The sequence below is a fragment of the Danio aesculapii genome, chromosome 20 (genome assembly GCF_903798145.1).
Source record: "Danio aesculapii chromosome 20, fDanAes4.1, whole genome shotgun sequence".
Classification (NCBI taxonomy): Eukaryota; Metazoa; Chordata; class Actinopteri; order Cypriniformes; family Danionidae; genus Danio; species Danio aesculapii.
In genome coordinates this window covers 9,284,476-9,428,654 of record NC_079454.1, presented here as the reverse complement: position 1 = coordinate 9,428,654, position 144,179 = coordinate 9,284,476, and the positions used below count along the sequence as shown (strand labels likewise).

At 37.0% G+C, this 144,179-nt stretch overlaps 4 protein-coding genes across 4 annotated transcripts in view; 3 read left to right on the top strand and 1 right to left on the bottom strand.

Moving 5' to 3' along the window:
- Positions 1-23,318, top strand: part of LOC130213703 (leucine-rich repeat-containing protein 52-like) — a 71,828-nt gene extending 48,510 nt beyond the window's left edge. The window contains exon 2 of the mRNA XM_056445459.1: positions 22,151-23,318. Coding sequence (XP_056301434.1) covers positions 22,151-22,479 — 329 coding nt within the window. The 3' untranslated portion in view covers positions 22,480-23,318. The remainder of the gene's footprint in view (positions 1-22,150) is intronic.
- A 56,246-nt stretch (positions 23,319-79,564) lies between these two features.
- Positions 79,565-111,924, top strand: LOC130248177 (uncharacterized). Its single transcript, XM_056481736.1, has 4 exons — positions 79,565-79,645; positions 86,798-86,978; positions 87,047-87,182; positions 110,221-111,924. The coding sequence occupies exons 2-4, from the start codon at positions 86,801-86,803 to the stop codon at positions 110,717-110,719; spliced, it is 813 nt and encodes a 270-aa protein (XP_056337711.1). The 5' UTR covers positions 79,565-79,645; positions 86,798-86,800; the 3' UTR covers positions 110,720-111,924.
- Positions 111,925-114,123: 2,199 nt separating this feature from the next.
- echdc2 (enoyl CoA hydratase domain containing 2) lies at positions 114,124-138,441 on the top strand. Its single transcript, XM_056445259.1, has 9 exons — positions 114,124-114,574; positions 116,580-116,647; positions 120,262-120,349; positions 121,149-121,235; positions 124,722-124,814; positions 125,011-125,067; positions 128,313-128,500; positions 136,989-137,087; positions 137,174-138,441. Exons 1-9 carry the CDS (start codon positions 114,370-114,372, stop codon positions 137,249-137,251), a joined length of 963 nt encoding a protein of 320 aa, XP_056301234.1. The 5' UTR covers positions 114,124-114,369; the 3' UTR covers positions 137,252-138,441.
- Positions 138,442-143,339: 4,898 nt separating this feature from the next.
- zyg11 (zyg-11 family member, cell cycle regulator) overlaps positions 143,340-144,179 on the bottom strand; it is a 22,824-nt gene continuing 21,984 nt past the window's right edge. The window contains exon 16 of the mRNA XM_056480959.1: positions 143,340-143,804. Within this exon, the coding sequence (XP_056336934.1) occupies positions 143,788-143,804 (17 nt within the window). The 3' untranslated portion in view covers positions 143,340-143,787. The remainder of the gene's footprint in view (positions 143,805-144,179) is intronic.

Genomic DNA, 144,179 nt, shown 5'->3' with positions numbered 1-144,179 from the left:
ATGGTCTTGCTTTAACCTTGCACATGGGCAGATCCGTTTCCTGGCTGTTGAGTTTTCTTGGCGTTCAGTTTTTCTTCTTACAAGTCATGTAGACAAGCAAATATGGTGTCATGCAACTGACTCTTAAAGGGAATGGGAGATGAGACTCTGATTGGTTTAATGAATGTTACACATAAGAAACACATTATGACAATTAGGACAACAGTTTTTATCCATGTGCCGTGCACACCATTTTTCCAGTCCTAAAAATAACAAGTGGATTCAGACACATCCTAAGTGAACCTGCGGTACAGGTGAATTGGGAGGGCTAGTGAATGTGGAGTGAGTGTGTATGGATGTTTCCCAGAGATGGGTTGCGGCTGGAAGGACATCTGCTGCGTAAAACATGTGCTGGATAAGTTGGCGGTTCATTCCGCTGTGGTGACCCCGGTTTAGTAAAGGGACTAAGCCGAAAAGAAAATGAATGAATATTATTATTGGGTGACATGGTGACGTAGTGGTTAGCGATGTCACCTCACAGCAAGAATTTTGCTGGTTCGAGCCCCAGCTGGGTCAGTTGGCATTTCTGTGTGGAGTTTGCATGTTCTCCCAGTGTTGGCGTGGGTTTCCTCCGAATGCTCCGGTTTCCCCCACAGTCCAAAGACATGCGGTACAGGTGAATTGGCTATGCTAAATTGTCTGTAGTGTATGTGTGTTTGTCCTAGTCCTCCAGATTGGGGTTGAGAGTTGGGCAAATAACTCACCTCAAAAAAATAAATGTTGTGAAACACCATTATGGTGCGGCTAAATATCAACTTCGATATAAATGGCCCCTGGAGTAAGTAATATATTATTATTATTATTATTATTATTAATAATAATATAAGTCAGTCTTATTATTTCACATTTTAGATCAAATGGCATTTATTTTGAGCTGGTAAACAACTGAGAACTAAGGTCTATGAGCAAATTCTATCAAATATGCATGTACATGTGAGTATGCATCTCTATGATTGGCAGACACGATGTTCAAACTCCAATTTGCAGCTCTATTTACCCTTGCAGTGTGCAGGTCATCTGAAGGAGGCATATCTGACAGGAATGTCCCCGATGGCATTGCCAGGAGTGACCCCTTTCCGAGCCCATAATTACTGCAGCCGACTGAAGCTGTATACGGCAAGGCTGGATGTCAGTCTCTGTTCAGCTTATCTGGTTGCTATTAGACCCATGCAGGGTGTTCCACTCAAATAGTTCCCCTTCTGCTCGGGCGTCACACTGACTCTCGCTCAGTAGAGTGGTGCTTTTTCGCTTTCCTGTTTGCTTTTTGCTCCAAGAACCTGGTGAGGCGTTAAAGAACAGGCTTCTAGGTAAACACAGCATGTGGCTGATTCTGCTTATTCCAAGTTATTTTCAAAATAGCTTTATAAATCTTGCTTTAAGTTTAAATATGTTATTTTAATATTTTTTAAATATGTCTGCTATGATGCTAGAGTGTTGTTAGGTTAAAGTCTATTGATGCATGCCAATTAAATCATTAACCTGATGAAGCACTTCTTTAACTTTGAAAACAAAGTGTGGAATCTTTATGGGCTCAGCTGACGCAACAAAATATCCTTATGAAGTTTATAAGACCGCATTTGGGACCGCAAGTTGCTAGGGGGGTTGTGGTGGTTGCTAAACAATTGCCTTTCAGTAAGCCCTTGCCCTCGAACACAGATGCCATTTGAGTATCAGCTACAAAGGGACTGGATCTGTTCTGGGCCTATTGCTCAAAGCCGTTTTGGGTTTTTAGTTTGAGAGGCTTCAAGCTTGTTTGGCTTCAAGAAGATGGGCTGGTTTTGATTTTTTCGCCACGCTACATACTGTAACAACTCTTATATGGAGAATGAAGTCACATGCATTTCTCAGGTGTGATATTTTTTTCTGACGTCAACAGAGTGTAAAAATCTTGATGGTTCTGTGGGTCTCGTCTATGCAAACTCAACTTTATTTTTTTATTACTATATTGGATTCAAGTCAGGTGATTGGCTAGGCCATTCTACAGCTTGATTTTCTTTCTCTGAATGTATTTCAGAGTTTCATTGGCTGTGTTTTGGCTCATTGTCTTGCTGAAATGTCCACTCTGGTTTCATCTTCATCATCCTGCTAATGTAGATGTTGGACTGAAGCAGTGAATATTCATTTACACTGAGGTTGATGAAGAACTACTGAGAGATTTCAGCTGCTGTCTGGGCCTTCACTGCCTTTCTACATCTCCCTTTCTTCATGCGTTCTATACTTTTTTCTGTGTCATTTCATTTTATTACAGATAACATAATTTGTAAACTAATTAGATTTGTTTTCATATATGTATTTCCTTAGTTGTTATCATCATCTTGTGACAGCTTCATGTCAATTGCACCTTTATAAATATGTTTTCCTAGAAAAATGGTAACGTGATGACCATTTCCCCCACTGTATGTATGTATATATATATATGCAACAAAACCACTTCCACTCTAAGTATAAGCTTTTACACAACAACGTAATCTAAAAAGTAAACTAAAGTAAAGTTTTGTTTTGGCTATCAGAAAGGTTGGTACACCGAAACACTGGTTGGACACTGAAATTCATGTGGTCAATTTGACCTTTATGTTCATTCAAGATAGAAATACTCAGATCTCTTTTGTGATTTTAATAAAAAAAAACTACATTACAAAAATATTAGAAATACACACATTTAAAAAGGGTCACAATACTATATTTATATATTTAGTTATATGGGTTTCATTGAACCAAAAAAAAAAAAAAAGAAATCAAAATGAAACATTTTTAAACATTGGGTTTCAGTCTGTTAGTTTTAAATATCCAAAAATTTGCATTTACTAAATATAAAATAAAACTGATATAAATATTAAAAACTTGCAGTTGCTTTTCAAATCTTAACCAATCAAATGCTGTCTAGTATCAGACATGCCCTGTCCCCTTTATGACGCTTTTCATTTGCTTTCAATTTGATGTGCTTGAGCTCAATCATTGTCACTGGCAGAGCTGTGAGAAAAACGAAACACTATTGGCTGTTCTTTTAAAGGGAAGGATTTAATCTATGTTCCACCCTCTCTTCAGTTTTCTGTTGAGATTATATCAAACATCTCATTTAAAAAATGCACATTTCAAAGCACTTCACTGGACCTTTAGGTTAAATCAAGTTGAATTTACAAGTCATTTCAACTTGCATCATTTACTAATACTGACTACACTAACTATACTGACTTAAAGCTATTTTAAAGCTAACTATATTGAGTTAAAGCATCGAGTTAAAGCTTGTATACCTTAAAAAAATGTTGAAACCTCAATTAACTAACATTAAAATGCATGTTTTTGCATATGTTTTGAGTTCCCTCAAATGGGAATTGCATATGTTTTAAAATTTAAAAGTAGCCAGAAAAGCGCTATTTAAATGTGAGGAATTATTATTATTATTATTATTATTACTTTTACAATTTTTAAAGCACAGAGGTTTGATATTTACAGCTGTAAATGTCTCAAACAACAAGAAAAATTGCTATACCTTTGAGGTGAGAGGAAGAGATGACTTGTGGGTAATTTGACAGCGGGCGCAGTGAGATTATCTCTGTAATGACACATTTTGAGCAATTTAATGAGCAGTCGCCCTCTTTTACCTTGTGTGTGTCACAGATGATGACGACGACTGACGCAAGCTGGGCTAATATGCCCTCAAGGAAAGAAGGAGAGTTCTACAGCAAAAAAATAAGAAGAAAGAGAGGGTAATTATAGAGGGAGGAGGACAGATTACACATAAATGACAGAGTTAAGGTTATGGGACTTTCAGTAATGAGAGCGAAAGATGTGTCCTCACACACGCAAACCCCTCTAGTCTGCGATGTAATGTAAGGTCATGCATTGGGCAAGGTTTGAGAGACCAGTGTATATGAGAAAGAATTATTTGAGGGCTCAGAGGTCCGCTCCGTGTCACATTCGCTTTGCCTCTTGCTTCGTTCGCTGCAAATGCTTTCTTTTTAATCTCCGATCCATGCAGCGCACTAAGAAACACATTAATTTCTGTCGCCACTGTGAGTCCTGTCAGACCCGACCATATCAGCCCTAGTGCATGTGCCTGAAACACAGCCAAATATAGGCTAGCTCATTTGAGTGTACGCTCGTGCAGCCTAATGTCCTGTCAGTGTGAACTTGTATAATCTCATGAACGCTTGAATCAACACATGGATGTGCGTGACAGAACAGACATACAAGCCTGTCATTCGGCCATGTGCTAATAGGAAGGAAGTTATGTTATGGAGCTAATTGGGAAATGTTATGGCCTAAAGGATTTCATGATTTTAATATGGAACACATTTATACAAATTTCTGTTATGAAACTTCATGCAGACGTAGACATCAACTAAGTTACTTCACTACTGTACTTAAATACATTTTACGTGCTTATCTGTATTGTAAAAGTGCTGAGTGTACGTTTTTGACTCTTCTAAAGCATAACATATCATAATATGTAGCAGATGTTTAAGAAATTTCTAATTAGACATTTGTTTATATGAAAAAACAATGCTGAAATTAGTTATTCAGATCCACGTTAGAATGTCGGTTATGGTTCTGGTCTCTATAACCTGCCTACTTTCTGTTTACCCAATTTCAGCAAACCAAGTTGCCTTGGTGGAAAACACATTTCATTTCAGTCATGAAGGCTTCCAGCAGGCACACAACATCATAAGACGTTAATATTAGGGTGAATTTAGGTCATGGCATCAGGTGACCAAAATTCAATGTCTAGCCAGCATCTAAGGGCAACGTTATTTTGAAGTCCAACAACGACATCAAATTACGTTGATATTTGGTTGATTTTTTGTTGTGTTGGAAAGTGACCAAAATCCAGGGCTGCATCGACTGAACGACAATGAAGACATGCCAAACACGAAAGAAAACGCCCCTGGAGATTGACGTCATCCACCCGTGACACTTTCACTATCCCGCATTCTGAAATGATTCCTCACAGCAAATGTAAACAATATGTAGCGGCAATTTTGCACACAGCGAGTCTCAATAGTTAAACAAGGAAGAAAAAAACTGTTTTGACATTTTCCCTCAGTCATTTAAACAGTCACATGGATTGCGTCATAATATTTGTCGCTCCTATTGGTTCCTGGATTGACGCTCATCGCAGCTGTTGTCATACAGCAGGAAAGTGCCTGAAATCTTCAGACACTGCCAGAACTTCATCGGAGGAAATATCTAATCACAACGGGACATGTCAAATCAACAATCAAAGATCACTGATTTTAGCCTAGGATTTCAGGAATCTTTTAGGAATTCCCAAATTTGTCTCACGACAAAATTGTGGCTGAAATCTCACAGTGTGAGTGGGGCTTAATATGAAGTTTGAATAAAGTGTCAGGTTCATAAGAGAGAAGAGTGTTTCTACAGGTGGTTTGTCAAGCCCACTCACCACAATTTGAAATGCACAATGTTTCCAAAAGACATGGAGTGATTAAAATCCTGTTAGTGTCTGCAGTCTGGCAACCTGCGTTTGTGTCAAGTCATAGGAAGAGAGGCAAGGTGATAAAACCCTCTCCAAAATTTTGAGTTTGGACAGCAATACCTAGTTAAAATACTAGTTATAAATCCTTTTAAGTACTTTTATTTTAGGAAGCTTTTACTTCACAACCTACCTAAACAGAGATGAGGTAGTGGTGTTTAATTCATTAACAAGCTGAATTTTATCAGCTAACCTCATAAAGTCACAGTTTTTAATTTTCACCACTAGAGGGCTTGTATTCATAACAAACAAAGGTTTAGTTTAATGACACTATGACTGAGTGTGGAATCATGGGAGTTGTGGTCTTTATTACATCATACAGGATTGTTCTGTGGCATAATAGTTTTTTAAATTGCTTAATTAAAGGAAAAGCTGACAGAAATACAAACTACACTAACCTACATATTATTCAGTCACAAAAAGGTGCCAGTCAAAAACAGACAGACAAGCTTATACATATGAATGTGTGTTCACTGACAGTCAAGGAGATTGAAGTACCCGGATGAACTGGTGTTATTAGTTTCAGCAGTTGTTATCTCGGAATAGCATACCTTGGATTGTTGCCACAGTTTTATAATTAAAAGTTATAACATCATTTCCAATAAACATATGATCCTCAACAATAGAATAATAAACTCATTTTATAAAATACAATTTATTACATGACACTGTATCTTTTCAATATGTTAAAGTAAAATAAATCAATAAATCCACTATTTTACTTTTACGCTATTTAAGAGTTATGTGCCACCCACTGAGAGGTAAAAGCTGCTGCTTATTATCTTGGCTGTTGTGTTAGTGCTGATGGATTGAGACACACTCGCCAGTGTTTGTGTACATGCAGTACATGATATGGTACATGAATGGTAGTATGCAACAAGGCATTGACTAAAGTGAAAGGTAAAAGGAACTGTGGAAAGCAGAAGGTAAATCCTGGATATTTTAGGAGATTTCGAAATCCTGACCAGAAGCATTTTTTACTAGCAAAAGAGGACATATCTGGGATAAATAGTCACCCTATTATATACTACTTGAGTTTGTTTACAACCTTTTCAGGTCCATTTGCTGGTCTCGTTATGATGTTGTAAATAATCTTCAGTTGTTTAGACCAGATTTTTCATAATAACTGTCAAAATTTTCAAGCGATGCAGTCAATATATCTACTTATCATTGCTTTGAGGTTTTGTGTAGCTGATATAAAAGCACAGAGATCCTCAGATAGCTCCACATTGTCCGGGTTTGTCCTGAAATGACCTCATGGCTCATATTGGTGCAGTAGGAGACCAACCTGACAGCAGATGATGCCCAGAGGTCACAGTGTCTCTGCCGGGGCAGGTGGTTGTTTCTGGTCCAGTTCACAGGCTATGGGGCGCACTAATCATCCTAATGACTTGCATAATGCCTGCAAATTTCACCTGTTTGAGAGAAGATTAGTTACCGGTAATCCCTTTATTTAGCACCAGGTGGTCTTTTCACAAGCTTCTCCGTCAAACGCAGGTCAAATGTTGGGATTTGAGTAAGTACGTACACTCTAAAAAATGCTGAGATTTACAGTGAAGGTATTCCTAAGCAAACCTAATGGAATGTATACAGAATTCAAATGCTTTTTGTAATTTGGAATCAATAAGCTTATTCTGTTGGGAAGGCTTTTTATAATGTAGATGGGAATTAGTTTCATTTTATAAAAAGGAATTCCAGGTTGGTCGATTAGGGTTTTATTAGTAGAATTATCAGGGTCCCGCTGGGTTATAATATGTCATAAATTTCAAAAACTAAATTTTAGGCCTTAAAAATCTTAAATTCACTGAAATATTGTCTTGTAGGTCCTAACTAATTTTAAACAGGTCTTAATTTTCCTCTGTCCAAGCAAAGCTACTCAATCAGGCCGACATCTATCCAATCACCAACAACCCATTCATTTCATTTTCTTTTCGGCTTAGTCCCTTTATTAATCTGCAGTCGCCACAGCAGAATGAACCGCCAACTTATCCAGCATTTGTTTTATGCAGCGGATGCCCTTCCAGCTGCAACCCATCCCTGGGAAACACATACACACTCATTCACACACACATACACTACAGACAATTCACCTGTACCACATGTCTTTAGACTGTGGGGGAAACCGAAGCACCCGGAGGAAACCCACGCGAATGCAGGGAGAACATGCAAACTCCACACAGAAATGCCAACTGACCCAGTCGAGGCTCAAACCAGCGACCTTCTTGCTGTGAGGTGACAGCACTACCTACTGCGCCACTGCATAGCACCAACAATCCATCTCAGTAAAACAAGATCCAATTTACAATAGCTGTTTGACTGTTTTACAGCAATTTCTCTAAATTAAATTCCCTTATCATGAAAAAAATCTAAAAACAATTACACGATTCCTTATGATAATAACAGAGCCATATATCACTTTACATGATACATTATACTCAATCAATTTGGACCAAGTCAACAAATGTATATTTTTGATTATTAATGTAATTGTCTCCATAATAAATAACATTTTAACATTGTTAAACTTGTCATAAAAAAACATATCATGTTGAAAAAAGTGTATACAACTAGAGTTTTCTTGTTTTGACACATTAAAATATGTCGCTAAGAAATAACTACATTAGATTTTGTGTGTGTGTGTGTGTGTGTGTGTGGCAACCGACCGAGCCATTATAAATAATCATTAGTGTTTAGCCCTGTATAAGTCTAAAATTTAATTCATAATGGTTTTAGAAGGGTCTTAAAAAGTCTTAAATTTGACTGGATTAAACATGCAGAAACCCTGATAATACATTATTGATTCTCACGTTTCTAGTCCAAATGTGTTGGACGGGGGATTAAAGAGTGAGATAAATAAAATTCCGACAAAAAAAATCCAGCTAATTTAGTTATTTTCAAACTGGAGCTTTAAAATGCCTTAAATTTATTAATATAAAAATTTCATATTTTAAAAGAGACAAAACATGCATTATAATGACCTAAAATTGTTTTAGGTATATATGAGGTAGCATAATTTGATAATTATGTTGTTTATCATAAAATGACTAGAGCAAATCATTTTAGACTATTTTGTTTTGTTAATAAATAGTGTAAATCATAGACTGTAAAAGATATGGACGTAGTATCCGTGATGTCACAAACTCTTTCTGAAGAGTGCAAATGAAACTCCAAGTAGGCGTGGCTAACCATTTCACCATTTTGTTTGCGCAACACATCACACCGACCTTTTCTTTGGGAGAAACGCTTAAAACGCTTAATACTTCATTACCTGCGACTTATTTGTGTTCCGACCACATGTGCTTGGTTGTGTACTATATCAATAGTGTTTAGTCTTTTAAAAAAAAACACTGTTGTAACACATTGAGCCACTAAACATTGTTCTTATAACGTTTTTCTACAGGAGGAAAGCGCAAATTACTTCCAAATACAGGTCTAAAGAAAATTATAAATGATAAATTATCTTAAGTTAAACAAATACATGTATAAATATGGTATATAAGTGTATAATTTTACTCACCTGGGAAGTGGAGGTAACTTGAATGGTTTGTGAGCACAATTAAGTGCACACAGCATGCAATATTATCTGATAATTGTTGAATATAATCCCAAAAGGCAATTGACTGTGTAAAGCCACATAAAACAAAACAAAAATATGATGTATATGTCGAGTTCAGCGGCTAATCAGCCGGAATCAGCTGAGGTGACGAGACAGCGAGCAGCGTAACCTAGCTGTCACTCAAGTTGCAACGCCCTTAATTAGGCAGATCTAATATAACTTAATAAAAACGAAACAAGTGAAGTTTCATAAACTAATTTCGAGAGGAGCATGTGATATGATTGAGCACATCTGGCCACTCATCTGTAATCAGTAATAATCCAATCAGAGTGATCCTAGTTTACTATAAATGGATAAATTTCTCCCTACTGTTCTATCTTCGTTTGGAAGAATCCCCCCTTCCACCCCATCTCCTCCTTTTCCTCCCTTTTCTAAAGGGGGAGCTCTCGAGACCTACCTGATCTCGGATCTCCTGATATGCTTATCGACTGGGCGGGAGACCTGGGCTCAAATATCTCCGAGCTCAGGGTTCTCTTCCGGGACAGCATGCCAAATCTGCTTTATACGCCAAGCATATCTAATTGGGAACTCTTGAAATATGTTATAAAAAAAATGTCACCCCCTTGCAGTTGTCATGAAGGCTAATATTAACTATATGCACCAAAACCATCTTTTGTACCAGACTGTAAACGTTTTTCTCAGCGGTAAAAATGGCAGTCAGAGAACATCTGGAGTTTATGGAGCCAGCCTCCAAAGGCGAGTCGATGAATTGCTGTTTCAGTTACTTCCATATTGGCTTCACGAGGGAGAGCGGGAGGTTGCTGCTTGGTGTAAATGCATTAACAGTATCTAAATCCTTTAGGTTCTACCAGTAAGACAAGCGAGATAAATATGATATTGATTTACATTTATTTGATGAGTATCGTTTGACAAAAAGTATGATTTAACAAAACATTTAGCTTGAATCGAAAGTTTGTAGATCCAGCGATGGCTGCCGAGGACGAAGGCCGGGGGGGAGCATACCCCCCTGAACAGGGCCAACCTGGTGGTGATGGTGGTGGGGAAGATGGTGGGTGAACGTTCGCATCAATATCTGAAATCGAGTGAAATGAATGGACAGCTTATATATTCCTTAACTCTTGTGGCTATTGATTGGAACGGATTGTGATGAGTGACATGACATTATGTATTCCTGGTAGAACTAGCGCTAACATTTACATTTCTGACAGCTTCCCACTTTGAGTGTGTGCCAATTATTATTTTTTTGCCTTTATTTTTAATTAAAACATAATGAAGTGTGCTGTCATCTTCTAATGACTGTTCATAGTTTAGTGATTTAAAAAATGAGTTTTGAAGTATATTTGTCAGTGGTCAATACAACTCTGAATGAATGAATGAACGAACGAACGAACTCTTTCCAGGACAGTCTTACCCAAAGGCAACTTATTCCTGCCCCTGTTCTCTTCTCTTCTTTGTCTTGGAAGAGATATTGCTTTTTGATTAAAGGTGAAGTGATATAATTCCATCCTACCTGGCATCTGATAATGTCTTTGAGGACAAACGGTATTCATCCATTGAAATGTCAAAAAGGTGACAGACAAATGAAGAAGAGCTCATGCCATTGGTTTGAGTAGTTTCCACTGTGTGTAATGAGAAGCGACTGAAGTCTCTGTGCGAGTGTGTCTGAGGATCACTCTGTCAGTCTGATATGTTGAGCTGACAGGCTGATGCTCAGGCTTTGAGATGGGGATGATGGTTACTGACCTGTTTCTTCCTCAAGGCCACTGCCAGAGGCTTCCAGACTGCGTGTGTGTGTGCGTGTGTGTCAGGGAGTAGTTTGTATTTCTTATATTGTGGGAACCAAAACCAATAAATGTTGTTCTTGCGGGAAAATTTTTTTGGTCCCCATAATAAAAACACAAAATGAAGTATTTTGAAAATGTAAAAATGCAGATTGTTTACCTGTGAAGGTTGGGTTTAGGGATACGGTTAGAGTAGGGGGATAGAAGATACAGTATGAAAAGCCCCATAAAGATAGGTGTAAAAGTGTGTGTGTGGTGTGTTTACTGGTTTTGGTGGTTTATGGGGGCACAAATTTGTATAATGACATGGGAACGACCTACATATTACAATGATTACAAAGGGCATGTCCTCATAATTCGAAATGCTTATAAGCAGGGCTTGACATTAACACCCGCCAACCCACCAAATGCGGGTAGATTTCAGATCTGTTAGACAGTCACCTCCACCTGGACCTATGGCTGTTTGAAAACAATTATTAAGTTGTCGTTTTCTTAAAAGCAGGGTTTGACAATAAGGATGACTTAATATGCGTGCAAATGCGATCTTAGAAGCGAGAAGCAGCACGATTGACAAAATGAATAGTGTTCGCGAGAGCAAAAGAAAGCAGTTGAATGCCGAATGAAAGGATGATCACTTGCGCTAACAGCTGATGTGATGCGATTGACTGTTTTAAAAGCGTGCGCTCTCCCGTTTCCTTGCGTGAAGCAACCGTGCCTAGAAATACAACTGGTGGGATCGGTTCTCCTTTGAATAGACTAGACAAAAAGTTTTGCTCATGCACCCACAGTCTTGCAGCTTTCAATAGCTCCAGATTTGTGTTTTTGTAAGGAGCATCGGTTGCTTTCGCTTTGACCATTCTTTGAACAGATTATAAATGGACCTAACATTAACCGTGTAGGTGTGATCATCCTTTCATTATCACACATGGTATGTTTTTCACCTGCTTTCTTTTGCTTACAGTTATTTTTGTTAATATGGTTTAATTATAATTTTTTAACAATAACATTGCTTTAATGGGAATAGCTCCCCATTTATGTGTAGTTAACTGGTGATCTGGAACCTCTAGCCAGGACCGATTACCGTGCATATTTTAGATACATGATAATAATTATTTTTTTAAAGGTCAATTTATTTATTTATTTAATTTTTAAAGAAAGGTTTTGTTAAATAAAAAGTATAGTATACAGCTATATTTTGCTTGTTTTGACACATTTAAATTTTGGGGCTAAGAAATAATTATTTATTTATGTTTGGAGAGATAAATTTGGTAAATCCTTAATTTTGAGCTCTGAAAAGTCATGTGAAATAAAAACTAATTGTAATATGACACTATGAAACCATGACCCATTTGCTCATGCTCATTGAGCAAGCTCATACACAACACACACAAAAAGTTAAATGAATGAAGAGGCATGTGGACATAACACGAAGTCTAAATCAAGTCATTTTAGCTTGTCAAAGTCAAATTGATGCATTCATTCATTTATTCATTCATTTTCTTTTCAGCTTAGTCCCTTTATTAATCTGGGGTTGCCACAGCGGAATGAACCGCCAACTTATCCAGCATATGTTTTTACGCAGCGGATACCCTTCCAGGTGCAACCCATCACTGGGAAACCCATACACACTCATTCGCACACATACATACACTATGGACAATTTAGCCTACCCAATTCACCTGTTGAAAAATGTTGATAAACTACTAGCCACAGTGGCTGGTGTGCAAAAAAGTTAATGCTAAGCCCTGCTTATAAGTAATACTTAACAGGGTCTTTTGACTTTCAGAATTTGCCACAAGGGTAGGGCAAGGCAATATAATAAGTTGCTTTTACAGTAAAAATACATTAGACCCATAAAGTGTTCATAAACCACCAAAACCAACAACAACAAAAAAACGTACTCTCAAACCTTATTCTCATTCAAACCCTTCTGTGACCCGGACCCTTCAAGATTTGTGTTTTAAAGAAGTTCCAGACAGTTCTGGACCCTTTTACAGTTCCATATCACTATGCTGAAATTACTTCAGGTAAATATCAAAACAAAACAGAAGGATTTGGATGAGAATGCTAAGAAACTAGCTCTATACACAGGAGCTGTTTAAGCACAAAACCTGACAAATGTCTTGAAATACAACCTTAGGTGTGGTAACCATACTAAAAGAGAAATAACTGACACCAGTGTGTCAAATTGTAGCTGAATCACCACGTATGCACCAGTTATGCATTATTTTCTGATATGTCAACGGTCCGTCATCAATTTCTCTTTACATATTGCATGACTAAGACCATGATATTGCTCATAAGATCATGATATTGCTGTGTGATTAATCAAAGATGATTTTAATGCTCCATTTAGCAGTGACATTGGCTCTGTAATCAGTGGTACATTTCCAGGATCTGTTTTCAGATGGAGACATTGACTGATTCTGCGATTTCACAGATTTTAGTGTAACTTTTCAATGAACTCTGGTGCTGTTTATTACATGCTGCTACACCTAAAAGCATGTGAAAATATCACATTTAATGACAAATTGAATTATTACGCCTCTTAACTTCAGTCGAGTGTTTGAAATAAATGATTCTCCGAGACGATTCCATAGTCGTGTGTTTATTAGTTACGTTGAATCAACAAAAACAGTTTTGTTTGAATCAGGGGCGTAGGTTTGCACTTGACAGTGATGGGGGACTGGGGACGAGTGAATACAATCCCCTCACACCCCCGCTAAGAATGAATATTGTTTTTTTTATATTATATATTTTATATATTGCTATTAATTATTTAACTGCTATCAAACTACATTATTAATGAATCCTCCCTTCATACAATTTTTTAAGTTAAATTAAATAGGCAGGCGCGTAGCCAGGTGGTTAGAAAAACCAAAAGTTGGATTATTATTATCATTATGTTTGAATTTATATTTTTATTCAAATGGCCAAATTCTCACTGAGGAAAGTTAAATGCACTGGCCAGTTTGTTATTTGCTTACAGGCTTCAGCTTTTAATTTAAATCAAGATTTAACAGATTTCCCAAAGAAAATGATGATTAAAAAAAACTATTTTAAAAAATAAGTATATTTTCATATTTGAAGAGAGTAGATGCAAAAACCATTAATCAAAAACCTCTAAATTACATTTAAAATTTTCTTCTAAAATGAGCTTTTTTTTCCAACTCCTGTGTGTGGACTCAGTGATTTTACTTTTATAGTGACAAATACGTTCTTTTCATTGTGTTTAAAGTGAAATGACTGAACATAAATATACGAGGCTGAGAAAAATGCTCATTTTACTCATTTGTAAGTCGCTTTGGATAAAAGCGTCTGCTAAATGACTAAATGTAAATGTAAACATGGCATTTAGAGGTTTTGGCATCTGAACTCTTCATTTCTTCATTCTAAGAATTTAAAGTTCTAATTTCTAATTCAAAGAATTTTTATTGTTTTCAAAACTGTAATAAAGCTTACAGTTCAAATGCACATGTGTAAATAAAGCAATTTGACAAAATGCTAGAAAATATTTTTGGTACATCAAAAAGTTAGTTATAATAATCCAACAAGATAATCAAGCAAAAATTTGTTATTAAAATGTCACTAAAATGTAATATTTATACCACAATTAAACAGAAAATCAGGTGAATAACTGCAAAAAGGTTCAGTTTTTCAGAAAACAAATAACCGCTCCTTTCAATAAGCTGGCTACAGGCCTGAAAGTGTATTGTTAAAACAATGTTTATTAACTGATAGAGAGTTTTATAAAAACATTCGTTTATTTTTCGTACAAATTAAACATGTCTCATAGTATTATTAAAAGATGGAGCACAGACTGTAGTTGTTCTGACAAATTCTGCCAACCCGACTCTTCACCATAACTTTTCAATCCAGATGGATGGAGCAACCATTACTGCATCCAAAATGGTAAAAAGCCTTGGAGTAACGATTGATGACCAACTAAACTTCTCTGACCACATTTCTAGAACTGCTCGATCTTGCAGATTCGCACTCTATAACATCAGAAAGGTTCGACCCTTACTATCTGAACATGCAGCTCAACTCATTGTTCAAGTTCTTGTTCTCTCCAAACTAGACTATTGCAACTCTCTGCTAGCCGGGCTTCCAGCTAATTCTATCAAACCTCTTCAGCTGCTTCAGAACGCAGCAGCACGAGTGGTCTTTGATGAACCCAAAAGAGCACATGTCACTCCGCTACTCACCCGTTTGCACTGGCTGCCAGTTGCTGCTCGCATCAAATTCAAAGCTCTGATGTTTGCTTACAAAGCGACCTCTGGCTTTGCTCCTTCGTATCTGCTCCCACTTCTGCAGATTTATGTGCCCTCCAGAAACTTGCGTTCTGTGAATGAACGTCGCCTCGTTGTTCCATCCCGAAAAGGAAAGAAATCACTTTCCCGAACTCTCACATTCAATCTGCCCAGTTGGTGGAATGAACTCCCTAACTACATCAGAACAGCAGAGTCACTTGCTGTCTTCAAGAAACGACTAAAAACTCAACTGTTTAGTCTCCACTTTCCTTCCTAATCTTAACTGCCTCTCTGGCTATACCACTAACTGTACTCTCTCTCTCTCTCTCTCTCTCTCTCTCTCTCTCTCTCTCTCTCTCTCTCTCTGCGTGTGCGCGCATGTGCGGATGTACGGGGTAGCTGGGAGGGCTGCGTGAGTGTTTGAGCGACTGGCGGCTTGTTTGAGTGAGTTTTCATTCATTTTCTCTTCTCTTTTTCTACAAGTGAGATTTAGTTTATAACATTTAATTATCTAGAGGTCGAGAACATGCCGGCAGATTCAGATGGGTTTGCTTCTTTAACAGCCCGACATGGTTGTAAATGTTTACCGGATGAATCAATCACCATTGAGGACTGTTTGACAGCTATAAGCGCAGAAATAGGCGCCAGGAATATACTATCGGCATCCAGAATGAACAAGGCAGTTGTTGTGTTTTTGAAGGAAGAGTCTATGGTTCATCACTTAGTTGAAGCCGGACTGTCTGTTGGCGATACTTTTTTACCCGTGTTACCACTGTCGAGCCCTTCAAAAAAAGTAACTCTCTCTAATGTGCCTCCATTCATCTCGAATGAATCACTCGAGCGGTTACTTAGCCGCTATGGCAAAATTGTGATGCCAATTAAAATGATCCCACTTGGGGTAAAAAACCCAGAATTAAAACACATTATGTCTTTTAGACGCCAAACTGCTATCATTTTAAATGCTGAATTCCAACACTTGGACGTCTCTGCAAAATTGACTCTGGCCGGTAAGGATTACACAATTTTTATCAGCACTGAGTCAATGAAATGCTTCTCTTGTGGGGTTTACGGTCATACAAAATTGAGATGTACAAATAATAAGATGACAAACCAAAATATAAATGTGAATGAGACTGAGCCGACCGCAATCGCGGAGCAAGTTGGCACGGAAAATGAAAATCAGAATGACAATAACGACACTGACCAACGGGCTGATTCAGATTCATTGTTAAAAGACGATGAAAATCTGAAAGTGGATGCAGCGAATGAGAATGCAGGAGAGTGTTCGGTGAACACTGATGTATGTGCTGAAGTGCGCAGCGCGGCGAGCGGTGGAACCGCTGCTGCTGGAAACAGTGATGAACCGGACCACCCCGCAGAGCTGAACGGGCTCGGGGGAGACGGGAAGCCTCGCGACTCGCGAGAGACTGATGGCCTGGTACTGGCTGAAGCTGATCAACTGTCCGAGAGTGGTGAGGCTCAGTCCATTGACATTAATTATGATAGTGAAGAATCATATGTGATGGATCTTGTTAATGACAATATAAAAGAAAGTCGTGTTGAAAAAAGACGCAATTCGCAAATAAAACCATCTTATTACACAGTACAAGAACTTAACAGTTTTCTTGATGAAACCTTTAATCAACGAAGGCCAAAAATAGAGAAGTATTTCCCAGATTTACAACTGTTTGTGGAATCCTGTGCTGTAGCAATGAGAAAAGCATCATTGGATGAGCTCGATAAACTTAAAAGATTCCGATTAAGGAAACATGTCACTACTGTTAAAAAAATGATTGATAATTTGGATTGAGAAAAAACAAACAGGACTAATGTGTAAGATTATATATTTTATTATTTGCATTCTTTTTGCCATGACAACCTTAAATATTGCGACTTTTAATGTTAACGGTTGTCGGAGCACCAAAAAGAGAGTTGCTTTATTTGATTATCTGCGGCTCAAAAAGGCTGATGTTATTTTCTTGCAAGAAACGCATACAGACCATCAAAATCAGGCACAGTGGCATAGTGGGTGGAAGGGAAATGTTTTACTAAGCCATGGCACAAACCTTAGTGCTGGTGTAGCATTTCTTTTTTCCCCACATGTCAGTATGCAGTCAAATGCAATAGAAATAATACCTGGTCGTATATTGAGGGCTGATATTGTTATAGGAGATGCCTATTTCTCTTTTATTAATGTTTATGCACCAACTGTTGGTCATGACCGTGTTTCTTTTTTTAAAATACTTTCTGATGCCATATTACAGTGTCCTCGGGGTAATATGATTGTAATTGGAGGGGATTTTAATTGCACTATTGATTCACATCTGGACAGGAATCACAATGAACCTCAAAATTCTTCTGCTGAGTGTTTAAAAAAAATAATTAATGAACATAAGTTAGTTGATGTGTGGAGGGAAGCTTTTCCTGGAGTCAGACAGTACACATGGTTAAAAAATAATTCAAATAATTTGTCAGGGGCAAGGCTTGATCGGTTTTATGTTGAAAAGGGCACTAGAGGTAGGTTTTTTAATAGCTCGATTGCACCATCTTTCTTGTCTGATCATCACTTTGTATCAGTTGTTGTATCAGTCTCTCTTTCAAAGCCTTTTAAATCACATTGGCGTTTTAATAATAGATTATTGCAGGACTGCACTTTTATTCACTCTTTCAATCTTCTGGAAAGCTTGGAGAGATGAGAGAAGTCATTTTCTGTCACTGAGTCAATGGTGGGATGTTGGAAAAACACAAATTAAGTCTTTTTGTCAGCAGTACACTGCCCATAATGCTGGAATGCTCAAAACAAGAATGAGGTCCCTCGAACAAGCTATACTTGGGCAAAGCAGTGACTGTACCAACAACTCAACTTTTACTGACTCTGTTACAAACGATAAACTTCTTTTAAAGAATCTGTTGGAAGAAAAAGGAAAAGATGCCTTTCTGAGGACCAGGTTTGCACAACTGAATGATATGGATGCTCCCACATCTTTCTTTTTTGGACTTGAAAAGAAACCAAGGGAACAGAAAAGTCTTCATCAGCTGAAAATTCCAGGAGGGGGAGTGATAACTGATCAACAGGAGATTCAATCTTATGCCCTTTCATTTTATGAGGATTTATACTGTTCAGAGTTATGTGACGACACAGCAGTCAACTCACTGTTAAAGGAGGTATCAAAATTATCAGAAGAAGAACAAAATGACTTGGATAAGCCTTTGACTTTTGGAGAGCTTTCGCAAGCTGTCCAAGAAATGTGTTCGGGGAAGTCACCTGGTCTGGATGGACTTACAGCGGAATTTTTTAAGGCGTTCTGGGAACTATTGGGTCAGGACATGTATGAAGTCTTTCTTGAATGCATTCATCAAGGCACCCTTCCTCTGAGCAGTAGAAGGGCTATTCTGACTTTGATCCCTAAAAAAGGAGACCTTGGATGTTTAAAGAACTGGCGGCCAGTATCACTAATATGTGTTGATTTTAAAATATTATCTAAATCTCTGACCAATAGACTTAAGCAATATATGGCCTCAGTTATTCACATGGACCAAACTTTTTGTGTTCCGAAAAGGACAATTTTTGATAATCTCTTCTTGATAAGAGATATGATTACTGTGGCCAAAATGCACAACATGGACATTGGGTTTCTTTCTTTGGATCAAGAAAAAGCTTTTGACAGAGTTGATCACCAGTATTTATTTAAAACACTAGAAGCTTTTGGTTTTGGCCCTTATTTTGTGTCTCTCGTTAAGATGTTAAACAATAGAATTTTTAGCATGCTGAAGATAAATGGTTCATTAACCAGGCCTTTTCCTGTAACTAGAGGAATAAGGCAAGGGTGTCCTCTTTCTGGTCTTTTATATGCAATTTCTATTGAACCTTTACTAATATCACTCAGGAGGCAACTGAGCGGTTTTAATATTCCTAATAACCCTTCAGTCAAACTTACAGCTTATGCTGACGATGTAACCGTAGTTATAAAAGATTCAAAAGATGTTTCGATTTTAACTTCTTCTTTAAACACGTATCAGCAAGCATCATCAGCACGTATTAATTGGGAGAAATGTACATCCTTATTGTTGGGTGACTGGCAGGATGCAGGACCACCTAGTTTACCCCAGCAATGTAGCTGGGCCAAAGATGGGTTCAGAATCCTTGGAATATATTTTGGGACAAACGAATATACAGATAAGAACTGGCAAGGGTTAGCAGACAAGGTAATTTTAAGAATTCTTAAGTGGCGATGGATTCTTCCACACCTCTCCTTTAGAGGGAGATGTTTGGTCGTTAATAATTTAGCAGCTTCTATGCTATGGCACAAATTTACTGTTTTGGATCCGCCAAAAGAATTACTTTCTGGAGTACAAAAGGCATTTGTTAATTTTTTTTGGGATGGCTACCATTGGCTTCCTCCAGGTGTCCTTTATCTACCTGTGGCAGAGGGTGGTCAAGGGCTAATACACCTAGAGTCCAAGGTTTTGGCAATGAGGCTACAGTCACTACAAAAGCTTTTGTACAATTCTGAACCTGCGCCTTGGGTTGTATTTGGATCATATATACTGCAGAAAATTGGTGGATTCGGTATAGAAAAACAGTTGTTTTTAATGCAGAAGAATCTCCTGGAAAAAGTGCAATCATTGCCTTTTAGGTTTTATTTGGGATTGATCAAGTTTTGGAGTTGTTTTAAAATTTTGAGACATGAAGATGACCATTATGGTGTTTTAGAACCTCTTTTTTTCAATCCACTTTTTCAGTTAGACAATGTGCCATCTTCTTTAATTACTAAATGTCTGACTGCTGGCTTAACAAAAGTCATCGATCTGATTGATTTAAATGATGGCCAATGGAAACCAGCACATGTAATTGCCAGTCAAACTGGGATAAATTCATTAAGAATCGTAGAAGGTCTAATGAAGAATATTAGGGCAGCTTTTCCACAGAGTTTTACTGATTTTATTAATAATGTTCTACGGTGTGGTTTTATCCATAGGTCTTTTCCTGTACTTAAAGTTGTTTTTAAAGATTGGGAATCTGATGAGAATAACCAGATAAAATTGCTGAAAGGGTATGGTGCATTGGATTTTAATTGCATTGAGAAAAAGGTGTTATACCATATGTGTGTGAAAATTTCACAATTGGGTCAGTTGTTGCAAAGACCGGACACTAAATGGAGGTCTTGGCTTTCTGTTTCCACTGATATCCATCCATCTTGGAGGTTATTTTATAAGCCTCCTACCTCCAAAAGATGTGGAGACATTCAGTGGAGAATACTACATTGTATTATAGCCTCAAATTCTTTTGTGTCCAAGATAAATGAGACTGTTCAACCAGTATGTCCTTTTTGTAACCTTCTCGACAATGTCTTTCATATGTTCTGTGAATGTGTCAGACTTAAACCATTGCTTGAACTATTAGAGAACATGATTGTAAGATTAGGCTTTATTTTTTCTAATAGTCTATTCATTTTTGGTTGCAGATACAAGAAGTCTTGTCAGCAAAAATGCACACTTATCAATTTCTTAATTGGACAAGCTAAACTTGTGATTTTAAAATCTCATCAATGTAAAAATTCTGGTGAAAATGTGAACATAATTACTCTGTTTAAATCTCTAGTGGAGTCGCGAGTGGTGATTGAATATACATATTACAAACATGTCAATAATATTCTGTATTTTGAATGGAAATGGGGTATTGGAGGGGTTTTGGTGACTGTGTGTGATTCAGGAAAATTGGTGTTTAATTGGTAAATGTTCGTTTTTCTTAAAAACTAAAAAAAAAAAAAAAAAAGTAATATTTTATAACTTTTATTGGATGATGTATTCAAAGAATTTTAATGTTCATTAAAGGTGTTGTGAAAAGTCAAAAGTCTCTCTCTCTCTCTCTCTCTCTCTCTCTCTCTCTCTTTCTCAAAAAAAATAAAAAATACTAATGCTTTGCTTCTTAGACTTTACACACCTGAAACTTGTCTATAGCACTTGTTCACTGCTGCTCTTATAGTTGTGTAAATTGCTTCCTTGTCCTCATTTGTAAGTCGCTTTGGATAAAAGCGTCTGCTAAATGACTAAATGTAAATGTAAATTGTTTCAACCGAAATTGGAGAGATTAGGAAAACTGGCAGGGTCATATACATTTACATGTAGGTGTTTATTCTGCAGTTAGTTTTCAGGAAATATTGTTCACAGACTATATCAGTCTGCTTTAATGTTAGACTGACCGTAAAAGCAGTGAAAAACACTAGTAATAGCAGCATTATCATGATGGATTCATTCAGTAGCGAACTTGAGTTCATGTGACTTACACTTTTCGTTGCAAAAACCTCTTTATGTCCACCTTTTTTTTTGCTATCGCCATCCGCACTTGTGCGTGTCACACAGTTGTTTTGGCGCTGCTTGTATCTGAAAGCAGCCTCTCACATGACAGCAGGGAAGGCACAGCCAATCACAATGTTGATATGTGTTTGGGGGCGGTGCGACTCGAGGAGAGACGTGATTTAACCCTTTCGGCATGTCTAGGTTTATATTGACAGCGCGTTGTTTTTGAGTGAATTAAATTATTGGTGGGGATATTTCAGTAGTTGGTGGATATTGGTGGGGACACGTCCCATCCGTCCAGCCTAAATCTAAGCCCCTAGTTTGAATCCCTGCACCTCTTATTTGTTGCATATTTGCATTTTCTGCATGAGGGCGCCCTTAGCGTTCGGAGGAGGTTTAATATTTGTTTATTTACCTTTTTTAATTGATTTATTCAAACTACTTTTCTAAAATGAGCTGAAGCAACACAATTTGTTAGATGTTTTGGGGACAACTTAATTGTTTTATGTTCAATCCACTTACATTAGTTATGTTAAATTAATCAATTTGTGTTGATTGATTTTTGTGGAACTCTGCAATTTTACAGTGTTTCCTGACAAGATGTGCATGAGAATCACAGCTTTTGCTGAAACGCGATGTCAACTTCATTTCGATTAATCGTGTATCCCTATTGCTCATACTTCCCCTCAATCTCTCTCTTCCTTTCTAGATGAGGGCCAGACGGTGTGCCAGGGGCCTCCAGACATGCTAGGACAGCGTCTAGCAGAGGTGGGCATGCAGCTGCGGTCTGAGTGCCACCAAGGCCTGGGCTACTGGGACTACCTGTTCTTCATTGCAATCGGCTTCGTCATTTTCAGTGCCGGGACAGTGTCGGCTTGGGTCATGGGCGTCCTCATGGTCTTGTACGAGCGGTACAGCAAGAGGAAGAGCGAGGAGCTGGACAGCGACGATGAGGAGGAAACGGTCACCCGAGGGCCTGGAGGCGGTGGAGGGAATCACGGGAATGGGGATCTGAACAAACCAGGCATGCAGGTGTGACCAGACGACAGAGGGATGCTGGGAAATCTCTGACGAGCAGACGGCGCTGTGGACACAGTCAAAAAGGAGTTTTCTTTTCTAAAAAGAGGTTTTAAGTGCACTTTTATAGAATGTGTCAACATTAGTTTTAGATTAAGAGAAGGGCAGGACAGGCAGATTCGGCTCACTTCTGTTGTCATAGCTGGACACAGACAGAGAAAGATACCGTGTTCAGTGAAATGTGTGCGTTTCTGACAGATCTAGAGGTTAGTCTTGGATAAATTCATAGAAGTAATGCTCACGCACACAACGCTCTCCCCCAGTGTTAGTAATGTAATTGGGGCAGGGTGACAGCACTGTGTTTCACACTTAATAGAGAGCCGTGAGACGAGAAAAAGATAGATAGGTAGAGAGGCTAATCCGGTAACCTATCTCAGCTTTTATTTGCAAAGAGAGGAGTATATATGGAAGATATACAAGGCAGTCTCTCCAGACTCATGCAGTGTGAAATGAACAAACGGAAGATGGAAGACTCTTCTGAACTGTCTGCACAACTCCATGGAAGGCTGGAAATGCTTTTTTAAGGGGTCACAGACTGAGTGACTGCTCAAATGATGGATTGAAAACATTATATTACAGAGCTTAACAATAGAGATTGTTCACTGTTCAACAAGAAGGCCAGTAGATTTCTTGCTCCTCGGCAATGAGTAAAAACTGTAAATTTAATACTCGCATACACACTAACATTTTACTGTTGTGGTCAACGATTACTTATGTAAGGGTTTAATACTTTGGTTAGTTAGCAAAGGTAACAGTATATACAGTTAAAGTCAGAATTATTAGCCCCCCTGTTTATTTTTTTCCCCAATTTCTGTTTAACAATGAGAAGATTTTCTCAGCACATTTCTAAACATAATAGTTTTAATAACTCATCTCTAATAACTGATTTATTTTATCTTTGCCATGATGACAGTAAATAATATTCGACTAGATATTTTTCAAGACACTTCTATACAGATTAAAGTGACATTTAAAGGCTTAACTAGGTTAATTAGGTTAACTAGGCAGGTTAGGGTAATTAGGCAAGTTATTGTATAATGATGGTTTGTTCTGTAGACTATCGAAAAATATATAGCTTAAAGGGGCTAATAATTTTGACCTTAAAATGTTTTTCAAAAAATTTAAAACTGCTTTTATTTTAGCCGAAATAAAACAAATTAGACTTTCTCCAGAAGAAAAAATACTGTGAAAATTTCCTTGCTCTGTTAAACATCATTTGGTTAAACAAATATTTAAAAAAGAAAAATAAATGCAAAAGGGGGGCTTATAATTCTGACTTCAACTGTATATGGGTCATGGACAAACAGGGTTTTTCAAATCAACCACATATTGTCAAATATATTTAAAACAAGAATTCATTCTCTCTAAGGCCCAATACCAATTCTATTTTTGTACCCCTTTCCCTTGGCCCTTAAAACAGAATGTGAAGGAGAAGGGCTTCAATATTTACCCCTAAGAAATGAGACAGCACTACAAAACCAGCACACGTCATCATATGTCTTCGCAACCTCGTGCTTCATATGAGATCAACGATCACGACTGCTGTAGTTATTCCCGTTGCGTTATTGTTTGGTATTTATATTCAGGAAATCACTGAAGGCAATGATATCATAACAATATAATTGGGCAATAAGATCGTAACGGTCCTGTGTGTTTACATTGTTGCCATATTCATCTACAACATTAACATTATACCGGACAATGTAAAAAGCTCATTCCCAGCCACTAGACTTTTCTGACAGGGTATTCGAGTGTCATCGAGTGACAGAATATTGTGGGACTGCTATACAGGAGTTATTATTAGGGATTATAGATAGCACAATGTAACGATTTTTATTTTATTTATTAAAACATGTGCTTGTTTCTTGTAAAAATTCGTAATAATGACAAAAATACTAATTTGTGGATCTCCTTACTTTCGTGTGCAGCCAGGCTGCCATTGTAGCTGGTGTGTTCTGGAAAATTTTCTCACCCCTTGGTTTCGAGTGTGGTCCTGAAAAATCTCAGTTTCGAGGGCTATCTAGCTTCTCAAGCTAAAGAGAATTGGGACACCCCTACATTCCCTACATGAACGCGCAAAACGAGGGGTAGCGGTATGGGTAAGGGCTAAGGGGTAGAATTGGGATTGGGCCTAAGACTGAGGATCACAGTCCAGCCTTAAAATATTAAACAAATGTCATCAGTTTTAATAGTTTTCACTCATTTGTCAGCTAGAAAGTTTTGAATCATTTAAAATGTAATTAACTTTTGTATGCTCACTTATTCTTTAATATAATTTAAGCGTGCAGTTTCATTTTTGCGTAAATACGTTATGCCAAATGATGTTAGAATATTAACTCACCCCTATGTCTTTAAAATTGTAAATTCAATTGAATGCAGACACCATCAGCTAGTTCGATAAACAAGTTAGCAAGACATAAAACACGTACATGATTAATGATTTGCAGGCCACTATGGCAGTGCAGCATTGGCTCAATACGTCGAGTAAACTGGCCTGAAATGCTCTCTCCCTGGCCCTGAGCCATTGGACCATCTTTATTGTTGAGCCCTGTATCAGATGGGACATTATTGATCTCAGTAAGCCTGTATGCACTGCACCGAAAAGCCTTACACACGAGATGTAACCAGTCCAGCAATAACACCTCCAGGTGATACTGAGAGCAATAGAGGGAAATGTGTGATTGTGTGTTTGTGTGTGTGTGTGTGTGTGTGTGTGTGGCTCGCCGCAGCAAAACTGCTCTAGGTGGGGAAGAATAAAGTATGTCAGCATTCTGTAATTTCTGGCAAGGCTTTAATTTTGTAAAACCAAATGCGATTCCTCCCATTGCTACCGCATGCCACTGAAGGGCAGAGCTGAGTGACCCCTTTCCTTACTTTGCACCATCAGCACTCAGGAGGGAATTGCACCCACTGAGAGTGTTGTTTTAGTGTGTGTTTTAGTTGTTTACACCATTCCACTTAAAAAAAATATGATAATGGCACAAACACATCCAAAATCAGAATTCAGCACAAGTCCTTAAAACTGCACGCCGGCTCTGGGTTATAGAAGATTCAGTGGATTGCTATGATCTGGCATACTTTACTATACAGCATTCTAAAACAACACCTGAATTGGCCCTAAAAATGCTGACAGTGTTCACATCAGGATTTATAGCTGATCTCCCTTATTTGACCATCATCGGCTGATTTAAGGCTGCCACGTTCACTAGGAACATAAACATCTTGTTTGAACAAAATTGGTTTCTGCAGGCACCAAATAGCAGATTTTTAATTTTAGATTTTTCTCTAGACACTTTACCAATATATTAGCTAATGTTTTACTCTTGAATTATCACAACAGTAACTCTTTTAAGAAGTTCACCAATAGGTTGACCACAGAAAGAGATGTGTGGAGGAATCACATCCATTCTCTGGTCTTTAGTGGAGAGAGAAAGCTGTTTTTTGGGTGTTATGTGATTGAGGGTTGCTAAATCCATCTGTAACGGGTAAAGAGCTTTAGGGGATGATGCTCATGGCCTGGGTCGCACTCAAAAATAGCTCCGCTGCTGCTTTTTCAAATCTATAGCTAATATTATGTTGACTTCTTGGTCTCCCTTTTCTTAAAAGCTGCTGTGGGTGATTTCTGCCCAACTACCGCCACTAAATGAAAATTTGTCTGTTTCCAAACAGGTTTCCCAGACAGCCATAAGAAAAAGTTATATTTCATTGCTTTCATAAAACTTCTGCATTTCCCCAAGAACTTAGCTAATATTATGTTGACTTCTTGGTCTCCCTTTTCTTTAATGCTGCTGCAGTTAAGTTCTGTACTTCCACTGGCACCGAATGCAATTTTGTCTGTTTCCAAACAAGTTTCCTGTTTCCAAACAGACAGCTATAGGAAAAAGTTATATTTCAGTGCTTTCATAAAACTGCATTTCCCCAAGAAACTTTGCTTATATTATGTTTACTTCTAGGTCTCCATTTTGTTTAAAGCTGCTGCAGGTAATTTGTGCCCAACTACCGGCACCAAATGCAAATTTGTCTGTTTCCAAACAGGTTTCTCAGACAGTCATAGAAAGAACTTTTATTTCAGTGCTTTCATAAAACTTCTGCATTTACCCAAGAATTTTTCCTGATGAGATTACCGTGAAGTGAGAGGGAAAACTAATTTAGTTTTTTCATGAGCGACCATAAGCAACAAAGTTTCTTGGGCATGCTTAGAGAGAGTGCAATTTTACTTTGGAAATGCAAAAGTTTTGCAAGCGATTGAAAAAGTTTAGATACATATTTTTTCTTCATATTTTTTTTTCATTCACCATTTCCCTTTAGGGCCAGTGGTGTCCAATCCTGCTTCTGAGGGATGCTTTTCTGCAGTGTCATAAATTCTGTAGTATTCCATACCCATCTGACATTGGTCAGTTATAGAATGAGTCCTGTCCCAAAACCTTACCATTGGTTGACCCAATGTTTCTGTGATGGATCATTTTGAAACAATTTTAAAGACTTCAATTTGAAAGACTTCAGACCTCAAGTGGCCCTTTAGGAGCAGGAATTCGATACCCCTGCTTTAGAGCTTCAATATCCATCTGACATCCCACAGTTCCATCCCAAAATCAGTCAATATTTCTATGATGGACCACTGTTGAAACAACAAAACTGCAAATTAGTTTGGTGCTGGAAGTAAGAATATGTGATTGCAAAGAAGTGACAGAAATGCACAACATTAAAATGACACGTTCAAAAAATTACATACCCTATCTCAACTCTAACATATTCTGTTGCTAATGGTTCAGAACGTACTTATGCAATGTGTCTGTAAAATGGCACATACCCACTAAACCCTGTTGAAAATTGGATTTAAGTTAAGAAGGCTGTACATCCAAAACCCAATAAGCTGGTCTTTTTAGTTGTAAAATCTAAACTTCAGGTCATGACCCTCGATTGATATGTGTGTGCATGTGAGAGAGTGTGCAGTCTTGCTTTTATATCCTTTTAGTCTTAAGAGGACTAAATTTAGTTAAACATGCTCATAAATCACACAGAATTATTACAGAAGTATTCTGACAATATACATTTACATTTACATTTAGTCATTTAGCAGACGCTTTTATCCAAAGCGACTTACAAATGAGGACAAGGAAGCAATTTACACAACTATAAGAGCAGCAGTGAACAAGTGCTATAGACAAGTTTCAGGCGTGTAAAAGTCTAAGAAGCAAAACATTAGTAGAAAATTTTTTTTTTTTTTTTTTTTTTTGAGAGAGAGAGAGAGAGAGAGAGGGCATAGTTAGTGGTATAGCCAGAGAGGCAATTGCAGATTAGGAGGAAAAGTGGAGACTAAACAGTTGCGTTTTTAGTCGTTTCTTGAAGACAGCAAGTGACTCGGCTGTTCTGATGTAGTTAGGGAGTTCATTCCACCAACTGGGCAGATTGAATGTGAGAGTTCGGGAAAGTGATTTCTTCCCTCTTTGGGATGGAACAACGAGGCGACGTTCATTCACAGAACGCAAGTTTCTGGAGGGCACATATATCTGCAGAAGTGAGAGCAGATACGAAGGAGCACAGCTAGAGGTCACTTTGTAAGCAAACATCAGAGCTTTGAATTTGATGCGGGCAGCAACTGGAAGCCAGTGCAAACGGGTGAGTAGCGGAGTGACATGTGCTCTTTTGGGTTCATCAAAGACCACTCGTGCTGCTGCGTTCTGAAGCAGCTGAAGAGGTTTGATAGATATAAAATGCAGAGTGTTTTCTATTGGGGTTGGGTTGAGGGGTAAGGTTGGGGGAAGCGGACAGCATATACAGTCACAGTACAGTATAAAAATTATTATATTAATTGCTATCCACAAGGATAGCAAATCACACTTGTGTGTGTGCAGGGGGTGGGGGTCAAACTATCCCACCACCTCCTCAACCCCTTATTCATTGTCTCTCTCTCATTCTGTCCTCTCTCGCCTCTCTCTCGTTTCAGATTACAGTGGGATGTCACTATGTCAGCATTTTTCCAAAGTGTTAACCCTTTAGACAGACTAATAATACCAGAGGGTGAAGGATTATGTGTGTACAGCTGAGCTGAGAAATACCTTGAGACACTTACTTAAAATAAGAAAGAGAAATACAGCTAAAAATGTTACGACGTGAGTATACTGTAGAGGTCGAATGGATCATGCTGATGTCAGCATCTTAGCAATGTAAGGATGGACAATAGAAGTGGTAAACTTCATAGCAACAGAGTGCAGTTCATGTGCTTTCACCTGCTGTGAACTCTGAGAGTGATCATGCGTGACTATGTCATCGCCTTTTAGAAGAAGGGAAAAATTGGGGAGGGGCTGTATTAGTATTTTATTCCTCTATGAATATTAATGTGTATTACAGGTGATAAAGAAGGACAGAGTGCTAGCACTACCCGATCGAGTTCAGCATCAGAGCAGGACTTTATCTGAGTCTCCAGGCACTAACACTGCCACAACACTGCAGTCTTCTTGGCTGCAAAACCGCAAGCAACATCAGCAATGCAGCAGGGGTGGCCTGTGTCAGGAAGATCTGTAGAAATACTCACACACATATACCCAGCTGAACGCTAATGAACCAGCAGCGCTGAGTTCAACTCCGGCTATATCTTTGTGAATGCACAAACGCAACTGCAGCTGTTGGCAGTAAAACGGAGTATGAATAACAGAGGCTGAAGTCTATACAGGAAGCAGCAAACCTTTCCAAACAGATGCAGCATAAACCCCACAATGGTCATTAGCTTTAAATGCTCATGCTAATTCCCAGCTGAAATGAATGTGTTGTGGAAAGTTGAAAGGTGTCGTTGTACATTGAGGTCCTCTGGGAGTTGGCTATTTGTATGGGGGATAAGCTAAGCAGGCTATGTTAATCTGGTTTGTTGACTGGGCTGATGAATCCTAAGCTCGTTTAAAAAAAGAAATGATAACAAATCTTCATCTTCCATCTCTGTCAAAAATTACTCATCACTGGGGTAATATTCTTAAAGTGTCAAGTTTATACCTTATCTGCACCAATTAAAAATGCTAATTAGTCATATTTATTGTAAATACATACAACTATGGACACTTAAGTGTAAATTATGTTTAGATTTGGCAGTTTAGGGCACTGCTTATAGTAAATTTAACAGTACATCACACTATTCATTCATTTTCCTTCGACTTAGTTCGTTTATTAATCAGAGGTCACCACTGCGGAATGAACCACCAACTTATACACATATGTTTTACACAGCGGATGCCCTTCCAGCTGCAACCGAGTACTAGGGAACTCAAATAACCTCTAACATTCACACATATACACTGGCCAATTTAGCTTAATCAATTAACTTGTACCGCATGTCTTTGGACTGTGGGGGAAACCGGAGCATCCGGAGGAAACCCACGCAAACACAGGCAGAACAGGCAAACTACACACAGAAATGCCAACTAACCCAGCCTGAACTCGAACCAGTGACTTTCTTGCTGTGAGGTGACAGTGCTAACCACTAAGCCACTGTACTGTGCCTACATCACACTACATTAACCAAATGATTCTGCAAGATTTCTAATTTAGTTCTAAAAGGAGGTACCCATTAAAAGTTGTCTTAGCCAGTAGAATTGCCTTGGGGTTCTAGGTGAACTTGATTTAACTTCCTTCAACACATCTGCCTGGAAGTTTCTAGTATACCCAGCAAGAGCTTAATTAGCTGGTTCAGGTTGGAACTAAAATATGCAAGACACCGGTCCTCTGACAAACTCGGACTGAGTTTGGACAACCCTGCCTTAGACAGAAGTATAGACATCATACGAAGAAAAACTACACCAAAAGTTTACATATATGACTACAACAGCTTGTCACGGTAGCAGTACCCTCAGAATGATAATAGGTGCATTATTTAGCCCAACAGGGTTCATACTATAGCTCACAGGTGTCAAACTCAGTTCCTGGAGGGGCTCTGCAGAGTTTAGTTCCAACCCTAGTTAAACACACCTGATCAAACTAATTGAGTCCTTCAGGCTTGTTTGAAACCTACAGGCAATTGTGTTGAACTAAACTGTGCAGAACTGCGGTCCGCAAGGAACTGAGTTTGACACCCCGCTATAAAAGGTTGCTGGTTCAAGTACCACCTAGGCTCACTTTCCATGAGGAGTTTGCATGTTCTTCCTATGTTCAAGTGGGTTTCTTCCCACTTCTTTCTTCAAAGACACGTAGCATAGGTGAATTGGGTAAAGAAAATTGTCTGTATAAAGAGTATGTGTGTAAACGGGAGAGTATGCAGGTTTTTCTCAGCACTGAGGGTTGCACGAGATAAGGGCAATTTATACTTTTGTGTTAATGCACACGGTAAGTCCGGCATAGCCTTCACATATTTGCATACCCTTCACTGTACCATGATGCACACCTCTCAAAAGGTGTAAGTACACATCACTGTGATGCAGAGTGTAAGGTCAGTGATTGGTCGACTTTGTAGTGGTGGCAAGTGTGTGTCAAAATAACTTGATACTGTTGAACATTAAAACCCCACTGTCTACTAGTGTTTGGGATCTATTATTGCCAGAGCAGCACAGACAGAATGCAGAAGTATAAATGCTCATGGTGGCATTGGCTACATGCATGGTATGCACCATGGGGTATGGTGAACATGCAGAAGCTTTAGTGCACTCTTGGGCCTGGGATGTAGAAGGAAGGGCATCCACTGGTAGTTCATTGGTAGTTCATTGGTAGTTCATTCAGCTTTGGCATCCCCTGGTTTCTGACAGTGTAGATGCATTCTACTTAGGCAATTCACTAGGTTATGAGACAATAGCTGATAATAAATTTGGCTGAAGTTTCAGTAGAATTGATGTAAGATTTATTTGCAGAAAGTTCCTGCTTTTTTTATTTACTTTTTTAAACATTTTATTTGAATTGCAGAGTTGGGACTAGAGGCAGTGCTGCAGGTCTTGCTGTACTTGCAGTAGCACAGGACTGTACAGTCCGTCAGATTTCACATTTGCTGGATTGATTTTCTGCCTGCGGAGGTGTGTCCGTCACGCTCTGTCCATCATGCATGAAGCTCTGCAGAATTTCCCCAGCTGAGTCACTAAGACTCTGTTCTCCTCTCTTCCTTGTGTCATTACACCTCTTGTCTTTGTCATTGTTTCTCATCTCACCATTTTTTATTAGCTACTGTATCATTTCTATTATCCTATTCTCTTTGTCACATCTTTTATCTGTCCTACCTTTTCTCATTTCTTCTCCCTCGTCTCATTTTGTCTCCTGTTGTCATAATTTGTCATAATCTGGTTCCATCTTGTCTCCTCCTCGCCTCCTCCCATCTCCAATTCTCTTCTTATCACTTGTCTTATGTCGTCTTCATTGTCGTGTCTCATCTCATCTCTTATTCTGTCTCCACTTTTTCATCTTGTCTCCTCGCTTCCTTGTAGTCTCTTCATAGCATTTATCCTATCTTGTCTCATTTTGTCTCCTTCCTGCTTCTCATGTTGTTACTTGTCTCTCATATTCATTTTCTCATTATTTGTCTTGTTACATCAAATTTTGTTTCATACTCTAATGTTTGCCTCGTCTTCTCTTTTCTTTCTTTTTTCTCTTGCATTTGGGTTTCCTTTGGTCTCATCTTTTTTCTTCACCTCTCTTTCCCATATTTGTCTTCTTTTGTCTAGTCACATTTTTTTCTCCAATATACTTCAAACAAAGGTCTTATCATTCTTTATTTGAGGGCAAATAGAACTTCAAAAAGACTGAGTGACGGTAAACAGTTTTCAATCACCACAGATTAATGGTAGCTCAAATGTATCAAAACGAACTCCCCCCAAAAGTTTGGATTTTGATTGAAATAACATCATTTCGGTAGATTTTTCGATTTCATTTGAAGCATACCGGGGTATTTAGTCTTTTTTTATCGCCCACTTAGCTTTTTTTTATCCCATAATTTGTCTTCTTCCATCTCTCTTTCATTTCCTTCTCAACTTAGTACCCCTTGTCTTCTCTCATATTGTCTGTCATTGTCTTCTCTCATCTGCCTTCTTTTCTCAACTATTCTTGTCTTGTTTAGTTTCACTCTTGTCTCTTTACACTACTTTATTTGTTTCATTTCTCTCATCATCTAACCTCTTTTGTCCCTCATCTTGTCTCAGTTTCTCTCATTTTGTCAATTGTGTAATGAAGTCACATCTCATCTTCTCTCTTCTCTACTTTAGTCTCAGTCTTTTGTCTCATTGTCCTTTTCTCATCTCCCTCCTCCTCTACCCTGTTCTTGTCTAATCTTTTCTAACCTTTTCTGCAGTTGGCTGCTTTGTTTTACCTCAGTTTTGACTCTGCCTTCAAGTTTGTATCTCTGCAGTGCTGGTTTAGTGAGGGCGATGGCATAAAGGCTGCTGTAAGCCATCTTCCTTTGACTTAAGGAAGAGGAGGACTAAATCAGAGCGGATGACAGGTTTACTCTGGGGACCAAAGCTTAGAGTCTTTCCCTTGCTTCAACTCACAATGCTTTCATCCAGTTCAATGGCACTGTGGATTTTCTGGGTGTAGACAGTTTAGGATTTTACCTCTATTGAGGCCCAACCCAACAGTCACCCATAGGTCAACATAAGGTCATCCATGGGCAATGGTCAGTCCCATGTTTTGTGGTGTGCATGAAGTGAAGAGAAAAGGGGGACGGAGTACATAGGGCCCAGTTTGCTCTGGCTGGCCTGCCACAGATGATAACTTACGGATGCTTTGACGATCAAAATGTTGATTTTGAATTTTGTTTTTTAAACTTTATTTAAAGGTGCTGCAAAAGCAAACTGACAGATTTAATGAACTTAAAAATTATAGCTATGTGTTTGCTAATGGAATGAACCAATTAAAAGCCATCAGTGTGGTGTGACTCTTGAGTTCATATAGTTAAGTGCTAGATCTAATTTCAACATGCAGTTCATAGGAGACCATTCCTTGCTTTAGTAAACATTACAATTAATTTGTGCACAGTCTACATTATGAACTTTTTTGGTTTAAGCATAGCCTTAGTGCATTTAGAGGATTCATAGACGGATTATGGATGCATGGATGCATAGATGATTAAGCATAAGCTGGTTCTTAGCTTGTCATGAGCTGGTCATAACCTGGTCCTAATCAACTAGTTCCAACTCAAGAACAGCACAACCAGCTAAGAACCAGTTTAAAGCCTGAATGAAATCAAAACTTAGATTTTTTATTTTGCTAGCACACATTATTAGTTGGCAGCACAGTGGCTCAGTGGATCGCACTGTCACCTCAAAGCAAGTAGGTTAGCATGGGTTTCTTCCGGGTGCTCTGGTTCCCCCCACAGTCCAAAGACATGCTCTATAGGTGAATTGGATGAAGTAAATTGACTGTGGTGTATAGGTGTTTCTCAGTACTGGGTTGCAGCTGGAAGGGCATCTGTTGTGTAAAGCATATGCTGGAATAGTTGGCAGTTCATTCCGCTGTGGCGACCTCTGAGACTAAGCCGAAGAAAATGAAGGAATGAACATTATTAGTCAAAACAATTAACACACATCAGTTGATCCACTGATGAGTTACGTTGAGTTGAGTGTTTTGGTAATCTTAAATAGAAACCTGATCATTTGCTTCTGCTCTGGAATGGCAGTCCTTCTCTGATCATGTCAGTTTGACGGCTTGGGGGAAATACGTTTAACCATGCCCCTCCGACCGTTAGCTTGGTGGAAATAAAAGAAAAATAAAACCCTGCCCCCACTTAATATTCCATTTCAGTTGGAAATAATTACACTGATATAAAAATTTGTAGCAACTTCCAGTTCACACCAACATTAAACCAACTGGAACCAGCTGCCATGTTTTAAATTATTAAAAAAAAATTCCGAAGGGGTGGTTAATTTTATTCCTGCTGAAAATTAATCATTCTAGCATGAAAATGTTTTCTATAAACAGTGTTGTGCACCTTGTTTCAAATTAAAAAAATTACAATGGGAAACCTGCCACAGCAATAATTAATCTGCCCAGCAGACACAACATCATAAGACGTTAATATCAGGTTAGATTTAGGTCACCAGCATCTAAGGAAAAGGTTATTTTCATGTCCAATAATGATGTGTAATTACGTTGATATTTGGTTGATTTTAGGTTGTGTTGGAAAGTGACCAAAATCCACTATCATGCCAACATCTTAAACCAACAACATATGGACATCAAATACTGACATTTATTTGTCAGGTATGCAACCAAAATCCAATGTCTGATAGATGTCATATTGGTAATGTCCACACAACGTCAAGCTGTAACATCATAAGATGTTGATATGTTGTTGTTTTTAGATTGCGTTGGAAAGCAACCAAAATGCAACGTCTGTCCGATGTTGGACATTGATGTCAGCCTGACATTGGGTTCTGAAATCAACCCGATTTTCATTTCCAAACAAGATGCAACATCCCATGACGTTCAGATACAACGTCACATTGACATCATGTTGATGTTGTGTGCCTGCTGGGTGTCCTCCATTTTACTTGATAACTAATGTGGTTAGAACCAAAGCTTACAGGACTGTGTTTTCTTGAATCTTTTCAAGCATCAAGAGTATTTCTATATTCTTCAAGAGTTCACATTTAGCTGATGGTTGATTATAAAGCTTGTTTGGCATGTTGTCCTAGGAGAGAGCCTTGAGCTCATATGATCCTCGAGCCCTGGGCTCCCTTCTGTTTGCAGGGCGAGAGGGGAGTTTGAGCACAGGTAGATCTCGAGAACTCTCCCCTGCTGTAGTAGCTAATAAACAGATAGTGATTGCTCTTAAGAGATAACTACTTACTGAGCATGTCAATTGTGCCAATTTGGATTAGTCAAATAACTTAAGTTGCATGTTTTTAGATGGTGGGAGTAAATCGGTGAACACGGGCGAAACCCACGTGAGCATGGGAAGAATGTGTAAATTGCAAATCATCGGCTTGGCAAGGACTAGAACCAGTGATCTTCTTGCTGTGAGGCAACAGTGTTAACCACTGGGCCACCATGCCACCCATCTAGGAAAGGAGGAGGAGTAGGGGTGGAAGAGGGGATTCTTCAAAATGAAGATGGTTGTTATATGGAACTTTTTAAGGGTATTTATAGTGGTTTAGGAATCGTCTGATTGGTGAATCATACATTGAAAAATGCAGGACCAGCCGCAAGCAATCATAAGCACGTGATCCTCTCGAAATTAGTTTATAAATAAACTTCACTTATTGGTTGAGTTTGCATCTATCTGTCCTGTCAATGTGAACTTTGATTGCCTTGGAGTGCATGAGACTAAAAGCAAAAGTGGTAAAAGACAGCACAGACATAAGGCTGCTCTAATTTTACATCGTCCTACCTGAAAGTTTCATTTCATGAATATATTCAGAAAAACATGAGCCATCTGGAATGAAGAAAGTGATCAAGCCTGTTTTTTTTTTTCATGAAGCTCCAGATTGTGCTTAGTTGGCTGTTATCTGTAATCTCTGTGATTTGTTCAAGTGTATCGTTTTAGCACAGTTGCTCATTGTCTTTTGTTCTTTGCTCAGTTTGGTTTGTCAGGGCTCTTGCATACAAATTGTTTAAACTTAAGGTTTTGCCCTCACAATTTCAACGTCAAAACAGAAAGTTTGTCTTTATAAGAAGGATCACATCCTTTCTTCTTCATAATATATAGATGAGAGACCAGAGGAAAGCCTGACAGCTGCTATATGCTCTCATAATGTTGAGGTGACCTTGTATATAGTGCATCGTCAAATGACATGACATCACTTGGGGAAAATTCTTCCATCCTGAAACGATGTCTCCCACATTAGTCCCGCACATATGGCCACTGATCATTTTTATGGGGTGTGTGACAGATCACTGGGAAATGTAGAGGAGTCAGATCACCTCTCTTGCCAAACACTTGCTTGGTGTGTGTGAGAGGCTCTTCTCTCTGATAACCCCTCTTGAGCTCTTGGCATCCTATAACACAGTGGAGGTTCGACTGCAGTATGACAACAGCTTAGAGCAGGAGGAGAATGCTGATGCTCCCAAACACACACATTGGAGCCGGATGAGCCCTTTATCATCTCTGACAGACTGAAAACTTTTATTTATTGGTTATTCTTTTCTCGCTCCCTCTTTGTGACTGAACTGTTGTAGCACAGAATCTGTGTATCTGTAGACATTTTAAAGATGCCATAGGATGCACTGATACAGTATGGTTAAATTGTTCTCTGACGTCTACATGGAAGGTATGTGGTTAAAAAAATATCTAGTAATGGTTTTACATGTTCATTTACAACCCTTGGAATTGGCCCGAGAATGAAATGGTCTGTTTTGACCTTATTTGGAAGGGTCAGGATGCTCCAGATGCTCCTGCAGCTCATGTCAGTCATTGATGTACTCTGAAATACACACTTCACGAGTTCACACTCACAGATATTTCACTGAATAGAATATGCGTATTTGGGGTGCTGTCCGGGAAGAGGGCTCTGAGCTCGGAAAGACACCCTAAGGTTATTCCCCCTATCAGGATATAGAGAAATAGGGTCCGAGTGCAGTGTCTAGCCCAGCTCCAGAATGCTCCCCCCTCAGATTTAAGTAGGTATTGGGTTTAATAGAGTGGAGTTAGGGTGGTGGAGGGATGCTGAAGTCAAGAGAAAAAGGTATCAAGGTCAAAGTCAACGATCAAGAGAAAGAGGTATGATGTGTTTAACTATTTATAGAGGTTTGGTCTGGAGCTGATCGGATAATAGAATGGTTGTCAGTGATGAATTAGCCTCGTCAAAACTGATTGTGCTTCTCCTGAAATTTGTCTATAAAAATGATCATACTTCAGTTTAACAAATTGAGTAGATTCCTTGTCACATGATAATCTTTTCAACTGTTAAAGTCACATTAGCTAGAAGTGAGTGAGCGACCTGTAAGCAACCGGAATAACCAGGTTTGCTCCCTAGTTGTGTGTTATGAATGAAACATAGGCAAAATTATACGTAATTCTACAAAAGGGACTGACATATATGTGGGTTTAGCACATACTGTATGAAAACGTACAAAAAATAATATTACCCTTCGCATAAACAGATTGCCGTACTATTATAAACCAATCGAGTCATGATCAAAACTTTGTTTGATGAAGTTTGCCTCCATCTTTTTACTTCAGAAAAATTGCAATAATAGGTAAATAATTAGACACAATTTAAAAACACATTATTGTGACGTGTTTGTTGCCTTATTACAAATGTATATGGCAAATTTCACAATACACACATTAAACTAGCAAAGATACAGTTAAACAAATCTTTAGAGGGTCGCACACCGGGTCGCACACCGCGGACAGTCGCCGACTTATGTGCGCACACTAATAGAAACCTATGTTTAGAATTCTAAAATGCATGGTGTTGCCGCGGCAAATGCGGTGTGCAACACCCTTTACTCTCCTTTGAGGGGGCACTGATAAAGCTTATAATTTGTCTTTCCTGTATTTAGTCTTCTGGTGAGCTATGATAAGATGCTCTGTCTCTTTTTTCAAAATAAGAGTCCCACATACATAGGAAATATTATAAGCTGTATTAAACCTCATGTTCTTATCTCACTAGGAAACATTGTAGAGTATGAATGATCCCGAGTGTTACAAAGCTGTCAGTGTTGTGCTCTGTTTCACATATTTTTCTGCGGTATTATATTTTTTGATTTATATAAGAAGGAGAAAGCAATGGTATACCATGAACACCATTGGTTTCTCCTTCTTATATAACCTGATAACTGATTTTCATTTTAAGGCACTTTTAAAACTGCAGTTGTCAAGCTAAAGTTTAATTATTTAAAACAGCTGGACAATTACATATCTTTAAAAAAACACACACACACACACTTGAGAAGAACTATATCTTTTGAACAGGTGATAATGTTAAATGTTAATTTCTGCATCGCTACCACCAATATATCAATCTAAATCCCACCTTTCCAAATGTCTACTCTTCTCTGATTGGTCAGATTGTCCAGTCTGTGATTGTTCCACTACTTAGAGAGTTTTGGAGACTGTCTCGGCACTTAAACACATTGATACATCAATAGCAATGGTGTCTGTTTTACCGTATCAATTTGAGCATATGGGTTTGTTTTTTGACATGTCACAACGCACAATACAATGTTTGTATGGTAAAAATAGACTGCAATTGCAGTAAGGAGGGCTGAAGATATCTCTTAGGCATAAGGTATCTTAAGTGTTCAGTCAATAATGTGGTCTCAGAGTACAAAAAGGTGTAACCTTTGTATACGCATGGTCTTCCTTTCAGAAGAAAAATAAACAGGTACGTTTGAGGCTTCGTTTGGTGTTCAAGTTACTGGAGAGGAAAATTTGCAAGCAGTAAAACATGAAATATTCACAAGAATTTAATCTCTACTTAATGATATTCATATCTGAGCCGCTCATACTTTAAAAGCAAGCGCCAGCGTACATTGACAATTGCACATTCAGTAGGGATTTCATGTGAATCTCTTAGACAGCTGCCTGCTCATTGTGTAAGGGGTGACACACAGAATCATACAGGGGCCCAAGGGGGCCCCTGACCTATTTACAGGCCCTACACTACTGGTCACACTCAGCCAAACACACACAGAGAGTGAGTCTTATCACATTTATTGTTAAAAAATAAATAAATAATAAAATACACCAACCTTGGAAAACTACGTCCATCCTTCCTGGGGATTTGGTTGTTGAAGACTAAAATTAGATCTTCCTGTTAGCAATAGCCCGCTGTCATGAAAAGCAGGAAATGTTTAGTTGAAAAAAAGTAACATTTAAGTTCAAATAGCCAAAGAGAACTCATCAGGAATGACCATTATCCTAAGGTGGTTAAATATCATTTAAAGCAGATATTCAGTCATCACTGCAAATAATATGCTTTTCCACCAGGTTTCTTGTCCAAATGTCTAAAAAAAATCTTAAATCAAGAAGCATTTTCTAGACATGTAGAAATTAAATTGCACCTTTGATGACAACCGTCTTTTGTAAGCTGTTTGGATAGAACTGTGTGTAGGTATAGTGTGTCCACAGTCATATTGGGGTGTTAGAAACACAAAAGTCTCTTTTTAAAAATGTAAATAGGATCCAAATTCCTCCCATTTTGAGGCCGAACGCAACGTGACATAGGAGTGTGCTTTCCCCGCCCACCAATTTGATTGACAGCCACGTATAACCATGTCTCCGTAGTAACGCGTATAATCATATCAACAAGACAGGATGTGCACAAAGCAACTGGGATTAAAAGATCTGTTCAGCTCTCTGTGATCATCAATCATCATAAAATGTGACCAAGAATGAGTTTTACACGTTTAAAACGTTTTTATAGCAGTGCATGTTTGTAATATAGACAGTAAAAACGATGTAATTCATGACCACAGCCATGTCACAGTACAATTATTAAAGAAGACACTTCAATCCCAGTTTGTGGACTATACAACTACACAACAAATACATCAAATAATCACTGGGGAAATTCCTACTGTAGTATTTTTCACAAACGTTACGTGGGATCTGCTTCCTTCATGTCTGTCACTGTGCTGTTTATCTGACACAGCCGAGGCAAAGATTGAGGCACACTCTGACAGGCACGTGGGAACGGTGGGCGGGGAGAACTAGCATTAAAGGTACAGGCAACAAAAACAGCTATATTGTGTTCAGAGCAGAAAATCCAATATTCTGAAAGCTATAATAAATAATCTGAGGGGTGTTTTGAGCTCAAACTTTACAGACACATTTTGGAGACACAAAAAACCTATCTTAAATCCTGAGAAAGGGGGGAAATAGGTGCCCTTTAAAGGTCCAAATTATTTTTCCTTAAAAGAAGTAAAATACACGTAATGTAAGTTTGACAAAAACTATATTTACTTCAATAAACACACTGGAATTAATGGACAAACCAGCAGACCAACCACACTGCACAACATCTGAAATGTTGTTTTGGTCATACTAAAATCCCTCAGCCAAAGTCTGTCCTCAAAGTGGTTCAGTATTATTATTGAATAAACTATGTGTTCACCGTCTGCACTCTCAAAGAGTGGATCTCACAATTCCAAAAGCCACCACATGTTCATTGCATTTTGTCTTTGTCTTTTGAGGCACGGAAATGTATTATATACAGAAAAAAGTCCCACCTTGGCTTCTCCTACCACAAGGACGATTTTATTCTCTTTGATTCATTGGATGGAAACTTTACTTTATTTACGAATGTTTAATGCGATATTTCAGTTTGCGCAAAAATCTATACATGGAAACACAGCTAATGGGAACCATCAAACAGAATTATAAGCCGGTATCTAGCTCTCTGCAACTCTTATATAGTCGCCCACTGAAGCTAAACAGGGCTGCGCCCAGTCAGTACCTGGATGGGAGACCACATGGGAAAGCTAGATTGCTGCCAGAAGTGGTGTTAGTGAGACCAGCAGGGGGTGCTCAACCTGCGGTCTGTGTGGGTCCCAACACCCCAGTATAGTGAAGGGGACTCTATACTGCTCAGTGCCGTCTTTCAAATGAGACGTTAAACCGAGGTTAAAAATCCCAGGATGTCCTTCAAAAAAGAGTAAGAGTAAGTATTAGGTTAACATAAATTCGCCCACCAGCCTCTGTCCATCATGGCCTCCTAACCCTCCCCGTATTATAATTGGCTTCATTACCCTGCCTCCTCTCCACCAATCAGCTGGTGTGTGGTGTGCGGTCTGGTGCAATATGGCTGTCGTCGGGTCATCCAAGTGGATGCTGCACACTGGTGGTGGATGAGGAGATTCCCCGCAAAAATGTGTAAAGTACTTTGAGCATCCAGAAAAGCAATATATAAATGTAAGTAATTATTATTATTATTATGATTATTATTATTAGAACAGGATGATTGTTAATAATAACAGAATTAAACTTTTTGGGTGAACCATACCTTGTTTTTTTGTAGTCTCACCATTGGTTTTCTTGACATAATCAACTTTTAAGCTTGAATATTTCTTGAGTCCACCTCTTTCTCCATCCTTGCTGCAAAACAGATGCTGAATGTATGATCTCGGATTACGTTGTCATGGGGTTTGTGTCTTTACTGGCTGGTGATGTGGAAAAGTACATGTTTCGCACACGTTTGCTGTTTAGGAATTCAACTCAACAAACTACTATGAACATTTAGGGCTCTTTCAGCTCTGCAAAAAGCTCTGTGTATTCAATAAAACTATAGTAACTTATATTAAGTAACATCTATATCTTTTACTAAAAGAAAAACAATAGAATATGTTTATGGATTTAGTTTTTTCTGTTGATTTGTTTTGCTGTTTTATTTTCGTACTCTGGTGTGAAACATCACCTGTATTAGCACAAATGAGGAGGACGCAGGCAGACAAGATCAATAGTTTTCTTCTGGCTGCCCCTTTTGCTTTGGTGCAGAGCCACTTAGAATGAACAACTGAGCCATGTGTGTGTGTGTGCGCGTGTAGCTGGACAATTATGTGTGTGTGTGGCTCACGTGTCCTTGCACTGCAGTCTGTCAACTTTGTATTTATACTAACATTAAAGGTCATTTGAGTGAAGAAGTAGGTGTCCTCTTTGTCTTATTGCTGTTTGTTGTATATTTGCTATCTCGTTTATACACACACACACACACACGCATCTGTTTTTGGCCAACACTGCATTTTTTCTTAGAAATGCAATAATCTAGGGATGATAAAACTATATTCAGTAACTCACTCACACATAATCCATTCAAGGAGCACGTTGAGTTCATTTGTGTGTTTTTACAACTTTAAAAATGATTCCAAAGTTTGTTGTACAAAATGTGCACTCCTCAAGGAAATAATGAATAATATCTTGGAAACTACATAATGGTTTCAGACAGAAGCAGCACAGAAAGGTCTGCAGTATGCATTTCTTTAAAATAAATATTCAAGACGTAAAAGTAACTTGAAACTTTTTTTAATAGACAAAAGTTTACTTATTATCTCATCCTAGATTTTTAAGCTACACCAAACGTGGCTCAGTCCAAAAGGATACTCTGACTGGGTGTGCAAAACCCACACTGTAGTAATATAGCAGCTAGCTCTCTGCAACTCTTACATGGTCTCCTACTGAAGCTAAGCAGAGCTGTGCCCGGTCAGTACCTGGATGGGAGACCACATGGGAAAGCTATGCTAACTCTCAGTCTGTTTGGGTCCTAATGTATAGCGAAGGGGACTCTATACTGCTGTGTTAGCTGTCTTTCGGATGAGACATTAAATGGAGGTCCTGACTTGGTTTAAATTTGGCCAGATTTGCCCACCGGCCTCCAACATGGCCTCCTAATCTCCCCATATCATAATGGGCTTCATCACTCTACCAATCAGCTGGTGTGTGGTGTGCGGTATAGCGCAATATGGCTGCCATTGCGTCATCCAGGTGGATGCTACAAACTGTTGGTTGATGAGGAGATTGCCCACAATGTGTAAAGTGCTTTAAGTGTCCAGAAAAGCACTATATAAATGTAAGGAATTATTAATATTAATAATTTTATTGTAAATACTATGGTGTTTTTACAATAAACCATACTAAAGTCAAGTTCTTGAATCAGTCTGTTGTGGTAAAGCTATAGTTGATATGGTAAAAAAAACAACTATACTAGTATAAACTAATGAACAAATACTGCAGTTTTCTGCTAATTGGGAGTATAATTTACTACAATACACCATAGTACACAGTAGTACAAATATAAAGTATACTATAGTATTTATTTCAGTTTATCAGATCACTATAGCTTATAGCCAATTCGAATGTTATCACTCGATTGAATGGGCGTTATCAGTGGTTATCAGCTGATAGATATGGGCCAGTAGGGGCCTTCTGTGCCAATAGTAGGCTCAGAAGGATGTTATCATCCATCCATATGGTTAATCTGCTATAGATCTCATACGGCTGCTGCCGAAAGTTAACGATAATTATTTATATTATTTATTCAATTTCCCATTAATTGTATTTTATTAACATCTACCCGTACCTCAACCCTAAACCCAACCATCACATTAATGTGAAAACAGATCTGGATCTGGAGTTTTCTCTATTAGTATAGCCGATATACCATGTGTATGGATGATAACAGCCTTCTGAGCTACTAATTGGCGCAGAAGGCCCCTACTGACCCATATCTATCAGCTGATAACCACTGATAACGCCCATTGAATCAAATGATAACATTCGAAGCGGGTGCATGTTGTAGCATTCATTAACAAAAGTTGTAAATACTATTATCTATACAGTATAATATACTTTACTGTAGTATTTTTTCATGTGGGTTTAAGGATAAACTGATCAGACTTAAGATTTTCATGACAAATGATTTTCAAAACAATGAAACATTAGCTAGATTTGTTTTCAAACAATAACATTTGCTAAGAAACACACTAGCAACATGCTTATTTATATTAGCAACATGCTAAAACATCCATGTGTCACAACATGCAAGAATTATGTCAAACATGTTAAAAATCATGCTATGTCAACATGCAAATTCATACTCGCATGTACTAACCATGTTAAATCATGTTAGCACAATGCTAATTCTTGTTAGCTTAGAGTACAGTCATGCTAGCTAAATACTAAACAAGCTAACATAATTTTAAACATTATACATATGCTAACAACTTGAAAAACATGCTAGCAATGTGCAAAAACATTGCTAAAAACATGACAGCAAATTCTCGCTGGCATTAAAAATGTTATAATGTGCCAGTTCTGTTGTGTTTGGTTTTTTTATTTTGTTCTATTTCCAGGCAGCATGTTCTCTTAATTAGCATCGCCTGTTTGTAATCAAGCTACCCTTATCCCTTCATTTATTGTCTGGTCACTCTCGGTTTGGAATTAAGTTTTGATTGTGGTGTGTTTTAACAAAACTTGATAATGTGGCAGTGTTTATGCAGCTTGTGGTGGTGATGTCATGACAACTCTGACATTTTCTGAATGATGCGTTTGTGTGACTCAGTGTCTATAAATGATATTTGGTTCAGCGAGAGCTAGGCTACAAATGTTTGGTGGTTTCATGCATATGCTGTAGTAAATTGGACATAAAAAGCAAATATAAATCTGTTTTTCAACATATAAGATTGCAGCTGAATCATGACGCTGTATTGTAAATGGTTTTTCTGTTTAGCACCCAGCAATGGAGATCTCGCTAATGTGAGTCCTGGTGACAGATAACTGGGTCAGAGTATTCAGACACAGACAGAAGACCCCTGGAGGAAATAAAGGTTATGACTTACTCATGGACAGTGCAAAGCTCAAAACACTTGGTTACTATCAGACAAATATTTGTTTCAAGTGCCTGTGTGTGCTGAAGGAGGAAGTGCAGCTGTACAGCTGTAAATGTCAAGAAATTCTGTGGTTCACTCACTATAGTCCATGTTTAGAATATTTCATCCTGCTCTTTTCAATTCAGACTTCATTTCCAGCTATTCAGAGGTAATACGGCATCTTTGTGTGGGAAATATAGAAAATAAGTGCGCTGAAAATCACTGGTTAGTATTGTACGAGATTGTGCACTCTCATAAATAAAGGTACTAAACCTGTCACTGGGGTGGTCCTTTTTCCAAAAAGTACACTTTTGTATCTTATTGCCCGTTTCCACTGAGAGGTGCAGTATGGTACGGGTTGGTATGGGTCACCTTTATCAAGCTTGCGTTCTCACTGCCAAAAGGGTACCCTTTTGGTGGGCGGGGTGTACGTCAGAAAGTTTCAGATGACGTAATTTTTACTCGAGGAAATGTCACAGTAAAGCCATACAGGTCGTTTACACATCATATGAGAAGCACTTTTCACAAACAAATGCTTTATACACATAAACACTTGTGTATAAATGTTCATTAGTCACCGTTCTATGAACATAATTTTATTATATCTGCAGATCAATGATATTGTGAAACACATACATGTACAGACCCATACAGTCTCTGATATGTTGTTAATTACAGAAAAACTACATACAACATACATTTAGTCCTTATTTGGGTTCAAAAACGACATGAAATATGGCCCACAGTCAGAGCAAACCTCTCATCTGTGTCTTTAATTTTCAGCAGCACATGTAGCCTCTGTTAGAGAGTAATTCTGTCATTCCGAGTTCATAATAGTGCAAAAGGTGATGATAATAGTTAAACATTGCAGTTTGTTCAGAAGCATCATTTGCTGCTGTTTTTTCCGGCTTCTCTTTTGTTTTTTCGCGCATCACTCTCGCGTTTGTCTCAGAGCACTTCAATGATCATGAGCAGGTTAATAATATGAGCTCAAAAAGTTCGTTATTTTAAATATAGATGCGCGACGAGCTCTCTGGAGAAAGTGAAACCGCTCACATTTTTAGACGGGCTCGTAAAACAACAACAGGACACAGCAGATTTTGTTCTTCTTGGCTTTGTGGATGTTCATCAAGACGACGACAAGGTTTGTTTGAGTTCGGGTCGACCATGGCTTGTTATTATATGTATATATTATTACAGTAGCTGCCTCTCAAATGGCACACTATGGACTCATGCACTATATACTTATGCACTCACTCAACAGCATAGCATATGTATGTAGTGTTGTCCCAAATGGAGCACTAATGTTTTTTTAATAAGCGGAAATTCAAACCGTTTCCCTGATGATGTTTGACGGTTGCCAAATCAGTGAAATAAACGACCAAACTATTAAATAATTCCTGCCATGAGTATAACCGCATTCACCATCGGGAGGTGCTATGATCACTCTCGTGGGAGAATTTTTCCTTTAACAATCCAAAATCTCACAATCCAAAAGTTATCCAACATGTGCGCCCAATAGCTTCGCCCCTTCCGCTACCTGAGCAAAACTGCGGTCGTTGAGTGCGTGAAGTGTCCATTGTTACACACTTCATTTTAGCGGCTGAATGAGAGCTTCATCCGGGTAATTAAAGTGCTCTTATTATTTTTAGAGTTTTCAGTGTGAATGCACTACTTACACTATTTATACTACAAAATGGCTTAGAATAGTGCATAAGTATGCGATTTGGGACGCAGCTAAAGTAATGTCTCGGTTATGTTTTTAAAAATGGCGGTCCTTTGTTTTCATTCTCCTTCTACTGCGAGTGACGTATCTCTGTAAACCAATAGCGTTCAGCTGCACATCTAGCTCCGCCTAATGGTACCATTTGGACCTGTTGGTACCCTTCGCAAAGGTTGACCAAAAAGTGGTACGGTACGGTTCGCTTTTAGATACCCATTGACAGTGAAAACGGCCATAAAAGCGTACCGTGCCATACCACTCTGTGGAAATAGGCCATTATAGGGCCACATATGAACCATTTCAACCATTTCCAGTTCTTCAACTCATGATCACATGACAAAGAAACTTGGTTTCATCATAAATACATTTATGGATTCTGTTATAATGCTACTTTGTGCAGTCTAAAATAAAATACAAAACATATTAACCTCCTGAGACCCGAATTTTTTTATTCTGTGATTTTCTACATCCTTTGGGTTAAAAACTAATTCTGCAATTTAGAGTTTTTACATTTTGTTTTTATTTTTAATTTTACAGCATGTCCACTGTAGTGGAGCACAGGACCATTTTAGTTCAAAACGACCGCCACTCAGACAAAACTGTACAGGATATGGCTGTAAAGGGATAAAAATCCAATTTTAATGTAGCAAAAACAAAACAAAAGTCATTTTTTTCCTTTTGTATTGAAATTCCTGAAACAGTTTAGTCTGAAAGAGAGCCGAACTCAAAAAAACTAAACAAAAAAAGAAGTGATGTTAATCCAAAACAAATTTAACATGAAAGTGATTTAAAACTGATTTTCATTCTCAAATTATCTCTAATTCTCTAACTGTCAGACTCTTATTCAGTCTCCCTCAACTATTTTATAAAGAATCCTCTACAACATGCAGTCATTAATTACATTAAGATGGTCCTGGTGTCCACTATAGTGGATATTTAAAAAAAGGATGATATTTTGAAACACAAGCAAGTTACCAGCTTTGAAAGCTAAATTTATTGTTCCTGACACTTTAATAAACAAATATATATGTAATAATAATAATAAAAAAACATTTAAAAAGCCAAATTTTACATGCCTCTCTCCTTCCTATAAATATTGTGCTTTTTTTGTATGTCAGCCATTTTGGATCCAGTGTAAGAAGTGGTTCCTAGCATGCCAGCCAATCAAGTGACATATCACTAGAAAGCCTAGGATGTCCTCTGAACAGTACAACAGGACTTGACAGAGTAGCTCAAAAAAATAAATAAATTTTACAAATGTCTTTAATGTCTTTAAAAGACATTAAAGCAAAAAAAAAACACAAACTTCAGGCTCACACTCCAGCCAGTGTCACTTCCCCTCTGTTCTTCCTTGTTCTCATTTTTTTCTTCCTACTCCTCTGCTCTTCTCCTCTAGAAATGCGTAATAGCAAACGCAGGGGTATTCCAGGGCTTGTGTCGACTGCCAGTTCACTGGAAACACAATCGCAGCTGACAGTTATGTGTGTCATGAGGACAACAGCACAGCAGGGCAAAGATGGCAAACACACGAATCCAGTCACCACGTCAATACGCACACAAACAGAGACATCTTTAAAAACAGGTTTATTTACACATGTGGAAAACTGGAGTGTTTTGGATCCATTCACACCCACACAATGCTTACAGTCAAACAGGGGGATAAACCAGTAAATCCTCACAACGTCAGGCTGAACCGAGAGAGGTTATTAATATGAGACAGAAGGTTGGCACATTGCCCTAAATGCTATTTAAAAGGGCTATAAAACTCAGGCTGGCTCTGGGTGTTCAGGGTGGAGAGACTTATTACACTGCAAAAAAAAATGCCATTCTTACTTGGAGTTTTGTTTTTGGTTAAAATATCGAAATATTCTTAAATCAAGAAGCATTTTTCTAGTAAAAATATATTGTTTTGTTTTCAGAAATAATATGTCAAAATTAAATTCATTAATAATCTTCCAGTGTTCTAATATAATAAACTTATTTCAAATTGAAACCTAAATTAATTTACTCATGCAAATGGCAGATTATTTAATTTGTTTTGAAGACAAAATCACAAAATTTTGAACTAAAATTTCTTAAAACAAAACTATATTTTGCCACTCAGGCTCATTTTGGATATGTACCCCTGTATACATTTTTGGAGGTCGCAAAATACGTCCCAGGAGGTACGTTTTTTGCAGTGGTTTTTTTTGCGAATCCACCAGAGGCCACTGTGTACGCTTTTTCAGATCTTAAATTTTTTCATTCGCGCCTGCTGTTCTCACATAAATCCACCAGAGGCTGCTTATCGACTGACTGACTGACTGACCAAACAATCACCACACCCACCCCCTTCCCTAAACCCATCCGACAGTGTTTTCAAAAGCAATCCAGAAAAAGAAAAGCCCCTGTGGCCACCTGATTTTTATCACATTGTCAGATCTTACTACGTTCTCACGTTGGTATTTGCTTGTTTATTTTATTGTTTGCCTTTTGTTTTTGTCTTACATGCTTTCTGGAACCGTTCTTTGCAGAACTTGAACCCCATCGTCGCGGTCAACTTCTGTCTGCATCTCAAGTCCACTGATCATGGGCTCAGGGATAGTAGGGAGGGACAATAAATATAAAATTTCTTATGAGCAATTTTTGAAGGGAACACAAATAATATAGTCAAATTTTACTTATAAAGATATGTCCCCACAGTTAAAAACTTTGCTTCTATAATTATTATTATTGTTTAAGGTTGAAATGGTAAATGCACAGCTAAACAATATGCTAATTGTGACCGTTAATGTTAAGTTAACATTATGCCAAGTCGTCACAAATAAAACAATGCAACTAACACACCGAAGCTGTTCCCATGCAGTGCACTATGCAACAAGCTATTCTAAACAAGCTAACGTTAACAAGATAAGTAATATTTTAATCGCTAATATTCAGATTCATGGAAAAATACATCAGTAATCAGCATTTTTGCCGCAACTAATTTGTGACAGAGTCTGCATCAACTACATTAAAGAGAATCACTTTATTTAAAGGGAATAAAAGACCCTACTTACAGGAGTTCAACATTAATTGAGCCACAGCCGCACACCAGACTCGTGTGTGTGTAGAGTAGGTGAGATGAACTGGCAAAGCAGGCAGTGGGCCAACCCTCGGATGCGTGGGCACACGTCCCCCTCCGGGATTTACGTCTGTGCAGTCGATGTACAAGGTGAGCCACTGGGCAAACTGGTAACAGTGGAAAAGCCATCCACACAAAGGTAAGCGGTCAGCTGGTAGCATGAAAAGAAACAGAAGCCTTCGGCGGCGTCATATCGCTCCGTAGAGTTCGTTTTAAAGACTAAACGCAGCCATACGTAGCTCTGGCTACATAATCCGTGCTCTCCAGAAATGTATACGGGGTACGTTTTCACAACAAGCCTGTGTTGATATTTTGTTAATTGTCTAGAACAGGGGTGTCCAAACTTGTTCTTACGAAGGGTCAAAAACCAAACTTGACTAAGGGCTGTGGCCCGAAGGTACTGTAAATATACTCTAAACAATGTAACTGTATCACATTAAAACTGCCATGGATAATTAATCATTTTTAAAAATAACAGAAAACATTGCTTTATATTAACTAATGCAGTATGTATTTATAAAATTTATCATGAATTTTAACAGTAAAGACAAAAGCAATCTCATTTATAACAGAATGGAGTTTAATGCCGAATACACGAGTCAAGCTGCACCTGTTTTTGCCTTGATTTGATGTCTCGCTGATGGCTTCTGCAATGTTCTTGGTCCGTAGAGTGACAGTATTTCTGAAAATCAGATTCATTCATTAATTTTCTTTTCGGCTTAGTCCCTTTATTAATCTGGGGTTGGAATGAACCGCCAATTTATCCAGCATACGTTTAAAGCAGCGGATGCCCTTCCAGCTGCAACCCATCACTAGGAGACATCCATACACACTCATTCACACACATACTCTACAGACAATTTAGCTTACCCAATTCACCTATACCACATGTTTTTGGACTTGTGGGGGAAACCAGAGCACCTGGAGGAAAACCATGTGAACACTGGGAGAACATGCAAACTCCACACAGAAATGCCAACTGACCCAGCCGAGGCTCGAACTAGCGACCTTCTTGCTGTGAGGCGCTTGTGCTACCCACTGCATTACCGTGCTCCCCCAAAAATCAGATTCATGTACAACATTTAATTTTAGCTTACTGTTTTGAAGCTCAGCAATAAAACGATCAAAACAAGGTTACGCTATACTTAAAATGACTATCTCACTTAAAGGCATTCGCCCTCCAACCCTCCCCATCACTCTCTTCTCAGATTGGATGGTCGGCCAAATCAAAGGTTACCATGGGCCAATTTTGGCCCGCAGGCCCTAGTTTGGGCATCTCTGGTCTAGAGAATGCTTATAGACATTTGGATTAGAAAGGATTTTTGCAGTGTAGACAATATGAGAAAAAAATGTGTTCACAACCTTTGTAATACTAGCGCAAGGGTTATTTTACAAGAGTAACAAGAACAAAATAAATCAAGTTAAGGGAAACCCAAAAAATGTTTTATTTACTCACCAGTTCCAAACCTTTATGAGTTTCTTTCTTCTGTTAAACACAAAAAAGTTGGTAACTAATAACTAGGGCCAGACAGAATCTGCGAACATTTTTTTGCTAGTTCTGCAGAGAGTTTAGTAAAAAATCTGCGGATTTAAGCGGAATGACTTTGGGAGTATTGTAACTAAAAACTGAAGATATGGAATAAAAAACATTGGTAAACAAAGCAAATCTCTTATATAATATATTTACTAAAATAATAGTACTTTACAAACTGTACTGTAAGTAATCATATGAATTTTCATATCAGTCAATAATATTACTGAAATTAATTTAAAAACTGCATAAATATACATTTACACACATTTACACAAGTAAATTAATAGACTCAATGATGGGTGAAAAGTCTGCAGATTTCTGCTCGGGTAGATTCCGTGTGGGCCTACTAATAGCCATTGACTTCCACATTTTGAGTTCAACAAAAGAATGAAACTTTTAAAGATTTGAAACAAATGAAGGGATTAATTTTCATTGAACTAATACATTTTTAGGGGAACTATCCCTTTAAGTGAAATTTATTTATATAGTGTTTCATGACGTGGATATTGTGTCAAATGTCCTTATTTACAAGAATAGAAAAAAGTCAGATAACAAAAATTCATTACTGTGGAACAATAGCGGTTGGCTATTGTAGTCAATAATGCTGGTGTGAAATATTTAAAAAGTCCTAAACACTAGATAACCTTGGCATCCACCTCTTTTTTGCAACCATGATGGCGACGCTTCCCCAAAATATGCAACAGACACCCTGGTCTGACCTGCCCTTTCCTCTCCTCTCTTCGAGCCTGGCTCTTTTTATAGCAGACCATGTTCATTAATAGAGAAGGTTCCTCCCTGGAGAACAAAGCTCATTACTGAACTGTGCATCCGTTGGGTGCTGTCAGGATCCTCATTTGGGATCTTTCTCCAGCAGGTCGGCACCTTTTCCTGATTTGGATGGCTTTGGCAAGAATTCCCCACCTCAATCTCCGCTCTTTCCTAACTTAACTACTCCTCCGAGATTGGAGGATGGAGAAACATCCATCTCTTAATGAGTTTCGCTAATGCCAGCCGTTTGCTGTGTCACCTCTGCAAACACAATGCAACGCTTCTTTCTTTATTGAGAGGGTTTTAATGAAAGTCTTTTGTTTAAAGCATAAAATGATAAGTTGTTAGAATTCTGAGTAGAGAACTAAAAAAATTAACTGCTAAAATGTAATTATTAAAAGTTATAATTAGAAAAGTATTATAAGATATTAAAGGGTTGGTTCTCTCAAAAATAACAAAAAAACCTCACTGTTTACTCATCCTCAAGTGATTCTGAATCTGTATTAGTTTCTTTATTCAGCTGAATGCAAAAGAAGATATTTGGAAGAATGATGGAAACCTGTAGCCATTGACATCAATTGTATTTGATTTTCCTACTATGTAAGTCAGTGGCTACAGGTTTCCATCATTCTTCCAAATATCTTCTTTTGTGTTCAACTGATGAAAGAAACTGGAACATGTACATTTTTCCCAAATTGTCAAAATTGCAGGCTAGCTTTTAAACTTACAGTTTTGATAAATAAATGTGCGCTTCAGAGTCAGAATTCAAAGATATAAACGCTAGACCATGTAAAAAAAATCTGAGTTCGTATGTTGCAAACTTTGTATGTTTGTTTATATTTTTATTCTAAGTGTATTTCTTGCAGTTTTGGGCTCTCAACCTTTTGTTCTGTGTTCTGAGACTGTTGCAATCTATGTTTATGACCATTTTGAGTTTATCAACCTTACATTCTGCAAATGTAAAATGGTTTTGATAGGTTGTTTTCATAGAGGAAGTCTGGAGCTACTTTAGGACAAAACCCTACGGTGGCCAGGAAGTGCAAAACAAAAACACTTTTACGAAGCTCAAGACAAATTTACATTTTGGAAAACATTTTTACACACAATTACAAAAACAGGAAAAACGATTTTACCAAGGACGAAACAAATTGACATTTTAGAAGAAAAATTAACAAGACGCAAAACACTTTTACCAGTCCCGAAACAAATTTACAATGACAGATTCTTTTCGGAAAGGGAATGTACCAGACACCGGAAATGATGCGGAATGTACCACACAACGGAAAATATCAGCTCATGTGTGACTTTGTAGACACAGGTTAACACGAGTCCAAAGGCACAGGTTAACATGAGCCTACAACTATAAAAATCATGGTTTGACCAGCCTGATCTCACGAGAAAATGTAAGTATTTTACGTTTTGTCAGTTTAGTGGCTAATTCGTACGAATTCGTTAAAAGGAGGCGTGGCACCTAACCCCACCCCTCAACTCAACCGTCATTGGGGGATGAGCAAATTGTACTAAATTGTACGAATTAGATCGTACGAATTTATACAAATTAACCACTAAATCAAAAAGTTACGAATTGCCGTGAGTTTGTGTTGGTTTGACCAAATGTGAGAAAATATTGTTCTGCCATTTAGAGCTATCCTGAGAAAATATCAGCGTGAGAGTAAGTAGACGTTTAAACGTGAATACATGGAAACAAGTTAACACGAGTCCACAACTAAAGCACGACATGTGTTGACTGATAAAAATATTAAAACCGACCTAAACATGTAGTCCTGAATAGCTTTGTTAGATAGGTCGATTGATACACATGCTGAAATTTTTGACTTCCCGTTGATGACATGTAAATTATAATTATTTCTTTACATTAACTTTGGTTATATACTGTTCTGCCACACAAATATTAAAAGCAATAATGTTTACGATGACACTGACACCCAGTAATAAGAATATTTATTTGCTGTGGGCATGTTTTGTTGCTGTGAATAAGTGACGAATCTTTCAATCTGCAAACATGAATAGTTTACATCTGGAAAGGGACACCAGTTAACATGGGCACCAGTTAAACCGTAACACCGGCTTCTTTCAGTTTACCGGCTTCATGCAGATGTTTACACCGTGTAGACTTGACATCATGTCCACGATTACAGCGTACGAGTGACCCTAGTTAAAATATCGAACACATTGATGGAGTGATGCAGTATGTCTGGGGTTTCCGTCTGGTCTGTGTCCTTTAGAATCTCCAAACACCGACCACACGTAAAGCAAACCCGCATTAAGCTGCTCATGTGTATGCCACAAAACGAGCAAAACAACCCTCGACCGCAGTCCATGTTCGGTCGTCATAAACTTTATTTACGCCATGTACTCTAAAAACACGAATTACTGTGCTCACCACCAACTACAACGCCTTTTACCGCGTTTCTTCCGGTGTGTGGTACATTCCCTTTCCGTAAAGAATCTGTCATTGTAAATTTGCTTCAGGACTGGTAAAAGTGTTTTTGCGTCTTGTTAATTTTTTTCCTAAAATGTCAATTTGTTTCGCCCTTGGTAAAATCGTTTTTCCTATGTAATTGTGTCTTATCATAGGTAAAAATGTTTTCCGAAATGTAAATTGGTCTCGAGCTTCGTAAAAGTGTTTCACACTTTGTAATGTTGTTTTGCACTTCCTAGCCACCGTACTAAACTGAGGTTTAAATTAAATCATAAAGTAAAGGCACATAAAAGAGCAGCACAAGAACAAATCCTCCAAATTTTCATTTTTTAAAAAAGTTCCACATGAAAAAAATACTTATTAATTTATACCAAATTTTACACTCAAAACTGACATTCAAACTACTTATTTAAATTGAGATGAAACAACACAACTTTTAAGTTTTTTGCGGGGACAACTTAATTGTTTCATGTTTAATCCACTTAAATTTGCGAAAACTAATAAGTTAACTTAATGTTGTCCAAACACAACTCAATTGTGTGGAACGCAGGGGTCTCAAACTGCCTGCCCGCAGGCCATTCACATTCTCACGGACAGAATCTTGACACTCTGAAGTTAGTCAGAGAACGTAGGGTTAGCTAACACTTAAATAGTCTGGGTGCAAACTGCTCACTCATCCTAAAAATGTAGTTGATTTAGCCACTTCCATACAATTTTTTAATATCAGCGATAACCAGAAATCAAACAGTCTCTGCACAGATGTGCCGACTGCTCCATACAGTGTCGTGCGCTTTGTTTGGATATCATGTACATAGATCAAGGTAGCACCAGCCTCCACATAATCTACTGGATATAAAGATTTCAGGAGAGTTCAGAATGAATCAAAACATTTTATTTGTCAGGTAAAATTGTATTATGTCAATTTAAAGAATCAAAGAATAAAAAGCCAATTTAGAGATGATATTGTTAAAATTCAACATCCATTACTCAAAGATAAGTCAAAGAGTTAGAGATGCATACCTGACCCGAGAAGTAGCTAGTTTGCAGCATAAAAATCTCAGAGACTCACATGCTGCAAAGGGGTGTCTTGGCTACAAGATCCCAGTGACCCATAACACATCTTTTCCTTATATACTCAACTAGGAACAAACAGCCTTAAATTCAAGACAATAGATGTGTCACCGAGACCCTTGCCTGGTGAATTTGAGGAGTTAACCATCTCTATGGGGGAGCATCTGGCAAAGATTTCATTAAAGCCAAAAACCATTTTACCAATCACGCAGAGACATTTAAAATGATACCAAACATGAATATAAGGCTACAAGATACACCATATTAAAACCTTGGACATTTTATGTGAAATGTGCTCTGATCAGAAGGTCACTTAAAGGTCAAGAAGGGGGCTTGAGGTGAAAGGAGAAGGGTGAAATTTCCCCGCATTTCCCTCTGGTGAGGTGTAGCTCTGTGTTTCCAGCCTATTGTCAACTGTCTCGGGATAATTTGAATAGAACAGTTGAACAGCTGGTTTCCTGATTTTCTTCTCACATCAGAAAGTCTATTGTTGTATTGCATAGCAATTCTGGTGGTCTTGTCTCATGAATTTCCATTACAGTTCTCAGTGTCTGATATTCTGGAGAGATTTAGCCATTATTACAGCTTTAAGGAGGCACTCATGTCTCATCACCAAAGTGCAAACAAAACTGACATTTAGCCTACAATCCTTGCATAACCTACAGTTTTATCTGTTATGTCTCTCTTTTGGTAGTACCCAAGAAACCAGATCTAAATTTAGCAGGAACGGTCAGGTCAGGTAGAAAATGATTGTAAGTGGGCAGCGGGTAAACAAAGGCTGAATATACGGCGGGAGTGCTCGGGTCGAGAATAAAACATGGCGGGAGCAACACTAAAAAATTTGTCCTGCGCAGGCCTCTATTGTAGGCTACTACAGAAGCTATTTATTTATTATCAGTTCGTGATAGCTAACACTAGTGTGCTGTAGCATTCATTAATAAAGTGTTGTAAATACTGTTATATATAGAGTATAATACCCTTTACTATAGTATAGTTCGAAACACAATAGTATTTTGGTCCCACTCTATATTACGTGGCCTTAACTAATATGTACGTAATAATTCGTTACGGTGTATTTATTGTGTAAGTAAATGTTTTTACATTGTACTTGTCTCATCCCCGGCTCGTTCCTGCTCACCCAATCAGCGTTCTCTCTCACAAACCACCTCCATCCAATCCCGTGAACTCACCAGCCTTCTAATGACTTGCACCTGTTCCCCATCTCCAAAGGATACTATAAAGACCCACCTTCTCCTCTCAGTCTTCGGCCGGTATTGAAGTCAGATGGTTGTCTTCACCTTTGCTCCTTCAGCCTCTCTCTCTCTCTCTCTCTCTCTCTCTCTCTCTCTCTCTCTCTCTCTCTCTCTCTCTCTCTCTCTCTCTCTCTCTCTCTCTCTCTCTCTCTCTCTCTCTCTCTCTCTCTCTCTCTCTCTCTCTCTCTCTCTCTCTCTCTCTCTCTCTCTCTCTCTCTCTCTTCCATGGATGTCCCTTATGAGTCTTCGAGTCCTTCATACTGATCAAGGGAAGTGATTATTCTTATCTGATGCTTACTAGAAGATCTGCTATCACTCTGATGAACTGTGTGCTTGTATGCTCATCAGCGGATGATCATTGCATGCTTACTGATCCTTCTCATTGATCTAGAGCAGTGGTGCTCAACCCCGTTCCTGGAGATCGACCTTCCTGCAAAGTTCAGCTCCAACCCTGATCAAACACACCTGAACCAATAATTAGGACCTGAACAGCATGTGATAATTACAGGCAGGTGTGTTTGATATGGGTTGCAACTGAAATCTGCAGGAAGGTCGATCTCCAGGAACAGGGTTGAGCACCACTGATCTAGAGGAATGCCTACACTTGTGGTGTTTACCAGATGATCAGCTGTCTACTAGATGAACTGTGTGTCTGTATACTCAGCTGCTGTGTCTACTGAGAGCAAATTTCAAGTGAGATCGATAACATCTACTGTTGACACTTCTATTGCTGTGAATGACAATCACAACTCAACATATCAACCCTTTGAATTGACTTTGTTTTGAATAAAACGAGAAAAGATCCTTGTCTAGCAGCGTGACAGTACTTAAGATTGATTTAAATACCTGCATGTAATTAATTAACTGTTGACAATCCATTACACCTTAACCCAGCCTAAAGCTGCGGTCACACTGGAGTTTGTGTGTGCGAAATTCTGTCGTACTGCGCTGCGAAAAGGGGCAGGATTAAACAAGATGATTAGGCATTAAAAAAAGCCAGCGATTGCTCCATGTTTTATATTTCTGTCCAGAGAGGTCATGTTTTGATCTTCGATTGGTCTCACGCAGTCAAGTGATGCGATTTCGCAGGTCAGAGTTCACCAAGCTTGAACTTTGCACTGCAGCGACATGTGAAACTTGACGCATGACCTTGCGTTTCCGGTCTGATGCATTCGTGTGCTTATGAATGGAAGTCTATGGGGAGAAAAGCCCAGTGTGACCGCAGCTTTAAACCTGCCCATACCACCAAACCTTTCCGTAACCTTATCCATATCTCACCTCAAGAGCACCAAAAATGCTCTGCAATACATTATGAACACATTAAGTACATTGCCTTTATATTTTGATGTAAGTACATCGTAGTTAAGGACACTTAATATAAAGTGGAACTATTTTTAATATGGGTGTTCATCAACGGAGTAAAAAGTAAATGTAATCCGCAGTACAGCTGCTCTGACATTATAATATTTATTAGTCTCTGTTCTGTCACTCAGGACCTTGTGTGTGAGGTCCCGAAATGTGTTTCTCTTTGAGTCGGTGTCAAAAAAAGTGAGCTGTATAATTGGAGCAGGGTCAGTGTTGGCAGATTCACATCTTGAACAAACAGCGATCACATTTATCTGACTTGCTGCTATGTATGTTATGCAGTTACGATTGCCTGTGTGCCATTCTGTTCCCTGTGTGTGTGTGTTAAACACTGTGCGGTGAGGGATTTATATCATTATCACTGAACAATTAAATGCTAAATATAACCCTGCATACTGACACACACACGTGCACACAATGACCCTCAGGCTTATAAAATGTTTTGCAGTGTATAGTGAAGCTAAAGTATGAAGATGACTCCAATTCATCAGCATCAGTGTGGAGATAGAGGATGTTTCCCAGTACAGTGTAGATTAAAATATAAATATGCTGAACTAACTACACAGCGGTGTAAATAAAGCAATAAATAATAAAAAGATCTCTTAAACTGCATCTGAATCCATCATTTTAGATTTGGAAAGTGCTTTACTTCTGCATTTAGGTTACTGTGTTAATGTGTCGGGTTACTGTTACATTATTAAAATGAGGTAATGTGAATTCAGCATGTAAGAAAACAGAGGAAAAATGAATGCAATTTGTCGTTAATACTTTAATTATCAGCTATGCTACAATATTTATGTTTTAAATTAGGAATTACTGTAAATCAAGATTTTCTTTTTGTTCTACACTAAATAAAGCACACTATTTTACTCATTTTTCAGGATTTAAGATAAGTCTTATGTGTCTCCAGAATGTGTCTGTAAAGTATAGAGCTCAAAACACCCATCAGGTTATTTATTATAGCTTTCAGAATATTAAAATTGTCTGCTCTGAACACAATGTAGCTGTTTTTGTTGCCTGTAGCGTCAATGCTAGTTCTACTCGACCACCATTCCCATGTGCCTGTCAGAGTGTGCCTCAATCTTTGCCTCGGCTGTGTCAGATAAACAGCACAGTGACAGACATGAAGGAAGCAGATCCCACGTAACGTTTGTGAGAAATACTACAGTGGGAACTTTCCCAATGATTATTTGAAGTATTTGTTGTGGAGTTGCAACGATGAGTCACACACAATGTCGTTATAAATTTCATGCACACACACAGCGCACATTTAACTTTGCACTAGCAAATGTGACAGGATACATGTTAATATCCACTGCTGTATGGATATCTGTTATGTTAATGTACAAAATAAACCTGATTTAACATCCACAAACCAGGATTGAAGCGCCTTTTTATAATAGTACTGACATGCGACTGTGGTGCTAAAGACAGTAAAATTGCTGTTATTCATTACATGCACTGCTTTAAAACGTTTTAAACTTGTAAAACTCATTCTTGATCACATCTGATGATGATTGATGAACACAGAGAGCTGAACAGATCTTTTAATCCCAGTTGCTTTGTGCATATCCTGTCTTGTTGATATGGTTATATATGCTACTACAGAGACATGTTAATATGTGGCTGTCGATCAATTCGGTGGACGGGGAAACCACACTTCTAGGTCAAGTTGCGATCTGCCTCAAAATGGAAGGGATTTGGATCCTATTTTAATGTCAGGAAATTTTGAAAAAGAGACGTATTGTCTTTATATCACCTCAATATGACTGTGGACACACTATACCTACATACAGTTCTTTCCAAACAGCTTACAAATGTTTTTCATCATAGCTGCCCTTTAAAGTCATACAATAAAAACAGTATGATGTTAACATGATTTGAAATGTTACATTATAAAACAACTGTTTTGTATTTGATTATATTTGAAATTGTTATTCATTCTTGTTATGCAAAACTTAATTTAAAACACATCTACTTCAGTCTTTGGTGCCACGTGGCTCTTCAATTTAGAACGAGAACAATTTTAAACTATATTATGTTATGCTAAAAATGTTACAGAACATAAGTAAAAAACAAATAGTCTATCATTAAAAATATTTTTTTTTCCCCAAAATAGTTCAATGTACAGTGGGTACGGAAAGAATTAAGACCCCTTAAAGTTTTTACTCTTTGTTATATTGCAGCCATTTGCTAAAATCATTTAAGTTCCTTTTTTTCTCATTCTTTTTACACAATTCTAGACGGTATGTGTGGAGAAAACCGGGTACTGCTCATCACCTGTACAATACAGTCCCAACAGTGAAGCATGGTGGTGGCAGCATCATGCTGTGGGGGTGTTTTTCAGCTACAGGGACAGGACGACTGGTTGCTATTGAGGTAAAGATGAATGCGGCCAAGTATGAAATCATTCTCCTGAGTGCTCAGGACCTCAGAATGGGCTGAAGGTTTACCTTTCAACAAAAACAATGACCCAAAGCACACACCTAAAATAACAAAGGGGTGGCTTCAAAACAACTCCCTGACTGTTCTTAAATGGCCCAGCCAGAGTCCTGACTTAAACCCCATTGAGCATCTCTGGAGAGACCTAAAATGGCTGTCCACCAACGTTTACCATCCAACCTGACAGAACTGGAGAGGATCTGCAAGGAGGAATGGCAGATCCAGGAGTGAAAAACTTGTTGTATCTTTCCTAAAAAGACTCATGGCTGTATTAGATCAAAAGGTTGCTTCTACTAAATACTGAGCAAAGGGTTTGAATACTTAGTACCATGTAATATTTCAGATTTTCTTTTTTAATAAATCTACAAAAATGTCAACAATTCTGTGTTTTTCTGTCAATATGAGGTGCTGTGTGTACACTGAGGAAAAAATGAACAAATCATTGAGCAAATAGCTGCAATATAACAAAGAGTGGAAAATTTAAGGGGGTCTGAATACTTTCAGTACTGTATATTTTATCATTAAAGGGCACCTAGGTTACCCCTTTTTCAGATTTAATATGAGTCTTTTGTGTCTCCAGAATGTGTCTGTAAAGTTTCAGCTGAAAATACCGATCAGATATTTTATTATACCTTTTTATAAGATTATATTTTATCCATTTTTGCACCAGGAGGCTGTTTTGTTGTTCTGCACCTTTAAGGCTAGTCCTCCCCGCCTACCGTTTCTACGTGCCTTTCAGCGTGCCTTAATCTCCTCCTTCGGCTGCGTCAGACAACAAACAGACATAAAGGAAGAAGATCTCACGTAACATTTGTGAGAAATACTACAGTAAGAACTTTACCAATTGGTATTTGATGCATTTGTTGTGTTTAGTCAACTTAACGGTGAGTCGCACACAATGTCGTTACAAAGTTCAGGCGCACACACACACAGACAGACAGAGCGCGCGTTTAGCTTTGCAGTCTTTTTGCACGCATATGTGACAGGATACAGGTTATTCTCCACTGCTGTATGAATATCTGTTATATTATTGTACAAAATAAACCTGATTTAACATCCACAAACCGGGATTGAAGCGTCTTTATAATTGTTCTGACATGCGGCTGTGCTGATGAAGTAAAGATGAAGTAAATCGCTGTAATTCATTACACACATGCTCTGTTTTAAAACATTTTAAACTTGTAAAACTCACTCTTGATCACGTTTGATGATTGATGATCCAAGCAAACTGAACAGACCTTTTATTCCCGGTTGATTTGCGCTTGTCCTCTCTTGTTGATATGATTATACACGTGACTACCGGGACATGTTAATACGCACAGCTGTCAATCAATTCGGTGGGCGGGGGGACCGCACTCCTACGTAAAGTTGCGGTCGGTCTGAAAACCGCTCCAATTGGTCCACCGTTTTTATGTTGTTAAATTGAAGGGAAAAAAAGGACTGGGTGTGTTTGTTAATGTTGAGTAATGTGTAATTTTACATAGAAAGCTCACTCATGCTATGACAGAAGCTTCCAAATTGCTGTGTTATTTATAGAATGTTATTTAATATTTACAGGTTATTCCTGTACAATTACTGGGGGAAAATCTAACCACATTTAGTCAGTGTTTTTATTTCCACTGAAGATAGTCGTCAAGCTTAAAGTGGGGTTGTTAATGTCAAATAATAGCCTAGTATTTGTAGGCTCCATATAGAACGCTCACTGTAAATTATGCAATCTTTATTTTATTAAACTTTCAACCTTGTCTTGCAAACAAATGCACATTTTAATCATGATATTATTATATTATTATTTTTATGTATTAGTGTGTGTGTATGTACATGTGCACAAATAAAAAAATTGCTGCCAATTTAGCTCCACCTGTCGTTGGTTGAATTGTTTGTTTCTGTAGCGTACTGTATCACAGGCATAGATATTTACATTAGATGTCACCTACGCCATTGTGAGCCATATACAGTTGAAGTCAGATTTTTTTAGCCCCCACACAACTCCCCCCATCCCCCACCCTTGATTTTTTTTCTTTTTTAAATATTTCACAAATGATGTTTAACAGAGCAAGGAAATTTTCACAGAATGTCCGATAATATTTTTTCTTCCGGGGAAAGTCTTATTTGTTTTATTTCAGCTAGAATAAAAGCAGTTTTTAATTTTTCAAAACCCATTTTAAGGTCAAAATTATTAGCCCCTTTAAGCTATTTTTTTCGATAGTCTACAGAACAAACCATCATTATACAATAACTTGCCTAATTACCCTAACCTGCTTAGTTAACCTCATTAACCCAGTTAAGCCTTTAAATGTCACTTTAAGCTGTATAGAAGTGTCTTGAAAAATATCAACTAAAATATTATTTACTGTCATCATGGCAAAGATAAAATAAATCAATTATTAGAGATGAGTTATTAAAACTATTATGTTTGGAAATGTGTTGAAAAAAATCTTCGCTCCGTTAAACAGAAATTGGGGAAAAAATAAACAGGGGGGCTAATAATTTAACTTCAACTGTGCATACTTTCTCTTAAGTTATGGAGGGAGTGATTCATTTGTGGATGAATCTTCACTATGAACGATTCGTGTAATCGACAATAATACAAGTTTCTGGCACCGCAGCATCTTGTTGTCATATTTCATTTACATTTTTGCTGGTTGTCTTCAACAAAACTAGCATAAGCCTAGTATTTTTATTGTAAGTTGGTGCTACTTCACCTTGGTCAAGGCAGTAACTGGCTGTATTATCCTTAATAATGTTACTATTTGAGAATACAATTTTATAATATACAAAATCATAAACTATATTCAACCTATGAAATGTTCTGCCTTTATGCTTTGTTTTCTTTGATCGCTCATTACTAAACTCGTATGCAGCACAAAAGTCTAGCATCTTCAGAATGGATTTGGTCTTGACTAAGTGTGGTTGAATGGCTTTTGTCCTGGGAGCACAGTGCAAATATGGTGGCGGTACTGATGCATTCTCAGGGCCCGAATGCGATATCTAATGTATATATCTATGTATCACAGCAATAGGACTGTGAGTGAGTAATTTCAACTTTAACTCAGGCTATACCCATATGGAAATGTGAAAGAAAGGCCCAATCCCAATTCTACTTTTGTACCCCTTCCCCTTGGCCCTTAAAACCGAGTGTGAAGGGGAAGGGCTTCAAAATTTACCCCTAAGAATTGGGACAGCACTACAACACCTGCACAAGTCATCATATGTCATCACGATCTCTTACTTCATATGAGATCAGACGATGGTGACTGCTGTAGTTATTCTAGCTGTGTTATTTTTTGGTATTTATCTTCAGGAAATCACTGAAGGCATATATCATGTTATCATAACCATCTAATGTGGCAATAAGATCGTAATACTGTGTATTTAACACAGTGGCCATATTCATCAGCACACAAAAACAACATGAACGTTATAGCAGACACTGTAAAAAGCTCATTCCCAGCCACTAGACTTTACTGACAGGGTATCCGAGTGTTATCGAGTGACAATGTTGTGGGACTACTATACAGGAGTTTTGATTATGGATTATAGATAGCGAAATTTAGCAGTTTTTATTTTAGCAGTTTTTTTTTAAAAGCATGACACAAAACGAAACACAAACGTGGTTATGAATATATTAAAACATGTGCTTGTTTGTTGTAAAACTCAAAATACTAATTTGTGGCTCTCCTTACTTCCGGGTTTAACTATCCTGCCATTGTAGCTGGTGTATTCTGGGAAATTTTCTTACCCCTTAGTTTCGAGTGTGGTCCTGAAAAATCTTCATTCGAAGGGCTATCTACCCCTCCCCCTTAGCCCTACACCTTCAAGCTAAAGAGAATTGGGACACCCCTACCCCTTCACAGGAACGTGCAAAACAGGTGTAAGGGGAAGGTCTAAGGGGTAGAAATGGGATTATGCTTAAATAACCTGCTCTGTCATCTGCCAACCAACTGAGGTGAGTCTTTCATACAACATGTCAGAAAGAAATTTTATATTGTGTAGCTGCAGTAAAATGAGCCTGATCCTCTTGCTCTGGATGTGCTGCAGTGCATGTGTGTGCTTTGTATCTGCATTATGTCACTGTGTGCGCAGGAGTGTCTGAAGAACTTTTGTTCTCTTATTTTATGCTCTTCTTTACTCTATAGCCTGAAGTGCTGAATCAGCACAAGCTTCCAGTATAATGCAAACCACTGACCCAATCTCTCTCTCTCTCTCTCTCTTCAAGGAAGGAATACAAGAAAACACAAAATACCATGTGTTGTGTGCCGGCTCAAACACGCAACAAATGAAGGGAACCAAACTAAATTGAATGAAAAATGCAAGGTATATTTATTTAACGGAGTGACTATTTGCACTTAGTGTCCCGCCTTGTTGGCAGAAGCTATTTACACTAACTCCACCCAAGTTCGCTTTACCCAAGCTCAAATCTTTCACAAAGTGCCTCAATCGGGGTCAAATGCTGATCAAATTAAGGTGCAAATATTTGAACTACGCGAGCAGAATCATGGGATCGATCAGACATTGGATGCATTGAAGTGAATCGGAAGAACACATTATCCTGCTAATTTCTTGATAAGCAATGTTTTTTAATTATTGCATTTTTATAGTTCCGTTATATATTTTTTTAACGGTCATGGATGTTACAAGTGGTATTATGGGTCACACTTTATTTTGATGGCCTGTTTGTTGAATTTAAGTTACATTGCAACTACTTCTCATTAGATCTCTCATTAGTTAGGGTACTACTCATTACTTCTCATTAGTTAGGGTTAATTAAGTTGACATGTACAGTACTTGCAAAGTCTCTTATAGTCGGTTAAATGTCTGTTCAAGGAGCATATAAACAGATATGAAGCATAGTGTTTAATAATACTCAAATGGACCATCAAAATAAAGTGTTACTGCATTTATTTGTTTATTTGGGTGTTTCCACATCATGTAAAATAGCATATCTTTATGTTTTGTAACATTATGCTAATAATAGGGATAAAAATCATGATTTGCTTGAACTGAATTGGAATATCGGGGTGTCATGGTGGCGCAGTGGGTAGCACAATCGCCTTACAGCAAAAAGGTCTCTGATTCGAGCCCCAGCTGGGTCAGTTGGCATTTCTGTTTGCATGTTCTCCCAGTGTTGGAGGTTTCCTCAGGATGCTCTGGTTTCTCCCACAGTCCAAAGACATGCACTAAATTGGCTGTATTGTATGTGTGTGAATTTAAAGCTCAAAATTTGCAATTAATAATTAAAAAAAATAAAAAATAAAGTGCAATGGGGTATCAAAGTAACCCATATGTAAAATAAATGTCTAACATAACATATAACGTTCAAAACAACAACAGATAACATAAGAGCAAATTCCAAAATAATCAAATTAAAAAATAATATAAGTGGGGGGGTAAGCCAAAGTCAAATGAAAACGATCCTTCAAAGCAGTCTCTCGAAGGCATCTTTACAGCTCCTCAAATAAGCCATAAGATTAGCCGCACCTGCTCATAATGCCTATTAAGGCATATTAACCTATTAATTCAATTCAATTCAATTCACCTTTATTTGTATAGCTCTTTTACAATGTAGATTGTGTCAAAGCAGCTTCACATAAAAGATCATTGTAAATTGAAACAGTGTGGTTCATTTTTCAAAGTTTAAGTTCAGTTCAGTTTAGCTCAGTTCAGTGTGGTTTAATAACCACTACTGAGAGTTTAGAAACTGAAGAGCAAATCCATCGATGCGCAGCTCTACAAATATCAAACCATGCAAGCCAGTGGTGACAGCGATGAGGAAAAAACTTCACCAATTGGCGAAGGTGAAGAAAAAACCTTGAGAGAACCAGGCTCAGATGGGCACGACCATATCTCCACTGGCCAAACATCTTGTGCAGAGCTGCAGTCCAAGTGCCGGAGGCTGGAAGCTGTACCTCAGCGAAGACTCGTCTGTCCCTGGAGCGTCACAGGAATCAGTCTCATGCTCTCCACTCCTCCATGACCACCACAGTAGCTGCTGAGGATAAGGCCTGGTCTAGGATATGGAAACCTTGGGATCATCTCGTTGCTGGTCTTGGATCGAATCAGTGGCGCTGCGTGGTCTAAGGTCTCGAGATGAGTATCCCCAGATGAAAATAGAGAATAAAGAGAATAATTAGCATAGCTGCTGTTCATAGTGTATATAAATTAGATAAAGAAACCTGTGTGGAGCACATTCATGTATAATACCGCTAAGTGATGCATTGAGTGTATGCTTTATTAAAGAGATAGGTCTTTAATCTAGTTTTGAACTGCGAGAGTATGTCTGAGTCTCGGACGTTATCAGGAAGGCTATTCCAGAGTTTAGGAGCCATAAATGAGAAGGCTCGACCTCCTTTGCTCGACTTTGCTATTCTAGGTACTACCAGAAGCCCTGAGCTTTGTGATCTTAAAGAGTGGGTTGGATTGTAGCGAGACAGAAGGTTGGTTAGATAAACAGGAGCTAGATTATTTAAAGCTTTATAGGTAAGAAGCAATATTTTAAATTCAATACGAAACTTAACAGGCAGCCAGTGTAAGGAGGATAAAATTGGGGTGATATGATCATATTTTCTAGACCTGGTAAGAACTCTGGCAGCTGCATTTTGTACTAATTGAAGTTTGTTAATAGAGGATACTGAGCAGCCTGCAAACAGAGCGTTACAGTAATCCAGCCTAGAAGTCATAAAAGCATGGACTAGCTTTTCTGCATCTGAGATGGATAGCATACTTCGTAACTTAGCGATATTTCTCAGATGAAAAAAGGCAGTTTTTGTGACATGGGATATATGATTTTCAAAAGTTAAATTGCTGTCTAATATGACACCCAGATCTTTTATAGTAGAGCTAACGCTAACTTTGTATCCATCTAATTGTAGGTCGAGTTGTGAGTTCTGCTGTGTACAGGATTTAGGCCCAATAAGTAATAATTCTGTTTTGTCTGAGTTTAAGAGAAGAAAATTGTTGGTCATCCAGTCTTTAACATCTTTAATACACTCAGTTTGATTAGACAGTTTAGACATCTCATCAGGTTTAGTTGAAATATACAATTGAGTATTAAGAAAAAGAAAAGCCAAAGCCAGGAAATTTAACAAACCAATCCCAAACCCATAACACCTCCTGCTTAAAAGAAAGGAAGAGATCAAAACAATCTCTATACTTAACTTTTCTTATAAATGCCGAATAAATTTAAACCAAAACAAAAATAATAATATAAAACTTCTCTTCATTTTAGAAAAATGTTGAGCAATCACTAGCAATCTTCCCGCATCTGGAAGCAGCAATTTAAGGTAAAGCTGAACATCCTAGAACCAAAAAAAGAGCTGGAGGTCATATTCAAACAAAACACTACCTATAAGGGGCCCTAGACAAGATGTCAGCCAACACGTTGTTTACGCCCTTTATGTGACAAATATCTAGAGCAAATGGTTGTAAGAAAAGATACCATCATATCAGTCACTGATTTGGATTTTGTAAAGAATGCAAAAAGTCAAGGAGATTGTGATCGGTATATACCACAATTGCGTGATACGAGATATCAGGTAAACCTCAAAATGTTGAAGTGCCCAAATCAAAGCTAAAGCTTTGGTCACACTTTATTTTGATGGTTTGTTTGTTGAATTTGAGTTGCATTGCATCTACACGGCAACTAATTCTAATTAGATTATAAGTAGACTGTTAGGGTGGGGTTAGGGTTTGTGTAAGTTGACATGTACTTGCAAAGTTTCTCATAGTGAGTTAAATGTCTGTTGAAGGAGCAGTATCAACAGATATTAAGTGGACTGTCTACTAATACTCAAATGGACCATCAAAATAAAGTGTTACCAAAGCTTCTTTCTTAATAATAGAATAATTTAGTTGGTATGAGTTAAACGTTCGTGAGACACCTGTAACAAAACTGCACCAGCCCCAATGTGGCTTGCGTCCACCTGGAGTTTAAACGGATCAGCCAGTCACGGTGCTTCCAAAACAGGAGATTCTTCTTACGTTGGCATCCTTAATTGGTAGAAAATAAATAAGAGTACATCAATACAAGTTTGAGGCACATTTGGGGCACAAAATTATCTGGTTGGTTTCAGATTTTGAAAACAAAATGTTTTTCTCCCTGGTTTTGAATAGCTCCATAACTCTCCTTCAAAAATATATAGAGAACTAAATTTAAAATCTAAAACTGTTACAACTGAATATATGAATCAATGAATACGAACCGAAAGTTCTAAAAATGAAAATGAAACTAGCTCAAATAAAGTAAGTTAATCATTATTTCACTTAATTGTTTATCTACAGTTTTCCTGCTTCTATTATTTCCTTTTTTTTTATTTCCTGCATTAACAGCTGACTTGATCCACAGTTAATCATTTTCTTGTTCAGCTGTTGTGAATTGTTCCTCATGTTTCTCAGTTCATCCTCTTTTCGTTTTTATGCTACTGCATTGTGAATTACTACCCTCTCTTTGAATTTCACTTTTGAAAGATTCATCTTTGTGTTTTTCCACACAGCTTAACCCAAGCTGTTTATTTTTGGCAGCATTATTTTCCCTATCTCCTTGTTTTGTTTTCTGTTTCAGCTTCACCATGGATATCCCTACCATTCAGCTCATTTGTCTGAAGCAGGGAAATCACTCCCTCGAGGACCACATGAGAAAATTTATCCAACTGACTAAGTTCACCTCCTTCCTGGGCTGGTCCCAAACAAGATTGCCTGTGTCAGGTCCAAGAAGGAGTTTCACCACATTCCTGGAAAATATCTGTGTCACCATCTAATTGCGGGTTGGAGCACCCCCTGTTTCTATATCCAAAAATTGAGCTGCAGACTCCAGCTTGACCTTTTGATCCATTTTCTTTAAACTTCTGCCATCTTTACTGTGGCCCATCAACCCACCAGCTCCACTGGTGTAAGAAAAAATGATGAGGATGTAGAAGATCTCAATGAAGAAGTTTATTCAGCAAAGCAATCTCAAAGTACATGGCAGTATCATGGGTTCAGTGGAGTCAGAATGAACCCTGAACATTCTTAAACTCAAACCTTTTATAGTTTTAGTTTACTGCATTTAAATGTAAATGTAAGCTCCTTGGCTATCGTCACAGCTGTGCTCTGTATGGCTAATGTAGTTTCGACACCCTTTTGTTTGAGATGGTTCTCCGAGTCCACACCCATCCCCATTTTACAAATAGTAACCATTTGCTCAAGATTTGATCATCTCAAATAGTGTAGAGACCACAAACTATTGACTTGAGAAATGAGCATCTATACACAACTTGGAATGGAAATTGGGTAGAGGCAGAATATATTCTTACATCAGACTCTCTCCGTCCCTTTCAACTTCACCTTTGTCAGTCATCCCCCTCAGGACTCCACTCCTCTGGTGGTGCCTCATATCCCTCATTCTCCTTGCCTTCATCTCTGGACTGCACTCCTCCAGCTACACCTTTAGTATCTCTAATTCTCTGGCTCCAATGATCAGTGCCTTTGGCTCCTTGGTCAGTCATCTACCTGCCTCCACCTCAGAATTCCACTCCTCTGGCTGTGCCTCACATCACTCCATCTCTGGACTGTACTCCTCCATCTGCACCTATAGTTTCTCCATCTCTCTGTCTCCATAGATCAGTCTCTTTGGCTCCTTGGTCAGTCATCATCCTGCCTCCACCTCAGAACTACACTCCTCCGACTGTGCCTCATCTCGCAATCCCTCTGATTCCATTGCCTTCCTTTTTCCCTTTGACACCACCTTGGTCAGTTGTCCACTTGGCTTCATGCCTGGACTCCACTCCTCCAGTTGTGCCTCATGCCTGTATCCCTCTGGTTTCATTAGGCTCTTTCTTTCCTCTGGCACCATCTTTACTAGTCATCCACCTGCCTCCACCTCTGGGCCCCTTTCCTCAGGCTGTGCCTCAAATCCCTCAGTCCTTCTGTATGTAATGGGTCCTTCTGCCTCTCAGGTCCACCCTGGTGAGTCATCCACCTGCCTCAACCTCAGGACTCCATTCATTAGGCTGTGCATCATCCATCTGTCCCTCTTGCTCAGTTGGGATCCTTCTTTATCTCTACTCCACCATGATTCTCAGTCGCTCCTGCCTCAGCACAGTATTCACAATCCCCACTTCAACCTCAATCACAGCCTTGGCCCACAAGATCTGTGGCCCTACATCTTTATCAATCCCTCAATCAATCCTCCTTCATCTCCACCATCCACATCATCAACTTAGTTGTCATCCTAATCTTTACTCCATTGTTGGCATAAGGATGCATCTTTTCTGGAGGGCAGTGAAATGTCACGTTTGCCTAGTTTTTCTGGTTTCCCTTATTGTGTTTTCTGCCATCATTTGTCTTGTTTGACCAATTATTTCTATATATGTGTCCCTGTTCTGGTAATCCTTCTCTTATGTAAATAAGTTTCCTCAGTTTATGGTCTTATTTACAATTGTGCTGTGTTTAGATTGACTAATTGACTGTGTTTTAAAAGCTCATCTTTTTAGATACTATAACCAACATAGTCTCATTCTGAAAACATAGTCCTATATACATTTCTAGAGATCGCGAATTATATAGCCAGAGCTACATATGGCTGCATTTCATCTTTAAAGCTAACACTACTGGGCGGTATGATGCTGTTCCCTTTCGTGCTTACCAGCTGACGGCTTACCTCCATGGACAGCTTTTTCACTGTTACCAGTTTCTCCAGTTGCTCAGCATGTAAGTCGGTGGACTTGTTTCGTAGAGCGTAGCTGCCCGCTACGACAGAGTTCAAATCGAGTGAAGAACAGTTCCAGAAAGCAGGTAAGACAAAAACAAAAGCTAAAAAATTTAATAAAAACGTAATAACAGGGTGAGAATGTGGTAAAATCTGAAAATGTGGTAAAAAAAAAAAAATCAGGCTGCCGCAATGGCTTCTCCTTTTCTGTCGGTTGGGGTTAGGGAAGTGGGTGGGAGGGTCAGTCAGTGCTTTTGAAAACACTATCAGTTGGGTTTAGGCAGGGGCGTAGCGGACATTTTAAAAGTGCTGGGGACGGCTGTATGAGATAATATGTTCATATAATTATTAATCACCTGTTTCTAAATGGTCTGTCTCTAAAAGTGAGGGGGACGGATCCCCCCAGTCCCCCCTGGTTGCTACGCCCCTGGGTTTAGGGGAGGAGGAGGGTGGGTCAGTCAGTCGGTTGGTCAGTCATTCAAACAGCCAGTCAACAGTGACCTCTGGTGGATTTACATGAGAACAGCACAAGAATGGCACTCATGAAAGAAATTTGAGATCTCAAAACGCGTACACAGCGCCCTCTGGTGGATTCACGAAAACAAAAACTGGCGCTTTCCAGAAATGTATATAGGGGTATGTTTTCAGAATGAGTCTGGGTTGACTAACATTGTTATGTTGTATGTTGTTAATAACAGTATATTGTGACACAAGTGACACAAAACTGCATTAAATCAATCCATCTATTATAGCATATTTGATTGTTTAGCACACAAGCCAGTTTCAGCCTAGTGCTTCAGATAATGTGTTCCTCACAGGCCTCTGGCAGAGATACTGTAGTAGCATGTAAAAGTATCATGAATCTGTGTTCACATGCACATTAGAGTGTCTGGGGGAAGCCGAGAAAAAGACAGCGAGCCGGGGTTAGAAAGCTCGCTCTGCGCTGCAGGCAAGTGCTAAAAACAGGCCTGTTGTTCCATGCTTTCAGGATCAATATGAGAACAGAGAGAGCTGTGAAGAACCGCAGATTAAAAGGCGTATATCCCACTGATGGGCCCATCACTCACTCTTGAGGGAATTAAATATTGATTTGGATGAAAATATAATTGTTTTTGTGGGCGAGGCGTGTTTGTGTGTGAGTGCTCCACAAGTTTTGGAAAAAGTAATAGCCTACAAGTGTGAAACAGTATTGCAATCCATGATCCTTACAAACAGAGAAATAGATTTACCTGACAGATCCTGGTTTTGTTCAACCTAAATTCTCTTAAAGGATTTCAAATACATACATTTATTATAGCCAGTAATTTGTAAATCAGTGACTGTTATGTTGTTGCAATAATGCAACTGTAGGTGGCGAGTCATTGAATTGATGACTGATTCATTTAGAAACAAAACAATATTGCTGAAGTGCAATAGTACAATGTTCTCTGGCTTTGCTTAAAGCATTCTGTTATTTATTTTGATACTGTTATTGATGTTTAGATGTAAATGATCTTACTTGGAGTGCTCGAAGACAATTTAAAAAATTGAGCCATAGGGGCATGCATTAAAAAGGTCATATTTTGGTTTTGGGGGTCTCCAACAACAGGCTGATATGCATGCAAGATCAAAATAGACTTTCATTGTCTTATAATATGTATTTATTTTTACCTAATTATCCCAACGACTCCTATATAATTCATTCAGTGATTAATTTGTTCCCAAACCCCTCCTTAGCGCGAAGCTAATCTGCGCTGATTCGTATAATGACCCAGTCTGTTGTGATTGGTCAACTGTGTTCAGCGTGAGACAGAGAGAAATGCCCACCACAGCTTATCAACAATTTTGAAGTAGTCAGAGTGCAGAGTGTATGTGTGAGCCCAATGCAGGAGTGCATTAAAGCAATGCAGTTAAACACCAGCATATTACTCTACTCTTAACCATAAGTAAAAACAGTGATACACATTCAGTACAAATCCACACAGAAGCTGAACTATTTTGAAACTTGACCGCTGCACGTGTAGGAACAGCTGACGGTGGCCATAGCAATGACAAATGGCAGTGGATTCGCAAGCTCACAAACGCATGCAAATCCGTAAATAAATTGGCACAAGTCGCGTTTTCAATGTGGTTTTACACGTGATATGAGAATATAAAGAGTCAACCAGATACAGCTGTGTGGAACGGTTACAAGTACCAAAACACAATTAAATATATAATTTGCAAGCTAGAGAAAACAAGGAGGCAACCATTTTAATCGCACTTACTTACACTTGTGAAATGGAGGAAGAAACTGATCCCTGTGTACTGTAAAGTTCCTGCCAATCTCTGACAAAATCTCATACTTCAATAGTCTTTTCTTATCCTTTCTTTAACAAGTGGCTGATGAATCCCCTGATGTAAGCGTGTAGATTGCTAAAGCACTCATCAGAAAAATGACGAAAACAGCAAAAGGCTGGAGCTATAATGCTAAGGTATTTTTACAAAAATAAACTTCAGCCACTCACTCTTCACAGCCTCATCTTTGGGTAGAGAAAATAACACTAGCTTTCCCCACACACTTACGAGCACAGCATCTACGACTTGATTCAACCGGGATCTGCTACAGTGCTTGTCTTCCTTTTTTCTTTCTACAGTGTTTGAGGGCAGGGCCGGGGTTTTAAATTTCCCGGGTTTGCGCGCACAACAAATGGACGGGGCTTGTGTTCTGTATCAACGTCACGCCGACACTGCTAAAGATTTGTTACCCTGACAATTCATTTGAACCACTCTGAGTCGACTCTTTTATAGATGAATCAATCGTTTTAAACATGGTACACTTTCAGATTTAAGCCTTAAGGCTCGTGCACACTGGGACGATTTTCATTTGCGTTTATCGTCAGCATTTTTCAAGACGTTTTTCCAGATTCAAACCCAATCGATTTTCACTGGCGTCAAGCAAAAGAGCATGCAAAATGACTTCTTAACGTTAGATGGCGCTACTCAACTTTAAGCTTCTGACACCCGCTTGTAACACAAAAGAAGAAGACAAAGTGACACACTTGTTGTTATACATGGATGGTTCAAGTAGCAGCTCCAGCTCTAGCGATGAAGAAATGATTATTGTTTACCAGAGCAATAAGCAGCTCCACGTTCATAACGCCTCTAGGCATCTTCTTCAATGTGCGTTCGCATTGACAGTTTTGCACTTGAGCACCTCCAAGTGCTGTTTACTGTAACTTCAGCAGCTCCGTGCACTTTAACAAAAGTGGCAACCTGATTGGTGGGGAATGTTTTGACACCGCGCATCAAACAAAAAAGGAGCATGAGGCGTTTTTTTTTTAAATTACGCTTTTGCGCTTGCCGTTTTGCACGTTGGTGTGGACAATCACATTGACGCTCTTTATTTGGTCACGAGGTGTTAACCGTTGACGGAAAACGCGAGCATAGAACGTCTCGGTGTGCACAGGCCTTTAGCTGGATATTTCACTTCACTTAGAGCCTTGTTACACACTACATGGAAGATCATTTTCAAAAACCCATGATAGGGGCTCTTTAAATCACTACTGACTTAAGACGAAAAAAAAATTGTGAGTTTTGTGACTTTCAGATAAATATAATATACCCCAATATATAGTATACCCCACCCAGTGCTCTTTGTATTTTATAAGTGTTATAATATACCCTGTTACACTGTGAAAAACAACAAATGATTCTATAAATGAGTGAACAGTCTGAAAGAATCACATCAATATGCAAAGTAGAACAATAACATGCAACAAAGAGTTAGTGTCGTTTAATGTCATCAAGGTTTGACTGATAATTTTATAATTTTTCCCCTTTCTTTATGTTTTCATTGTGCTCTCAGTTTGTATCTCAACAGAATTTCTGCTAACACATCTTAACTTTAACAAACATCATTTTTAGCTTCATTTTAATAGTTCTGATAACAAATAAAATCATATGCAGTGTCATCAAACGCTGTTAGTTGAGCTAGGAGACTCAACAACATTGAAAAAAAAATAAATAAACGAAACAATCGAATCCAACTCGTGGACTTTAATTGTTTACGAACAAATAATTGCAAAGCCAAAATAAAGGTATTTTATTATGTCTGAAAAGGATGTCCTTACCACCCACTGAACCCTCTTTCTACTTAAATGGATCTAAAAAGCAATCTGTGGGAAAACCACGATTGATTTATTTGTTCAGCACTCATCTGCTCTCATTCTTTGAATTTTAAATGTCCTTTCTGAATTTTTTCAATTTTTTTCGTTCTTCAAAATTATATATATATATATATATATATATATATATATATATATATATACAGTTGAAATCAGAATTATTAACCCCCTTTGAATTTTTTTTTTAGATATTTCCCAAATGATGTTTAACAGAGCAAAGAAATTTTTACTGTAAATTCATCTATAAATGTCTGATAATATTTTTTCTTCTGGAGAAAGTTTCATTTGTTTTATTTTGGCTAAGATAAGTTATTTTGGCTAATAAAAGCAGTTTTTAATTTTTTAAAAACCATTTTATGGACAAAATTATTGGCCCCTTTAAGCTATTTTTTTTTTTAGATTATCTACAAAACAAACCATCGTTACCAACTTGCCTAATTACCCTAACCTGCCTAGTTAAACTAATTAACCTAGTTAAGCCTTTAAATGTCACTTTAAGCTGTATAGAAGTGTCTTGAAAAATATCTAGTCAAATATTATTTACTGTCATCATGGCAAAGATAAAATAAATCAGTTATTAGAAATGAGTTATTAAAACTATTATGTTTAGAAATGTGTTAAAAAATCTTCTCTCCGTTAAACAAAAATTGGGGAAAAAATAAACAGAGGGGCTAATAATATTTGTAAATATAAACAATTTATATATGGAGATCTAAAATCCAAAGAACGAAAGCAAATGAGTGCTAAAGATATTGCATAGAAAGAATTGCTCTGTAAGTGCTACAAAAACACACCAAAAATATATGCATATTTGTCATAGTAACTAATATTTAACTTGGCATAAAAGCTTGGTAATAATTCATCAACAGTTTTTAAAGAAACATGAAAATCATTGCTTGAAACAAATTGGATACTACATGACAAGGAAACCTGCTTGATTATTGTATTGTTTATTGACATTACAAAAGAAATATAATAGCACCATTTGAAACGATCATCACAAATCAAACTAGTAACACTAGAACACTGGAAAGGCATCAAGAATCTTTCCTGTAATCAATTATTGACAGTTTCTTGTTTTGTTTCTTGACTGTCTTGTCCTTGAATGTCCTGTAATTGATTTTTGATATGTTTTTGATGTCAATGTTAATTGACAATTTCATGTCGTTTTGACATCAGTGTAAATTTGTTATTTGGAATTGAAGCTTTCAGATGAATAAACTTTTCAGATATTATACTTTTTGTGTGATTGTTTTAGTGGTCAAAAGTACATCATTGTGTTTTATGACTTGTTTTTGAAGTTGTTTTAGGATGAACATTTAAAGCATTTATTAAGTCTACAAAAATATATTGTTATATGATCACCGAGTGTCTAGCTCATTGCATTCAGAATCAAAATAATGACAGAATGTTGCTCATTTTAGAGTATTACAAAAAATGGTAAGGTATGGGTATTATATTCATGAGTTGACATTTTTATATTACTTTATTTTTTTTTTTTTTTGAGTTAGGGCATGAGAGTCAGCATCCTCCTGAGCCTAATGCTATCTCTCCTAAACATGTGCTAGTTAACTCTAACCCTAATCATTAATCCAGAGCTTGGCTTCACACTCCTCCAGGCTGGCTTTCTGATAAACACTTGCGCTCTTGCTTTTTCTTTTGTGTGATTCTCAGCGGGACTAGAGATTTGCCATTACAAGACTGACCCAAATTGGTCAGATCCCATTATAAGTTAGCCTGAGGCTGCTCATGTTTGAACAAGAGAGGCGTCATGGGCCGGACTGGGAAAAACAAAGTGTTTTTAAAGGTGCTATGGCCATTTATGTGAAAAATAAACTGATTAAACTTAAGAAGAATGTTAATTATTCTGTATAGCTCATGAAACATTATACTTTACTAAAGCTGGTGGTGAATCTGAGTATTTTTAGATTTAAGCTAGTTAAACTCAATGTGTACTGAAAATCACTGAGACTTTTATTTATTATGTTCATTAAGTATGTTAATGAACTCCTAACTAAAATGCAATATTGAGTAGGGGGCAGGGGTTTTTTTGTGCATCGTTTCCTCATAGAAAACTAACGGTAAGAGGGGCATGGTTAAGAATGTTGTGGCTGAAGCCTCAAACTGGCATCATCAGAGAAGAACATGTCCTCATAAACCATGCACATCCTCATATCTTATATTACTGACTGCTAATAAAAACTCATTCATTCAATTTCCTTCGGATTAGTCTCAATTTCAGAGGTCGCCACAGGGGAATCAACCGCCAACTATTTCAACATATGTTTTACACAGCGGACACCCATACACCCATAGTTTATTCAATTCACCTATAGCGCATGTCTTTGGACTGTGGGGGAAACCGGAGCACCTGGAGGAAACCCTCGCCAACATGGGGAGAACATGCTAACGCCACACAGAGATGCCAACTGGCCCAGCCACGACTCGAACCAGTGACCTTGTTGCTGTGAGATGACAGTTCCAACCACTGAGCCACCGTGCCACCCCAAACCTACAACTTTAAAAAATGAATTAAAAAACATTAAAAGTTCTTTCTGGAAACTCTGAACGTGTTGTTGTTGGCTTTGAGCAAAGCTCGATTTTATATTAAATATTGAAGATAAGTAAACTAAGATGGTTACAGTTTTATTAGGTTGAAGTCATTTTTTAGGACTTCCTTCAAACTGGACTGACTGCTTAAAGTAAGTTACTTTCATTAGTATTTTCCTGCATTGTGAATTATAATGCTACACCATAACTTTGAGCAAGACATTTAACTTTTAATAAAAATATTAAAATAAAAATATATATAAACAGTTTTTTATTAAGTTGTTTAATGTCACATGACCAGATGAGTTTCATACTGCCTGCTTTGCACGTCTAGAAAAAAAAAAAAATCTGTCTCGATTATGACAGTAGTAAAACAATTTAACAACTGAAAACAACTGAATTGGAGTGAAATTCTGACTATGCTGTTTCCCACCGGTTATTATTGTATATGAAAATAAAGAAGAAGTGTGAAGTTTGAAAATTGCGTGTAAGCGAGGTCTAAGGAGTACAATTCATATTCTCAAATTATACAATAAATCATTTGTGATGCAATTGTGGGTTTTTCCTGTAGCTTTTACACGCAGGTCAGATCTTATTACAGCCTAAAACAATAATAAGTCAACAAGACACAACTTGACTAGACTAGATCGACCAGATCAGGGTGTTTTATTATTAGAGGATAAACTGTTTCTTGCATTGTTTCCTGCTTTATTGTGCTGTAATTCGACAAACCTTGTTTGATTGACTGACAAACTTTCCAATTTCCTCTGATTTTGCAGGATGATGATTCATTCTAAACTCACTGAAACCCTCTGGTTGACCAGATGAAAACCAAATGAATGAATCTTTCAGCCACAGCATGACAAGATGATCATCACAGATCTGTGATTTCTAGAATATGGCATCTTTACAATGTCACAAACTCATTCAAGTGCTACAAAAAGGCTAATTGTACATGAAAGACAAATTCAGGAGAAGACCGAATAATGCAGAGAATCTCAGTAGTCATTCAGATCAACGTTAGAGCCGGAAATGATTACAAGTTCAGCTCTGAACATGGTAAAGATCTGTGTCTCAGCATTCAGTGTTTCTATGTTTGAGAAAATTTGGATCGAAATCCTTTGCAAAAACAGATAAAACCTTCATTGAAGCTGAAAATTTTAAAATCATGAAATGGCAGCCCCAAATCCTGATGTAAACCTGATTAAAAATCACTGGAAAACCCTTGGTGACAAAGTTGTGGCTTTAAAAACAGCATCAGCAGATCAGCATGATAGTGTTTAGTTATAATATATATCATTCCTTCAAATTTTAAATGACAGATTAGATTATTTCTTTTGATCTCCACTGTACAATAGAATTTATAAGCTACCAACTGTGAATGTTTACCAACATAAAAGCTCAGCATTAGAGGTCCCAATATAATCACAAGAACAAGCCATAAAACTGCTTTGATCTTCCTATCTTTACTCACGTCGGCCAGTATAAATGTGTGCTGGTTTCCAAGGAGAGCTTGTCATTGTCACTGGTCACTGCTCTTTACACTGTCTACAGCACTAGTTACCCTTAGTAACCATCTGAATAACAAACCAAAGAGGACACATTGAGTGAATCTCAGAGGAACCACAGTCCTGAGGGCTCTCTCTCTCTCTCTCTCTCCTGGGCTACAACTAAGTATTACAAATTTTTCTTCATATTTGTTCTTTTTTGCCTCGATGTTACATTATATTGAAGATCAGCAAACTTTTTTTCGTCTTAAAACCTGTAGGATGAATACAGTTTCATTAGATTGAAGTCATTTTTCAAGACTGCCATCCAACTGGACTGACTGCCTAAAGTAAGTTCCCTTCATTATGTTTTTTCCCGCATTATGCTGTACCATAATTTTATGTAAAAAGGATTTAAGGCAAGTGAATTTTTTAGAGAGCACTCCAGCAACATCTGTGCTTCCTCAGCTGTGTTAACAAAAGCTTTTTAACCGTCGACTGTGATGTGCGTGGGGGAAAATGCAGTTTTTTTTTCCTATTATGCTTTTTGGGCTGACGAACTTGACCGGTAAACTCATTTAAACAGGTGTATTGAAATGAATTTTCTGTCCTTGCTGATATCCATTAATGGTTGAGACTAATTGCGCTTCACAATCTCTTTAAACATAATACAGACTGCTTCTGCTGTATTTGCTGATGAATAGTTTTGCTTCTCAAAAGGTACAATCATAATCATGTTTATAAATGTTCATCTTTTAATTACTTTTGGGAGTCATTTCTGATGTTTTAATGGTTAATATTTGAGGGGGGAGTGGATGTTCGTTAAAATGTATCTTGCTTGCTGGTCTTACTGTGAATGATTTACTAGATGGGATGAAATAAAGGATATTAGACAACAGAACTAAACTAAAAAGTAATCTGTTCTACCGCAAGTAGATGTTTCATGATAATACTATTGATTTAATTTTCAATTCATTCCTTCATTTTCCTTCGTCTTAGTCTCTTTATTCATCAGGGGTCACCACAGTGGAATGAACCACCATTAATTCTCAATTGTTGTACATTAAATTTAATTAAATTCAAACCACTTACTTTATTATAAGAAATTTAAATAGATTTCACCAATCAAATAAGATAAAATAAAAATGTTTAATAAAATATTATCTCTCCAACTGGCTTTTCTATTTTTATAAGTACACTTTTTATCTTAAATTTCCTTCTATGCAATAGTTTTGTAAGTACACTTTTTAAAATAAATCAGACAACTTTTGCTTAGTTTAATATCCTGTGCATCAAAAAGCATTGTGAAATTGATAGCATATGCTGCTGATTCTTCTCATGTGAGGGTCTGGGACAACAGAGTTGAGGGATTGAACGCAATTTCTTTAAAGAGCCCCTATTATTGGTTTTGGAAAATGACCTTCCATGTAGGGTGTAATACAGCTCTAAGTGAAGTGAAATATCCAGCTAAGGCTTAAATCCGAAAGTGCACAGTGTTTAAAACTACTAATTCATTTATAAAAGAGTCGACTCATAGTGCTTCAAATGAATCGTCTTGATAATGAGTCTTTAGCTGTTTCGGCGTGACGTCAATACGAAACCAATTGTTGCGCGCGCAAACCTGGGAAAATTGAAACCTGCGGCCCCGCCCACAAACACTGTAGCAGATCCCGGTTGGGGGTCGAATGGTGGTTGAAATTACGGGAGTTTTCCAGTATAAAGAACAAAACGGGAGGGTGGCGGGAGATGGAGATGAGTCTGAAATACGGGAGACTCCCTGGAAAAACAGGAGTGTTGGCAGGTATGCTCACACATACACTCTGCACTCTGACTACTTCAATATTGTTGATAAGCCGTGGTGGCCATTTCACTCTGTCTCGCGCTGAACGCTGTTGACTAATTGCAACATCGGTCCAATCAACGCAAATTAGCTTCGTGCTAAGGAGGGGTTTGGGAACAAATGAATCACTAAACGAATCATATAGGAGTCGCTGGGATAATTAGGTAAAAATAAAAGCATATTATAAGACAATGAAAGTGTTTTTTGACCTTGCATGCACATCAGCCTGTTGTTGGGTCAAAATATGACCCTTTTTAATGTATAATAGGGGCTTTTTAATAGCTTAGTAAGGCAGGCAATGGTCAAACAGGAACAACAGATATATGAGGGTAATCCAAAATCGTAGTTGTGGTCACAGTCAAAATGGTCGATACAGGTGGCAAAACAACACACACTAGAAAACATGGCAACGGTCAAAAGCAAGACTAGACTATGGATGGTTGACATAAAACTAATGTTTTAACACAGTTCAAGATCCCGAAGCGCAAGTGTTTCAAAAGACTGCACCAAAGCATGACCTGAAACACATAGGTCACGTGACTAAGTTGATTTGAAACACCCAGGACATGTGACTAAAGTGTTTCGTAACACCAGGTCACGTGACTAAAGCAATTCAAAGCATCTGTCATTTCAGAAGTGTTTCAGGCCTGGTGAATCTGTGTTTGACTGACATGAAAACATAGCTATCTTATGTAGCCTAGTGGACCGTGCAACTTGTACAAATACCCTAAAATTGTGACTTTAATGTTACTTTTTATCACCAAAACAAGACATATTTATTCACAAAGAGTTAATTCGAATGTCAGGCCAATGTTAAAACAAATCATGTTACAAGAACAGATTATTTAAAAACGGACATCTGTAGCTGCATCACCCTGTATTCAAAACCATTATCTCTTCATGCTAGTCAGGAACTCTCACCGCTCCACTAAATCACTTGATTCACTCGGCTCTACAATGTGAAGCCGTTGCTCAAACTGTTCCAGAATAATACATAAAAAAATGATCACTAGGTGTCGCTGTAGAGACAGGTTTCGAAACATTTCGAAGCTTCAGCACATTTGCTTCAACTGTTTCAGTGTTTCATGAAGCCTCGCTCTGCCCACCACTACATGAAGGTAATCCAAAATCGTAGTCGCGGTCACAGTCAAAATGGTCAATACAGACAGCAAAACAACACACATGAGAAAGCAAGGCAAAGATCAAAAGCACAGCAAGACTAAACAAGAGAACACTAAGAAATGTTACAGCAAACAAACAAGACTCAGCAATGTGTGTGTTTGAGAGTTGAATATGTAGTCCAGATAATCAGTACATGATGAGTTACCAGCTGTGTGTGAGTAATCAAGGTGCATGATAAGATTTGAAGTCCAGTAGTTCTCCAGCGATCTTCAACTACTAGATAGCTGGTGATTATGATCATTCTAATTTATTTCTTTAGCTCCAAAATTGTCTATTTTATTTCAAGCAACTTAATTATTTTTTTTTATTATTTTATTTAAATGTGATGTATTCATACATTCATACAATTTTCTTTCGGCTTAGTCCCTTTTTTCATCAGGGGTTGCCATTACGGATTGAATTGCCAACTTATCCAGCATTTGTTTTACGCAGCGGATGCCTTTCCAGCTGCATCCCAGTACTGGGAAACACACTCGTTCACAAACATAGACTATGGCTAATTTAGCTTACCCAATTTACCTATAGCGCATATCTTTAGGGGAAACTGGAGCAAACTCCACACAGAAATGCCAACTGACCCAGTCGGGGCTCAAATCAGTGACCTTGCACTAAGCCACCGTGTCGCCCCAGAGAGTCATTTGTAAGTTCTAATTGTAAGTTCCCTTACAATATTTGATGGATGAACTGTGAAAAGAACAATTATTACTCTTATTTTTATATCCTTACAGTTTAACAGACTCACATAATTGCCATATTTCACACAAAACATCGTCGGGTGTAGGATAAAGAATATAACAGGCCCATGAATTAAATGTAAGTGGCATTAAAATGTATCGCCAACCCTGATCGGTTACAGCAAGGCCAACATGTGATTAAAGACCCGACAACGATGGTTTATTTGTAATCTATTAGAAGCTAATGGGGCCGACGGAACAGAGAGATTTAGAGTTTTATCGGCAGCGCATCTGTTTTGCTTTATTCATGTCCATTACTCATTGACAATGACCCAAACAGCCTCAACGAGGACTCCTGGTGTTTGACGGATGAAGACTGCGCTAAAAGTGCTTCATCAAAGCTGATATCAAACATTTTCTGAATTCCTCTCTCTCTCTTAAAAAGAATCCTTGACATTTGCGGGTGTTCAATTTGTGTACGATTGATTTGAAGATAAAGTTATAATTGAATATATTAGAATTTTCCTTTCCCAGTACTGGGTTGTGGCTGGAAGGGCATCCGTTGCGTAAAACATATGCTTGATAAATTGGCGGTTCATTCTGCTGTGGTGACCTCTGATTAATAAAGAGACTAAGCCGAAAAGAAAATGAATAAATGAATCGTCACAGAAGCCATGTCAGTGGTTGTCCCTATAGTTTAGGAAATTATTTTATTTTATTTTATTAAATTTAGGTCAAATATTGACAATTTAATTTAATTTAATTTAATTTAATTTAATTTAATTTAATTTAATTTAATTTAATTTAATTTAATTTAATTTAATTTAATTTAATTCAGGGTAGAGTTGACACTCAAATATTGTGTATATATAAATATATGTTTATAATTTCAAAAATAAATTATACAATGTTTTAGTAATATTAATGATAAATATTATAATATATCTTTTTGTAATCGTACCTTTCAGTAAATATTTTGTCGTTTTTATACATTTTTCATGTACTGTAAAATACTTTTTTATATTTCATTACTATTCACTTAGCTTTAAATTTTAATAGGTTTAGCATTAGCATTCCAACTGATATTAATTTAATTTACTTGAACTCTAAAGAGGGGATCAAATGTGTCTTCACAAAAAGACTTATTTGCAATTTATGACATTGCTGCCCTTTAATGTGAACAATCTGCAAAGTTGATCATCGAAAAAGTGCATCATAAATAAAGATACAGTCCCTCAAATGAAAGAGACAGCTCTGAATTGCCTTGATGAGTGAATATATGTTCGAATCAATCGATTTTTTTCACGATCTACATCACCATGAGCAAAGTAATGCGTCAAAATGCCAACAGACCAATCAGAGCAGAGCTGTCTTATGTAAGAGAGGGGTTTACAGGCTTTAAATCCCAAATAGTCTCAAACTTACCATATCAAAATCATTGAAAAATAATTCCAAAATCAAATGCATATTCTGACAAAAATGACAATGTATTCTTACCTCCGATGTATTTACTGTACCCCTGTTGTTGGGACTCAATATAGAACACTTTGAAATCCACATTGAAATATCTATACTGACCGCAGAACAGGTCACTATAGGTTTTAAAATAAATCCTTCATGTCCTCGACAGTGACCTTGAAGAGACACGGGTCACTTTAAACCCCACAGCTGCCACTATAAATACAGAAGAACAGATCAGGCTCTACAACTCATTGTTTTTAGCATATAATGCTAGTACAGTCTTTCCAACTCTTCCACATTAGGAATCTCTTTGGTTGACCCAGTTGTCGAAAAGCAAAGGGGGATTGGAGTGAATGAGATGCTTTGAATAATTATATTCTCTTGGCATATGAGATGGATGAGCTGAATATGGTTATGTATAACAATAGCATGAGTAACGCAGGCGAGCTGGAGATCCCAGAGGCCCATCCGGAGGATTCTCTAAACTGAGATTGTGGTTCCCTAACGTTCTTCTGTCAGGCCTACACACATGCTGCTTTTTTATATGTGTATAAGTTATTAATTCCTGGAAGAATTACTGTAAACATAACAAACCAAGTTCCAAGTAAAACATTTATAAGTTTAACATTTTAAAAGCACAGTATGTATTTTTCGCCACTAGAGGTCACATTCACAACAAACAAATGTATAGTTTAGGGCTAAACATTATATCGTTTGAATACTGCAATGTAATCTACAATAGTCACATTGCAGAATTCGGTTATTTATTAAAGAGCCCCTATTATGGGTTTTTGATAATGACCTTCCATGCAGTGTGTAACACAGCTCTAAGTGAATAAAAACATCCAGCTGAGGTTTAAATCTAAAAGTGCACCTTGTTTAAAACTATTGATTCTTTAGCGAATCAGTTGACTCAGAGTCGAATAAATGAATCGAGTTGCGTTCGGATCTTTTGTTTGATCGCATCGACGTCGATACGGTACATCACCAAATATGTACTTCCAGTTCCAGTAAAATGTGAACGCGTTTTCACTTCAGACCCTTGCGGAGGCGTAGGGAATCACGGGACTGATCATGACGCGAAGATGACGATCACTGACAGATGAAGATTTGGCTGCAGGAAATAAAGGGTTAAAGTTCATTTTCACAACAACACCACAATATAGCCAACCGTGTGCTGTGGTTGCTCCTGTCATTTCTCAGATTTTTGATACAATAACATACCTACTTATTGTACAGGTACTTTGTCAGTAATTTTACAGTTCAAATGAACAAGTTTCTTCTACCCTCCGGATCATAACCTGTAAGTGTCATAAAAATTGTTGCCTCTTTTGTGTAGTTTGCAAAATATGTGTTGAATTGTGAGTTATAAGTTGTAATGGCCCCGCGCAGCTCGTAATCACGTATTAATTATAGATCAGTGCTTGTACTGTATCTCTCAGGTTAAATCTGCATGGGGCTGTTCACATATCGCGTCCAAAACCACGTTAAAAACGTGACGCGTGCTTCTTCCTCTACTGATTTAAATGCTTTTCTGAATTCCCTACTGAAAAAACTGCTTAAACTAGCCTAGGCTGGTTAGCTGGTTTTAGCTGGTCGACCAGTCTGGTTTTAGAGGGGTTTTGGCCATTTCCAGACAGTACATTTCTAGACAGGCTGGGAGCCCAGCCAAAACCAGCTATTTCCAGCTTAAACCAGGCTGGTCAAGATGGTTTTAGCTGGATTTTGCTGGTCATTTTCTAGCCTGACCAGCTAAGACCAGGCTGGAAATGGCTGGAAATCAGCCTGGAAATGGCCAATACCCCTCTAAACCAGGCTGGTCATCCAGCTAAAACCAGCCAATCAGCCTAGGCTGGTTTAAACTGGATTTTTTAGCAGGGCTGTCGATCCTCTGCTGTTTGCCTTTGCTATGGCCACCATCAACTGTTCCTCACATATATATATATAATATCACATACATATATTAATATATATATTAAATGCAGTCTGAAATTAGCATATTAATGATGCTGTGTGAATTGCCATAGCGTTGTTCCTATTCACCTGTTTTTTATCAGGAATTCATATTAACAGGATTTACAAGATTATGAGAAATGTTCCTCCATTTCAATATACTGAACACTTAATTATTCAGAAATGCCTAGGTATATCCAGAATTTTCTCCTATGGCATATTTAACACATTTGTTTCTTCAGTGTACTATAATAAACTCAGCATTTTGCCTGTTTTCGACAAGTGCTACTTACAAGATGAATCACTTGTTGTTTTCCGCATTTGTAACTGACTTCAAATAAAAGCATCTGCTAAATGAATGAAGGTTCATGTTTTCATGATATTCCTGAAAGGCTATGCGTCGAGTGGACTGGTCATCACGGCCTGCTGAGGCTCAGAGGCGAGAAGAGAGGAGGACAGAGATCAGACTGGCCGAGGGTCTGCAGAGACTGGACCAGGCCAAACATTATCACCTCAACACACTGACCCGAGAACAACGCCGACTCAGTAGAGACCTTGCCTCCATCAAAACAGGTCTGTGACGACCCACAGCTCGATAAAGGAAGTGTTTCTTAGATTCAAACCAGTCTGCTTTGTCTCAGGTAACTCCTGGAAAAGAGGACTCCACAGTTTGGGGCTTCGAGCCTCCAACCATGATACCGGACGTCCTGTTGCGTATTACAAGAGGACTTTATTACCCATCATCCCTCTGGTGGGCAAAGAGGCAGACGATCACAGGTAAGACTCTGAGTGAGGGCAGTATAGCGTTACACACAAGTACAATGCTAAGAATTGACTTAAAAAGTATTAAAAATCTTGCCTCAAAGCTGCTTGCTTAGTTAGTCTACAGGGCTGTTGAATGCTTGATTCTGATTAGTTGATGAAGCAATAAATTCTCATGGTGATTTGTAACTTTTTAATTTAGTTTGACATTCATTCATTCATTCATTTTCTTTTCGGCTTCGTCCCTTTATTTAGTTTTACAAATTTGACAAATTGTTATGTTCTTATTGTGGTGAGGTGACCGTGCTTTCGCAGTAGCTGGTCCTAGGCTGTGGAATGCTCTGCCCCTCTGTATCAGATCTGTTTCATCCCTGTCTGTTTTTAAATCTAGGTTAAAAGCTTACCTCTTTGATTTGGCATTTTATCAGTGAAAATTGTCTGTTTTAGCAACAATTTATAATTTTATATGTACATTTGTTTTTTATCTGTTTTGATTTGTACTGTGCAGCACATTGGTCAACTTCTGGTTGCATTAAATAGTGCTATATAAATAAAATTGACATTGACATTATTCATACGTTTTAGCATGAATTGCTTATCCTCTAATGATGGTTGGGTTTAGGGATGGGGTTTGGAGACACGCCTATTTTGAAAATCGATTATTTCCATATGACTGAAATCGTATGGATTGGTATGAATTCGACACTTTTTTGCCAATATGTAAAATAGTTATGTTTTCTGAATAATTTTCTGAATAATTGGATAATTAAATGCAAAATATCACTGTATAGCAGGGCTATTCAATTAGTTTGTGATGGGGGCTGTTTCATAAAAAGCATCCCAAACGAAGAGCCGGAGAGATATGACTTGCTATATGAGTGATAACACAACTGCATATAAGAGCCCATATGCTGTATTTTTCCTTAAGACACCCACGTTGTCTTTTTCTACATTAAAATGTTAATATATTGTGTTTTGAAACTACACAACATCACTGCATTGTGCAATAGACTTAAAAAAAAAAAAACATTCAAATGTTGTATTTCAGAGCACAACAAAAGCAGTGCATTGCTGAAGTAGGCTTTTTCTACATTCAGCCACATTCATATGTTATGTTTTGAACTGCATAACAATTAGGAACGATTATAGATTTTGGTTGTACGATTATAGTCTGAAGAATAATCATGGTTTCAAGGTTATCACGTCTAATGTAAATTCAAGCTTTATATTAGGTAAGCAGCTATTTAGATTGACTGTTGTTGCCATCTGCGTTCATGCATACATAATCATTTTAATAATAATCTTTTGTTTACATTGCACTGAAAGCCACGCACAACTCTCACCGTGAGATGTTTTCTACTGCGTGCACCCGGAAAGACGCAAGCGCGTTGCTCCACTTGTGCGCGCATATTGTCATATATTCTTACATTAGAAATAACAAACTTGCAAGCGGAAACGACGTGATATGGGAACACGGCCGCTGCTATAGTTAATCTGGTGTGTGTGCGTGTTAGCCTCTGTGTGCATACTTGGAACTTTAAACTAGCGATCAGTTGGCAATTTGGCAAATCTTTGTTTTATTGCAGCAGTTTTGTTTTGTTCTGTGCAACAGAAATGCGGCTTAGAGAAGCCTTTATGATTGAATAACCGTGATGAATTAAAGCACAGTTAATAGTGAAATCGGCTAATCGTTGCATCCCAATTGATGATATCAATTTATAGTATAAAAGGCCTTTTCTACAAACACATCCAAATGTTTTCGGCTGCCCGCGCCACTTGCTTATGGTCACTCATGCTTTGCGCAGCCTCTGCAGCTCATGCTGTATTTAATAGACATCACTTCATAACTATAATTATTTTTGATGTCTGTGTCACATATTTGGAGGGTCGAAATAAATTGCCCCAGGGGCCGGATTCGGCCAGCGGGCCGCCAATTGAATAGCCCTGCTGTATAGTATTCATTGTGTATATATATTTTAATTAAGTCTAAATAATCTTTGTAATCTAAAGCCGCAAACGTTAGAATTTCGCAACACAGGCTCATTGTGAAAACGTAGCCCCGCGGACGTTTCTAGAGACAGCAAATTATGTAGGCGGAGGTACGTATGGCTGCATTTCATTTTTTTAAACGAACGCTACGGGGCGGTATGACGCCGTTCATTTTTGCGCTTACCAGCTGACCGCAGGTAAGACAAAAACAGAATCCAAAATATAAAACAACAAGTGAATAGCAGGGTGAGGATGTGGTTAAAAAAAAAAAAAGTCAGACGAATGCTTTTATTTTTTTGGATTGCTTTTGAAACATGTTGGTTGGGTTTAGGGAAGCAGGTGAGCGGGTCAATCGATAAAATTGGTTGGGTTTAGGGAAGGGAGAGGGTGGGTTCTCACAGTCGACAGCGGCCTCTGGTGGGTTTATGCAAGAACAGCAGGCGCGAATGGCACTCAAGAGGGAAATTTGAGATCTCGAAAAGCATACACGGCGACCTCTGGCGAATTTGCGAAAACAAAAGCTGCAGAAAAACGTGCCGCCAGGACGTAAAAACTTGGAGCCTGGGTTGGAATTTCTTGTGCTTTTGAAATGCCTAATAATAATCACAGGTCTAAAAGCATGCAAATGATAAACTTTTACTACATTATGGATAAACTTTGTCAAACTTTGCCAAACTATTGTTCCAGTTCAACAATAATTACAAATGGACATTGCACATGTTACGATTATATTACGATGAGTATTGCGGATGTGTACATTGCGATATCGATGCTGAAGCGATATTGTGCAGCCCTAGTGTTGATGTATGATTGAATGATTTCTGCTAGTTCACAGTCTACAGAAGTCAAAAAATCCAATCAAAACAGAAGGCTTTGCATGAGATGTGTGTTGGAAACTATGTGACACACATTAACTAGATGATTGAGAACAAGAACCTGACAAACGCCTTGAAATACAGCATCTGAATAGAGAGAGTGCTTTATTTTATAATAATTCAACAGCCCATTGTTAAATATATCTCACTTATCACTCATTGTAGTCATTAATTAAGATAAGTACAGGATGAACTGTTAAGTGATAAAACAAGACGTCAGCACAAATATAATAATTATATAATAGTTGTATAATAAGCAAACGATTGCTCTATGTTTCAAATTTCTGTACAAAGAGGTCAAGTTTTGATCTTCTATTGGTCTCGCAGGTCAGAGTTCAACAAAATTGAACTTTAAAATGCAGCAACAGGCGAAACTTTTCACACAAGCTTGAGTTTCCACACAATGTGAATCACAAAGAGAATATACAAAGAAACCCTACCTGACAAAAGTCTTGTCATTGATCTCAGTTGTAAGAACAACAAATAATAATTTGACTTCCAGTTGATCATTTGGAAAAGTGGCAGAAGGTCGATTTTTCTGATGAATTATCTGTTGAACTGCATCCCAATCATTACAAATACTGCAGAAGACCTATTGGAACCAGCATGGACCCAAGATTCTCACAGAAATCAATCAAGTTTGGTAAAAGAAAAATCATGGTTTGGGGTTACATTCAGTATGGGGGCGTGCGAGATATCTGCAGAGTGGATAGCAACATCAACAGCCTGAGGTATCAAGCTATTTGAGGTGCTTATTACATTACAAACCACAGGAGAGGGCAAATTCTTCAGCAGGATAGCGCTCCTTCTCATACTTTAGCCTCCACATCAAAGTTCCTGAAAGCAAAGAAGGTCAAGGTGCTCCAGGATTGGCCAACCCAGTCACCAGACATGAACATTATTGAGCATGTCAGGGGTAAGATGGAGGAGGCATTGAAGATAAATCCAAAGAATCTTGATGAACTAGGAGTCCTGCAAGAACGCTTTCTTTGCCATTGCAGATGACTTTATTAATAAGTTGTTTGAGTCATTGCAGAGATGTATGGATGCAGTCCTCCAAGCTCATGATGGAGTCAGACACAATATGAATTCTTTTTCCACTGCACCATGACTTTATATTCTATACTGTACATTATTTCTGTTAAGTGACAAGACTTTTGTCTAAGCAAAGTCAGACCTTACTGTCCTAATTTAAATGATTTAAAATCAAGGCCTGATCATATTTTATTTTGGTAAAATAAGTGTAATTTAGAGGCCTTTGCCTTTCATATAAGCCACTTTGGATACTAAATGATCAAGTAGAAGTCAAGTTATTACTAGCTGTTCCTAACTTGTGACAAGACTTGTGTTAAGTAGTGTATACTTTTATTGCTTTTATTGTTTTTTACCAACAAAATATCAGATAATCATAGTATTAACAAACATAATAAACATACTTGATACAACTGCTCTGTATTCCCCATTCAGCAAAATCCCTGATAACTCTGATGAAGTTCAAAGGAAGTGTGAAGTGCCAACATGAAGCTAATCTCTTTAGCGCCTCATTACATAACATGCATATCCAGCTCTGTCTTCCCCGTTTTCCAGCTTCAGCTACGGCGGCATGTACCCCACTCTGCAGTTTTTAGGTGGAGGTTGGCATGGATTTCAACAAGGAATCCGAGAATTTATTCCACTTGATACTTGACGCAGGACAACTTCAAACAGAATGAAGAAAATGAATCCGTTGCAATTAGACTCTCTCCTTCAGGCTATACGATCCTAAAAAAGGAAGCATGACGCTGCCCACCCAGTCTATAAATGTTTAATATCATATCTTAGACCCACTTTGCATTCAAAAAGTCAGGAAAAGAGAACAGGGAATATGTTTACAGTAAAAGAAAAATATTCTGACTCTGGTAGCCCTAAAATAATGCTCTGAACTTTTAATAACAAACTTTCATTTGAAGTAGATTCAAGTCTTACAATCCCATGATGCATTAAGAAGCACACAATCAAAGTAAAAATGATGAAATATAATGGCTTTATGGTTGTGGATGGAGTTAAAGATCTCTCATTTGTTCGCTGTGAATGTTTTTAGAATATTCCATAATGTTCCTTAAATGTTGTGTACATGTTAGCATGTAATTATTATTAAAATAATGTTTTTGGAACGTTCTTGCAACATTGATTAAAAAAGAACATTCATAAAATAATAATGTTCATACATTCATTCATTTTCCTTCTGCCTAGTCCTATATTTATCATGGGTCACCATGGCGGAATGAACCACCAACTATTCCAGCATATGTTTTACGCAGCAGATGTCCTTTCAGCCGCAACTCAGTACTGGGAAACACCCATACACTCTCTCATTCACACACAAATATACACTACAGCCAATTTAGTTCATCCAATTCACATATAGCACATGTCTTTGGACTGTGGGGGAAACCGGAGCACCCGGAGGAAGCCCACTCCAACATGAGGAGAAGATGCAAACTCCACAGAGAAATGGCCAAGCTGGAACTCGAACCAGCGACCTTCTTGCTGTGAGGCGATAGTGCTAACCACTGAGCCACCATGCTGCCCACATAAAATAATGTTAAATAACTTAATGGGAATGTATTTAGAACTTCAATTTGTAAGCTGGGATTGATGAAATCTTCTGTAAAGCATCATGGGTAATATAATTTAGTGTGAACAGGTGGGTTTAATAAGAACACATTCAATTACCATCTCTGGAGTTGCCCTTTAAAGAGTCCCTATGGATTTTGAAAAGTCTATATTTTGATTTTAGGAGTTTCCAAGAAGTTGGCATGCAAGCAAGGTCACAAAACACTGTCATTGTATTATAATATGCATTTATTTTTTACCTTATTTGTCCAATCAAACCCAATCGAGACATTTTTACAAATCCCTTCTTTTCCTGATGCTAATCTGCAGTAATTGGTCTGATACCCCAGTCTGCTGTGATTGGTCAATTGTGTGCAGTGTATTTAAGATTTTATAGATCGATGAACAGACAACATGGCTTTAGTTTTACCGTCTCAACATGATGTGATCCACCAAGTTTTGCCACATCTCAGACATCACTATGAAACTCCATAGGATACATTTGGCAAATAACACATTTTATAGGGTTAGTTCACCCAAAAATGAACATTCTTTTATAATTATTCAACCTCATTTCAGTCCAATTCTCTGAGACCTTCATTGAGCTTTAGAACACAAAATAAGATATTTTAGATGACATCCAAAAACTCTCTCATCCTTTATTCACTGTAAAAAATGATTGTGCCAATTAGTCATGACAACTTAATATTTTGAGTTATGTTAACGTATCTGGATTAAATGTGTTGACATAACATTTACAGTTGAAGACAGATTTATTAGCCCCCCTGAATTATTAGCCCCCGTTTATTTTTTCCCCAATTTCTGTTTAACAGAGACAAGAATTTTTTCAACACGTTTCTAAACATAATAGTTTTAATAACTCCTTTCGAATTTATTTTATCTTTGCCATGATGACAGTAAATAATATTTGATTAGATATTTTTCAAGACACTTTGATACCGTCTAAAGTAGCATTTAAAGTAAAGGCTTAACTAGGTTAATTAGGTTAACTAAGCAGGTTAGGGTAATTAGGCAAGTTATTGAATAATGATGGTTTGTTCTGTAGAGAGTCAGAAAAAAAAATAGCTTAAAGGGGCTAATAATTTTGACCTTAAAATGGTTTTTAAAAAAATTTAAAACTGCTTTTATTCTAGCTGAAATCAAACAAATAAGACTTTCTCCAGAAGAAAAAATATTATCAGACATACTGTGAAAATTTGCTCTGTTAAACATCATTTGGTAAATATATAAAAAAGGAAAAAAATTCAAGTGGGGCTAATAATTCTGACTTCAACTGTATATGAAATTTTTACTTGACTGGACGTATTATACTTAAAATAAGAGTCAGCTGAACTCATATGTATTAGTTAACTTTTTCAAACATTTGAGCATTTATTAGTACAAATATGTGCAAATGAAAACAAATCAATTTTTAATTAATGAATCCATTTTAAAATTGTATTTGTATGCATTTTCATATATTATTCATTTATTAGTCAATAGTCATTTTTACAGTTTATTTTGGTGCATAAAAGTGTTCTTGGAGCTTCGTATGATAACAGTTGAACCATTTAAGACACATGGACTGTTTTGACAATGTTTTTGGTTCCTTTTCTGCAATTTGAAAGTCTTTGGACCGTTGCTGTCTACGGAGAATGAGAGAGCTCTTGGATTTCATCTAAAATATTTTAATTTGTTTTCTCAGGATTGTCTCAGGATTGGATTGAAACGACATGAAAGTCAGTAATTGATAATATAATTGACATTTTTGGGTTAAATAACACACAACTCGGAGTCAACTCTTTCTTTTGAGAGACAATAACGTCATACCACATCCACTGGAGTATGTTTTCATTCATTTCGAGTTGTGTTACACACTGCATAAAAGGTAATTTAGAAAAATCCATAAAAAGAGCAGTTTAAAGAACTACACTATTGCAAATTTCAGTGTGTGTGCGTGTGTGAGGGAGAGAGAGGTGGACGCCTGCTGCATTTTGTGCTAGTGATATTTCTTCACTGCGCTATTAATGTAACCTAACAAACTGAATGCCTACTATATCACTACATGTGTCTCGCACACTTCAATGGTGCTTATTTTTCTTGCCTCCACAGTTTCTTGGACATTTTATCTAATTTGCAGGCTTTAGTAGGAGACTCCCTTTCACAAGAAGTGGGATGTCTGCATTTCATCTTTAAAATGAAAACTATGGGGCAATATGATGCTATTCCTTTTCTTGCTTACCAGCTGACCACTTACCTCCGTACGGATGGCTTTTTTCTGCTGTTACCAGTTTGTCCAGTAGGTGGACTTGAGATGCACAGTGGAGTTAACTGCAACAATGGGGTTTGAGTCCGGTGAAGAACGGTTCCAGAAAGCAGGTTAGACAAAAATAAAAGCCAAAATGGAATAAATGAATAAAGTTAATGACAGCTTGAGAATGTGGTAAAAATCAGGGGGCTTTACTTTTTCTGGATTTCTCTTTAAAACACTGCGGTTGTGTTTAGGGAAGAGGGTTGGCGCTGGTTAATCGAAGCTTTATAAAACACTATTGGTTGGGTTTAGGGAAGGGGGCGGGTGGGGTTATCAGTCGGTTAGTCAGTCAGTAAATCAGTCAGTCAACAGCGGCCTTTGGTGGATTTACGCAAGAACAGCAGGTGTGAATGGTACTCGCGAGACAAATTTGAGATCTATAAAAGCGTACATAGCAGCCTCTGGTGGATTCGCGAAAACAAAAACTGTATAAAAACGTAGCTCCTGGGATGTATTTGGTGCCCTCCAGAAATGTATATGGGGTACGTAATCAGAATGAGTCTAGGTTGCAAAGATATTCTGCCGACAAATGAAAATATTCCGCCCACAAATGCACACAAGTAGCCTGAACTTAGATGATGGATCCATGATTTCACTTCAAACATACCAAACCAACTAGCCTGATGCTGACTAACAGTCTGACAAAGATCCAACAATCGATCATCGGCTTTGTGTCGGCCTTAACACTTAACACCTAGCTGTCTATTTGTAATTTTAAAAAATATTTTGATTCTGTCATGTATACAAACCTTAATTTAGCAATTTAATAATAAATTATTTAGAAACTTACACTGATAGGATTCTGCTGGATGCCATCTTGTGGTCAGATGCGGAAATTCATTTGGCGTGTGATCTCTGATTCCTCATTTCCACTAGCAGCAACTTTGTAGCTGCCTGTCACTCAGGGTGGTGACCTGCTGCAAATGCAGGTCTTTATAGGTCTACAGCACGGAGAATACAATTGGCCTCTGAGTGAGCTGAGAGGATGATGTGAGCTCTACTGGTGCTCCTATTGGCTGTTGCTCAAGAAAGTCGCTCTTCATTTGCATAAAGTTGAAGGATTCTCAACTTTGTCACATCGCTCAACACGCCCACCTGGTCGCTGTCGCTCGTGTAGGTGGAGGTAGCCGGACATTGCTCGCTCTCTGTTGAAATGAACGGTCGCTTGTCGCATTCACTCGTAGTGTGAATGAGGTTTTACAGTGCATTATACACTCTCAGAAATAAAGGTACGCATGTTGTCACTGGGGTGGTACCTTTTCAAAAGGTACACATTTGTACTTGAAGAGTCCTCAAAATACATATTAGTACCTACAAATTTGTAGAGGAACACTTTTGTACTTTTTAGGTACTAAAATGCACCCATAAGGTATTAATATGGACCTTTTAGGTACAAATTTGTACCTTTTGTAAAGGTACCACCCTAGTGACAGCTCACGTATACCTTTATTTCTGAGAGTATAGGTATTCTCATGCTGTTGAGTGTACATGAGTTGTACACTTATTAAAGTAGTGCATTGTGGGATTGAGTGGACTTTAGAAAATCCACTATGGTTTTGGACACCACTCAAATGGATGCTCCCTCAAATAGTGCATTATTTAAAGGTATTTTATTCTGCGATGCGGAAGTGCGCTCTTTTTTGAGATTGTTTAAGAACTTCCGATTCAGTTAACTATGGGAGAAATGACTAGGAATAGTAAACAGCAGAAAACTGTCAAACTACTTGCTCCACAAACAAGTGTGTTCATAACAATACATAAAAAGGAGAATAATATAATAAGAAAATTTCAGTTTGTAACATCAAGTAGCAAAACGAGCTGATTTTAACATCTAAAAATGAATGGAAGTGAATGAGACTGGAAGCCAAAATGATTCCATTGGCGTACTTGAAGACTAAGGTCAATAGAAGCGATTTCAGATACAGCCCAAGTGTACGTGTTCGTATGTATGTGCTGTATGAATGTAAATCTGAGCTTGAATGTCCCAGGGAATGAAAGCTGAATCAGATTGTGTGTTTTAAGTGTGTGTGTGTGTGTGTGTGTGTGTTTGTGGTTATGTATGCGCATGAATGCTTTCTGATTAGAGTCTGTGCGCAGTGAGGGGCATCTGTGACTAGGGGATTTCCTCAGTTTTACGCACCAGTGACTCTGATGATGGGATAATTGCATGCGCTCACAGATTCATTCATCCTCAAACACATACAAATGATTTGTCATGTTTTAGCCCTCCACATCAAAATGCTATTAATATATTTACACTGTTTGACTCACAGGTTTTCCCTTTCTCTGCACATTTAAAGGGACGAATGAATAAAAACACGGGAGGAGGAGACAAAATGCAAGCTTAAAGGAATAGTTTACCCAAAATTGAAAACTAGTTCATGAGTCACTCATCCTCAAGGCATTCTTCTTTCAGTTGAAGCAGTTTTATTTTTCTGCAATTGTGCTTTTCCAGCTTTACAATAGGGTAAATGCCAAGCTAGTGTGTTTCCCATACTGATAAACCTCCGGTGGCCTGTTATTGTGAGTTTTTTTTTCCATTTTATACAATTCCTTTTACAGCATCTATGTTGTAATGTAATTCAAATACAATCAGTGAAACAGACTTTGGCATTCATTTAGTTGCTCAAGCGTAAAACGAGACAAAAAGCCGTTTGCTCAGACGCGCCCGTCAGAATCGGCAGGCTAGCGCAGAAGCTCCGTTGAATATACTGGGGTAAAATAAATGCTCATATTATAAAGACATTGTGGGGAAAAATGTAATTTAATGCAGTGCTTCTTATACAATCCGAGTCCCATTTTATATCGGATATCACTCAGCCAGTGGAGGTCGCTGATTTTTAAAGAAAACAGACCTTAAATGCGCCGATTTTGCATTGGCATACAATTACCAGAAACGATTAACCCAGGTTACTTTAATTTTATAAACAGTTTGTTGTTGTTTTTTGGTGCATTTAGCACAATCAGCTAGAAAGGACTACATAATTTGCTTTGTCTTCACTGAGCTTCCATGTTCATTTCAACAGCACATGCACTTCACACTTCTGTCCAGCTGTTGGCACTAAATACACCAAAAAGATTAATGAAGAACACCTCCATTAAGCACCCTAACGAAGAAGAAGACAATGTCAGTCACTGGCTGCATCCGAAACCGCACACTTCCATACTATATAGTACGCTAAAATCAGTATGCGAGCTGAGTGGCATGTCCGAATTCATAGGATTCGCCAATCAGTATGTGAGAAGTACCCGGATGACCTACTACTTCCGGTGAGATTCTGAAGTGCGCATCCCATGCACGCTGCGCTATCCCATGATGCCCCGCTAGAGAATTCATGAATGGGAGTAAAGCGACGCAACTGACGCAGGTAGGTCACGTGACCATGACAAAATGGTAGATGTAGTACGTCTGAATTCCATTCATACTTCTCACATTCATACTGTATAGAACATACTTTTCTAACGGTTGAGTAGTACGTTTGAATTCAAATGCAGTACCTACTGAGTAGTGGGCGGTTTCGGACGCAGCCTCAGTAATGTCTAGAAGGGAAACATCTGTAGCTGGAACTTAATGCTAATTATTTGTATTATTACAGCAATACAATTAATGTACAACAATAGTTACTGTTTTTACATTACTGTGAGGTTTAGGGCCGGGGTAGACATTAATAAAAATACAAGTAATTTAATAAATAATATAATTTACATTTTTATAATATAATTTTTAAAATAATAAAATAATTTACATTTCTGTGATGGTTGGGTTTAGTAGACAATAAAACACAACTAATGGGTAATTTAATAAATAATATGAATAATTTCTGTATGAGCTGTATCCCTTCTGGCAACACCCGTCATTTTCTTACTATTAGTTTCACAAAGAGTTTAGAAAGTCCAGTAGTGATATTTTAGTTACAAAACTGCAACTGTTTGCTACAGGTGACCTTTATTCACCCCACAGTGTCATGTAAGGCACTTTTATTATAGACAGATAGACTTCATTTGAACTGTTGAAGGAAACAAACCAGTTACAGGCCTGTAGCCAGGGGATGTTCAGGTTGTTTGAATGACCCACCCCAAAGGTGTAAGAATGGGTTTTAACCACAGCTGTTTAAACTGTAGTTCTGCCGAGTGACTAAAACTTATCAGCATGATGGGAAAAAACTGTACATTTCTAGTCAAGCCATTCTTCAGCAATCTTATACCAAAGATGGAAATAAGGGCAGTATTAATAACTAAAAATGTGGGAGAGCGTTGTTATTATGTGATTGTATTGTATTGCAATATGGAACAATTAAGTGTTGATGTTAAATCAAAAGTAATTCACAAATACTGATAATGAAATGACTTAATGACAATAATTCTCTATGGTTACAACTGAATTAGTCACAAATAACTGTATAAAATGATCAAATATAAAATGATAAAAACATATGATAATAATTGTGCCCAGCTTAAATGTAAAAATAAAGTTACCAGAGGTAGAAGGTGAGACAGGTGGAGGGAGAGATGAAGAGAGGAGGTAGGCCTCAAAAAAAAACCCTAAGAGCAGTAGAGCCAGAGAAGATACACTCCAGAACAAGAGAGAAGCAGAGCAGGAAAAGAACAGAGCAGGAAAAAACACAGAGCAAAGTTTACCAACTATTTTGTATCTTTCTTGACCATGTGACTAAAGCCCAAATGCTGAGACGTTCAAACTGACCAATCAACATGTGACCACATTGTAAAACCCCCAAAGTCCACACACCAGCCCCTGATCTAATCAGTATCTGCCTTTTGTATTTGTGTGAGCCTTCTTTGGTGAAAAAAGACATGTTTTGCCATATAAACAAATGCATATGATAATTTAGACTCTTACAATTGTCCAGAATTTGTCCCATACATGAGCTACCTTGTGCTGTTTTTGAATGTTTTGCCATCATAAAGAGTGAGAGTAATCATTCGAATAAGACTTTCATTGGAAACCTCCTCCAGCTGTCACTCTGGCTTTCTCCAGCACTCATGCTATTCCCTGCTATTCATATTTCTTCATTCAAAATCTCCTAACATTCTTTATTAAAATCTTAATATAAAGCTTACAGTTTAAAAATATATTTGTCAATCAATATTTTGGTAGTAAAATACACTACCTGACAAAAGTCTTGTCGCCTATCCAAGTTTTAGGAACAGCAAATAATAACTTGACTTCTAGTTAATCATTTGGACCTATCAGACGTGGCTTATATGAAAAGTAAAGGCCTCTAGATTACAGTTATTTTACTAAATAAAATATGATCATGCCTTGATTTTTAATTATTTAATTAGGACAGTAACGTCTGACTTTGCTTAGTCATCTGGAATGGCAAAGAAAGCGCTCTTGCAGGACTCCCAGAGTACATCAAGATGTATAATAATGAGATAATAATGGAATAATGAGGTGACGCAGTGGGTAGGTAGTGCTGTCATCTCACAGCAAGAAAGTTGCTGGTTCGAGCCTCGGCTGGGTCAGTTGGCGTTTCTGTGTGGAGTTTGCATGTTCTCCCCGCGTTCGCGTGGGTTTCCTCCGGGTGCCCCGGTTTCCCCCACAAGTTTAAAGACATGTGGTACAGGTGAATTGGGTAAGCTAAATTGTCAGTAGTGTATGTGTGTGAATGAGTGCGGATGGATGTTTTCCAGTGATGAGTTGCGGCTGGAAGGGCATCCGCTAAGTAAAAACGCACTGGATAAGTTAGCAATTCATTCCGCTGTGGCGACCCCAGATTAATAAAGGGACTAAGCCAAAAAGAAAATGAATGAATTAATAATAATAATAATACATTTTATTTGTAATGTGCTTTTCTCAAACTCAAAGCGCTACAAAGCAAAAAAAAAGCAGTAAAACAGTAAAAACAATAAATAGGAAAGTATAACAATAAGTAAGATAACAATAGATCACACATTTAAAAACACTACTAAATAGGTGAGTCTTAAGAAGCTTCTTAAGACAGTCCAGAGACACGACGTTCATAACGGTAAGGTGGTAATGGTAATGCATTCCATAATTTTGGCGCATGGTATGAAAAAGCCCTGCAGCGTGGCTGGAACAGGGTAAGACCCGAGGCAGAGCGAAGACTGCGAGCAGGAGAAGAAAGTGTCTCAAGATCACAGATTTAATCAGGAGCAAGCCTATGGGCTGCTTTATGAGTTAAAATCAGAGTCTTAAAATCAATACGGATCCTTTGGATTCATCTTCAATTCCTCCTCCTTCATCTTACCTCAGACATGCTCGATTATGTTCATGTCTTGTGACTGGACTGGCCAATCCTGGAGCACCTTGACCTTCTTTGCTTTCAGGAGCTTTGATGTGGAGGCTGAAGTATGAGAAGAAGCGCTATCCTGCTGAAGAATTTGCCCTCTCCTGTGGTTTTTAATAGGGCTGGGTGATACTGCAAAATTTGGTATCAATCCGATATCACGTAAACACAGGGCCAGTATCACCGATATTGATACCGATACTGATACTTTTACTTTAAAAAGCATGCACATGAACCTAAATGTACTTTTCTGTAGGGGAGAACAGTGTGTGATCATTTATGAGTTGAATGCTGTCAATCTATTATTAAATGTATATGTTAAAACACAGGACAAATTTTAAACACATTTAAGACAAATAAAAACATTTTTACTATTAATAAAGTATAGCCTAAAGCCTATCTTACCTATGTAGCCAAAATATAAATCCTACAGTGTCCCTTTCACAGTTAACACAAAAGGGATATTCAGACATATTTTAAGTTTATGGTATACAGTGGTGGCCAGAATTATTAGAACATCTGTATTCTCACCAGTTAAAAATGTTTTTAAGTGTTTTTAAATGTTGTTTTTATTATTATTATTTCATACTAACACACTACAGCAAAAGATAACTGACTTAAAACCACTTTAGCTGGTGAAAAAACTACTGTTGTAATCATTTTGGTCACCACTGTATATGTTTAAATTCCAAAGTAATTCATATAAATAGCAGGTTGTAATGTGCTGACTATATAGGCTATATTTAATCAGCCTGATGATGAAAGTAACAAGTTCAACTATGACCAAGTATTCATTTTGTTTAGTTTTTTTTTCAAATTGGCATTAACTAATCATTCTGAATGTCCTATAAACTCAAATATTAATTTCACCACTGTAGCTAACTACCTGGATATTCATTGCCTCTCCAAAACGACTCGGCCAATGACCTCTGTCTCAGGGCTGGCACTCCTGGGGGTCTGGAGGCCTTGCCTCCTCTTCTCTCCTTTTTTGCAGCTCGGCGTTCTCTTTTTCGTGTTGTTTGTGTAGATTTGTTGTGTTGCCAAAGTACCGAATAGACTTTCTACAAACATCGCAGTTTGCAATATTTTCACTTACTGCAGTAAAAAAACTCCAAACAGTGCTCCTCTTTCTTTCAGTCATCTCAGAACAGCCAAAAGTCTCGTGATGAAAGGACAACTAATAACAGCAGAGCAGGGAGGACCAATGGTGCATACAATGTATAAACGGAGCGGTGTATTTAGAGACATGTCCGCTCTTTTATGAGTAGCAATATACTTTAATGTAAATTAGATTAAATTGAATTAAAAGTATCGATCTCGGAAGGGTACCATTGATCCGATATCAATACCAACGTTGGTATCGATACTTTCGATATTAGTATCGATCTGCCCACCCCTAGCTTGTAATGTAACGGGCAGCACAAATGTCTTGATACCTCAGGCTGTTGATGTTGCCATCCACTCTGCAGATCTCTCGAACGTTCCATACTGAATGTAACTCCAAACCATGATTTTTCCTTCATCAAACTTGACTGATTTCTGTGAGAATCTTCGGTCCATGAGGGTTCCAATAGGTCTTCTGCAGTATGTGTGATGATTGGGATGCAGTTCAATAGATGATTTATCAGAAAAATCTACCTTCTGCCACTTTTCCAAATGATCAACTAGAAGTCAAGATATTATTTGTTGCTCTTGCAACTGGAACAGACTTTTGTCAGGTAGTGTAGAATTTTAAAAATGTAGACAATTTTTAGTTAATGACACCAGCCAACATGCCAATCCAGCAAAAAAAATTGTGCTTGAAATGTCACAAAATGCAGTATTTTAGCCTCAGAATGAAATAAATAAATACAAAATTAGTGGAATAACTGCAAAAATGCCCACTTTTTGACAAAAAGAACCACCCTTTTCACCAGGCTGGCTGTGAGCCTGAGTTGCCATTGTAGAGATAATTGCAGCAGAGATGGCGAGATAATAACTTTGGCTGCATTCCGCTCAAGCCAGTGTATCTAGAAAACAAACAAACAAACAATCAAACCTAAAAACAACAGAAAGTCTGTGACTGTCGAACAGTTAAAGATCTGGGCTTCTAATGAGACAGCAAGAGAACTCTCCTGCTTTTGCCCTTGAGCGAGACTCATCCCAGGTTGCTCCACTGGAACTGTCCATTCAATTAGTGAACCCAAGGTTGTGTTGGATGACAAGCATCTGCTAAATAGCAAGAAAGAAACAAGAGGGACAGAAATAGGCAGTGTTTTGACCGTCTCCCTCTCCCATGGTGCTCTGCCTGCACTTCCTGTAACATCTTCTGTCTGTCTGCTTGCTTTCTCTGTGGACCTGAAGGGAGACTGGTGCTTCTTCGGCTTTTTGCTTGTTAGGCAGACAGCCTGTAGGCAACCAACTAGTGCCTACTTCACTTTACTTCCCCTTATTTCCTGCTTTTCTCTCTCTCTCTCTGACAGAGACACTCTATCTTACAGAAGTGTTTCATTTCCTCTCCTCCTTTTCTCTTGTCAGTCTCATTTGGTGATACTGGGAAACTCTAACTGCCCGTTTAACATTCATTTAAGATTATTAAGTACAAAAACAAACGTACTGCTCATTATTAGACAATGTAATGCATCTTTTTACCAAAAATAGTGTATTAAAACCATGTGGTGTCACACATCACATTGTTTTATGTTTATTTATTCAATTATTACTGTTCTTTTTTATAATATGTTTCGGTAACACTTTAGATTAGGTCACAATTCATGATATTAACTATTGGCTTGTGACCTGCCTGTTATTAAGATAATAACTGTTCATTAGTAGATTATTGTGCATCTCTAATCCCACCCAAAACCTAAACCCAATTTATACCTTACTAACAATTAATAAACAGCTAATTAGCATATTTATTAAGCTAGTAGTGTTAATGAATGGTTTATTAATACCATAAATTGTAACTCTAAATAAAGCGTTACCTTTGTTTCAAGTAACAATTGTTTAAATTCAATCCATAAGATTTTTTAATACCTGGCAATTAAAATGAAGCATATAGAGTTTAATATAATTTCTCACCAAAAATGCAGCGGTTCATGTTTGTCATCTTGAAAGATGAATGAAAAATGGGCGTTAGTGTGTACCCTCATGGAAAGCAATGTTTACAATTGTAAAAGTCCACTCTGCAACCCACTTCAGTCTTTGACATCAAAATTGTACTGCATTGTTTTAAATAACAAATATGCTTCTTAAAGCACTCCTCATTAACAATTGTTTGCTAAATTGTAATATAGGTAATTGCAAAAGGAGTAGTTTAAGTAACACTTTACAATACATGAATCATGATGCACTTTAAAAAAAAAAATTATTTTAAGCTTTCCGTTATTTTAAGCTTTTTTTAAATAACGTTATTTTTTAAAAATCTGTTATTTTAAGCTTTTTTTTAAATAATGTTATTTTAAAAAAATCTGTTATTTTAAGCTTTTTTAAATAATGTTATTTTTAAAAAATCTGTTATTTTAAGCTTTTTTAAATAATGTTATTTTTAAAAATCTGTTATTTTAAGCTTTTTTAAATAACGTTATTTTTAAAAAATCTGTTATTTTAAGCTTTTTTTAAATAACGTTATTTTAAAAAAAATCTGTTATTTAAAAAAAATCTGTTATTTTAAAAAAATCTGTTATTTTACGTTTTTTTTAAATAACGTTATTTTAAAAATCCGTTTTTTAAGCTTTTTTTAAATAACGTTATTTTAAAAAAATCTGTTCTTTTAAGCTTTTTTAAATAACGTTATTTTTTTTAAATCTGTTATTTTAAGCTTTTTTAAATAACGTTATTTTTTTAAAATCTGTTATTTTAAGCTTTTTTAATTAACGTTATTTTTTAAAATCTGTTATTTTAAGCTTTTTTAAATAACGTTATTTTTTTAAAATCTGTTATTTTAAGCTTTTTTAATTAACGTTATTTTTTTTAAATCTGTTATTTTAAGCTATTTTAAATACCGTTAAAAATCTGTTATTTTAAGCTTTTTTAAAATAATGTTATTTTTTAAAAATCTGTTATTTTAAGCTATTTTAAATAACGTTAAAATCTGTTATTTTAAGCTTTTTTTAATAATGTTATTTTTTTAAATCTGTTATTTTAAGCTTTTTTAAATAATGTTATTTTTAAAAAATCTGTTATTTTAAGCTTTTTAAAATAACATCATTTTAAATAAAATCTGTTATTTTAAGCTTTTTTAAAATAACATTATTTTTTAAAAATCCGTTATTTTAAGCTATTTTAAATAACGTTAAAAATCTGTTATTTTAAGCTTTTTTAAAATAATGTTATTTCTTAAAAATCTGTTATTTTAAGCTTTTTTTAAATAAAGTAATTTTTTAAAAATCTGTTATTTTAAGCTTTTTTTGAATAATGTTATTTTTTAAAAATCTGTTATTTTAAGCTTTTTTTTAAATAATGTTATTTTAAAAAAATCTGTTATTTTAAGCTTTTTTAAATAATGTTATTTTTAAAAAATCTGTTATTTTAAGCTTTTTTAAATAATGTTATTTTTAAAAAATCTGTTATTTTAAGCTTTTTTAAATAACGTTATTTTTAAAAAATCTGTTATTTTAAGCTTTTTTTAAATAACGTTATTTTAAAAAAAATCTGTTATTTAAAAAAAAATCTGTTATTTTAAAAAAATCTGTTATTTTACGTTTTTTTTAAATAACGTTATTTTAAAAATCCGTTTTTTAAGCTTTTTTTAAATAACGTTATTTTAAAAAAATCTGTTCTTTTAAGCTTTTTTTAAATAACGTTATTTTTTTTAAATCTGTTATTTTAAGCTTTTTTAAATAACGTTATTTTTTTAAAATCTGTTATTTTAAGCTTTTTTAATTAACGTTATTTTTTAAAATCTGTTATTTTAAGCTTTTTTAAATAACGTTATTTTTTTAAAATCTGTTATTTTAAGCTTTTTTAATTAACGTTATTTTTTTTAAATCTGTTATTTTAAGCTATTTTAAATACCGTTAAAAATCTGTTATTTTAAGCTTTTTTAAAATAATGTTATTTTTTAAAAATCTGTTATTTTAAGCTATTTTAAATAACGTTAAAAATCTGTTATTTTAAGCTTTTTTTAATAATGTTATTTTTTTAAATCTGTTATTTTAAGCTTTTTTAAATAATGTTATTTTTAAAAAATCTGTTATTTTAAGCTTTTTAAAATAACATCATTTTAAATAAAATCTGTTATTTTAAGCTTTTTTAAAATAACATTATTTTTTAAAAATCCGTTATTTTAAGCTATTTTAAATAACGTTAAAAATCTGTTATTTTAAGCTTTTTTAAAATAATGTTATTTCTTAAAAATCTGTTATTTTAAGCTTTTTTTAAATAAAGTAATTTTTTAAAAATCTGTTATTTTAAGCTTTTTTTGAATAATGTTATTTTTTTAAAAATCTGTTATTTTAAGCTTTTTTTTCGGCAGCTGGGGTGCCGGAAAAAGAAAACGTAAAAACGGCTGTTAAATTACAGACATTTACCGTTAAATAACAGACGGTAAAATACAGAAACTTACCAGGAATTTAAATTTAAGGAAATTTCTGTAATTTACCACTAAAATAACAGATTTTTTAATAGTGTGTATTAATATGTAAATTTAACATTATTATGAGCTAATGATAAGTTAATGCATGCGCTAATAATGAACTAACTTTAACCACAACATGAGTTCATGTGTGAATACCGGCTACATTTATTACTTGTTAGTACATGATTGTTTGTTAATTAATGTATTAATTACCACGCTAATTTATGCTTAATTTACCATCATGAACTCATCATCAACTATTAATGTATAATTATATCATGACTTAAGGGGCACATCGTCATTAACCCATTCTTAACTACTCGTGAACTCTTTATGCACATCAATAACAACAGAAAAGTGTTCTGTCGACATCAACAAGAGCTGTTTAAACACAGGAGATCACAAAAGATGAGTAAATGGTGATGTGCCCCTGCAAGTAAAGTCATGACATATTTATACATTAACAGCTCATTAACAGCAGTTAATGTTGGTTACATTTATCTTAAACTTAAATGTTAATTAATACATTAATTAACAACATGTTCTAACAAATAACTAAGGTAGCTGTATTTACACATGAACACTTGTGACTCATATTGTAGTGCTTTAATTCATCATTAATTCATAATAAAGTAATGTTTGGTTTACATATTAATACATCATTATTCACACCCTGCTGAAAAATCCAGCTTAAACCAGCCTAGGCTGGTTGGCTGGTTTTAGCTGGTTGACCAGCCTGGTTTTAGAGGGGTTTTGGCCATTTCCAGGCTGGTTTCCAGCCATTTCCAGCCTGGTCCTAGCTGGTCAAGCTGGAAAATGACCAGCAAAATCCAGCTAAAACCAGCTTGACCAGCCTGGTTTAAGCTGGACATAGTTGGTTTTGGTCAAGCTGGTTTTAGCTGGTCATTTTCCAGCCTGACCAGCTAAGACCAGGCTGGAAATGGCTGAAAACCAGTCTGGAAATGGCCAAAACCCCTCTAAAATCAGGCTGGTCGACCAGCTAAAACCAGCCAACCAGCCTAGGCTGGTTTAAGCTGTTTTTTTCAGTAGGGATACTGTTATTGTAAAGTGTTACCGTAGTTTGCAACTAGTTACTTTTGGCAGTATCCTGTAATGTAGCAGAGTAGTTTTAAGAAGTTTTTAGTTAGCTAAACTACATTAACTGCAGAGTAGCTTGCAGCTTACAAAGCAGCTTCGCCAGCTTTTTATCAGCGCATTCTTTTTAACAACACACCACCCTTTGCCAGTCTTCATCTAATTTACAGTCTTTCTTTGAGCGTTTGAGACTGCTGTCCTGTGCGGCATGTTGAAAAGATGACGAGGGGTTGTTGGATTTACTGTTTACCTCAGCACTGTCCTGTCATGGCCATGACCGGCTTGTTGGATATGGACAGCACACTGCTTTACAACACTTCCATAGAGCCAGCATGCCTGTCTGAACACTTTTTCAGCTGATGAAAACATCTGACCTCATGGTGTGACAGTCATACTGTGACATTACCTGCACTCTGTTCACTAAGACAGTATTTCTGTGGTAAAACCTTGAAAAGTGCCAGGCTGTGCACTGACTGCAATGGCAGCTGTCTTCTGTGGCATCATCTTGACTGAAATGGAAGATAATAATCAGGCTCAGGCTGAACGTGCTGTTTTTTTTCTCTACCAATTTCTAGTAGTTTGGTGAGCTGAGAGTAACTTTTCTTATTGGTTGCGAAAGAGCCAAAGTTAAGGAAAGTTATTTCAAAGGTCAGCCATATTGTTTCGAGCATCCAAGATCAAATGGGAAGTGCAATCTCTTCCAAACACTCATTCATTCATTTTCCTTCAGCTGGGTCCATATTCATCAGGGGTCGCCACAGCAGAATGAACCACCAACTATTCCAGCATACTGTATGTTTTACAGAGCGGATACCCTTCCAGCTGCAACCCAGTACTAGGAAACATCCATACACCATCATTCACAAACACTCGTACACCATGGCCAAATAGTTTATTCAATTCACCTATATGCATGTCTTTGGACTGTGGGTGAAACCGGAGCACCCGGAGGAAACCCACGCGAACACGAGGAGAACATGTAAACTCCACACAGAAATGCCAACTGACCCAGCTGGGACTCAGATCAGCGACCTTCTTGCTGTGAGGTGACTCAGTAATCACTGACCCATCATGTCGCCTGTTTTCCAAACATTTAAAGAATAAAATCTGACGTAAACAAATAGCATAAGAAATGTGTACATTTCAGGTTGATCCAATCAATGTGTATACTATATGCTAATAGACATGCTAATATGCTAAAGACACTTAGGCCTTTTCCCACCTATACTATTAACATGCAATATGACATAAAAGTTCATGTTTGGATTTCACATATAAAATCTGTCATATATGCAACATATATTTCATAATATATCAAAAATGTTGATGTAAATTTTTTTCAACAATTGGAATTCCAAGTATGTACATATATATTAGCTATAATTATATATATATATATATATATATATATATATATATATATATATATATATATATATATATATATATATATATATATATATATATATATATATATATTCATGTATGGCCATTTTTTACATAAAATGTGACAGATGAAAGATGAAGGTCACGTGTAAAGGGGTTGTTCTTGTTCCTAAGAAATGAATTTGTGAGTATCAGCTGAGCTGGATTTTCAGAATGAATACAAAAACACTGATCACCATATCAGTGAATCCAGCCAACAGTGAACAAGCCGTGTCATCAACAGTGCTTGAGTCATCATTTAGGGGAAAACTGCAGGACCAGACCCAGATGAAGTACCATGCTCTCATGGTACTTTGCCAATATGGAATGTCTTCCCTCATACAGTAGTTGTATAAGTGAAACGTTTGGTAAATTTATGGACTTGGTAAAGTTGTGCAAGGTAAATGCTTATTGCAAACATGCCACCTAGCATTTTTGTGTTTAATAGATGTCTAAACAATAGCCATCAACAATAGATGGCTTGGCTAAAGTAAGTTTGGGCTGTAAATGAAAATCCAATAGCTGTCTAATAGCCAAAAACTAGACTAGTCACCAAATACACAGATTAGACAGACTTCACATGTGTAGTCATTCATTATTTGGAATATGATGTCTTGTTTTCAGCGATGCTAAGATATCTATTAGATTTTCATTGACAGCTCAAGTTTAGCCTTATTTTAGCCAAGCCGTCAATGTTTAGACATGTATTAGACTTCTTTTCAAGAAGAGAAAATATTTGCTGGGATATAGTGTTGAGAATAAATTCTAATGAAGGACGTGTACGCAAATGTGTCATTGAGTAAACCATCAATTTAGCATTGCCATGGCATCGTTTTCTAATAGCCCCAGAGTAACTGGTAGGCTATGTAAGATTTTGAATGGGTGCTGACTTTTACACTTTAAGTAACTATTTCTCTCTCCTCTTCTCCAGGACCTCTTCTCTGCAGGCTCGTGTTCAGGAGTTTATCAGCAGTGGGGGCAAAAGGACAGAACACTCCTCTGAGGCTCTCTGTCTGCCGGACCTGAAACAGCAGCCTGTCACCTCTTTAACCACTACAAGCACACATACAGACCGAGAGGAGAGCAAGGAGAAAGAGATAGAGGGACACATGGAGGTAGTGAGGGACAGAGAAAAAGACAGCCAGAAAGAAAAGGAATGGAAGCTGTTAAGGGAAAGAGAGAAAGACAATGAAAGTGGAGCTGAGATAAATGGGAATAGGGGTCTATCTCCTCCTGTGTCTTTCCCCTCTGATATGCTCGCTCCTGATGGACATTTAAGAACAGTTCACACGTTGCCAAATTTTGCCCAGGCCCTGGTCGAAGCAAGAAAAGCAAGATACATCAGACACAGGGGACAACCGCTGTGTGAGAGAGAACTCACCATACGAGAGATATTTGCCCAGGATCCAAGACGCACTCCAGCTGTTTGAGAGACTAAAACAGCAGTTGTCAACTGGATTTGCTTCAAGACCTATTTGAATTGGACACAATTTGTAAAACACAGGGCAGCAAGTTACTGCACTTCCTAAATTATCTAGTGCCAAAAATTATGTTAAGCTACTGACTGTATTTAAATTGGCTTTTTTGGGGCATTGGCTATTACGAGATGACAACCCATCCCGGACATCCTAAATGAAGATTTTCATGTAATCATATTTGCTGTATACAGAGAGCAAGTCTAACACCTTTGGTTCTTCTTGTTGAACTACTCTCGGCAGCTTGTTCTCACATTGCCACCCATTGAACCTAAGCAGGGTTGTGTCTAGTTAGTACCTGGATGGGAGACTACCTGGAAAAAACTAGGTTGGTGCTGTAAGAGGTGCTAGTGAGGCCAGCAGGGGGTGCTCACCCTGTGGTTTTCCTGGGTCCTAGTGACAGGATAGTGATGGGACTATACACTTTCAGTAAGAACCGTTATTAGGATGAGACAATAAACTGAGGTCTTGACTCTCTGTGGCAACCTAAAAATCCCAGGATGTCTTGCAAAAAGGGTAGGGGTCTGTTCCTGTATCCTGGCCAAACTTGTCCACGGAATTCTGTCCATCATGGACAATTCTTGTATCATCTAATTGGCTTCATCACTCTTATCTCAACCATTAAGCAGGTGTGTGTGGACTTTCACTTGGAATGGCTGCCAATGTGTTATCTAAGTTGATGCTGCACACTGGTGGTGGTTGAGGAGACTCCCCCACCATCCCAAATGGAACTTGAGCTAGTGATTTTGATATGGGAGGCTGGTGTAATAAGGATTCTAAAGACCGAAGTATCTACAACAGAGGTCATCATACCTGTTCCTGGAGATCTAACTTCCTGCTGAGTTTAGCTTCAACCTTGATCAAATACAACTAAACCAATTAATCGGAACCTGAAGTAGCACTTGATAACTGCAGACAGGGTGTTTGATCAGGGTTGCAACTGAAATCTGCAGGAAGGTAGATCTCCAGGAACAGGATTGGTGACTTCTGGTCTACAGGAACTCTTGAGATCAGAAGACTGAAGTTAACTTACACACTTCTTATTAGCTGGACTTACTACACTCACACCACTAAATCTCACTCCAATTCAGGTCATGTCAGCAGTCTAAACCCTCTGGTTCTTCTCAACCTATTTAAAGCAGGATTTGAGCTTGCAATTCTGCTTTTGAGGTGGGTGAGCCAAAGGTCACTGCATCTGTTGCTAGTGTGCCTTACTCACACAGCACACAGCTCATCTACCTTGACCTCCCTCCCAATCAGGTTATGGAACCAATAACCAATAAGCACCTTTAGTTCAGCTCACTCCAAATGGGATTCAAATCAAGGATGCCAGCATAAGAGAAGATATTGCCAGCATTACGAAGGACAGTAAAAGAACTTTAGCAGCCTTTAGTCTAGTGCAACTCTAAAGGGGTTTGCGGTTTACTCACAAAGCTTTCACTAGCTGGACTTTGATAACTCGCCCACCTAAACTCCCATCCAGGTCAATGCCAATGTAACTCCTCCCATTCTACTGAACCCACTTAAAGCATGATTTGAACCAGCGAGTCCATCATGGGCGGTAGCTGCAACCAAAGGCCGCTGCAACTAGCACTTGTTACTAGCGCATCTCTTGAGGCCAAGGGAGAAGTTTACTTACCTCTTACTAGGGTTTTTTTTTTACACATGTAGGCCATAGGACAAATGTAACTCCTCCAGTTTCCAGTTCTATTCAACCCACTCAAAGACAGTGATTCTGGCATTGGGAGATGGGCACACTGACCAGACAGAAAAGGGAAGTGAGGTTAACTCACACAGCTCATACTAGCTTGACTATATAGATGGACACACTGACCAGAAAAGGGGAGTGAGGTTAACTCACACAGCCCATACTAGCTTGACTACACACACGCACACGCACACACACACACACAAATATATATATATATATATATATATATATACTAGCTTGTTATAATCACCACCTAAATTCTTTCCACTCAGTTTGTTATAACCAAACATCTTCCCAAATTAACAATAAACAAGATATGTGTTGATGATGTATTTTATAAATAGCCATTAAATCTGAAGTATATCTTGAGCTTATTGTTATTAAGTTCATTTTTTTTTATATGTTCAGAAAAATCGATGTCGTAAGTTCATATGAATAACCGCCAATTTGCTATGAGATTTTGTATTTGCGAGCTTCTGTACATCAAATTGATTTGTACCTCTGCTCTATTAACAGAAATTAATTGTTGCAATTATTACATTAAAATTACTTTTTACATTGTTTATTATTTACATTTTATATAAAAAAACATTTTAACTACAGTTTAATGCTAAAGCTGCCTCCATTTGTACTTTTTCAACAAGTTATTGATGCGGGTATAAATCAGAGTCTCAAAAAATGGAACAAGAGTTCATTCATTCATTTTCCGTCAGCCTTGTCCCTATTTTTGAGGTCGCCACAGCGCAATAAACCGCCAACTCATTCATTTCCCTTTATCTTAGTACCTGATTTATCAGGGGTCACCACAGCGGAATGAACCACCAAGAATTCCAGCATACGTTTTACGCAGCGGATGCCCTTCCAGCTGTGATATATGTTGTGATATAATTCTGACAAATATAAATGTGCCTTTTATTGTGCTTTTACTTATTTTTTTCCTGGTGTCTATTCTCTCAGAAAAGATCTAAAGATCAGTGGCCTATTTTTAAATCTTAACCCACCAGCTGAGATCCACTCTGCTAAAACTTACAGACAGAAACAAGCTCACATACACTAGGCCTACTGTACATAAAACAAGTCCTCTACTGAAAACTGATGCAAACATACTTAATTATTTAGATGTTTTCCATGTAGTTTGTAACAGCACTGTAAACACGTCAAGTACAAGCATAAACAAATAAAATATAAAGAAGTATATAAAGATTTTTCTTGTTCATTTAAACAGGATTATCGACATCCTGTTATATTACCTCTCTCCAATTCATTTTATCAGTAGCTACTACTTTGCTGTAGTTAACTGGCCAGCACATTACATTATCGCCCTCTGCTGATACTTACCTTTACACAAAGTCTTATGAATTTACAGTAAAAAATGTTAGTGTTTAAACAAAACTCTTCGCTACATGCTTGAGCGAGTGTAGTGTATAAGTGCATAGTGTGTCATTTGGAACGCAACTATGTAAACTTCATAGAAAGCGTCGCGTCGACCGCGTAAACAACTTGTTTGATTGGTCCAGCTGTGTCTCGACGTCAGAATCCCGCGTTGCGCTTGAATACGCGTCATTATTATTTTTTGTTTGTTTTCATGTTGTGTGTACTAAGACACGTTGAAGTGGGTAATTCTAATATAGTTTAATATTTAAAAAGCATTACACACATAAAACACACTGGGCAGTAATCCATCAAATAGAGTTTCCCCCGTATGCGTCGTGGCAACCGTTTGTTTGAGGAAGTGAGGAAGAGAAATACAAGTGGCGTTTTGCAAAACATGAATCTCCCACAAGGCTTATTATTAACATAAACAGCTCGGTTTGATTCCGGGTTATACAGTTTCAGTCTGAGGGCCGAAAAGATCAGTGTCAGAACACCACATGCGAAAGGTCTTTCATATTTAATGATGAGTGTCTTGAGGACTCGAATGTTTCTCATTCAGCCCGGTGTGGAGGTGATGATGGCGGCAGCGCGCGGTGTGTTTGCAGGGCCGATCAAGAGACTTCTCCCCCGGGGTAGTTTTACTCAGACTCGCGCCTGGTCCTCTCATGGTTCCGTTTCTGATTGGAGGGAAGTCCGGCTGAATCGGCTTGAGGGTGAAGACAACGGTACGTTCATGGTGTATAAATTAGATTGTTATTGAACCTGCGTGCAGACGCGCATGAAAACAAAACACACCTGTGAAACTTGACTTCACAGACACGTTTGAAAACGAAACTACGTTCTGTTTCGTATTTCAGAATTTGGAAAACAACTTTGAGGGAATTAAAATGTATTAAAATTTATATTTATACATATTTAATAATAATATTGTTGTTATTAATGTACATTAAAATATGAAATATATTTTCACAGGTATTTTGGGGTATTAACTATCCCTAACAGCACACATATGTTGGTTTAGTGGTGTTCCGTCTAAATTAAAGTAAATATAGGCTGAATAAATATACATAAATGTGAATAATGGTGACACAATGTTTAATGTCCAAGGATATTTCTCTTTTCCTTATATGTTAGTCCACAATACATAATTTTTCTTAATATTATTACATATTTTGCTTAGAATGTGTTGTATACTTGACATAAAAACACTTTATTGGAATGCATACTGCAAGATGCACAGTGGTTTCTCCCACAACAACAGACATTTTTCAATTATTGCGGAAAAGTATTGAAAATGGATACAAACTAAAAAGCAAGATAACACAAAATGTGTTTAGAGGGACGATGGCCAAGAAGAGATGATATCTGTTATTATCACAAGCCTACATCATATATCATTATGTCAGAAAGATAAACAATGCATCGACACCGGTGTGCTTAATCACTGACATGTCCAGACAGATAAAATGTAGTTTAGTTTACAGAATGAATGTTTGCCCTTTTAGATGTAATTCTCGTTCTCAACTTTCACAAAGTTTGGTAATACAAGATGTAAGAATATGCCAAAAAATCAATCAATCAATCAAGGTCATTAATATACTACAAGTACAATATGCAGTGCTAAGCATAGAATGCTATTTTCATATTTATATTGTAAATACGCCATTTATATTGGAATATGTGTAAATGGAAAATGGAGTGTAGTACAGTTTATGTTTTTAATACAGATTTTGAAGATGTTTCTGATGGGTACATGGTGACCAGGAGACTTTTGGTTTGGAACTGACTTCACATTTAGCTTTATTTATGTTATTGATAGAAAAATGAACCTGTTTTACACACAAAAGCTTGCCTAAATGTTTCTATTTTGACACTGTTCTTGCTTGATTACATGCAAGTCATAATCTGTTAATTGATTACAATTTACATGATTTAAAGTTGATTTAAGGTAATATATTCTGAATACTTTTTGGATTACTTTAAGATTACTTTTGACATAACTTATTTTTCCAAAAATTTCTAAAGCATGCCATGGATTATAGTTTATTATACATGGCCATTCTATAAAGTCAATATTCAGTTCTAAATTAGACTAAGGGAAATTTTTTAGAACAGGAGTGTCCAAACTCGTGTCCTACCTATTCTAGTTTAACTGAAATTAAACCTGAACCAGCTAATCAAGCTCTTTCTAGGTAACTTCCAGGCAGGTGTGTTGAAGGAAGCTGAAGCTAAACTATGCAGGGACAACGGCCTTCCAGGACTGAGTTTGGACACCCGTGGTTTAGGAAGATCATTTTAGAAATCGTAATAATTTGCTATGATGTGTGTGAATTATTTCTAATCACAGAATTTATTAAAGTAAACAATACTATGATTATAAGCTATTTTAAGCTAAATGTAATCTAATTACAAGTAATATATTTTTGTAATCTGATTATGTAATCTAGATATTTAGATGGCGGTGACCACATTTTAGCAAAATTGACATTATATAAGTAATAATATTATAATAAGTGTAATACATTATGTTTAATAGGACAATACATTACCTTCAAAAATGTAGTTATAGTGAAGCCTTAAATGCGATTACTTATTTACATTTAGCATTGTTTTTTTTAACGTTCTTTCATACCTGCCACCCATATTTAGGTCATAACCCACCACTTGATAACCCTAACTGAGGGTACAGTAGACACCGCTTCAGTTTCTGTTTATCTCTCCTTTGTTTAGGTATCGTGGAAGTGCTGATGTGTCGCGAAAGAGCACGCAACTCTCTGGGACATGTGTTTGTGGGTCAGGTGAGTCGCAGAAAAACCCTGTCTTACAGCATCAGAATCAGATGTGCAGGAAGCTGAAGATCTAGTGCATGAACCCCACTCCTATCCTTTTATCACTTCTTTATAAATGCGTGTATAGGGCTGGGTAAATTTCAACATGCGCTTTCAGATGGAGCTACTTTTACTACACATTAAAAAAAACATCCTCTAGCCATCTGAGATTTAATACTGATCACTCAAGTGTGCCCTCCTGACAAGATGTGCATGACAATCACAGCTTTGCTCAATCATGTTTTTGATTTCATTTCAAATAATCCCCCAGCCTTAATAATATTGATAAATATGTCTTGATTTAATAAAATTTATGATGATAATTGATTTTTACGATACACCAAACTCAACATGCCATTTTTTTTTTACAAATAGGCTGACTCTCACATAGATCGCAGATTTTTTTATATAATATTTTTATTTGAGCATTGTTTTTATTTAGCAAGTATGAGTACATTACCTCAGTGTAATGTTAAAATCTTTTTCAAATCTGTTATTGTGATCACGGTTATGGTTTAAAAGTTAAAGAACAATTAGCAGCAGAATCCAATTTAAAAGTGGTGCATTATTTTACATTGATGTAAATAATGGATTGGGTTTCATTTAAAATATGCATTTGTTGTGTATCATTCCAGTTTTATGGAAAATGCTAATTAGTCACATTTCTTGCAGTAGAGTAAACTCCAGCCAGAAACTTGTAGCCTGTTTTCACACTCGTGCATAAATAACATGATATATATACATATATATATATATATATATATATACATATATATATATACATATATATATATATATATATATATATATATATATATATATATATATATATATATATATACATATATATATATATATATATATATATATATATATATATATATATATATATATATATATATATATACATATATATATATATATACATATATATATATACACATATATACATATATATATATATATATACATATATATATATATATATATATATATATATGCATAATTTTTAGAGAGAATAATACATAACATTTTAAAATAAGATTTTATTAATGTCAGTTAATGTATTTACTAACATTAACAAACAATACATTTATTGCATTTATTAATCTTTGTTAATCTTAATTAATGAAAATATAGTTGTTCATTGTTAGTTCATGTTAACCTACAGGGCATTAACTAATGTCAACAAGCATCAATTTGGATTTTAATAATACATTATTTAATGTTCAACTGTGATTAAGAAGTACTGTACAAGTATTGTTCATTATTAGTCCATGCCAGTAAATACATTAACTAATGAAACCTCATTGTAAAGTGTATATATATATATATATATATATATATATATATATATATATATATATATATATATATATATATATATATATATATATATATATATAAACAGTGAGGTCAATAAGTATTTGATCACCCTGTGATTTTTCAATATCTCCTACTTAGAAATCATGGAGGGTCTAGAATTTTTACCATAGGGGCATTTCCGCTTTCAGAGACAGAATCTAAAAATAAAAATCCAGAAATCACGTATAATTTTTTTAACAATTTATTTGTAAATTACTGTGTCAAATAAGTATTTGATCACTTGCTTTTCAGCCAGATTTCTTACCCTCAAAGACCTGTTATTTTGCTTTTAAATAGTCCAGCTCCACTCTCCTCATGATTCTAATTTAGTAGCACTTGTTTGAGGTCGTTAGCTGTCATAAAGACACATGTGCAGCCCAAAATCAGTCAAAAGTCTAAGTAGCAACATGAGCAAAACCAAATAGCTATCAAAAGACACAAGAGACAAAATTGTAGACCTTCAAAAAGCTGGAAAGTGTTACGGGGCAATTGCCAAGCAGCTTGGTGAAAAAAGAACAACTGTTGGAGCAATTGTCAGAAAGTGGAAGAGGCTAATGATGACTGTCAGTGTCCCTCAGACTGGGGCCCCACGGAAGATCTCTCCTCGTGGGGTATCAATGATGCTAAGAATGGTCAAGAATCAGCTCAGAACTACATGGTAGGAGCTGGTCATCTGGATGATCCAAAGGAGATGAGACCAAAGTAGATCTTTTTGGTCTTAACTCCATTTGCTGTGTTTGGAGGAAGAAGAATGATGAGTATCATCCAAATAATACCATACCTACAGTGAAGCATGGGGCTGGAAGCATCATGCTCTGGTGGTGTTTTTCTGCACAGGGGACAGGATGACTGCACTGTATAAAGTAGAGGATAAACGGGGCCATGTATTGTGAAATATTGGGCAAAACCTTCTTCCCTCAGTCAGAGCATTAAAGATGGGTCATGGCTGGGTCTTCCAACATGACAAGAACCCAAAGCACACAGCCAGGAAAACCAAGGAGCGGCTCCGTAAGTAGCATATCAAGGTTCTGGAGTGGCCTAGCCAGTCTCCAGACCTAAATCCAATAGAAAATCTTTGGAGGGAGCTGAAACTTTGTGTTGCTCAGCAACAGCCCCAAAACCTGACAGATCTAGAGAAGATCTGCATGGAGGAGTGGGCCAAACTCCCTCCTGCAGTGTGTGCAAACCTGGTGAAGAACTACAGGAAGCATTTGACCTCTGTAATTGTTAACAAAGGCTTCTGTACCAAATATTAAACATTTTTGACTCAATTGATCAAATACTTATTTGACACAGTAATTTACAAATAAATGGTTAAAAAAAATCATACAATGTGATTTCTGGATTTTTATTTTTAGATTCTGTCTTTGAAAGCGGAAATGCACTTATGGTGAAAATTCTAGACTCCTCCATGATTTCTAAGTTGGAGATACTGAAAAATCACAGGGTGATCAAATAATTAGGCAAGTTATTGTATTATGATGGTTTGTTCTGTAGACTATCGAAACAAATATATAGCTTAAAGGGGCTAATAATTTTGACCTTAAAATGGATCTTTAAAAATTAAAAACTGCTTTTATTCTATATTTCTCCAGAAGAAAAAATATTATCAGACATACTGTGAAAATTTCCTTGCTTTGTTAAACATCATTTGGGAAATATTTAAAAAAAGAAAAAAATTCAAAAGGGGGGGTGGGGGGCTAATAATTCTGTCTTCAAGTGTGTATATATATAATAGTATCCTTTACATGAGTGATTGCTTACAAATTATTTTGGCCTCATTTGTAAGTTTTGTTACAATCTGCTCACACACTGGCAATGAAAGCGATAAATAGATGAAAATTCTTACATTAATAATGTTCCATATCCATCTGTTTTCGGTTTCTACCAAGTAGAATAATAATATCTCCTTTTAAATCTCTATTTTTCTTTTGTATTTGATCAGTTTATCAAAAAGATGTCTGGCAAAAAGTGTGTCAGCCCTTTAATAAATAACAGTGCTCAGAAACCAAAATAAATTATGCATATCTCGCTCTCCCAGATTTAGTCTTAGATCATAATCTTGTGTTCTTGTCTTTAATCTTTGTGTGTGTGTGTGTGTGTGTGTGTGTGTGTGTGTGTGTGTGTGTGTGTGTGCGTGTGCGTGTGCGTGTGCGTGTGCGTGTGCGTGTGCGTGTGTGTGTGTGTGTGTGTGTGTGTGTGTGTGTGTGTGTGTGCAGATGAGGGATCTGGTGTCGTCATTACAGCATGATTCTGCTGTTCGAGTGCTGGTCTTCAGGAGTCTCATACCTGGAGTCTTTTGTGCAGGTTTGTGTAAGAAGCATTAAACCTGAAATGTGTGTAATTACTTTTAAAAGCACTGTGAAGTGTTTCAAAATGTGCATTTTTCAAATTCGATATTTGACGTAATGTGAGCTGAAACATGAAGACATATATATTACCTCCTCCCCTTTATAAAAACAGCCAATAGCTTTTTTTATCACAGCTCTACCAGTGAAAGTGGTTGAGCTCAACAACATCAAATGAAAAGCGTATTGAAGAGTCGGGTAATGTCAGATACTAGAAAGCATTTGATTGGTCTGAAGATTTGATGTGAAACTGAAATATAAGGTGAAGTTGATTCATTTAGGCGGAAGTGACAAACTGCAAGTTTTGGATGTTTATATCTTATTTTAATAATGTAGAGCTTCACAAATTTTCTAGCCTCTTTTGTAAAACAAAGTGCATTTGAAAATTTATGGATATTAACACTAGCCAAAGTAGTATTCAAATAAATATGAATATGGTCCACTTTTGGTGCTTCACACCTCTTTATTGGTCTTTTTTGTTCCAGGAATAATCTCCAAGATTTAGAAAAAAAGTTACTTGTAAAATGTTTTCTCTATTTAAAAACATTACAGTAGAAAAAGATGACTTTACTTACATCAGACTGTACGTTTTCTTGCACAGCTGGATGTTGGAAAAATATTTGTTTGCATTGGCCAAAACTGATTAGCTGAAGTCATGACGTGAGTGCTGGGTCTTTCAAACTACTGGAACCCCCCTGGCAACGGGCCTGCCTTATTTGCTCAAGGCATAATGTATGTGTATGTATTTGTGTTAACAGGAGCTGATCTGAAGGAAAGGGCTCAGATGAGTAATGCAGAAGCTGAGCTGTTTGTTCATGGCCTACGATCACTAATGAATGACATCGGTGAGTCTCCTGATTATTGCTAAATAACTGTGATTCTCCATAGGAAATGATGATATTATAAAGCGAAAGATCTCTGAAATGGTTTTCCAGCAGCTAAAATGCTTACGACTGGAAAAAGTGGGATATTATACATGCATAATAAACATGTATAAAATAATTTTAGTGTATAATATAATTAGTTACCCTATTTTAGAACTATCAGCATAAACGTTTGAGAAAAAGGAGAACTGCATGTAGTTTGTTTAGAATAGAGGTCCTTCTAAAAAAATGAACATATTGTGATGAAGTTCTTTATTTTCTGGAATGTACTGATAAACATTGGACTTTCATATATTTTAGATTCATTACACACAACTGAAGTAGTTCAAGCCTTTTATTGTTTTAATATTGATGATTTTGGCATACAGCTTATAAAAACCCTAAATTCCTATCTCAAAAAATTTGCTTATTTCCTCCAACCAATAAAAGAAAAGTGTTTTTAATACAAAAAAAGTCAACCGTCAAATAATTATGTTTAGTTATGCACTCAATTCTTGGTCGGGAATCCTTTTGCAGAAATCTCTGCTTCAGTGCGGCGTGGCATGGAGGCAATCAGCCTGTGGCACTGCTGAGGTGTTATGGAGGCCCAGGACTTTTATGAAAAGTAGATTTTTCACCATAGGTGCCCTTTAAGTTAAAACTCTATGTAAAATTGTACAATTTTAATTACAAACCAATTTTAATAACTGAAAACATTTAAAATGTCTACCACAATTGTACGATATCCCGTTGCAGGATTTTTGAATATTACAAAAACTGCAATAATTGCATTAAACAGGAAGTTACATCATTCCTAATGTTGAAATATTGTTCTTTTGAACCACAAAAAACTCCAAAGAAAAATGTATGATGGTTTCCACAATTGTATTAAACCACACAACTGTTTTTAACATTAATAATACTAATAAGAATAGTCATCATTAATTATTGAACACCATAATGCTAATAATTGAGCATAATAGAGCTGCAAATCTTCACATTATGTAATAAATTATGTATCTGAACAATCAAGTGACACTGGATACTGGAGTAATGTTGCTGAAAATGATCACATCACAAGAATAAATTACAATTCACCTAAAATGAGTTTTTAGTTGAAATTTTTATAATTATTTTACACTAGGTACAAAAAGTAGCTACACTTATAACCTTAAGGACAAACATCCCAATTGAAATGCATTAAAATGACAGTATTTAAGCAAAATAAATGAATCAAAATTAAATAAATAAACAATATTTATGTGTAAGGGAAAATCAACAACTTGTCGTGCATTAAAGGATTTTAAATACACGACACGATGAGGTAAAGAACCGCTCGACATGTCTAACTAAAACATTTAATATGCGGCAAGCCATTGATTATCCCACCTATCTAATGGTCATTTTCGAAGTTATATACAAGTTAAAACTAGCAATGCTCTTCGCTACGCAACATTTGACTGAAAGATTTGTCAACCATGACACGTTAGACGTCCTCTCTTTAAATAAGTCACAAGCAGACAGAGAGAGAGGGATGGAGAAAGAGATCATGTGTCTAATATAGCTCATAGTAACATAACTTGGCTACCTATTTGCATTTTTTATGTATATACCCTGTATTAAAGCTCACATCAGTCTACTCAAGATTACATTGAGGAAGGAAGGCTCCGGTAACTCTTACTAAGTTACTATGGTTACTACTAATGCACATTTATTTAGAACTGTGACCAAAACTGGCTGGAACTACCTTTGCATTGGTTCCACTTTAAATTGGATTGCCTTAACTAATATGTACTTACACTGAACTTAATCATTTGTCGCAATGTTCTTATTGTGTAAAAACATCTTTTTGCATTGTACTTATAATTAATTATATACATGAATTTTAAACAAAGGTGAACAAACGAGACTATTTTCGTAAATATGGAGCAACTAGGGTCGAGAGACCTCTGGATGATCTAATATTATTTTATTGGGCCTATTATATTTTTTGCAGCACAAATGAGCACAAATTGTGAGCAAACGAAAATAATATATTCGTACACAAATATAAATATCTGATGTTCATTTCAACACCACAAACCAGCACAAATTGAACTAAATATTTTGGTTATATCTAAACAACTAAAACAGATTAAGTGTTTATTTGACGACACAAACCAGCACAAATCTAGCACAAACAAATGATAGCAGTTTTGTGCGATTTAGAGGAAATAATGGGGTGGAGAGTGACGACGTGGCTCCTGAAATATTTTGATTAGGCAATATCTAAACAATAAAAACAGATAAAGTGTTTATTTTAACGACACAAATCGAGCACAAACGAATGACACCAGTTTTGTGCGATTTAGAAAACCTGGGGTGGAGAGTGACGACGTGGCTCCCGAAATATTTTGATTAGGCAATATCTAAACAATATAAACAGATAAAGTGTTTATTTTAACGACACAAATCGAGCACAAACGAATGACACCAGTTTTGTGCGATTTAGAGGAAATAATGGGGTGGAGAGTGACGACGTGGCTCCCGAAATATTTTGATTAGGCAATATCTAAACAATATAAACAGATAAAGTGTTTATTTTAACGACACAAATCGAGCACAAACGAATGACACCAGTTTTGTGCGATTTAGAAAACCTGGGGTGGAGAGTGACGTCTCGACTCCCGAAATATTTTGCTTATATCTAAACGAGGAAAACAGATACTGTGTTTCTTTTAACGACACAAATCGAGCACAAACGAATGACACCAGTTTTGTGCGATTTAGAAAACCTGGGGTGGAGAGTGACGTCACGACTCCCGAAATATTTTGCTTATATCAAAACGAGGAAAACAGATACTGTGTTTGTTTTAACTGCACAAATCGGGCACAAATGACCTGTGCTGATTTGAAGTGATTTGAGCAACATGGGGTGGAAAGTCACACGGTCAAAAAAATAATGCTTAATTTCTCAGACCCCAAACCAGCACAAACTGTTCATTTTTGCAGCACAAACGAATGGCATAGTTATGGGGATTATTTGTTTTTATGGGGTGCCAACTTCACGGAGGTCCCTTATACTACCTTAATAGCACCTGAAGTGTTCTGCAGTACATTATGTACACAGTAAGTACCTTGTATTTTTTATTTTTAAATTTTCTTTGATGCAGGTACATAGTAGTTAAGCCCACCTAATATAAAGTTGGACCAACAGTTTTTTTTTTAATTGAGGTGGGAGGATATTGCATAGAAAAGCTTAGGGCCTCCTAGAAATCATATTGGAAGTGAGTTCATTTTTAGGTGACCAATTCTTTTTAATGGTAACGACAATTTGAAACAGTAATATTAACCATCAGAAAATGTATGATGGTTTTCCTTGTGTAAACTCTTTTCAGAAGAGCTCCAGCTGTTTGAAGCCTCCACTCATTAATGTGATCTATGACCTGTCTGTTCCATGTGTGTGTGTGTGTTTCCATTATATGCCAGCTGCGCTGCCCATGCCAACCATAGCAGCAGTGGACGGCTTCGCTCTCGGCGGCGGTTTGGAGTTGGCGCTGGCGTGTGACCTTCGCACGGCAGGTGAGAGGCTGATCTGACCTTCACCACAGGCTTCGGGCCTGCTGATGACGGGACGGCTGACGGTAGCTTTGCGTGATTTGTAGCCGTTCTGTTTGGCACGTCACGGGGTGGTGAATCTCTGCGGTCACGGCATGTGTAGGCAGGGTCCTTCAGCTGACCTTTTCCCTCTCTTTTTCTGTGTGTGTGTGTTTTGCAGCACATTGTGCACAGATGGGGCTGATTGAGACGACGCGAGGATTACTCCCAGGGGCAGGTGAGAAAAAGAAATGACTTAATATATAAAGCAACTGAAATAGCAGGACAAACTCACAGCTAGATGGCAGTCACAGTACAGAAAAGAGACAGATGAACAGAAAGTCAACAGAAACACACAGATGCATCAGAAGAGTGATGCATCTCACTGTATGAAAGTTAACCATGGTTTTAATATAGTAAACTGTAGTACATATGACGGTTGTAAGCAAAAAACATGTTTATTTTGCTTGTTTTAGGGAAAAGCTTGCTTAAAATTGACTTTTTCAGAAAACAAGACATAAAATGTTGACTTGTCTAGAAAATTATATCAACTTAATTAAGATATTACTTAAGTAAGATATTAACTTAACACATCAACATTTTTTTCCAGCAAAATAAGCTCAATTTTTATCTTCATCAATTAAAAAAAAAGATAAATTGTTGAATGAACATCATTTCATCGTAGCACTAATCAAATCAAATAAACTTGGAATGCTATGAATGTGTCACTTTAATACAGGGGCAGACTGGGACAAGTATTTAGCCACACCAGCCCACATTATCACACCGACACAGCCCCACCCACAGACACGCACATTCTTATATTGGTGTACAGATTCTGAAATGATATAAGCAGTACCGTATGTAATAGATATTTAAACACTTAATGTATGTGACTGAAACAAAAACAACCCGTGTATGGACAAATTTATACATACAGTAAAAACGAAATAAAAAATAATCAGTTAATCTTGGTGAGTCCGTGTGCTGTCTATTTCGTTTGTCTGCGATTACTTATGATAGGAGTAACCTGTGAATGTGTATCACAAACACACAAATATCACTAGCAACACTTGAGCATACTTTTATTCACAACTAACTATATACTGTATGTCATTCTCTGCAGTTTTGTCAATCTCTGCGCCCCTACCTAAGGATTAATTACACATTGTAACCTATGCATGTATTTAAAGAGCCCATATTATGGGTTTTTGAAAATGCCCTTCCATGTAGTGTGTCACACAGCTCTAAGTGAAGTGAAATGTCCAGCTAAGGCTTAAATCTGTAAGTGTACAGTGTTTAAAACTATTGATTCATCTATAAAAGAGTCGACTCATAGTGCTTCAAACGAGTCGTCTTGATAACGAGTTATTAGGTGTTTCGCGATGACGCAGCTACGAAACACAAGTAGTTGCACGCAAGCCCGGGAGATTTGAAACCTGCGGCTCCGCCTACTAACAGAAAAAAGTCACTCACACACACACACAGAGACACACACAGACACACACACACAGAGAGACACACACAGACACCGGTAGAATGAAGTCACGCTGTGCAGATGGAGATTATTGACAGTTCACCCAAAGATGAAACCTTAGCATATAGCCTAGCCTTGAGCAGATCGAGAGCCTCTGGAAACTACCTGCTTACAAAGAAGACTTCTTCAGTTTGTTAAAGGAAGGATCAGTATAGACTGTCAGAACAAGGATCAGTGGATCATGAATCAGTTTCTTCCCCCATTTCACCAGTGTAAGTACGTGCGATTAAAATTGTTGCCTCGTTTACTCTAGCTTGCAAATTATGCATTTAGTTGTGTTTTGTTACTTGTAACCGCGTGTGCTGTATCAGGTTAACTTTTTATATTCTCATATCGCGTGTAAAGCTACGTTGAAAACGCGACGCGTGCCGCTTTGTTTATGGATAGTCAGCTATGTGTGTGTGTGTAATGTGTGTGTGTGTGGCTCCTCTGAGGACGGTCGTTTGTGTGAGTGTCTCCTCTTAGGAAGTTGATGTGTGTGTGTGCGTGTCTCTGAATAGGGTAAAGCTCTAGGCAAAGGGTGATCAAAGGGACCCGTTTGTAAAGTGAGGACTTTAGGGGGTGTCGCGGTTGAAATCTTAGGGTTGTAATCGCGGATGTAACTGAGGACGCGGAGGGGGAGGGAGGTGTCGCCGCCGCGCCGTCTCTATTCTGGACGCGCCGGCCCTGTGTGTGCGTGTGTGTAAAAAGAGCAAGTAGACTGCTAGGACATATCCTCGCCAGTTCTTGGACTTTTTGCTTGATAAAATAGTTAGTCGTCAGTATTTTCTAGTCCATCGTCTATATTTACATTCACCCACTGGCAGCCAAAATCCACTATGAAGCGTGTGTACACTGTGACTACTTTTATATTGTTGATAATCTGCTGGGCATTTCACTCTGTCTTGCCCTGAAGCCTGTCAGTGTCGTCGACCAATCGCAGCAGCCTGTCATTGGTCCAATCAGCGCAGATTAGCTTCGCGCTGAGGACGGGTTTGGGTACAAATGAATCGCTGAACGATTCATATGGGAGTCGCTGGGATAACTAGGTAAAAATAAATGCATATTATAAGACCATCAAAGTGTTGTTTGACCTTGCATGCATATTAGACTGTTGTTGGAGACCCTTACAACCTAAATATGACCCTATTTCATCTATAATATGGGCTCTTTAATGTTTTACTTTAAAGACTAGCTACTGTACGCATTCAGAGTTCACTACAAATGCCTATAGTACTATGGCTATAGCTTAGGTTCTTTTGCATGTCTCTATTGCTAGTACAGTAGCATACAGCAGTCTGTATAAACTAAATCCCACGTTATCTGCTGATAAAGACAGTTTAAAATGTACAAGAGTTCTACACTAAGCTTACTATTAAGCACAGTGTAGGTTGCTGTCATAAACTGTCAGAAGTAGTGTGAATATGTCAAAATTACTTGGTATATTTTAGTACATTGACTTAGATGTATATTTTCTGTTTTCTTCTTACTTCCTCTCCTCTTACGTCCGCGTAACCTCTGATTGGGTCGGCCCCACTCAAAACTAGCCGGCCGTCGCCGATTTGGCCAAATGCTTAACATTTAATATTATTATTATTTTTTTAAAAGATTTATTTTTGGCCCTTTTTATTAGATAGGACAGTATTTAGACAGGAAGCGCGATCAGGGTGTTGAAATAAACCAATATCCTTTCTGGTCATCTACACCTTCATTGACCGACCAATAGTCACGGCACAATAAGCAAATCCCAGCCCTCACTCCTATGAGGATTTGCACCGTGTTTCCTAATTATGTTTGCCTTGTAAGGATTTGCATGTGTGCTGTCAAACCGATGAAGATGTTTTCTTAATTTGCTGGTGTTTTTTTCTATTTGCATCTGTTTTCTTAAGTTGCAGCGTATTAAGCTCTCTTGGGCCACTGTAGAAATCTGATGACTAAATCAAGGTTTGTGTGTGTGTTTCTGTCAGGGGGCAGTCAGAGGTTGCCCCGGACTGTGGGTTTTGCCGTGGCGAAAGAGCTGATCTTCACGGGTCGCCGTGTTGGAGGTGAACAGGCTGTGAATCTGGGTTTGGTGAACCGCTCTGTGCCTCAAAACCAGACAGGAGACGCGGCCCACAGAGAGGCTCTGAGTCTGGCCAGAGAGATCCTACCTCAGGTCAGTCTGAAGGACCCGTACAACCACATTCACTGATGTTCTCAATGCTAGATGCTTTCTCAGCCCTAAAAGTGTTTTCACTCTGGGTTAAACTCCCTGCTATTGCTCACTAAATATGGCTACACAAAAAAATACCTGGAAAAAATAAGAATACCACAGAAATATTTCTCTTTTTATAAATAAAAATGTAATCAAACAAAAATATATAGATAACTAAAAGAAATAACTGAATATCAAAAAAACTAAATAAGTACATTTTTTATTAAAGGTCTCGTGAAATTAAAATAAAGATGTTAGTAAGAGTATTGTCAGTTTTAAGCATAGTTACATTCATCGGCCACTTTATTAGGTACACATTACTAGTACCGAGTTTGGACCCCTTTTTGCCTTCAGAACTGCCTTAATCCTCAGTTTAATTAGCCTCAGTTTCTGTTCTTAGCTGACAGGAGTGGCACCCGCTGTGGTCTTCTGCTGCTGTAGCCCATCCGTCTCAAGGTTGGATGTCTTCTGCATACCTCGGTTGTAACTAGTCTGGCCATTCTCCTCTGACCTCTGGCATCAACAAGACATTTGAACCCACAGAACTGCCGCTCACTGGATATTTTCTCTTTTTCGGACCATTCCCTGTAAACCCTTGAGATGGTTGTGCGTGAAAATCCCAGTAGATCAGCAGTCTCTGAAATCTCTGACCAGTCCATCTGGCACCAACAACCATGCCACATTCAAAGTCACTTAAATCACCTTTCTTGCAACAGATTGTCTCGACCAAGTCTACATCCCTAAATGCATTGAGCTGCTGCCATGTGATTGGCTGATTAGAAATTTGTGTTAACAAGTAGTTGGACAGGTGTACCTAATAAAGTGGCCGGTGAGTGTATAAGCTAGTGTGCTGCAAAAAGTGACAAAATTGGGGTTTAGATGATATAAAACTGAGGACCTATATTAATAATAATAACGATAATACAGTTGCATATAGGTTAAATAGATTTGAATGTCTGCATCTAAATTACAAAAGTAATTTTATAAGCATATTTTATGTCTACTTTAATGCTTCAAATATGTTTCTCCTTCAATCCTTTTGTGAAAATAAAATGTCAAAATTAGGGGTGGCCGGATCGATCCTAATATTGATAGTATCAAAACCAACGTTGGTATTGATATCGGATCGATAGTAGCCTTCCGAGATCGATACTTTTATTTAAATTTAATCTAATTTAGGTTAAAGTATATTGCTACTCATAAAAGAGTGGACATGTCTCTAAATACACAGCTCCTTTTATATCTTGTATGCACCGTTGCTTGTCCCTGCTCTGCTGTTATTAGTTGTCATTTCATCACGTGACTCAGCAGCGCCAAAGCGCATACACTTTTGGCTGTTCTGAGAAGATTTTACTGCAGTAAGTGAAAATATTGCAAACTGCGATGTTTGTAGAAAGTCTATTTAATACTGTGGCAACACCACAAATGTACACAAACACATAAAACAACTGGAAAAGAGAACGCCGAGCTGCAAAAAAGGAGAGAAGAGGAGGCAAATCCTCCAGACCCCCAGGAGTGCCAGCCCTGAGACAGAGGTCATTGGCTGAGTCATTTTGGAGAGGCATTGAATATCCAGGTAGTTAGCTACAGTGGTGAAATTATTATTTGAGTTTATAGGACATTCAGAATGATTAGTTAATGCCAATTTGAGAAAAAACTAAACAAAACGAATACTTGGTCATAGTTGAACTTGTTACTTTCATCATCAGGCTGATTAAATATAGCCTATATAGTCAGCACATTACAACCTGCTATTTATATGAATTTATTTGGAATTTAAAAATATACAGTGGTGACCAAAATGATTAGAACAGTAGTTTTTTCACCAGCTAAAAATGGTTTTAGGTCAGTTATCTTTTGCTGTAGTGTGTTAGTATGAAATAATAATAAAAAAAAAACATTTAAAAACACTTTAACTGGTGAGAATACAGATGTTCTAATAATTCTGGCCACCACTGTCTGAAAATCCCTGTTGTGTTAACTGTGAAAGGGACACTATAGGATTTATAGGACTATATAGCCCACTATAGGACTATATATTTTGGCTACATAGGTAAGATAGGCTTTAGGCTATACTTAAATAATAATAAAAATGTTTTTATGTGCCTTAAAGGTGTTTAAAATTTGTCCCGGGTCTGTTCTCCCATACAGAAAAGTACATTTAGGTTCAAGTGCATGCTTTTTAAAGTAAAAGTATCAGTATCGGTATCAATATCAGTGATACTGGCCCTGTGTTTACTTGGTATTGGATCGATACCAAATTCTGCAGTATCGCCCAGCCCTAGTCAAAATCATAATTCAGTGTAACATATATATGTACCATAAAAATATTGATCATACAAATATTTAGTTTTAGTTTAATCCATATTTTAAAGGTAAAAACGTATGATAGTCATTATTTTCTGCTTCAATAAAATCAAGCAGGACGTTTAAATGCACAGCAAAATCCTCAGAGTAAAAATTACTCAATTCAGAGAATATTTGGTCCCTCTCTAAACTGAGTAAAATGTACTCAACAGCAGAGTTAAAGTTAATGAGACAATGATGGGGTTAATTAAGTGATGATTGAGCCCTGATGATGAACAACTGCGGTTAATAAGCAGAAACAGAAGAGAAACACAAAATTACAACTGATTTCAGTCACAGTCGTAGATGAAATTAACTGAAATAAAACACATCAAATCTCTCAAAAGTTTCAGCAGAGGATCATTGAGCAACTCCACAAACGACAGCTTTACTTATTACCAACCTGTTTGGCCTTATTTCTGCCAGACTCTGAAAAATTCCATATAGTGATATTATTAAGAACTAAGTCATTTTTTACTTAACAATTAACAATAAAAAACACCACCACTTTTTGTGTTTAAGGTGTCACCATTGAGGAGAACAGCAGTTACTTTACTTGGACTCTGACTCGATTTCTACAGTTAGTTTCTCTTTGTTTGCCAAATAGTGTATTGTGGCAAATATTACATAAAGAGAGCAATTGTGCTCTGGATAATTGATTCTGTGGTGATCTGGTCACTGATCAAATCAGTATATTAGTTTTGACCTGTTAAGTTTGAATAATGTATTATCACAAAAGGAGCACTGTATTAAGAAAATGGAACTCAGCAATACTTTTCTCAGATCATAAAACACATCTGAAACACTCAAAATACACAGACATAAAGAATCAGCGTGTGCTTCTCAACTATGGTGAGTTTTTTCCTGCAGTGCATGCTGGGAACTATGGATGGTTGTTGTTTGATTCTCTTAGCATACATTGCAGCCAAAAAATAAATAAAATCTCTAACCACTGTTGAGATAGATACGCTGATTATTGATGTCTGTGTTTCTAAAGTGACTCAGATGCTCAGTGTGTTATAAAAATGTATAAAACCCTCAGCTGAGGTCCATTCTCTTGAAAAAGACTGAATTTTGTTTCTAAAATGATAAACAATTATTTAAATTTAATTAGCAAAATCAAACATATACTCTTTCATAGTAACTCATATCAAGCATAAGAGTCAATCAACCTGATCATATTTGCTCTTTATACTTAACATTGATAACATAGATATAGCAACATTACAGATCAAGTCAAAGAGCCCAAGTAAATCAACCACTTTTCTCCATGATGGTGACATGATGTGGGAAACATGTTTTTTTTTTTTTTTTTTTTTTGTAAAATGTAAATAACTAAAACAGTTAATTCTCAATAAATTTCATATGGACTTTTGTGAACATCTGACAGAAATAAAGTCAAACAGGTAAGAAATGAGCGAAGCTGCTGCTGCTTCTCTTCTGTTTCTGCTTATTAACCGCAGTTGTTCATCATCAGTGCTCAATCATCACTTAATTAACCCCATCATTGTCTCATTAACTTTAACTCTGCTGTTGAGTAAATTTTACTCAGTTTAGAGAGGGACCAAATGTTCTCTGAACTGAGTCATTTTGCTGTGTGTATTTACAAAAAAGCTACATTACACTTACTTTCATATAGTTGTTGTGTGTGCGCTTAATATAGCAGGTTTTCCTCAGAACAAGTGCATCTCGCAGATAGGATTTTTTTCCTGAATCTGTAATTGTTCCTCCCATGAGTTCATCTGTAACCACAGGCCTCACTGGATGCGCTTGTGCTTTAATCCCATTAGCATCATGTGATGCACTGTACTGTCACAGAGATCCTCTCCAATCATGACTCAAGACGACCATGAATATGAAAGGCCTCAAGACTGACCAGCCTCAAACGTGCATTACAGTCTTCCCTCAGGTCCTCTTGAGTTTAAAGCAGAGGCGACTTCTCGACAAGCATTTACAGCATTACCATCTAATCATTTAGAGTTGTATTTTGTGGGTTTAACATATCAGAAAGCACAGGCAAGAATTAATATCAACCTCTGAATAGTCGGATGCGTTTCATTAGCAGTCTTTCACACAGTAGAAATCACAGTAAGAGCTACGTGATATGACACAATGCATAACACTCATATTTAGTAGTTTACATGTGTTTATTGCCTCATTACAAACGTACACAAGCCTATTTACTACAAATGTCACGATATACATGTTAAACTAACAAAAAATTGATTTAAACAGACTTTATGGCTCTTCAGGGTGGCGCTGAATAAACATATAATCGGTCTTCCCTTATTTTTGCCCCTTTTACCGTTTACTGTATTGCTACAAGTGAATGATGTGCCAAAGAAAGTCCCGCCCCCTACTGAATATTCTATGTCAGTTGGAAGTAAATACTGAAAATAAAGTCTCAGATAACTCTGATTCACACAGACTTTAAAGCCTGTCCAGTTTTCAAAATAAGAGTGCCACATACAGTTGAAGTCATTACACATTTCTTAAGATAATAGTTTTAATAACTCATCTCTAATAACTGATTTATTTTATCTTTGCCATGATGACAGTAAATAACATTTGACTAGATATTTTTCAAGATACTTCTATACAGCTTAAAGTGACATTTAAAGGCTTAACTAGGTTAATTAGGTTAAGTAGGCAGGTTAGGGTAGTTAGTTATTGTATAAGGATGGTTTGTTCTGTAGACTACCGTAAAAAATATATAGCTTAAAGGGGCTAATAATTTTGTCCTTAAAATGGTGTTTAAAAAAATAAAAACTGCTTTTATTCTAGCTGAAATAAAACAAATAAGACTTTCTCCAGAAGAAAAAATATTATCAGACATACTGTGAAAATTTCCTTGATCTGTTGAGCTGTCATTTGTGAAATATTTAAAAAGAAAAAAAATTCAAATAATCTGACTTCAACTGTACATAGGAAATATAATAAGCAGATTTTTAAAATAATTGTTGTAATCCCAATAGGAAATATTATGGGCAATCAAATATGCATATTAATGATCCTGTGTGCTACGTCACAGTCATTGTTTTGTTACGATCAGAATGCTTTCACCTTGATTTTACACCAACATGAGAATGAGAAAACAATGGTGTTTGAGACACGTTATGTCATTTCAATTGAACTGAACTCTTATAATTTACCTATGCCTAAGCATATCCAGATTTTCACATCCAGATCATGCAAAATATGATAAAATAAGAATATGCTACATAGGATTTATATAAACCTATAAACCTTTTGTTGAGGATCCACCATTTTGAGGAAATCAAGGGACTTGCATATTGGTTTAAAGCACATTAATCACCATAAACGCTGCACATATGGCATGAAGTGCATGACATTCATATTTACTATGTCTGTGTGAACCTAAAAATAAATGTCACGTTATTGTCATTGTGTCTCTTGGCACATGTGGAGCTGGAATCTTCTGTACTGTACTGTACTAAACTCTGACCCAAATAACATCCTGCTTTTCTGGTTTGCCAGTGATTGACGAGTCATTCAATTAGATTAAAAGGAAGTTGGCCTATTTAGGTCAGTGTGAGAACAGCATTCAGACATGTTATGCCATAATAACTTCTGTCAGCACTTCTGTCTGCCGCAGTCAACCATGTCATCAATATGTCACTACAATATGTGTGTGTTAGATAAAGTGCACATTTTACAGCTGCAAAATATAGATCATAAACAAAGGCCAATATGCATATGTTTCTATGCATTGTTAACATGCCGATAGAATGTTTATCATTTGTTTTAACAAATCAGTAGGTTAATAGCACGATTTAATTACACTGTTAGCACATTATAACATTTTAACAATTTTCAACGTGTTTTAACATGTTGCTAGCATGTTTCAATGCAAATCTAACAAGCTTTAACATGTTTCTACCATGTCTTAACAAGTTTGTAAGTTTGCAACACGCTTTAGCAGATTCCTGTCATACATATTAGCATTTTTATCAACATGTTTTATGTTGCTATCATGTTTTTATGTTGCTAGCATGTTTCCAATTAGTTTTAAGCTAGTACCTTCAATCAAATCTAACATGCTTTAACATGTTTATAGCATGTTTTAACAAGTTAGTAAGTTTATAACACGCTTTAACAGATTCCTGTCATGTTTTTACATGTTAGCATTTTTTCAGTGTGTTTTAACATGTTGCTAGCATGTTTCAATGCAAAGCTAACACGCTTTAACATGTTTCTACCATGTCTTAACAAGTTTGTAAGTTTGCAACACGCTTCAGCAGATTCCTGTCATACATATTAGCATTTTATCAACATGTTTTATGTTGCTAGCATGTTTTTATGTTGCTAGCATGTTTCCAATTAGTTTTAAGCTAGTACCTTCAATCAAATCTAACATGCTTTAACATGTTTATAGCATGTTTTAACAAGTTAGTAAGTTTATAACACGCTTTAACAGATTCCTGTCATGTTTTTACATGTTAGCATTTTTTCAGTGTGTTTTAACATGTTGCTAGCATGTTTCAATGCAAAGCTAACACGCTTTAACATGTTTCTACCATGTCTTAACAAGTTTGTAAGTTTGCAACACGCTTTAGCAGATTCCTGTCATACATATTAGCATTTTTATCAACATGTTTTATGTTGCTATCATGTTTTTATGTTGCTAGCATGTTTCCAATTAGTTTTAAGCTAGTACCTTCAATCAAATCTAACATGCTTTAACATGTTTATAGCATGTTTTAACAAGTTAGTAAGTTTATAACACGCTTTAACAGATTCCTGTCATGTTTTTACATGTTAGCATTTTTTCAGTGTGTTTTAACATGTTGCTAGCATGTTTCAATGCAAAGCTAACACGCTTTAACATGTTTCTACCATGTCTTAACAAGTTTGTAAGTTTGCAACATGCTTTAGCAGATTCCTGTCATACATATTAGCATTTTATCAACATGTTTTATGTTGCTATCATGTTTTTATGTTGCTAGCATGTTTCCAATTAGTTTTAAGCTAGTACCTTCAATCAAATCTAACATGCTTTAACATGTTTATAGCATGTTTTAACAAGTTAGTAAGTTTATAACACACTTTAACAGATTCCTGTCATGTTTTTACATGTTAGCATTTTATCAACTTATTTTAGCATGCTGCTAGCATGCTTCAATGTTGCTAGCATGTTTTTAGTAGTAGGTTCAAAACATGCTTTAGCAGGTTGCTGTCATGTTTTAAATGTTAGAAAGTTATCTACTTGTCAGCATGTTTTAACATGTTGCTAAAATGCTTTTAACATGTTGATATTGAAAGCGTGTTTCAAATATCCTTTAACAAGTCAGCAGGTTTTAAACATGCTGCATCAAGTTTGCTGACACGTTTTGTTAGCATATTTAAACCTTTTTGCAATTTGTCAGCAAGTTTTAACATATTGCTAGCATGTTTCAATGCAATGCTAACATGCTTTAACAAGCTTTTAGCATGTTTCCAATTTGCTTTAACAAGATAGTAGGTAACATTATAACAAGCTCTAACTTTAGGATTCCTGTCATGTTTTTACACATTAGCATTTTATCAACATGTTTTAACATGTTTGTAGCATGCTTTTAATTAGTTTTAAGTTGGTAGGTTCGTAACATGCTTTAGCAGGTTGTTATTTTTTCACATATTAAACTTTAACAATTTGCCAACATGTTGCTAGCATGTTTGAATCCATTGGCAAGTTTTTACAGGTTAGCATGTTATAACATTTTAACAATTAGTCAGCATGTTTTAACATGCTGCTAGCATTTTACAACTCATTGTTAGCTTGTTGCAACTCATTGCTAGCATGTGTTTAACTTGTTGCTAGCATGTTTCTAATTTGTTTTACCAAGCTAGTAGGTTTATAACATGCTTTATCAGGTTTCTGCTGTTTGTTTTACATGTTAGCATGCCAATATTGCAAATATTACTCGTACTGTTGTTCATAATTGGTTTCCGAGACTTCAACAAAAAATTACAACCTAAAACCTAACCAAATGTAACATTATATCAGGTAAAGGCTTTCCAGAATCCCTTTACATACACTAGCCCATTAAGCAACTATCCTAGTTAGCACATTTTGAACATGAATTTTTATTTATCTCTCCAGGCCCCGATTGCAGTGCGAATGGCTAAAGTAGCAATGAATCGAGGTGCAGAAGTAGACATCTTTTCAGGAATGGCTATTGAAGGAATGTGTTACGCCAGGGTAAGTGTGTCACATAAACCAGATGAATCACTTCTGCACCTTTAACTTGCTTGGTTTGACTGTGAATGTGTTTTGTGGTTTCTCAGCTCATTCCTACACGGGACAGACAAGAGGGCATGGCTGCGTTTATAGAGAAGAGGCCTCCAAGGTACACCGGAGAATGACTCAAACCTGCGTAACACATTTTTAATCAACAGTACAAATGCCTTGAACATACTGTACTGAGAAGTGCCAGGTTTTAGTTTCCATTGAAATCTGAGCATTATTAGTTTTAATAATAACTACCAAAACCAACTCAAGGATCATGTCGTTACACGTAATTATTTGTTACACGCATGTTTTTTTTTCTGGATCTATTTGTCTAAACAATTATCTCCAGAATCATAAAATACTTTTAAATGAAAGTAAAAACATATTTGTCATTTTATAGATGGAATATCCATTAAATTTTATTGATTATATTATTACTTTAAAGTAGTCATTTTATTATGCCTTTATTTTTTGATTGTTGCACAAGTGCAATTCACTTAATTGTCACCAGTGCTATAACAATGGTCTTAGAAATACATGGAAGTTTTAATAGTTATGTTTTCACACAAAGATGCGAATTAGATTCATGCGCAAAACTGGAATATCGCCTAAAACATTTGTGAATGATCAACAGTTTCCATCTAATTATTCAAAGAGAATAAAATCATCACTTCCTGATAAACTGACAGCAAATTAAAAAAATATATATATATTCTCTTATATGTGCCTCTTTCCTCATATATTTAATTACTTGTGCCTCAGAAGACGATGCCGAAAAAACTTTTTGATGCGCATTTTGGAATTTATTTGGTAAATGCATTTCCATCGTTGTTTATGTGCATTTATTTCTTAATGGATTAAATGTTTATCAACATTTATGTGCATCTTGCTGGTTCCATTAAGCTTTTTTATGCAATATTTCGAAATGCGCATAATAATAGATGGATGAAAGCACAGCTACTGAAGATAACTGCAGACTGAAGCGGCATGGGGTTTACGCTCTTTAATCTCCAAGCAATTTTGCATAAATGGGAATCTGTGCATCAGTACGACACTCTAGTTTACTCTGGTTTTTCTGCTCAATACACACTCTGTAGTATCCTTACAGAGGGACAAGTGTAACCCACTGGTCCTACCGCACCCAACCCACTGTAAGCTGGAATGGAACCGGCGATTTTCTGAATGAGAGTCTCTTGTTCTAACAAGGAGGCTAGTGACCATGGCCTTTAGCGTCTGTCACTAGAGCAACTTTAGAGGTCAGAGGAGTGAGGTTTACCCGCACAGCACTTCCCATCTAAGCTCCATTACACTTATTACCCCCCAATCCCCCCCCCCCCCCCCCCCCCCACCCCCTCATAAACCTCACTCCCATCCCGGACGAGCCCCCAATTAGTGTACTGCACTCAACCCATTCTGAGCTAGGATTGAAACTACGATTCGTTGCATAGGAGTTGGTTGCACTAACAAGGAGGCTTAAGACCATGGCCTTTAGTGTCTGACATTAGAGCACCTTTAGAGGTCGAAGGAGTGAGGTTACCTTCATAGCACTTCACTAGCTGGGCTCCATTACATTCACCTCCCCTAAACCTCACTCCCATCCCGGACGAGCCCCCAATTAGTGTAACCCACCGGTCCTACTGCACCCAACCCATTCTGGGCTAGGATTGAAACGGTGATTCTTTGCATGGGAGTTGGTTGCTTTAACAAGGAGGCTAAAGACTATGGCCTTTAGGGTCTGTTGCTAGAGCACCTTAAGAGGTCAAAGGAGTGAGGTTTACCTGCACAGCACTTTACTAGCTGGGCTCTGTTACACTCATATATGTTGATCATTTGGTTCATTTACACACAGCAGATTAAATTTATTGCCAATATATCAGTTGTGTTAATGACTGAAGTTGTCCAACAGTTTCCAAAAATAGAATTGATGATAACTGATTTACACTGCCTGACCAGAAGTCTCTGTTTCGATTTAAGAAAGAAAATACATAAAATCTACAACTGGGTCATTGTTTCTGGTTTGTTATTTGTTTGGCAAATATTCTAGTAACCCTAACTGATGAAGTGTGCATTCTTATTTCTTTTTTTTTACTTTTAATTTAAGATTTTTCAATATATTTTTTACAGAACAACCCCTTCACCGACAATTTAACCCCTTTAAGATGAGAGGATACATTTAAAAATGATCATGAAAATATAATGAAATTATAAAAAAAATATTCAGTTAAAAGATATTAATAAAAAAATAATAAATAAAAGGTATTGCCATCATAATTACTTTACAGGGGATACATTTGTACATCAAGTTACATTGTGTTGCATTGTAGTTACCTCAAATTACAGCGATGATTGATAGGTTAAGTAACCTCTATATATACATATCTAAATATGTCGTAATACTTTTCCACCTCTTCAGTCTTCATTTTTAGACATGCAGTCATTTTTTCCATTATATAGACCTGTTTAAGCCTCTGAATCCACTGAGCCACCATTGGAGAACTTTCTTCCATCCAATGTACTGTTATCATTTTTTTTTGCAACCAGTAATAATATCCTTAGGACAAATCTTGTTTCTTCATTAAAAATGTCTTTGGACAGTGCTCCCAGTAGGCACATAACTGGATCGAGGGTATTTCTATATCTAATATCTTCTGTATTTCTTTTTTAACAATTTAATTTTCCAAAATTCTTGAATCTTTGGACAGTCCCAAACAATGTGGGTATGATCTCCAATTTTACCACATTTTCTCCAACACAAAGCAACAGACGGTCCCTTTACATATGTAGAAATTACAAAAGGAGTATTAAAGTAGCTCATTTTTACTTTCCATAATTGACTATTAATTTCTTTATGACATCCTTCACATAACTCAATCCAGACCTCATCCTCAATGATGGTATTTAGTTCTAGTTCCCATTTTCCTTTAAAGCGATCTGTATTTTGTACAGTATTATTTACTAATCTTTTGTATAAATGAGAGACGTGTTTTTAGCTGTAATGTTTTTTTCTGCCATTCTTACTTCTTTAAAAATTAAAATGTATCATGGTCATATTTCAGGATAACGCCAAGGTTTATTGTGAAATGCTTCTGTTTTACACCAAAACTGACCACCGTTTGATATGAACACCATTGAGAGTCTTGAGATTTTCCGGAGTTAGTAATGGTGGCTATTCATGGAGCTTCGAAATCTTTACAAATCTTATATTTCCAGATGCAGAGAGCGAAACTAATTAGCACAATCATGTGATTTCCGTAAACAGGGTTTCGTTACGTCATTACTTTTTTTAATTCAGCAGTTCTCTATTGGGACGATCTGAATAATAGGATTAAATTCACAAGAATCCTATGGGTGCACTCAGAGCGTCCCCAGTGGTGAATCACTGAATGGGTTTCACTTTTTTTTTTCTCTCCCTACTTTTTTTCAGATCATTTTTACTAGTTTGTAGATGTTTTATTGAGGCATTTGCATAATGAAAAGCAACAGTATTAGTTAATAGCAGGTATGTGATCAGCCGTGGACATAAATGAATGAAGACGAGATTCTTGTGTCCAGAGAATATAATTTTTCCTGTAATTTAATCGAATCTGCACGTGATAAATAAACTATTAGGCAGTCAACAATTCGAACTGTAAAAATATTAACTCCAGTTGAATTAAGTGGTCTAATATACTTGAACATTCCACCCTGAAAAGAAAGTCTCATAAATAGCTATAATTTTCACTTTCCTTTGGCTTAGTCCCTGCTTTTTAATAGTTTTAATTACTTATAAAATATATCTTTATAAATTGGTAATATTATCTAAACATCTGAAATGTTCAGGTATTACATTTCAGGTGCTAGGCTGTAGCACTGAATAAATAAAGACAAGGAAAGGTGACTTGCAAAGGATAATAAGAAATGTGCGTCCTGGTTGCATTTATACTGTACATAGAGTGCGCGTGGACGTGATGTGCAAATGTGAGAGAGGGAAAAAGTGTGCACAGCCGCTCACACACATTCAGAGTGATTTCATAATCTTGCATACTGTCAGCAGCTTCATCATACGCGCACATTATAGGACTATACAATATCATATTATTATATATACAGTAGCCTAGGTAGGTTTACAATTACATCCCTAAAAGACGTCCGGAATGAAGCAGTTACTACTGCTCCTTTTTGCACAGTGACTACGTTTACATGGACATCAGTAATCAAATTATTTGATTGCACATAATTCGATTAACGTCATTGAGTCACCGCGGTATCCGTGAGTTTCATGTAATTTCGGGTGTTTCATTTTTAGTTTGTTGACTTGTCAACTGCAGTTTGGCACTTTCACTTTCAATCATGAACATTTCCTGCACGCCCTTCGTGACAAACGAGATATTGGATGCAACTATGACCCGCTGGAAGAGTTGTTTTAATAAAAGTTCATACCGCATGCTGAATGGAAGAAAAAAAAAAAACCCTGCATTTAACGATACAGGTGTCTGTGGTCGGCGCTGACTGGGTATGTGCAAGAGTGTCAAACAGCCGTGTGTGTGTGTACTATCCTGTCGCAAAACACGGCGAAAAGTCCTACATGACGATAATAATTAGATTAAGGTGTGTACATGCCTGTAGTGCACTTCAGTAATGCGACTAAAATCGGCATACTCCACATGTCTTAATTCGAACTTTTTTTATATCAATTATGACCTTAAACTCATTAAATTAATCAAAAATCGCTGTTTACATGGTAGACCCTTAATTAGAGTATTGTCTTAATGGTATTGAAATCGAATTATTGGTGTCCATGTAAATATAGTCACGTGATGAACACTGAAGGGGGAAACAATCAGGGGTCTGTTCTTCGTACGTGGATTACTCAGTTAGCTAGATTTGGATATTGACACGATCCAGGATCGTCTAGTTCTTCAAAACTCATCCGAGAGTTGTTGTCATAGCAACAGTTGTGGTAGCTCAAACCTGCTAGGGAGCAGGTTCATTTCATATAAACAGGATTAGATCGGGTCAGTTTAAGCAAAGGTAATACTGAAAGTATGTACCAAATGCTGATAATTTCTTACAGTAGTTATATACACTTAAATATATATTTTTAACTATATATATAACTATATATATAGTTAAAAATATAACTATTTTTAATAGTTATATTAATAGTTGGGGAACCCAACTGGGGAACCCAACTATCTAAACCATGAAAATGTATAAACGAACGCACATTACGCAGACGTTTAACAATTAATGATATTAGATGATAAGCTAAGTGAATTTATAAGGTTATACTTTTAATTTAAATTTCGAAATATGTTTGAAAAAGCTATTTCCAGTACATGTTTTCCCTTTGTTTTTTTGCGTTTACATGGATTTGACCAGCAGGTGGCAGCATATCGCATGTCAAATGCAATTCGAAACAACTGGTTTAACATTTTCGTAGCTTAAAAAAGCCAGAGTAGACTTTCCCCACAGTATCAGATTGTGAAGGTACTCACAAAATTGTTGCCAAACATAAGACAAACCAGAAACATTTTAATCAATGCGATAAAGATCCAATCATAAACAGCAAGTTAATTCATATGGAGTTTGTAAGAACATCAGTATGACACGAGACCATTTTCTGGAATGAAGCACGTTTGTTAGAGCATCTCATCAGATACGATGACCCAGTTAACTTACAAAACAGAAATCCATCCTAATAAAAGCGCGCGCATTCAGGGAACGGGAACGGAAACATTTAAATAAAAACAAAAACAGCTTGTTTAGTTCACCAGAACAAACTTGAATCTCTTTTTTTAATTGCAGTTTCAAACAAGACAAGTAGAACCTGCTGTTCAACAACACAATTGGTGTTAAATGAAATCTTAAACTTAAGTTCGTTGCAAGGACGTTTGGCAAGAAGGCAAATCATCAGCACTCCAGAGTTGCCACAATGTTCTTATCCTCCCCATTTATCGGTGTCCTTTTATTACCATCACAATCCATTGCTTGATTTCTCCATGAGGCAACAGTCCTTTAAATGAGAAGTTCCTGCTTTGTCTGAAGGCAAACGTTTGATAGGTTGTTGAGAATTCTTGTCCACTTTGTAACAATTTTGAGAGTGGATTGTAATACTTTGCGTGCAACACGACACACACACCATCTGCCATACTTGATATAGATATATATATATATAACCTACAAAAATAGATTTAATCCATAAAGCTCTCATGCTTTTCAATGCAATAGCAAGCAGTTATCTTATTTTTTTCCTCAATCACACACACAACGTCACAAAACAACTGATGATGAAACATATTCATGTATCTGTACTCTATATTATTGCATATTATACTCAACAAGACGGAAATCTGCAATATGGATGAAATTTCCTACCGCATCCAAATCTGATTATGCATATGAAGCATTCTGATGAGCATGTGCTTAAAACACACAACGATATACACCTACATACACACACCCAACATAAACTCTCTGAGCCGCTGCCAGTCTAAATACACATTTCTGCTCACAGAGACGTCAGGCGTCAAATAAATAGATTCTGTGGTGTGCAAACATATGCAGAGTTACTCATCCACAGCAGAGCGTCTTTGTCATATGGATGGGCACGAGTGAACACATACATATACAAAAAGCATCCTTTTCTTGAGGCGTCTTTTATAGAGACCACTGATTAGAGAGAACGATGTCATGGATTGCTTTTCTCTGAAAAACAGACAGAAATAGAGGATGTCAGATTAAAAAAATAAACATTTCAAGCGCCCCTATTATGCAGTTTCAGGACTTGGCTTTCTTGTATTGTAGCAGATTCAGAATTGAAGAGCAGATAAATGGAGTAATTGTCTCTCGAAAGGGAAAATCGATTTTGAATTGCCAGTAATTCTAGTCTCATGCCTAGACAGAATTTGCAGAATTTTTTTGCCATTTCTGCTGAGAATTTTGTAAAAAATCTGTGGATTTATGCGGAATCATATTAGGAATATCATAACTAAAAACTTAATATATAAATAATATGAAATAATAATAAATCTTTAACTATTATTTAAGGTTTACAATACAAATTTAGTTAGATCCACATAT

Excerpts from the sequence above, each read along its gene's own strand:
- LOC130248177 (XM_056481736.1), top strand. The coding sequence starts at position 86,801 with ATGCGTCGAGTGGACTGGTCATCACGGCCTGCTGAGGCTCAGAGGCGA. Across the intron at positions 86,979-87,046 it reads CCTTGCCTCCATCAAAACAG|GTAACTCCTGGAAAAGAGGA; the intron begins GTCTGTGACGAC and ends GCTTTGTCTCAG. Across the intron at positions 87,183-110,220 it reads AAAGAGGCAGACGATCACAG|GACCTCTTCTCTGCAGGCTC; the intron begins GTAAGACTCTGA and ends CCTCTTCTCCAG.
- echdc2 (XM_056445259.1), top strand. The coding sequence starts at position 114,370 with ATGATGAGTGTCTTGAGGACTCGAATGTTTCTCATTCAGCCCGGTGTG. Across the intron at positions 120,350-121,148 it reads ACCTGGAGTCTTTTGTGCAG|GAGCTGATCTGAAGGAAAGG; the intron begins GTTTGTGTAAGA and ends TTGTGTTAACAG. Across the intron at positions 125,068-128,312 it reads AGGATTACTCCCAGGGGCAG|GGGGCAGTCAGAGGTTGCCC; the intron begins GTGAGAAAAAGA and ends TGTTTCTGTCAG.